The sequence below is a fragment of the Opisthocomus hoazin genome, chromosome 14 (assembly GCF_030867145.1).
Source record: "Opisthocomus hoazin isolate bOpiHoa1 chromosome 14, bOpiHoa1.hap1, whole genome shotgun sequence".
NCBI classification, from domain to species: domain Eukaryota; kingdom Metazoa; phylum Chordata; class Aves; order Opisthocomiformes; family Opisthocomidae; genus Opisthocomus; species Opisthocomus hoazin.
In genome coordinates, this window is record NC_134427.1 from 23439601 (window position 1) to 23577031 (window position 137431).

The 137431-nt window shown below is 59.7% G+C and overlaps 5 protein-coding genes across 13 annotated transcripts; all 5 read right to left on the minus strand.

Moving 5' to 3' along the window:
* Positions 1 to 4067: 4067 nt before the first annotated feature.
* LOC104335868 (H(+)/Cl(-) exchange transporter 5) lies at positions 4068 to 46521 on the minus strand. Of its 4 annotated transcripts, none has more exons than XM_075435228.1 (13): positions 46453 to 46521; positions 32242 to 32391; positions 21245 to 21396; positions 19055 to 19154; positions 17461 to 17645; positions 15809 to 15931; positions 15101 to 15307; positions 14073 to 14153; positions 12655 to 13197; positions 10978 to 11164; positions 8881 to 9279; positions 6614 to 6830; positions 4068 to 5314 (listed from the first exon to the last, which is right to left on the minus strand). In XM_075435228.1, exons 2-13 carry the CDS (start codon positions 32372 to 32374, stop codon positions 5224 to 5226), a joined length of 2418 nt encoding a protein of 805 aa, XP_075291343.1. In that variant the 5' UTR covers positions 32375 to 32391; positions 46453 to 46521; the 3' UTR covers positions 4068 to 5223. The 4 variants fall into 4 exon arrangements, with proteins under 4 accessions (XP_075291343.1, XP_075291342.1, XP_075291344.1 ...); XM_075435227.1 differs by lacking the exon at positions 46453 to 46521 and adding an exon at positions 35930 to 35987; XM_075435229.1 differs by lacking the exons at positions 32242 to 32391; positions 46453 to 46521 and adding an exon at positions 26591 to 26819.
* Positions 46522 to 54824: 8303 nt separating this feature from the next.
* On the minus strand, positions 54825 to 65832 carry LOC142363147 (regulator of cell cycle RGCC-like). Of its 4 annotated transcripts, XM_075435828.1 has the most exons (6): positions 65405 to 65832; positions 64978 to 65171; positions 63427 to 63531; positions 62927 to 63007; positions 61930 to 61992; positions 54825 to 55099 (listed from the first exon to the last, which is right to left on the minus strand). In XM_075435828.1, exons 3-6 carry the CDS (start codon positions 63527 to 63529, stop codon positions 55020 to 55022), a joined length of 327 nt encoding a protein of 108 aa, XP_075291943.1. In that variant the 5' UTR covers positions 63530 to 63531; positions 64978 to 65171; positions 65405 to 65832; the 3' UTR covers positions 54825 to 55019. The 4 variants fall into 4 exon arrangements, with proteins under 4 accessions (XP_075291943.1, XP_075291944.1, XP_075291942.1 ...); XM_075435829.1 differs by lacking the exon at positions 64978 to 65171; XM_075435827.1 differs by lacking the exons at positions 64978 to 65171; positions 65405 to 65832 and adding an exon at positions 64313 to 64410.
* A 1195-nt stretch (positions 65833 to 67027) lies between these two features.
* Positions 67028 to 84791, minus strand: ARHGAP36 (Rho GTPase activating protein 36). Its single transcript, XM_075435882.1, has 11 exons — positions 84720 to 84791; positions 81285 to 81441; positions 78135 to 78197; positions 77381 to 77637; positions 75937 to 76132; positions 75574 to 75629; positions 74297 to 74447; positions 71519 to 71667; positions 70696 to 70866; positions 68692 to 68789; positions 67028 to 67784 (listed from the first exon to the last, which is right to left on the minus strand). The coding sequence occupies exons 2-11, from the start codon at positions 81397 to 81399 to the stop codon at positions 67652 to 67654; spliced, it is 1389 nt and encodes a 462-aa protein (XP_075291997.1). The 5' UTR covers positions 81400 to 81441; positions 84720 to 84791; the 3' UTR covers positions 67028 to 67651.
* Positions 84792 to 86752: 1961 nt separating this feature from the next.
* Positions 86753 to 130036, minus strand: ENOX2 (ecto-NOX disulfide-thiol exchanger 2). Of its 3 annotated transcripts, none has more exons than XM_075435879.1 (15): positions 129969 to 130036; positions 113228 to 113371; positions 109571 to 109702; positions 108590 to 108745; positions 106632 to 106838; positions 106067 to 106300; positions 105237 to 105449; positions 103606 to 103712; positions 96659 to 96773; positions 94975 to 95156; positions 94713 to 94820; positions 93836 to 93892; positions 92865 to 92973; positions 92056 to 92141; positions 86753 to 88546 (listed from the first exon to the last, which is right to left on the minus strand). In XM_075435879.1, exons 1-15 carry the CDS (start codon positions 130006 to 130008, stop codon positions 88415 to 88417), a joined length of 2022 nt encoding a protein of 673 aa, XP_075291994.1. In that variant the 5' UTR covers positions 130009 to 130036; the 3' UTR covers positions 86753 to 88414. The 3 variants fall into 3 exon arrangements, with proteins under 3 accessions (XP_075291994.1, XP_075291996.1, XP_075291995.1); XM_075435881.1 differs by lacking the exon at positions 129969 to 130036 and adding an exon at positions 126938 to 126954; XM_075435880.1 differs by lacking the exon at positions 129969 to 130036 and adding an exon at positions 125752 to 125905.
* Positions 130037 to 133564: 3528 nt separating this feature from the next.
* GPR119 (G protein-coupled receptor 119) lies at positions 133565 to 134542 on the minus strand. The gene has a single exon (XM_009932345.2). The coding sequence runs from the start codon at positions 134540 to 134542 to the stop codon at positions 133565 to 133567; it is 978 nt and encodes a 325-aa protein (XP_009930647.2).
* Positions 134543 to 137431: the final 2889 nt, after the last annotated feature.

The following is a 137431-nucleotide window of genomic DNA, read 5'->3' on the forward strand; positions in this document are numbered from 1 at the left end:
TGCAGGCGAGAGCCGCGTCCTGCCTCGTCTTGCAGCTCGCCGCGGCGTTCCCAGGGACGCGGCTCCCGCTCCACAGCCTCACCCTTGGGCAGCTCCACCGCCCGCTCCTCTTCCTCACACCTGGCCCAGCTGCCCGGGGATGCCGGTGCTGCTCCTCCTGTCTCCACTCCGGGGTCACCAAGCCCAGCCGGACCCCAGGGTGCCGAGATGGGCTCGTTCCCCACCGCGTCGCGCCCAGGCAGGGCTGCTCCCTGCTCCCGCTGTCCCTCCCACAGCTTTCCGGGCCTGAGCCCCCTGTCTTTGCATCCCTGGGAGCCGGTGTGGGGCTGAGCCCCACATCCCCGCGCCCACGGACGCCGGCCATTGCCACCCACCGGCCTCCAGCCCCGGTGAGGCCGACGCAAGCAGCACGGGCAGCTTTCCCAGCTCGTCCCGAGCCTCCCAGGCACCGTCCTGCCCTCGGCAGCCACGTCCCCCTTAATACCACTCAGCGAAGACCCCCAGCCGTGCCCCGCTGTGAACCAGCTGTGCAAAGCCCCCCCTTCCAAAACCACCCGCGCAGCGCTCCCTTCTTCTCCCGCCTCTCATTCCTCCTCCTGCTTTCTCAACCCCCTTGGTGACCAACAGCAGGCGGCAGGCTCCCGGGGCTCTTCAAAGCCGTACCGGCCCGAACCCTCCTTCCCGGGAAGCACCGAGCTCAGCCCGGCGCCCGCAGCCACCTTTGGCCGCAGCCGTGGGAGCTCGGGGCTGGCTCGGACAAAGAATCACAGAATCGTTCAGGTTGGAGAAGACCTCTAAGACCATCAAGTCCAACCGTCACCCCAACACCCCCACGCCTGCTAAACCGTGTCCCCAAGTGCCACATCCACACGGTTTTTGAACCCCTCCAGGGATGGGGACTCCCGCACTGGTCCAATGCCTGGTCCAACGCCCGACCGCTCTTCCAGTAAAGGAATTTTTCCCAATACCCAACCTGAACCCCCTCTGACGCAACCTGAGGCTGTTAAACAGCCAGCGGGCGATGGGTCGCTCCGCTTTCCTGGCAGGGAGCGGGCCCGTGGGCGGAGGTTTTTGCAGAAGACAAACTCCACGAGCACCAGGCCAAACGTCGGCCTCGCCACGTCTGGGGAGAGCCGAGCGGCTCTGGGCGCCGAGAGCCGGGATTGGCGCGGGGGGAAGAGTCGGCGGGGGGGCTCGCAGGGTCCCAGCTCTGCAGCTTTGCCAGGTCTCCTGCTCCGGGCTCGTCAGCGGTGGGGACAGGGGCTTGCAGGCGTCCCCCGGCGTGGGTTAACCCAGACCCGGGCACCGCGGGGCAGAGCTGGCTCCTGGGGAACAGAAGGGAGGGCAGAAGCGGGCCGGAGCCAGGCGAGCTGCCCCGGGGAGCAGATCGGTGTCTTCGGGGGCTGCCCCGGCCCGGGGCAGGCTTGAGGGGCACCGGCTGCTCCCAGAGAGGCAGCGGGTCCCGACTCCTCGTCTCTCCCCCCCGTGACATCTCCCTTTTCATCACCCTTCCCAGCCCCCGCGTGAGCTCAGAGGACACTCAACGCAAAAACAACAACTCGGGAGGCTGAGGGAAGCCAAACAACCCCGGGAATCGGCCCCACATCTGACGTGTGCCGAGCTGGAAGGCGGTTTTCGGTTTCCCGAACTAGTCTGGAATGCAGCGAGCGCCGCTGGAGCCCGAGCCACCCTGCGCCCAGGCAGACGGGCACCGGGGAGCCGACCAGAGCCCGGCGCCGCTCCCCGGGCGCAGCGGGGTCTCCAGCCCCGGCACGGCTGCCCCAGCGCAGCCTGGTGCGAAGGCAAGCCCCGGCTTCTCCACCTTCGGCGTTACCGGAGGGTCCCGAAGACCGGACACCGCCAAGGCCACGGCCACACACGCACCAGGCTCCGACACCGAGCATTTTCCGTTTAGGGAGTGACCGAAGGAGAACGTGGCCGTGCCCTTCTCCCAGCTGAGAGCTCATCAGCACAACATTATGCAAAGATTAGTTTGTTTTTTTCCAGGAATACCTGCGGAACAGCCCGGCAGTTGTTACCCCGGGGAAGCCTTTAACCAAGCAGCGCTGAATTCAGAACCTGCTCGCTCTCACCGCCTGCGTTCCCGCAGCTGCCAGGGACAGAAAGCAGATCGAGCTGGGCCAGAACCGCGAGCTCGGGCAGGCACTGCTCAGCTTCTTCAGCAGCAGACCCCGTCACTCAGGAAGCCTCCGTGCCTCAGTTTCCCCACTTGCACAAGGTGCCTACGGACATCGGTTCTTGTAACTGGCTGGAGGAGCCAGCGGCTCTCGGGGGGGATTTCGGGCAGCACGGACAGCAGCAGGCAGAGCCCCCGGGCCGCTCGCTGCCACGGCTTTACGCCAAAGTCCGTGTGTGTGTAAACACACCCAGTGCACGTGGCACCCGGTGACGTGTAACGCGACGGTGCCGGTCGGGTAGCTTTGCCCTGCCGTGATTTCTCCCCGCGGCTGCGAGGGCAGAGCTGGGCGACGCCTGCGGGGAAGGGGATGGGTGCTACAGCTCGGTGCCGGCAGAGCAGCCGCAAAACAGCTCCCGCAGCGGAAAAGCCGTTTGCCTTCCCCATGCCAAAGGCAGCGCGGCTGACGGGGGCCTTCCCCGGGCTCTGCCAACACAACGTTCGTCGAGCTCAGAACCACGTAGAGGAAAAAAATATATATATATCACCCGAAACGGAAAGCTGCTCCAGCTCCCCAGCCTTGTCCAGCCAGGTGACAGCCCAGAAGCCTCTCCTGCCCTCTCCTCCTGCTTTAAGAGACCGCGGGGGTGAGGGGGGAGGACTGCAGCTCTAATAACATTTGCAGGTTGACCTTATTTCTCACGGCTTCGCCGTGCGGATTTGATCCGGACACCCACTGCTTCCTCGCAGTCGCTGCCAAAGGACTGGCTCCTCCTGGCCGCCGCGGAGCTCTGCGTTGGGCCAGCCAAGGGCGTTCACAGCCCTTTGTCTCCAAACAAATCCTGGGGCCAAAATCTTCCCCCTACCCCCCTTCTGTCGCTATTAACCAGCTCGTCGCTACGTCCGAGCCTTCTGTTCCTCTCCAGACAAGATCTTGGTTTACTTTCAAGTCCCAAGCCCAGCACAAGTTCACAGGGGGAAGGAGGAAATCCACGCCGACAGACACGTCCCCACCGCAGGAAACCCTTCCCTGGGACACTGTAAATAAGGCGGCCGCAGCCGGCGAGCCCGGGGCTGTGACCCCGCTGCCGCCCGCCGCTCTGCCCCGGGGCTTGGGGACACCGCCCCCGGCCACCGCTCACCCCAGGCACTAATCAAGCCTGGAAGAGAGGAAAACCAACCAGCGCGAGCAAATCTCTGCCCTTCAGCCCGTCCGACCCGTGGGCATGCACGCACGCTCCCGCGGTGCCGGCGGGCAGAGGGGACCCCGGGCTGCCATGGGCAGGAGCTCGCGTCCACCCGTCCGTCCGCACGCCCTCCCGGCCACTGCCCGTCTCCACTCGCAGCCGTGGCATCGCCACGCGCTGGCACGGTCCCCATCCGGCACCGACGGCTCCCGGCTCTGCCCAGACTCGCCATTTTCCCCTCTATTTCCCCAAGCTGGAGATACCAGGGAAAAGCAATTCCACTCACCTGCCGCCCGGGGAGAGCCCGCGGGCCCCCCGCCTCCGAGCAAACCGCTCGCGGGTGTCGCAGCTCGCTCGTCGAGGCGGGGGGAAGCGCCAAGCCAACGGCCCCGGCTCCCAGCCCACCCGGAGAAGGCCGACAGCCAGAGCAGGCGGCCAGACCCCCATCCCCGGATGGGTCCCCTTGACGTGCTTCATCAATACGGTGTGGTAACACCTGGGGGTGAGGAGGAGGAGGAGGGGGACCCCGTGCGAAGGGCAACGCTCGCTCAGCGGCCGGAGGTCTGTCCGGCAGAGCCCCCCCTCGAGCATTCTTGGCTGTACCCCACAGCTCGGCTCCCGTCCACAGCCTCGGTGGCGAGAGGAAGCCCCAGCGCGGCTGACGAGCCGCAGCCACAGCCGCCGGGGACCGAAACCACCAACGAGCAACGTCCGCCTCCGAAAGCATTTGTACACCTCCAGCGTTCCAACCAACTGAATTTTATTAACAGGAAAATAGTTTGGCGAGACCTGGGACAGGGACGGAACGGGTCGCTCGGCTGGCGGCGGCTGGGCAGGGCTCCATTGCATAGTTGGTGGGGAAAGGAGAGACGCCGAGCAGGCAGGGGCAGCAAGCGGCCGTGTCGCCAGCCCTCGAGCCGGGCGCGGGGCTGCGGAGAGGAGCGGGGAGCAGCGCACGCACCCACGTCAGCGTCCTGGCGCAGGGCTCCGCAGGAGCACGTCCCCGGGCGCCTGGGACACCGCTGGGTGCGGAGGAGGTCGGTTGTGCAACGCCGAACACGGGCAGGGCTTACCAGGAAGCGCAGTGAAGGCCGGGCAGTAACTCAGGGCCCAGCCTTCGAGATTTTAACGAGACGCTCAAGGGAAATGAAGGAGAAGGAATCCTTAGGCACATATCTAAAAAAGGGATCGCGACGAGAAGACAGCTGTTGGCTCCCGCCTCCTCCTCGGGGTCCTGCTGCCAAGGCAGCGTCAGAGCAATTCAACACATTCACAGAAGATTAATCGAAATAAGCTTCTTCCCAGTCAGAAACTGGGCCCAATTTTAAGCAGATCTGGTCTTCTGGGGGTTTTGGGTTTGCGGGTTGTTTTCCTTCTTTCACCAAAACGGCCTCAGCTGGCCAGTCCCCCCCCCCCTTTCCTATTTTGCCTTTCCCAGATTCTTATTTTCACTGAGTGGCTATAACTGGGAATACACCGCCCCGGAGTCACCACCTGCCTCCAGCTGAACGCTGTGTGCAAAATCCTCCTCCTCCTTCCAAACTCCTGAAGGGACAGAGCTTCTCTTATCCTCCCCAAGTTAGTAACCAGAGCTCAAATCAAATGAGGAGATAGGATTCTAGAGCATTTTGCTTTTACTCCTTCATGGAATCTTTCCAATGCAACTTCACAAAAGCAACGTAAAGTCTTTTTTTTTTTTTCTCTTCTAAAAAGAAGATTGTGTTCCACAGATTATGTAGTGCAATTGGTTATCTGGTAGAAAAAAAATTTATCTTCTTCAGCTCCATGGAAGGAAACGCTGAAAACAGTTCCACGGTCTTCATAAAAATAGGAAAGTACATCCAGGACCTTCTAGAAAGTTTCTTGTGTGTGGAACACACCACACCTGCTCGCCCGCCCTCAGTTGAAGAGGATGGAGTCCGGGTCCTGGTTGGCCAGCTGCGCAATGTGCTTTAAGACGTCCTTCTTGGTAATGATCCCCAGCAGCTTCCTGCAACGGGAGAAGAGGTTCTCAGCGCACCGCCACGCGCAGCAGCCTCCCCGCTCTCCCACCGCCGCAGCGCCCAGTCGGACCCCCGCGCTGACACCCCGCGCCAGGCACGGCGCTCCGAGCCCCAGCAGGACTCTGTCAGTATCTCACACTGGAAGCGGTACGGCGGCAGCAACCAAAAGACAAATGTTGATCATGATTAACGAGCACCTTCTCCGAACAGATCCGCCCGAACGTCCAGCGCTGCGTTTCAAGTCCGAGCACTCCCCGTAGCTACTGAGCGACACGGAATCGTGTCCTGTAGCTACGGGATACGCGTGGCCAGCTTTGAGGCAGCCCTGAGCCCCTTCCAGCAGCCCTGGAGACCCATCGCCCTACGGCGCTGCGTCATCGCCCTACGGGCTTTACGTTACCGCTTCAACTGGAAGAGGCTCAGGGTTTCACCGCTGCTTTTTCCCCGATAACAACTGCTCCAGCTGAGGCTCCGTGCTCTCCACTCGAAGGAGGAGGACAGTACAGTACAGGCTGGGGCGGAGCTGCTGGAGAGCAGCTCTGTGGAGAGGGACTGGGAGTGCTGGGGGACGACAGGGTGACCATGAGCCAGCAGCGTGCCCTGGGCGCCAAGAAGGTCAATGGGATCCTGGGGTGCATCAAGAGGAGCGTGGGCAGCAGGGCGAGGGAGGTTCTCCTTCCCCTCTGCTCTGCCCTGGGGAGGCCCCATCTGCAGTGCTGTGGCCAGTGCTGGGCTCCCCAGTTCCAGAAAGATGAGGAGCTGCTGGAGAGAGTCCAGCGGAGGGCTACGAGGATGAGGAGGGGACTGGAGCATCTCTCCTACGAGGAGAGGCTGAGGGAGCTGGGCTTGTTCAGCCTGGAGAAGAGAAGGCTGAGAGGGGACCTTAGAAATGCCTCTAAATATCTGCAGGGTGGGTGTCAGGAGGACAGGGCCAGACTCTTTCCAGTGGTGCCCAGTGACAGGACAAGGGGCAACGGGCACAAACTGAAGCAGAGGAAGCTCCAGCTGAACACGAGGAAGAACTTCTTCCCTCTGAGGGTGACGGAGCCCTGGCCCAGGCTGCCCAGGGGGGCTGTGGAGTCTCCTTCTCTGGAGATATTCCAGCCCCGCCTGGCCGCGGTGCTGTGCAGCCTGCTGTGGGTGACCCTGCTTGGGCAGGGGGTTGGGCTGGGTGACCCACAGAGGTCCCTGCCAACCCCCAACATTCTGGGATTCTGTGAGGGGAGGTTCTGCCCGGGTCTGCAGGCAGTCCCGCGACCCCAGGGCTCTGCCAGCAGCGTTCTCACCCGTTGTGCGTAACCAGGCACTGGCGCAATCCCAGCTTGCGGAATATATCCACGACGATCTCCATGGGCGTTTGGTCTGTCACTGTGAAAGGACTGAGGTCCAGGATGCTCCTGAGTTTCAGCATCGAGGGGGAGCTCGGAGGCAGCGGAGGAGAGTGGTCAGTGAAATAAATAACTGAAGTGCTCACAATCCCATCCTGCTTCTTCCGGGCGTTTTCTGGAAGAAGAAACATTCGATTACATATCATCCCTCCTTTCCTTTCCCAAAGGGAAGAGCATGCCCTTTTCTGTCCCTGCCCACACTGGGATGGCCTCAAAGGTCCGTTCCTTCCCTTCCCCTGCGCTGCTTCTCAAGGCAACCACGACCTAAGGTGGCCGTGCGGTGTTTCCTTTCTACTTCTAGTAACGACAGCGTAACCTCTACGGACTCCACAGTTTCACCCCAGGGGCCAGCTCAGCACACGCTCTGCCCAACGGCGAGGCTGCCAGCCTCTCAGCGTTTTTCTCTGGCCATACAAACACAAGTTCTGGAGATCTTTATCCACCTCCTCTTCAAACCAGGAAGTTAAAATGCCTCGTACTTTTATCAGTCGCTGCTTGGGGCCCATGGAGCTGAAGAAGGGTTTTTAAGCACTTCACCTCCTGGCGCAGGCTCCATGCCTGGGACGAGGGTCAGGAACAGCACACAAGGTAAGCGCTTGCCGCCACTCGGACACCTCCACTAGGGCACCACACTCCTGCGTCCCGGGGACGCGGGTACCCGGCACGCTGCGGCCAGGGCTCGGCATTCACACGCCGAGACGCCCTGGGCAGGGGCCAGCCCGGCAGCCAGACGCCAGGCGGGATATTCAGGGCTGGCCACCCAAAGCTAAATCCCGTCCGTGGCTCACGACGGCACGTTGCTGCGCAGGGCTTGGGGAGGTTGCTCTGAACGAGCGCCTGGGGAGTCAGAGTCACACGAACGCAAGAATCACAGAATCGTTAAGGTTGGAAGAGACCTCTAAGCTCATCAAGTCCAACCGTCACCCCAACCCCCCCAGGCCTGAACCCGCGGCCACAGCACAAAGCAGCCTCACAGCAGGAAGGCAGCGCGCGTTGTATGACAGCGCGCGTTTTTCTGTACTTCGTCCCGTCGGAAGCGTTTGGCCAGATACGCATCAGAGGAACCAGAGCAACATTCCCAGGCTCCAACAGGCTGCACTGCACATCCCAACACTGCCTCTGAACACGTACCTGAAAAGAGAGAGGGAACACACGGAGCTGGTCCGCAGCTGCGGGCAACTTCATTCTAAAACCCACCCCAGCTCTGCCGTGGGACAACGCCAGCTCAGGACCCGGAGCCTGAGCCACAGCCGGACACAAACCATGGGGACTCAACGTCCACCGGAGCGTGCGGCTCAGTACCCTTACGCCCAATCTTCACTCCAGCGCAGGTGCAATTTCTGAGGACTTACGTGCCCGCGTACACCTCGAGCCTAACACACCGATCTCTGCTGCTCCACCAAGAGAAGACACGCTGTCTCGCCCAAGGCGGCAAGAGACAACACGACCAGGACCTCCACTTGGGTCTCACGCTGGGAAACAGCACTCGCGGGTTTCTAAGAAACCGGAGAGCAAGAGGAACCGAACCGTGCCCTGAAGTGTAACAGGGCAGTACTGTTTCCACAGGAGCTCGGCTCCCATCGCAGATGGAAATCGCATCCGAGTGACGCCAGGACAGCGTTCACCAAGTCCTGCCAGCAGCGCGCACCACCCGCCTCACGACCACCAACGCCCAAGTGAGACAAGTGACAGGCCAGGCTGGCTTCCAACATGAGGAGACGGAAGGCTTCCACACCAGTACCGGTATTTACGGCTCTGGCAGCACCACCTCGGCAGCGACCCAACACCCAGCGCAGGGACCAACCGGCCTTTTTCCCTCGGTGAAATAAAACAAGGTTTGAGACCTCAGCCGTACGGAAGCCTTCCACGTCCAGTCATCCACAGAGTCGGGGAGGCTTAGCTCTCGCTGGCAGGCCGGCTCACGCTCCGCAGCCGAGCCCGAGGGTTTATGCATTCAGCAGAGCCACCCTAACTTCACCGGGCAGGCCCCCCCGCCCCTCGCGCTCCACGCACGCAGACCCCACGCTGCTTGGGGATGGAGACGCAGGCACCAGTAAGCGCAGCCACCGTCACCACCGGGTGCTTCAATCCGTCAAGTACAGGACCGCTGGTGCCACTGAAGGCCTCCAACGCATCGTTTGTCTGCGCGGTACCTTGCCCCTTACCTATTGAAATGATGAGGTCTCTCCTGAGGACAAATCCGACGAGCCTCTGGGACTCCCGCGACACCACCACCGGATAGCCACTGTAGGTGGTTTCGTTGATGATGGTCTCAACGTCTTCTACGGTCATGCTGTCCTGAGTGATGACAGTCAGCGGAGAATCGTTCCTCCGTGGCCTCATTACGTCCATCGCAAGCGTCTTGTGTGAGAACTCCTCCTTGGCTTCCAGGAAAGGGTACCCGTTGAGGCGAATGTGGGCATCGTAAATGCCTTCCCGCCCAATGGCGTCCGCCACCCACTTGCTGGTCATGGCTGCTGCCATCAGAGGAACAATGTACTCCAGTCCACCGGTCAGCTCAAACATAATGACCACCAGTGACACCGTCATTCGGGTCACCCCACCTGCAAGCAGAAGACAGAGGCCGTGAGCAGGCAGCCTGGGGGCTGGCAGCAGGAGAGCTGCTCCCAGGGTCGCTGCAGCCGCCCCCCGCCGAGGCCTCGGCCCAGCACGCCGCCATGCTGCCAGGCTCCCACACCACGCTCACGTTTGCCGGCTCTCAGCCGGACACTTTGACTGCTGTCTGCTACGCTTGTGGAGGTTTTCAACACTGAAACAGCTGAGACTTTCCAACAGAAAACAGATGAGTCTTCTTAGACATCGACATCATTGTTTGTAACAGCATTTTGTCTCGGCATATTTTAATTACGCTTCTGAGATTCGAGTCCTGAAGCTACCCTCAAATATTTCAGAGGAGTTTTGCTCCAGTAACCACCTCCTGAGGGGGCACATACCCTTTAGTATGCTCAAGTGGTACACGGGACAGCTAATGAAGCGGAACTCTCTCCTATGAGGACAGGCTGAGGGAGCTGGGCTTGTTCAGCCTGGAGAAGAGAAGGCTGCGGGGAGACCTGATTGCAGCCTTTCAGGACTTAAAGGGAGCCGACAGGAAAGATGGGGACAATCTTTTTAGCAGAGACAGCAGTGACAGGACGAGGGGTAATGGTTTTAAACTAAAACAGGGTAGGTTTAGGCTGGACAGAAGGAAGAAATTCTTTACAATGAGGGTGGTGAAACACTGGAACGTGTTGCCCAGAGAGGTAGTGGAGGCCCCATCCCTGGAAACATTCAAGCCCAGGTTGGACAGGGCTCTGAGCAACCTGATCTAGTTAGCAGTGTCCCTGCTCGCTGCGGGGGGGTTGGACTAGATGACCTCTGGGGGTCCCTTCCGACCCAAAACTTTCTAGGATTCTATGATAACTGTATTTATTTTTCATTGATTACATGCAAACAAGGCGTATCTCCTTTAAAAAGCCAAAGATGGGGTTTGTTAGCATGCCATTACTGTTCCTGAAACAAGAGCTTCTCCTGACACAGCAAAGCAGCCCCTGCAGAGTTAAGCACAATATTCCGTGGAGGAGAGGCCTGGGAATTGCAGTGAAAGTGAAGTTCAGTCACGTGCACCGCATTTCTCAAGTCCAGCCAAGCGGAAGCAGCGTAACCAAAAAACAGAGCACTCGAAAGAAGAGTTCTATCATAAGGTTTAGGGCCGGAACAGGAAGGAAAATGAACTAAAACCCCACAGGAAAATCTAAAGTCCCTGGGCAGCCTCATTTGTTCCGCTGCCTGTTCGGGAGGCTCCCCAGCGAAGCCTCTCGCACCCAGCGCTAGGTTGGTGCTGGCAGAAGAATGCAAACAGGATGAGAACCACGCTGTGCGCTCCGCTAGCAGAGCTCCCCGCTCCCGAGATGTGGCCAGCGCCTACGGGCTGCGAGCACGGCAGCGCTTCGCTACCGCGCCTCTTCCCACGGCCAACCAGGGCCCGGCCCCAGCTGAGACCGGAGAGGACACTCTTAGAAAGGACCTCTTAGAGGTCTTTTCCAACCTGCGATTCTATGATTCTATGATTCTGTGAACAGGCTGCCCAGGGAGGTGGTGGAGTCCCCATCCCTGGAGGTGTTCAAAAAACGTGTGGATGTGGCACTTCAGGACATGGTTTAGTAGGAACGGTGGTGTTGGGTGGATGGTTGGGCCTGATGATCTTAGAGGTCTTTTCCAACCTGCGATTCTATGATTCTGTGATTCTATGACACGCTGCTCACCCAGACACGCCGCAGCCCCCACCATCGCGTAGAGGCCCGGCGTGATGCAGTCGGCTCCCTGGCTGCACCAGCCGCTGAAGATGGCCCAGTCGTGGTGGTAGAAGGCCAGCTGCTCCACGGCCACTCCCAGCAGCCTGCCGGCGATCGCTCCCACCGCCATGCTGGGGATGAAGAGCCCCGACGGGACCTGGGAAAGCAGGCAACGGTCAACACGCCAGCCCTCCGACCTCCCAAAGCCTATGGACGGACGCTCAGCATGGGTCACGCTGGAGATAAAACCGGCACGGACGCCTGGCCGTACCACCCTGCCCTTCCCGCACCCTCACGCTCTGCAGGCTCCACAAACAGCGCTTCCATTTACTCCCTCCTGAGCAGCAGAACCAGCCAGGCGGGAGGCTGGCTGTCCCACGTGCATCTGCTGCTGCAGTACAGTGCCTGCTTTCTAGGGCTCCGGGGTGAAGTTCTGGAGAGGGAATTATTTTGCTGCTTTCTGGTAATAGATTTTGGGTACCCAGGTAGGACCCTGCTCTTGAACATCAACGGTCCGAGGGATCGCAGGACCTCTGGCCGGCACTCTCAGGGAGAACCTCCGACCCCTGGACCGAAAAGTTCTGAGCAGGGACCATTAATAAGGTAAAGGCACTCTGCCAGTGTTGTTTCTTGCTGTCTGCCTGCAAAATAAACTTTGTCTCACTTGCACCGCAAGCGGAGCCCGTGCCGTCACATGCCCCAGCTGGTGTGGAACAACAAGCCTTTCTTCAAAAGTTTACTTCCCAAGAGAATATATCGAAGCTTCACCCACACGCTGCCAACCCTCCCTCATGCCCTTCCAGCCACACCAGTATGCGTTTACTGTGGGCATGGGATCTTCCCACCCTGCTGGCTTCACGTCTGGGAGTGGAACCATCCTTCTTCCCTGGCAGAAATTCCGACTCCGCTGTGACAGTGAGGGCACCCGGAATCGGCGCCCACAGCAGCAGTGACACCCACTGCTGGCAAGTTCCACCTCCGCGCTTCGGCTGTGCCAGGACTCCTGAAGCCCCTGCCCTCTGAAGTCAGAGAATCTCTCCCCCTTCCCTTTAACATCGGTCACGCAGCTTTCTCACACGCTGTACATCCTTCTCGCAGCCTTGATGATCGCCCCTGGACATCACTGACCACCCCACGGCAGCAGCGGCGTCCAAGTCCCGTGCCGGGGTCACCTTCCTGGACGGCGCGCTCGAGGCCGGGGGGCAGGCGTGACGCTCAGCCCCCCCTGCTGAACCCCACCGCAGGAAAGCTCGGACCCAGGCACCCACCCGCAGGGCAGGGGCTGCCAGAGCCGTCTGACCAAGGGGCAGCTACGGTAAGTAAGCATTTACAAATTAGGATATCGATTGCTTTGCAATTAGCTATTGCACACGTATCAAAAAGGCTTAGGGCAGGACAATTTAGAAGCATTTTGTGTTTGGAAAATGGGACGTGAAGCCCTGGGGCACCAGCTTCAGTGACCACATCTGGCGCTCACCGGCTAAAAGCTTTCTACCGCCCTCAGTTACAAGCAACAGGACAAATAATTGCAGTCTATCACCCTGCCCCTTCTTACCAGAGCCTGGGGAGGAAAACACCTCTGTTTACTGAGCAAATAAAACTGCAGAGAACAAGAAGAACGTGAGCTCCTTTACAGGCAATTCTCACCTTCATGCCAAAGGTGAAGATCGTGATGAAGACTTTCATTATCAGGGCCAACGCCAGCTGCCACATGGCAGTGTAAACCCCAGGGCCAGCGGCTCGGTCTGGCAGGTCATCCCCTTTGGTGCTGTTGAAATCATTCACGTACTCGCAGAGCTTGGAAGAGTCCAAAATCCCACAGTCGTTGAAGAGCTCAGAAATGAGCTCGCTGGTGCTCATTCTGGTGTACTCGTTGGGGAAGGCCAGAACGGCCGTGATGGCAGTCACCACAAACACCTCCAGCACCGGGTATTTACCAAGCTTGGTCGTCTTGCGTCGCCTGCACCAGGCAATGTTGCTGCGAATGAAGAAAGCTCCCCAAAGCCCACCGAATATTCCCAGGAGGATGAACGGCACAAGCTCCAGCAGGTGCCACGGCATGTGAAATTCCACGTAGAAGAGAACCAGGCGACTGTTCCCGAACGGGTTGATGGAGCGCAGGGTGAACGCGGCGACCAGTGCGGCGAAGAAGGACCTCCACAGCGTCTTGAGAGGAAAGTAGTAACTGACCTGAAGAGGAAGAGCAAAGCAGACGCAGTCACTTTAACGTCTGTCACTGCACCGATCGCTGCCCAGTAACAAAGTCCCCCCTGCGTGAAGTAAGAGCACGGACTGGGAGGGATGTGCACTGGCTCACAGTCTCCTCTCCAGCCAAGCACCCAGGCTTTATCCTGGATTGCAGTGACCGTGATGGGTCCTGGCCCGCGTGCTTCCAACGCAGAACGTGCCCTCGACGGTTCCTGAGGTGGTGGTGACTTACTCTGAGAATCAAAGCTGTTACAGATCAGCTGCGAGCTGAATCCGGAGAACTATTTGCCTTGCACGCTCTGCAAAGTCCAGAAGTGCCAACAACTGCGCTGGCCAGAGCTGCCAGGGTTGCTCAGCTCAGCAAAACCATCCCGTTCCTCCCCAAGCTACGCCCTGAAGCAAGCAGCAGTGACCCATTTCACGTCTGGATCAGAAGAAGAAGGACAAGAGGTTCCTTGGGAAGAAACGGGCTTTGATAAGCCGGGTAGGTTTGCTCCCAGGTACCCTGGGACAGAGCTGTCAGGAGCGAGCGGACATACGGAAAACACGGCAGAAGCTGTGCCTGTGAGCAGTCAGTGCTGCTGAGCACGGACAGACCAGGGGAAACCAACAGATTTATTGCAAAGCTATGGATAGATGTCGTCCAAAATAAATTCTCCAGTATTCATAAGGATTACCTGAAAGCCCAATAAGCTTTCAGGTTGCGTGGCCTTGTAAAGACACCACCAATCCGTATTCCCAACATGGTCTCCTTCCCACACCCCAGCAGCTATGAGCGGACTGTATCTTTAAACCAGCAGGGTCAGTTCTCGCAATAAAACAGCTCGCCAAGAGCTAACAGAAAATGCTGATGTTACCTCTTCCAGACTAAAGAGCACTCCTCCGATCGGGGCACCGAAAGCTACCGACACACCCGCAGCTGCAGCCGCTGATAAAACCTAAGAGAGAAACCACAGGGAGTCAGACATTGCCAGCTCCCCCCCAAACCTTCTCTCCTTTTTTTTTTTTATGTCTTTAAATTTGTATGGCTTTTCCCTCCAGTGAGTGCACAGCAAGCCATGGCCTGACCTGTTTTAAGGACAGCAGGGAAAAGATGGAGTGAGCCAGCTCCCCTGGGAGCAGGGCTGCAAGGTGCTGGCGTTCCAGCAGTCCCACCCCCAGAGCAGCAAGGGTGGCATCGCTGGCCACCGCCTTTGGCCGTTTCAGCAGAGCTTGTGCTGTTCGCTTCCACCTTCCACCCAGCTCCAGCGAAGCAGGACAGCAGTGAGGGCACCTCCCGGAACCCACCGACTCTTCCCGTGCCTGCCTGTCCCACCTTCGCACCACTTCTCCAAAGAGGGTAACGCAGCGTAACGAGGGGTGCTGGGGGCCACCCAAAACCCTGCCAGCCCCCTTGATGGGTCCTGCTGGGTTTGCTTTAGCAGAAGGTAAACTGGCCAACGTGACACTACGCTTCTGACATTAACTGCTCTCCAGTGGCTTGTCCAGAGAAAAGCCTTGCAGCACTGCGAGGAAACGCTCACGAGCTTCACGTTAGATGTTAGCTTGGTTCATCGCTGTGTTGCTGAAAGCAAAGCCCTTCGTTCCGCTCCTACGGCCAGGTCCCTCAAGCAGTCCCACGTGGCACGCACAAACCGGCGCTGCAGGACTGGGTCCGCAGCAGGCTGGTGCCAGGGAGCACTCCCATCACAAATGAGACGGCGACTGCGCTGGGGAGATGCCGGGGTGTCACTTCCCGACCTGGATGCCTTTTGCTCCAGCTAGGCATTGCGCTGGGGCACGCTGAGAACGTGCCCAAACCAGTTTGCAGCCAGTGCAAAGCACCAGACCCAGCAGTCTCCCCGTGCCACCTCAGCAGTTCGGCCGCATCGGTGTCTCCCCGTACCTCTCTGCGCTTCGCCTCGTTCTTCCTGTACTTGGTGAAGAGGTGACACAAGATGTTTCCACAGCAGCAGGCGACGTGGACCAGGGGCCCCTCTTTGCCCAGGCTCAGCCCAGAGGACACCGCCAGCACTAAGGTGATGGTTTTGATGATCAGCGTCCACTTGCCCAGGTAGCCTCTAATGATGAAACCACTTAAGATAGTTTTGATCTGGAAGTCAAGCACACAAAGCTCTACAGGCTTTCATTCAAGCCCTGGTCAGAGCTCCTGTTTTACTCGGCGTTCCCAATCCTGTCCTCAGCTTTCCCCTAGAGCTTTCAGAGTCCCTCCCCAGCTATCAAAAGTAACGTAGAGTCAGCAAAAATATCCCTCTGTGCAAAGGCAGAACCGGCCCTTTGAGTCCTGCCTTCAGGGCCACCATCCCTGCTGAAGAAAAACCCGAGGCTAGCTTTTACAGCCTGGCATCGGCAAATGGTGCGCTTTTGTTCGCACCTCCTGCGGTAAATGCCAAAACATTTTAGTTTTTGAAGGGATTGCAAGGAGACTCCAGCACTTAAAAATGCTTCAGGAATAGTTTGGATAAAACCACATATATCAAGCCACCATCCAAAGTGCAAGGAGTTGTTATTCCTCAGCAGGCACGCGTAACCTCTGGATGGTGGAGCCCTACCCCACCTCCAGCAAACCCAGCCCACTCTCATTCCGCCTCACCTCTGGGATCCCGGAGCCGCAGGCGTAAGGAGCAAACCCCTTCACGAGTAACACAGCCAGCAGGGAGAACAACAAGGCCCAGATAACGTACATGAAGTAGTTGAGAATATACGCGAAAGCCCCCTGAAACGCAGAGTTACCCACATGAGATCGCTCCAGCTGAGCTCACGTCCAGCCCGCGCTGAAGCAAGCACGCAGGAACAGCAGGTGGACTCACACACAGTCACAAAATCACAGAATGTTCGGGGCTGGAAGGGACCTCTGTGGGTCATCCAGTCCAAACCCCTGCCGAAGCTGTCACCAGCCAAAACCAGAGAACTACAGTAAATCCGAGGTTTTCAAGGACAAGTTGCATCTGCGGGGTTACAGGGACATGAACTACCTCCAAAGACCATGAAGGCTGTGCTGCCATTCAGCGTGACCTGGATAGGCTGGAAAGCTGGGCAGAGAGGAACCTGATGAGGTTCAACAAAGCCAAATGCAGGGTCCTGCACCTGGGGAGGAACAACCTCATGCACCAGTACAGGCTTGGGACGGACCTGCTGGAGAGCAGCTCTGCGGAGAGGGACCTGGGCGTCCTGGTGGACAACAGGTTAACCATGAGCCAGCAGTGTGCCCTGGCTGCCAAGAAAGCCAATGGGATCCTGGGGTACATCAAGAAGAGTGTGGCCAGCAGGACGAGGGAGGTTCTCCTTCCCCTCTACACTGCCCTGGTGAGGCCTCATCTGGAGTACTGTGTCCAGTTCTGGGCTCCCCAGTTCAAGAAAGATGAAGAGCTACTGGAGAGAGTCCAGCGGAGGGGTACGAGGATGAGGAGGGGACTGGAGCATCTCCTCTATGAGGAGAGGCTGAGGGAGCTGGGCTTGTTCAGCCTGGAGAAGAGAAGGCTGAGAGGGGACCTTAGAAATGCCTCTAAATATCTGCAGGGTGGGGGTCAGGAGGACGGGGCCAGACTCTTTCCAGTGGTGCCCAGTGACAGGACAAGGGACAATGGGCACAAACTGAGGCACAGAAAGTTCCGTCTGAACATGAGGAAGAACTTCTTCGCTCTGAGGGTGATGGAGCCCTGGCCCAGGCTGCCCAGGGAGGTCGTGGAGTCTCCTTCTCTGGAGATATTCAAGATCCGCCTGGACAAGGTCCTGTGCAGCCTGCTCTGGGTGACCCTGCTTCGGCAGGGGGGTTGGACTAGATGACCCACAGAGGTCCCTTCCAACCCCTACTATTCTGTGATTCTGTGACATGGAACAGCAAACCAGGTGCACAAGTCCCTTGGTGCTGGGTGAGCGTTGTCCCAGTCAGGCGGGCTGCTGCACTGGCTGGAGCTGCCAGAAACGCAAGACCTGAGCTCGCCTGGCGCTCCTCTGAAACGTTCACGGGCAGAGCACCCTCCAATCCACAAGCCTCAGACGCGGGGCTAAAACACCGCGCTCGTACACGTGTCCGTGCTTTGCTTCCCCCAAACCTCCCAGGGCAACGCGCGAGGAACGTGCTGGAGTTTACTCGCACCTTGGAAGCCCCGCCATGCCCGTTCAAGCACTGGACCACCCCGAGCCTGCACTCCTGGCACCCACACCCCGATCACCAGCAAGGGATGATCCGGGCTGGGGAAACAGGGCGTTTCGGCAGCAAAACCAGTTGTAGGCACACGTCACCTCTCCGTGGCCGAGGATCAGCTGGGACCAGCTCTTCCACTCGGGACACTTGTCTCTGTCGGTGAAGGTTGTGCTGGACTTCCAGCAGCAGTGCTCGTGGTTAAACCAGAAGCCCGCCAAGCACACTCCTTCCTTCAGATCCGTCATCCAGTGGGCAGAAATGTCAATCAGACCCGCCAAGGAACCTAGGTTAAAGGAAAGATTCAAAAAGAGAAAATTTAATAACCGCCTTATGCAGACTCAAGTATCCGAAGGTTACAGCCTGCCCTACTCATTTTTTACTCACCTACCAACAGAGTAGTACTGATATTTTTGCCTACAATTAACTTTTATTCTATAGAGAGCTAAATGGGAAGATTTGCTTAAGAATGTACATTGAAAAGAGTAGGTCAGGAAACAAAAAGCATTCCTAATAACATTTTGAAGGTTGACCCATGCAAACTGCGTTCAAACCCACCCTGCACCACTAGAAATTAATTCTTCTCCATCTCGCTGACACAGCGCAGGCAGCGGCCCGGGGGGCAGAGGGGGACGGAGGGCACTGCTGGAGGACGCAGAGAAGGCGCGTCACCGGTCTCCAGCGCAAGAGCTGGAACCCAGGAGTTACACTAACAGACTGTGACAGGAGTGGCTTTGAAGTTGGAGAAAGCATTTCCAATTCCAATTAAAAAAAAAAAAGAGGGGAAGTTACAACTGTGCCAAGTGACAGAAAGCAGAGAGCCAGTACACAAAGTAATTCAGATTTTAAAAGAGCAATCTGCAAGTAATTTCTTATTTTTCTGTTAAGAAACGCTCCTACAGTCCCCAAAGATAAAAGCTGCAGTCAGCTCTGTCCTCGGTGAAACCCACATCAACACGGGGACCTCTGATCTGCAGGAGCACAAGCTCCAGAGGCAGCAATAAACATTTAGCAGATCTTCCAGTTAATGAAAAACCGGCTAGCAGCTTTCCTACATAAATATTAACAGAGGATTCAACTTCATTCCTCGTGACGAACGCTCAGCTGCTTTCCGTCGGGAAGACCTGCATCCAGCGGATTGACTTCTGCTGCACCGGGTCCAAAGTTCGCTTCTGAAGTCACTTAAGAGGTGTCTCAGCCGGTCACCCTCCGCTAGCAGCCCCACTTCCCCAGAAACACCTCTCGCTTCTTATATCTAAAAGATATCTCTACCTTTTCCCCCTGTATAGCAGGTGGGAAAAAAAAAAAAAGGGAATCCTGCTAGGAGTCGCTGGCATTAACCTCTCAGCGCCAGCGCCGAGCGTTCAGCGATGCCCAGCGCGACCCCCCCCAGCACGCTGACCAGCTCTGCTCTCAGGAATGGGTTCCTCCCCTTTCCAAGCTCTGCAGCAGCCGCAGGTCCGGAGCAGCGGCCGGGACAGCTTCCAGTCTCGGTTTTATATCTGGTATTTACACAAACACAGCCTCAAAGCGCTTAAAACCACTTCTCTGCAAACTGGGAAGCGGCAGCAGAGCGGTGGGTGTGGGCGCAGCAGGGCCCTCGCCGCAGGGCCCAGCCCTCCCGCCCCAGCGCCGCGCGAGGAGCTGACACCGCGCCGAACCGGCGCTGGGTTTTCCGCGGAGCTGTGCGCTCACCTGCCAGCAGCCCGATGAGCAGCATCAGCAGCCAGCCGGAGAAGGCGTCGCTCACGCTGTGTATCAGCGCCCACGTGGACTCCTTGCTTCTGCTGGTGATCTAGAAAAGTTTTTTCCAAAAGAAAGAAGCATCTTCAGACACCGGTGTGCTTTGGTGGAAATGCTCTAGAGACCACACGGTGATGTCGGTGGAAGACAGAGCTCAACATTCAAACCAGCAGCTACGAGGGCAGGTTCTGCTCCGAGGAGAAGCCCAGGCAGGGGCTGCTCTCGCAGCAGCAAACGCAGCTCCAGGTAGGAGATGCACAAGAGTGGATCGAGGACACTTCCATCTTCCCCAGCAAAAAAGAAAATATTGAAGTGACGCTTTCCTCCTAGGTGTCTTATACAAAACCAAGACACAACTCATCCCTTCATCTTTTAAGGCCGTGTTAGTGACAGCACGTCACCAACAGCCTGATGCCACCAGCAAATCTGAACGCTGAAGAAACCGCGCAAGCGCTCTGCCCCAGCAACTGCTCCATGCTGCCTCGTGGGTACGGACACCCACCACCCGCGAGAGCACACAGAGGCCGTCCCCAGCATTCCAGGGTCTCCAGGTACATGATCAGCCACGCCAGCCGGGCATCGCCGCGAGCAGAGGAGGCTCAGCCGGCACGAGGCGGGCCACAGGGTGAACACCAGCTGGGGAATGGTCAGGCTGGGAACTGGGCTGTGCTGGTGGCACTGGGGAGCGGGGCTCGGGTCCCGAGATGCCCCGGGAGGTGAGCTCTGCGGAGGCTTGGCCCCGGTCTGCCCGGCACGGCTGCGGCCCGTCGGTCTCGCTGCTCCGGACAGGCGGCCAAACGCGTGACGGCAGCTACTGCGCGCCCGGCCGCGCTCCCACGGGAAGCCGTCCAGCACAGCGCCATTATTCCCAGATGAAAAGGCACACTGAGGCGAACAACCAGCCCTCGCTCAACGAGGAATAAAGAGAGAATCCCTTCCGCCTGAATGAGCATCGTTTGGGTTCTTTTCTCTGGATTTTTGTCTTTCAAACGCCGCACTGACCACGAGCAGAACTGCTACCGATTCACAGCAGGGGTTGGGGTGGGTGCCAGAACCATCTCCTTCCAATTTCTGTTCACTGGACCAATCCTACACCTCTCTGGCCAGCAGCAGCTTCTGCCCTGACCCGATTTCAACTCCTTTCCACCAGCATCTCCGCAGATAGGAAACAGCCGGCCCTGTTCCACGCTGGCGGGCATCATCTGCGCGTGGGCGCGTACGCGTGACGCCTTTCGGGTCTGCGTGCAGGCGGCAGCGGGGGCACGGAGCCCCTGAACTGGGTCTGTACTTGCTCAGGCTCGGGCACTACTCTGGACTGTCTGTACCCGCACATGGCGCGGGGACCGCGTTCAGTTTGCGCACTGCCATGAAGACACAAGCTGTTCTGTGAGGCTCAGCAAAAAAAAGAAATGAAAGAATATTTTGGCAAGCAAATCCACAAGCTGAGTCCAGTCATCGCCCTACCAGAGCTCTGCCAGCAAGGGTTTCTGGTGAATCAGGAGCACGCTGGGGACATCGGTTCTTTCTTTAAAGCACCCCTTGCTTTCTGTGCAGATTCCTTTAGCTGCAGAGAGCGGTGAAGTCCCAGGGATGAATTCTGACAGAATCGCACTTGGTTTTCTCAAACACGCAGCACAAAACCATTCCGATAGCAAGAGCATCGCTCACGAGGGCAACTGCCTCAGCAGAGGAACAGTCTGCTTCCCTGTCGATAAACAGCATGGCAGGTGCCTCGACTCCTCCATTACAAACCACGCAGTAGCAGCGTAATCATTCCAGAGAACGCCTGCACCTTCCGCGAGGAGGAGTCCAGGCCTTGCCATGCTTCAGCGTCGAGCGACTTGAACGTGGCGTAAGAAAATGAGCCAGTAAGGCGTTTAAGATGTGTATCAGAAATCCACAAAGGCTTTTTAAATAAAAGCCTTCAGAAGAGAAGCAGCAATTGATAAACTCAGCGTTCCTTCTCCTCGGACTTCTCCTGCCCTGCGGCGAGGCTCTCGGTTCCCACCCTAAGGGCAACCCCTCCACCCGAGGCGAATCTCCAGGAAGCACCTCCCTGCTCCAGCAACCAGAGCTAAGATTAGCTCTAGCAAGTTCATTACTCTGCCTTCAGTGCCAGCAAGGAGCAGTAAGAAATTTTACCTCTCTGTGCCTGTCCCGGTCCCTGGACTTCTCTCGCACCCAGTCGATAGTGTTAAAATCTTCGTAGGTCCCCACACCAGGAAGAGGTTCCTCCAGGAAATCCATAACAGTGCTGGTGCCGTTCATCCCTCCTCCATTATACGAGGAAAATCCTGGGGGGACAAACGGAGCATTTGTTAGCTTTGCCCCTCTCAGGAAGAAAAAACATCACTGAAACACTAACTGCGTGGGAAAACCGCAGAACTCGGTGGAAGCCAACAGCTAACGAGCAGTTCCTCGAGCTAAACGCGCCAAGCGAGCCCTGGGCAGCGCGGGGACGCCCATCCCCAGCTCCTGCAGTTCCCGTAGAGATGGGGTCGTTCCTGGAGACGACTGTTCAGGAACCAGCCAAGGAAATCAGCGCTAGCATCTCAATGTCGACTCTTCCCTACATCCACAGCTTTGGCCAGTTGAGGCTCCACAGCCCGCCGAAGCCTCTCACGGCCCGTAACACCGCAGAGCACGAGCGAGGTCACACACTCCCAGTGATCCACACCAGCAGAACACAGACCACGCACGCTCCTCCTCCAGCAATCCGCGGCGGGGAGCTCCCGAGGGTGTACACACGGAGACAACGGGGGGGAGGCTTCCGACCTGGGCACGAGAGTAAATCTGAGCACAGTTCTGTAAGACACGAAGCGTTTCCTAAGTGTAAAAAGACACAAACCCCCAAATCTGGTCAAAACTAAAAGGTGATGGTGTTGAAGGGCAGTATTGAACCTCCCACACCGAAGGATAATGTTTAATAGTGGCATATTTAGGGCAACCAAGGCAAAGATGTCTTCACACGGGGAGAAGTACGGAATTCAAACAGTCGCTCTCTACCCCACCACCCAAAAGCAAGAGAGCAGGGAAGAGCTGGACAGGCTGGAAAGTTGGGCAGAGAGGAACCTGATGAGGTTCAACAAGGGCAAGGGCAGCGTCCTGCACCTGGGGAGGAACAACCCCAGGCACCAGTACAGGCTGGGGCTGACCTGCTGGAGAGCAGCTCTGCGAAGAGGGACTGGGAGTGCTGGGGGATGACAGGGTGACCATGAGCCAGCAGCGTGCCCTGGGTGCCAAGAAGGCCAATGGGATCCTGGGGTGCATGAGGAGGAGTGTGGCCAGCAGGGCAAGGGAGCTTCTCCTCCCCCTCTGCTCTGCCCTAGTGAGGCCCCATCTGCAGTGCTGTGTCCAGTGCTGGGCTCCCCAGTTCAAGAAAGATGAGGAGCTACTGGAGAGAGCCCAGCACAGGGCTGCGAGGATGATGAGGGGACTGGAGCATCTCTCCTATGAGGAGAGGCTGAGGGAGCTGGGCTTGTTCAGCCTGGAGAAGAGAAGGCTGAGAGGAGACCTTAGAAATGCCTCTAAATATCTGCAGGGTGGTGGTCAGGAGGACGGGGCCAGACTCTTTCCAGTGGTGCCCAGCGACAGGACAAGGGGCAACGGGCACAAACTGAAGCAGAGGAAGCTCCAGCTGAACCCGAGGAAGAACTTCTTCCCTCTGAGGGTGACGGAGCCCTGGCCCAGGCTGCCCAGGGAGGCTGTGGAGTCTCCTTCTCTGGAGATATTCCAGCCCTGCCTGGCCGCGGTGCTGTGCAGCCTGCTCTGGGTGACCCTGCTTGGGCAGGGGGCTGGGCTGGGTGACCCACAGAGGTCCCTGCCAACCCCGACCATGCTGGGATTCTGGGATTCTGTCTCCCCAAGCCCGTTTCCCGACTGGCACAGCAGCCTCTTAACAGAGAAAAAGCCGCAGGAAAACAAGTTGAGTCACGTAGCATAACTGACAACTACCACCAAATAACCCACTTAAGAACACGCTCCTTGCTCCATCTGGGACAAGAAAAGCTTCGCGGAAGCTCTCTAGGGCTCTTCCCGAGCGGCGAGCGCTGCCTGCCCGACGCGCTGTGAAGACGACGGGCGCGGCTGCCGAGAGCCTCGGGGAATCGCTCTGGTTTTAACAACATTTCCACACTCACGAGGCCAACAGCGTGGAAACACAGAACTTGGCATCGACGCTTCCAGAGACCTCCCCGTCCAGATGTCCCCGCTGGAAATCCCGTTCTACAACTCCGACGGCCCAGCACCTCCTGGAATACATCAGGCCAGCAGCCACAGCTCGAACCAGTCCCACCCGCAGGTCCGAGCCGCAGATCTCCGCAGCAGAGGCGAGGGACGTGGAGCCCGCGGCTGAACCCAGGAGGCAAGCAGGGTCCGACCTGGCGCAGCAGCTTGACGGCGGGCCCGGGCAGCGAGCGGGCCACCACCTCCCAGACCACACGACGTCCTGGCGCCTGCCCGGGCCGCTCCGTGGCACGTCAGACGCTCTCACCGCAGTCCCCAGCTTGCTCGCCGGGGTCCGGCTCCCATTTCCAGGGTCCCTGCTCACACTGCAGTGGACTGTGCACATCCTCGCTTAGACAGCGGCTGCTTTTCTGGGAGAGCCGGAATAAGAATCTGGGGGTGGGGTGGTGGTTACCGACTGCCGGTAACAGCACTGTGGGAAGCCGCCTTCCGTCCCGGCGTTTGTTTCAGCTCTGTCCCCCTGACACGGGACCCACCGCTGCCTCACCGCCTGCAGAGCAGCTTCAGGTACAAGCGACGAGGTGGCTCTGTTGGGGGGGTCTTTGAGGCTTTGCTAAGAGCAGGCGAGGGGCTTCTACCCAGCCCAGCGATGCAGCAGACAACACCGAGCCTACCTTGGGAAGCGGAAGATGAGCGACTCCTGCACACTCACCTCGCAAAGCCAAGCAGCCCGGCCAGCAGACTCTGCTTTGAGTCCTGCAGGAATGGCCAACACCTCTCGAAGCGCAGCAACGCTCCCGTCCCCACGCTGCAGACAGCAGCTTTCTCTGTCTGCTCAGTTTATCTTGGCACACCTACCGCAGCCTTTCCTGAAGACAGAGATACAGCCATCCTCCAAAACAAAAGTATTAATAAAGCAGTGCCAAACCTGGCTGACTGAGACTCTGGGGTGCATGAGGAGGAGTGTGGGCAGCAGGGCGAGGGAGGTTCTCCTTCCCCTCTGCTCTGCCCTGGGGAGGCCCCATCTGCAGTGCTGTGTCCAGTTCTGGGCTCCCCAGTTCAAGAAAGATGAGGAGCTACTGGAGAGAGTCCAGCGGAGGGCTACGAGGATGAGGAGGGGACGGGAGCATCTCTCCTACGAGGAGAGGCTGAGGGAGCTGGGCTTGTTCAGCCTGGAGAAGAGAAGGCTGAGAGGGGACCTTAGAAATGCCTCTAAATATCTGCAGGGTGGGGGTCAGGAGGACAGGGCCAGACTCTTTCCAGTGGTGCCCAGCGACAGGACAAGGGGCAACGGGCACAAACTGAAGCAGAGGAAGCTCCAGCTGAACCCGAGGAAGAACTTCTTCCCTCTGAGGGTGACGGAGCCCTGGCCCAGGCTGCCCAGGGAGGCTGGGGAGTCTCCTTCTCTGGAGATATTCCAGCCCCGCCTGGCCGCGGTGCTGTGCAGCCTGCTCTGGGTGACCCTGCTTGGGCAGGGGGTTGGGCTGGGTGACCCACAGAGGGCCCTGCCAACCCCCACTATGCTGGGATTCTGTGTGACTACTTTGAGCAGCATTTTCTGCAAGCAGATGAGATCAGGGTCACTCCTTGCCCGCTCTCCTGGAACAACCGCCCAGCCAGCGCCTTTCGGCTCTCCTGGGCTCAGAGCTGCCACAGAGCCGGACCCCGAAGGCACTGAGTCGGCACGGAGCACCAGGACCTCGCGGCGAGGCCGAGCGCAGGAGGGACGGTCTGACCCGACCTGCACGCTCGGGCCCAGCCCGGCGCAGCCCGGAGACCGACCCGCTCGCCAGGCACCGGCCCCGTTCCGCCCAGCCTGCTGTCCCCAAGGCAGCAGGGTTCATCTCACAAAGTCAGAGCCCCAGGGTCCCCAGCCACACACGGCAATTTCACAGCCCTGCGAGCCGAGAAGCGGCCCACTCGACAGAAGAGAATGGGAAAACAGAGAAAACGTCCTTGTATTTTTTCCAGGAGTGATACTGAACTCTAAAATGGCTGACAGCCATAAATATTTATCAAGATCCTATCTCCTGCCTCAGCTTGTTGTAGATCAAGGATCCTCGGATAAGCAGAGAGGAATAAAGGAAGAAAAGGAGCTCAGCAATGCCTGAGCAAAACACGATCAAGATGATGGTACCGGTCTCCCAGTTCCTAACATATCGATCTCTGAACCCGTGTCTAATGTCTAGAGACAGCAAGCTCAGTGTGACCCTGTTAGAGAAGTATAGTCCATTTTTTAAACACAGATTTGCTGGCATTCTGATCGCCTCTTCTCCGCAGAACGGGTTAATGCTCCACTTCAGAGAGCCTGCCCGGCTTAAAAAGACAGAAAAAGAAAAAAGGCAGTGCTTGTTCAAGTTCCAGGCGCCCGTCACTCGCAGCCCAGCAAACCCGCGGGGCTTTGCTACCCGCCCTGCCGGCACGGCACGGTGACGGTGCCGCCGCACGCCGCTGCCGGCTCCGGGGAGAAGCAAGGGGTCTGCGGACCGAAGGCAGCGCGGCAGCGCGCAGCCGACCGCCACGCAGCAGAAACCCCGCAGCCCACCCCGGCCGCCCGCCCGACCCCAGCACCCTGCACCGAGCGGCTCGCAGCCCCCGCAACGCGCGCCCGCAGCCCCCCGCGTCCGCCCCGGCTGGGTCTGCTCACCCTCAGTCAGCCTCCGCTCCTCCCGCCGAGCCCCCTCGGGACCCCCTGCGTCGCATGGCCGGGGACGGCGGGTGCGCTTTCGCCCTACGGCGGCACTTGCTGCGTCCTCTTCCTCGGGACGCGGCCGACGGCGAGCCCACCGCGGCGCTGAGCCCTCCCCGCACGCCGGCGTGTCGTCACCAGCGTGTCGTCACCAGCGCTGCACCCCGCTGCGAGGGGCACAGGGCACGCTGGCAGGCAGGCGAGGACAGAGGAAGGCGGCCAACCCCCGGGACCAGGACACCCGACGTGCCCGGAGCGCAGCCCGACGCTCCGCAGACGGCCGGAGCCGACCACGCGCGGGCGTCAAGACAGAGAGCAGCTCGTCGCTCGCGCCGCCGGCGCTGGAAGCCAGGCAGGTCAAAGCCGAGCCTGCAGACCTCCAGAGCCCCCCGCCCCGACAGCCCAACCCCAGGGACGCGCAGAGCTGCCACCGAACCGCCCCCCACCCGTGGTCACCCCAGCCACGAGCACCCAGCTAACCCGACAGCCCGGTGATGCGACCGACCGCCGCGCGCCCACGCGTCGCCAAGCGCCGCACCGAGCCCCGCTTCGGCGCAGGGAAACAGGCGTTGATCAGAGGACACCCCGACACCGGTGGGCAGCCACGGCCGTACCGAAACACCCCTTCCCTCTCTCCCCCGTCGCGTGCCGCACAGCCGGCAGCAATGCTCACTGCTCCCGGTCTGTCCCCGAGGCCGGAAGGCGCTGGATTTTTCTTTCGTCCTCTCTGCAGAAGCAATATTTCAGAGCGCCTTGCCCGAGCCCGCAGGAGCGCTCTCTATCTCGCCGTTCCGTGCACACACGGCGCTCGGAGGGGCTGGCGGCGACGCTCCGCGGGCTCCGGCTCGCTGGCGATAGCTCGTGGCTGGGACATCGCCTGGCACGCCTGCTACGCCGCGCTCCAGCAAACATTGACTTTGCTCTCGGCCGATAACGCTGGCAGGGCTGCTCCCAGCGCCGCGGGCTTCTGGCCGGAGGCGCCGAGGAAAGCTGGGGAGATGCCCCCCAGCTCGGGGATCTGGCGTGGAGCCCGGCCCGCAGAGCAAGGCCAGGCGCTGGCTGCAGCCCTCGGCGAGCGGCGGGCAGCCGGCCGGCCCCTTCCGCAGCCACAGCCAGGCGCACGCCCGCGCGGGCAAGGACGGGGCCGGCGGGTCAGAACAAGAACCCATGGGAAACCACGCTGCACTAACCTGGGGGTTTTCAGCTGCAATCACCACCCTCAATTACAGAATCGCAGAACGGTTTGGGTTGGAAGGGACCTTGAAGCTCATCTGGTTCCAACCCCCTGCCATGAGCAGGGACATCTCCCACCAGCCCAGGGTGCTCACAGCTCCATCCAACCCGGCCTTGAACGCTGCCAGGGAGGGGGCAGCCACAGCTCCTCTGGGCCAGGGCTGCTCCACCTTCAGAGCGCAGAGTCTGTCTTCTATCTCATCTCAATCTCCCCTCGTTCAGCTCGAAGCCATGACCCCTTGCCCTACCACTCCTTGCCCATGTAAAAAAGCCCGGCGTCGGCTCATCGCTGCAAGGCGCGGGGAAAGGGCCACTGCCGGGAGGCAGCAACAAGCCGGCACCACCGCCTAACTCACCCAGCCAGAGCTACTTTAACCTACACAGTGGAAACCATTTATATTGCAATAGTTTTGGAAAGGGCTACCAAGGAATTAGAAACCAGTACAACTCACCCTCATAACAAACCACTCGGCAGAAGCCACCTCTCATCTAGGAGATACTCACAGAATCACAGAATCCCAGAATGGTCGGGGTTGGCAGGGACCTCTGGGGTCACCCAGCCCAACCCCCTGCCCAAGCAGGGTCACCCAGAGCAGGCTGCACAGCACCGCGGCCAGGCGGGGCTGGAATATCTCCAGAGAAGGAGACTCCACAGCCTCCCTGGGCAGCCTGGGCCAGGGCTCCGTCACCCTCAGAGGAAAGAAGTTCTTCCTCGGGTTCAGCTGGAACTTCCTGTGCCTTACTCCTTACTAAGGACACAGCCTGCTAAAGGAATCGGGCCTCGTAACGCTTATATTTCTCAAAATAGAAATAAAAAATCAAGACACCTACAGATATAATCTGAGCATGCATTTGGGTATCCATGCAGCTTTGGATGGAACTCTCTTTCGAAGGTCTGAAGTAAACACAGCTCTTGGGGAGCACCAGGGCAAGGCTGCTCACAGCAGAGCAGCCGGCTGCAGACGCAGCAGCTGAAGGCACGAATTCCGGCGCTCTCCAGACAGGAGGAAGGCAACGGTGGAAGCCCAGTCCTTGCTGCTTGTCCCGGACTATTCCACACATCTCTGAGTGGTCTGGGGAAGCAGTGCCTGCGCTTCCCACAGCTCGTGCTGGGTGACCAGCATCTCCCCGGCCGGCTTTGCAGGGCTACGGCTGGACTGCAAGAGAGCAGGAGAAACTCCACGCGAGAGAGCACGGCATGCAGGAGGGGGAGAGGCAGCTGTAACAGTGCCATGCCCCAGGTCAGCACGTCCGACCGAGAAACGCCTGCGGATAACGCTCTGCAAGCCGTTGCTCAACACTCGAGAGCGGTCAACAAGGAAACAGCTTTTTTTTTTTTTAAAATCCCTTAAACTAAGAAGCAGAACGGATTTATTGCTGTACAAATGCACCTTGAACATCACGTGTAGTTCTGGTCGCCTTTACCGTGGCAGGGAAGGGAGGTGACGCCAGTAAGGTGCAACAGCTTCTGGGAAGCTCAGCTGTACCTCTAAAACAACTCTGCCAGCCCAGCCCACCAGCCCTCTGGCCCAGATTCAGATCTCTGCCTTGGCACCAGCTCTGCGAGAGCGCTGCTAACACTCACTCGCTGCCTGGTGCGACACCGTTGCTCGGTACCCAAGCTGTAAGCAAAACTGGAACAGTATCAGGGGATCTTAACAAGGAGCCAAGCTCGATTCCACAGCGTGGAAAAAACCCTCAAGGGAAGTCTTCTCTGTTACCTTGTATTGACGAAATGCTGAAGTTCTACCCAGAGAAGACCAGGGTGAGCGAATGTGCTACTCGCGGTCAGTTTTCAACCCCGCAAACAGCGCGGGAGCAGGCATGAAGACCCACCACAGCCCATTTCAAATCGCTCTGAAACCAGCCTGCAGCGCTCAGAGTACCCACGTTTTGGCCCAAGCTCTTCAGGAGCTCCAGCCTGGGGGCAGGAGGTGCAGTCTTGCAAACACTGGCTCGGAACAGAGTCTCGCAGTCAGTCTGGGCCTAGGTGAAGATGTTTCTCCAGCCCAGCACCCTGCGTTCCAGGCAGCGGGCACGGCTGGTGGTTCCCATCGGGGACCTGACGCCGTACGACAGTCCCGCCACGCATCAGCCACGGCTCGTAACGCAGGCACGGAGCAGCATGGGCCGCAGACTCGCTCCAGATTTCCAAACCCACCCAGCAGCAGGTGACGCTCCCTCCTCGGCCGCCGGACAGGACACACAAGCTCGGCTGGGGATGCTTTTTCAACTTGAGATGCCACGGCTCTCGCAGAGTTTGACCGCCCTGGGGACAGGGCAGCAGGTCCCGGCCAGGGTCTGCAGCCAAGCCCACCCTGGAGACCCTCGGCTACGACCCCCCGGCTCCATCGCACCTTCAGGCTGCGTGCCTGGCACCCGCACACCCGGAGCAAACACTTCCTCCAGGCAGCACGGGAAATCTGTGGAGTGAACTGAAACCAGCGTTTGGGCAAGCAACCCTTTCCCCTTTTAAATTTCCTCTTTTACTCCCGTGTCAGCTCCCCAAGCGCCGCGGCCACCGTCACCCCAAGCCCCGCATGCCTGGGGTGGACCCAAGGTTTTTTTGGGGGGTCTTCACGGCCCTTCTCGGCCTTCACACGCCCCAAGCAGAGATGAGAAAAGCCTTTAATAGGAGTTAAACAACCGAGCGCTGGCTCAGGCCAGCAGCAAAGCTACACGCAGCTCGCGATATCCACTGCTGCTTCACAGAATCCCACCATGGCAGGGGTTGGCAGGGCCCTCTGTGGTCACCCAGCCCAGCCCCCTGCCCAAGCAGGGTCACCCACAGCAGGCTGCACAGGACCTTGTCCAGGCGGGGCTGGAATATCTCCAGAGAAGGAGACTCCACAGCCTCCCTGGGCAGCCTGGGCCAGGGCTCTGTCACCCTCAGAGGGAAGAAGTTCTTCCTCGGGTTCAGACGGAACTTCCTCTGCTTCAGTTTGTGCCCGTTGCCCCTTGTCCTGTCGCTGGGCACCACTGGAAAGAGTCTGGCCCCGTCCTCCTGACCCCCACCCTGCAGATATTTATGGGCATTTCTAAGGTCCCCTCTCAGCCTTCTCTTCTTCAGGCTGAACAAGCCCAGCTCCCTCAGCCTCTCCTCGTAGGGGAGATGCTCCAGTCCCCTCCTCATCCTCGCAGCCCTCCGCTGGGCTCTCTCCAGTAGCTCCTCATCTTTCTTGAACTGGGGAGCCCAGAACTGGACACAGCACTGCAGATAGGGCCTCCCCAGGGCAGAGAAGAGGGGAAGGAGAACCTCCCTTGCCCTGCTGCCCACACTCCTCTTGATGCACCCCAGGATCCCATCGGCCTTCTTGGCAGCCAGGGCACGCTGCTGGCTCATGGTTAACTGGTCATCCACCAGGACACCCAGAATAATAATTTCCCCACAAGCAGTTAAAGCCTTCAGTTCCTTCTCTCCGAACATTAAACCTGAGCACACGTTTGACATCAGACCGCCGACACCCCCCTGGCCGCAGGGAAAGCAGCTCTCCCAGCAGGTAAGCCAACCTGGATTTACCATTCCATTACCAACAGGCATAGCGTGGTTACTTTATGTACCTAGTTCTGCACGTAGTAGTAGTGAACAGATCTTCAGAAGTAAATTCAGTCACAAGTCACTGTTTCCAGCTCCGTGGGAGGAGTTTTGGAGTGGCCTCCCAGACATGCCCGGTTCGAAAACTCCCTTCCACCGGCACCTGCAGCGCGGCCGACCCCACGCCCCAGCACCCACGGCTGCCTCGGACCGACCCCGGGGCACAGCACGCTCGGGATGCACACCTTGCACGCGTCCCCCTGCGCACGGACAGAGGGGGTTTAACCACAAAGCAGTGCTTGTCACTCCGAGCTAACGCAGCCGCTACAGAAGCCCAGCCATCCTTCCTCTGCTGGAGCACGCCACGCAGCACACAGCGCCGCGTCCCTACGGCATCTCCAGCAGCAGGGCAGCTGCCAGCTCTGGCCACTGCCAGGAGACGTTTGAGGACCTCTGCCTTCATCTGCGCTACCTGGAGGCAGCCAGCACAGCTGGGAAGCGGAACCAGAAGGATTTCTTTTTAATTTTTGCCCTGCGGTAAACAGGGGTGGGGGAAGAAGAGGACGAGGAGCTTTATGGGAAGTCATGGGGAGCTGCAGTCTGCTGTCCAAAATTCAGTATTTTTGCTTTCAAACTAACTGATGATCATTCACAGAAAACAAAAATCAGGCAGATCTTGCCGGTCTAGCACCAAAGCTCAGCAAAGCCATGGAGATTCATCCCCCTCCATTAATGGCGGCAGCCACAGCTCCTCTCCGGACAGACGAGGGGTGGCAGGAGAAGCCCAGCACCTCAGGCCACAAGCTCAGCACCAAACCCCTTCGCGCCGTGACATTTCGAGATTCTCTCCACGACAAACAACTTTCCAAAGTACAGGGAAGGGAGCGGGAGTCTCTGCTTGTACCACAAACCCCAGGAATCGCCCTGCCATCGCTCCCACGCCACCTCCCTCGCGGCACAGCCAGCTCTTCCCTGCAGCAGCTGTTCCAGAACACTCCCGAAAGGACTACCCAGCAGCCCTAAAAGCAAAGTGGTGGGATAGGGAGCGCGATATTTAAGAGCGAAGTATCCACACAGATGCCAGAGAGAGAGGTTTTCCCCTCCGACGCGTTACCGGACGCACGCAGCCCGGGATCAGGCAGCCCGGCTGCGGAGGACAGACAAGCAGTGCCTCCCCACCACAGAGCCACTCACACCCCTCTTGCAACTGCCACTTATTTTAAGGATATTTTCCACTTTGCACGGAGCTCGCGCCTCCCACCAGCCTCCGCGCAACGCTGGGAGCCCCGCGCGGCATGCGAGCGAGCGAGCGTTCCGCTGGCCTGCAGAAGTCCGCGGGGGGTTGCGACGCAGAGCAGCACCCCGCACCTCGGTGCCGCGAAACGCCCGGCTCCCACCCTCGGCAGAGGCCAGCGGACCGCACGCAGAAAACCCCCCCACGCAACCTGACCGAAAGCCGCCACGAGCGGCAGCAAGCGGAGCGACGCAGGGCGTTACCTCCCATCTCCCTGTCGAGCGGCGGGTCATCGTCCGCCACGGAGAAGTCCAGAGATGCTCCGGCGATTTCCAGCATGTCCTCGTCGCTAGTGCTGCTCTGGAAACTCCCCCGTCGATAGCCTTTCTGCTCCATGGCCAGAGCTGCCAAACCTGGGAGGAAAGGGACATTTTTCAGAGCACAAGTAGGAAGCCTCATTCTCTAAGTCAACGTGACGGACGCCCGCTTGGCTGTCTGTCCTGAGGACCGGGAGCCCACGCTGCTCTTCCCACGGCGAAGGAGAAATGAGGCGATAGCACCTGAAGTTTGGGCTAGAACAAGCAACTGCTCACGACAAAACTGGGTGTTTACAACCCCAAGCAAAGCTCTTGCACTAGATTCCATGCTGCCACGTGCCAGACGCAACCAGCAAGTCCCAGTGTGTCCAGTTCAGATGCCACGCTAACACAGCAGCGCCGGGGTGCCCATGTTCTTCACAAAAAACAGGTTTAGAAAACTTTGCACACCCACGCCAAGCCCCGTCTCAGCTGCGCCGTCCCACGTCACCATCACCATGGGCCATGCCCGGCTGCCCCAGAGCCCCGTGAGAGCCAGGGTCGCTGCGAAAGTTAAGCATCATACGGAGCCCACCACCCGAGAATGGCCCCCAAGTTACCACTGCCTCTGCGACTACGATCTCAAACACCCGAGCAGCCCGCGTGCCTCCGATAATGTTTCTCTCCGTAGAAAACCAATTATATTTCACAGAATCCCAGCATGGTGGGGGTTGGCAGGGCCCTCTGTGGGTCACCCAGCCCAACCCCCTGCCCAAGCAGGGTCACCCAGAGCAGGCTGCACAGCACCGCGGCCAGGCGGGGCTGGAATATCTCCAGAGAAGGAGACTCCACAGCCTCCCTGGGCAGCCTGGGCCAGGGCTCCGTCACCCTCAGAGGGAAGAAGTTCTTCCTCGGGTTCAGCTGGAGCTTCCTCTGCTTCAGTTTGTGCCCATTGCCCCTTGTCCTGTCGCTGGGCACCACTGGAAAGGGTCTGGCCCCGTCCTCCTGACCCCCACCCTGCAGATATTTAGAGGCATTTCTAAGGTCCCCTCTCAGCCTTCTCTTCTCCAGGCTGAACAAGCCCAGCTCCCTCAGCCTCTCCTCGTAGGAGAGATGCTCCAGTCTCCTCATCATCCTCGCAGCCCTGCGCTGGGCTATCTCCAGTAGCTCCTCATCTTTCTTGAGCTGGGGAGCCCAGAACTGGACACAGCACTGCAGATGGGGCCTCCCCAGGGCAGAGAAGAGGGGGAGGAGAACCTCCCTCGCCCTGCTGCCCACACTCCTCCTAATGCACCCCAGGATCCCATCGGCTTTCTTGGCAACCAGTGCACACCGCTGGCTCATGGTCAACCTGTCGTCTAAGTTCTTGGTCTAAAAAGCCTCTCAAGGTATTTCCTTTTTCTCCTCTCTATTTCCCACAACGCCTGTGAATCAGGCTCTGTCTGCTGATCACCACCAGACAGAGCAATCGCAAGGCCACTCTGATAGCAGGTGAAAAATGACTCAGGTCCACACAACGTCAGGCAAGTGACATCCGCTGATGTATTCACTAAACAATCTCCACGTGTGCTCTCAACAGGCTTGCAGGGACGTTTTTCACCTCCCACAGCCTCCCTGCATTCACTGCTTGGGCGCTGCGCAAAGCCCAGCGCGCAGGAAGGATCCTGGCCGCAGAAACGCCGCTGCGATGCCCTCCCGATGTGCCACGCTCACCTGCCCGGCCTTCCCCCGAGACGCGGGCAAGCTGCAAAACCACCAAGCGAAGGGCGATCCTGAGCCATCCGCGCGCGGAGCTGCGGGACGCAGCCTGCGCACGGAAGCGTGCCATTAAACTGCTAAGTCAGCTTAATTAAGCACTCCCGACCTGCCGCTGCACCTAGCCGTCCGCAGGAGCTGCCCCAGCCCACGACACAAGACCCGGCGTCTCTCCTCCTCTTCTCAAGGACAGCAGGGCAGCTAGAGAAGCACGAGCCCTGAAAGCATAATAATCACAGAATCATTAAGGTTGGAAGAGACCCCTAATTTCATCAAGTCCAACCGTCACCCCAACACCCCCACGCCTGCTAAACCCTGTCCTCAAGTGCCACATCCACACATGTTTTGAACCCCTCCAGGGACGGGGATTCCCCCACTGCCCTGGGCAGCCTGACCACTCTGCCAGTAAGGAAATTTTCCCCAATATCCCATAGAATCGCAGAATCCCAGCATGGCGGGGGTTGGCAGGGCCCTCTGTGGGTCTGCCAGTCCAACCCCCTGCCCAAGCAGGGTCACCCAGAGCAGGCTGCACAGCACCGCGGCCAGGTGGGGCTGGAATATCTCCGGAGAAGGAGACTCCACAACCATCTGAACCCCCCCTGTTGCAACTTGAGGCCATTAAATAAACTAAGCTGAAAAAAACCATCAGGTCTCGGCCTCAACAGCAGCTCTTGCAGCCTGAGAGTGGGATCTCTTCACCGCAGCGAGACGACAGGCCGTGCTCACTTCTCTCTTGCAAACGTACATGTTTTTCCAGAGAGTTAGAGAAGAACCAAATATGCAGCTCAGCCTTATTTCAGGAAGGGAGAAAGCCAGCCAGCACATGCAAACAGCACGAACCACACACTCTGCAGAAAGCACTTCCTATCACAGAGAAAAAGCCACCACACCGCACAGAAACCGTCCTGGCATTGTACGCTGCGCCTCACTCTGCGGAACACGATGTCACTTCACGTTTCAGCCCTGCTTACTCATTAAACGGGCGCAGAACACACCAGTAAAGCCAGTGCCGGGCACTGGGTGCTGGGGAGCGGCGTGCGCCCTGCCAGCAGCAACGCTTCCAGCCCGCTCCCACAGCACCGGGACGGCACGGGCTGCCGCGCTCCGGCAGTGCCGCAGGAACCGAGGAATTCGGAGCTGTTATTTGCCAGCTAACAAGCAAGGTAATTCGATTTGACACCAGCTCCCAGCCCGGGACGGAGGGCCGGCGCCTTCCACCCCGGCAGAGAACTGAAGAAACTCTGTGCTCGTGTGTCGGAGGCACGTCTGCAGCGTAACACGCTCTTACAGGCAACTGCCCATAAAACTCTGTGTGTATATATGTGGGGTGTGTATACCCATATATGTGGGAGGGGAGGTTTAAAATATGTATTCACATACCCACTCTGCACGAACAGCCTGAACTGGTCGCCCTGCCGGGCCTGGGACCCCGGCGACGGGGAGCTCCGCACTGCCAGCACGGGCAGCCACAAGCCCCTGGCCAAGAGCAACGTCACCTCCTGCTCCCCTCAATCCATCCCCAAGTTTACTCGAATTTACAGCTTGAAAAACCCGAAAGCACGCCGGCAAGCACACCGCCGTCCCGTCGCAGCGGAGCGCAGGTCACAGCCGGCACAAAAAGGGCACAGCAGACCATCAGCCCGCGCTCGCTTCTCTCCCAAGTCCTAAACCTCTGTCTCCAGGGACTGTGTTAAGTCATCTTTTCTTAAAGAAACGCCCCCTCTACGGCGAGCAATCCCCTTCCAGGCTAAACCACGTGCACCAAAAAAAGAAAAGAAAAAATGAAAAAGGCCGTTCTCCTGTTTATCTGTGTTGTTAATCTGCCGCAACCGCTCAGCGGCTGCTCCTTTCCTCCGAGGCCAGCGGCACTGCCCGGCTGCCCCGGCGCAGGCGTACGTACCGAAAGGCTCCCGGTGCAGCCAGCGCTTGCGTGAGCGAGAAGCCATCCTCCTCCCGCTGCTCCCCTTCCCCTCCGCCGCCTTCTTCAGCCCGGCGTGGTCTTCCCCATCGCAGCCCAGCAAAGGGAAGCGACGAAGCAGAACGTGCCAGGGTCGGCCCCGCGACGCCTGGAAGTGACTCAGATGACAGCACCGGTGACCAGGAAGCCGGAGCACGCCGCTGCCATCCGTCGCGCAGAGCCAACCGGCCCGGCCGCTGCGGCACGCCGGCCTTGCGGGCTCCTCTTCGGGCTTCGGCGTCACCAGCAAAGCTGCTCCCCCAGCCTCGTCGTGGTCGCCCCTTCCTTAGGGGTTCAAACACCGTGTAGCTGTGATATCTCAGGACAGGGTTTAGCAGGCACGGTGGTGATGGGGTGACGGCTGGACTTGATGATCTTGGAGGTCTTTTCCAACCTTCATGATCCAGTGGTGCCCAGCGACAGGACAAGGGGCAACGGGCACAAACTGAAGCAGAGGAAGCTCCAGCTGAACATGAGGAAGAACTTCTTCCCTCTGAGGGTGCCGGAGCCCTGGCCCAGGCTGCCCAGGGAGGCTGTGGAGTCTCCTTCTCTGGAGATATTCCAGCCCCGCCTGGCCGTGGTGCTGTGCAGCCTGCTCTGGGTGACCCTGCTTGGGCAGGAGGTTGGGCTGGGTGACCCACAGAGGGCCCTGCCAGCCCCCACGATGCTGGGATTCTGTGATTCCTCTCGGCAGCTGGAGGAGCGGGACTGGCGAGCCCCGGCAGCAGCGAGCCCCCGGCCCGCACCGGGTGGGCTCCAGCAGCCTTTCCCGCACGCAGGTCCAACCTCTCCCAAGTCAGAGCGGGCAGCAGCTCCCGCAGCGTTTCTCCTCCCCGTGGGACGGGAGGCTCGGCTCCGGCTCCACCAGCACCACCACGACATCGCACCGGGAGAACACGGCTTCCAAAGGAGCTGGGGGCAACCCCGAGCAGCCGCCCCCGCAAGCCGACGCTGCGCGGGGCAGGAGCGAGCTCACCACCCAGCGGCTGCGTCGCCTGGAACCCCAGAGCCCCATCACGAGACTTGTCCTTCTCCAGAGATCAGCAAATCTGAGCAGAGCTCGCACAGCCCAGGGCACCTCTTCCTCCCCAGCCCCACAGCATCTCTTCGAGGGCAGGCACAGCCCTTCCCGCAATCGCCAGGTCCAATGGCACCAAACAAGGAAAATTATAGAATAAACCAGTTGTAACCAAGAAAACAAAGCAAAAGAGAGAATAAACATCCTTCAGCCGTTGTGGCAATGCTGCAGGCACCCGGCCTGGAGCCCCCAGAGCAAGGCTTCACTGCGACGTCACCACTCCAGACGCTCACCGTGCCATTACAGAGAAACCCAAACAGTTCCTCTCTCTGAGCAGAGGAGGTGACTCCACAAGAGAGACGCTTCGGTGCCCTGGTCAAGCAAGTCAGTCAGTCTGGATTTCGTCCTACCCCAGCCCAGGAAACACGCAGCCCTGCCAGGCACCGGCTCGACGGGCAGACTTCCAGTGAATTGCGAGAGGGCTGGGCAATCATCTTAACAAGAAAACCCCAAACACCAAACAAAATAATCACAATCTCTTCTTTAACTGCTAATAAATCAAACCAGCACGCATACAAAGTTGGAGGCAGCGTTCACAGCAGAGCGCCGAGGCTTCCAGCCCCCATCTGCAAACAAACCAGGGCTCGGACACCAGTGGGACCCTCGGGAGTAGCACTCTGTAGCTTTATAAACGGGTCGATGCTATTTTTCCAAGCCATCCCTCCCTCCAGCTCCCCGGGCTGCCTGCAGGGAGTACAGCCAGCCTCCCCTCCTGCTCTGGCGAGACCACCCCAGCAGGCGAGCCGGTAACCGGGAGGACTTTCTGCGCCATCGCAGCTGACTACCCCCACACGCTGGGTCCACCCGTGCCAGGGCTGCTGGCAGCTGGCTGGGAGACTGGGCAGGACACCAAGCCGGCGTGCCGGAGGTGCGGAGCCAGGCAGCCCCCCGAGGATGACCACGGGACGATGCAGGCAGCCGGGCCGCCCCAGCGTCCCTCGGAACAGCCCCGCTGCCCTTCGCGGAGGGTCTGGTTCCCTCCTGTGTCCCTGGGGCCAGCATCCGCGACGCTTCAACCGACCAGCCCGCTCGGAGAGACCACACCTCGCATTTCCCACTGCTCCCGCAGCCACGTGCTGCTGCTCGCCCCCCGGGGCCGGCCACCCCTGCCTCCAGCCCACAGAGACGCGCCCGGCCGGGACGCGGGAGACGGCCCCCAGCAACGCCAGCCCCGGCCCAGTCCCCGTCACAAACGGCCCTGGGGTTCGCAGCCCTCTCGCGACGCCGGCTCGGCTCCAGGCTCGCCTCCCGCCCAGTCACCCGGCTCTCCGACAGGTTTGGGTTTATCCTCTGCACGGCATTCCCCCTCCCGTCGCCTCGCTCGACGCTCAGCCCGCAGCAGCCGGACCAGCGCGCCTACTGGGACCAGGGACATTTTTTCAAGCCGTTTCATCACACAGAAACACAACAAGACCCGAGACGCAGGTCAGACCGCCTTGCCTTTGCTGGGTTGGGTTTTTTTCCTCCAAAACTTTTTGTAATTTCCATTTTAACCTTCCGTTAAGAAGCCACAATCCCAGCTCAGGCACCTCCTCCCTGGTCCTGAAGCACAACCACCACACCAGCCTTTAACAGCCGAGCGCGGCTCCGCGCACTCCCAGCCCTGCACAGGTTCATGTTCCGACAAAAATCCGTCCGACTCGAAAATGCAGAAGACCAAATTTACAGGCAGGCTGTGATCGTGCCACGCAACAGTTAAGGGGGGTTTGCTACTGGTTTTTAGGCTTTCTGTACTTTCCAGGCTAAATTCACTTATTTACAGCAGTTTCCCCACCGCCAGCAGCTCCTCTGCCACCACCGTTCCCCCTCTGGGAAGCCAGGCTGGTGGAACTGGCTGGCCAGCGCGGCTCTGCGTAGAAGCACCCGCTGAGCCAGAGCCTTGTTTTTAAACCATGCCTGTGCTGCTGGTAAGCGATGACTCCGAGGCGGCTCCGGGCCATCCTCAGGTCAGCAAACCTCCAACAGCACGCAGCCGGACGTCGCGCCGTCCACCCGGCCTTCCCAGCGCTGACGGGAAGAGCGTGATCAACGCACAACCCGGGGCAGAACAGCCAGAATAAATGGAGGTGGTTTCCATCCCGCAGACTGCTTCGGCACCGAGAGCAGATCTGGCACGGCTTTCATCCCAAAAACATCAAAATCTTGGATGAAGACTCTAAAGCTGCCTCCTGACAAAATCTCTGGTCTTAAACTGGACCACAATCACATCTGTTCCCACGGCCAGCTCCTCTCCTGGGGGAGCTCGAGGAAGCAGAGCATCTTACGGGCTCTTGTTTCGTAAGGAGGTAGGCTTCTCCGTGGGTGACAACTTCCACGGCGAGATGGCCACAGACCACGCTTGAGGAACACCCATGCCAATGAGAAGCAGAGTTCGAGGTGTTCAAGCCTCCGAAGGCTGCAGGACCCTCCCTCCGTCCTCTCCCCGTGACGGGGTGCGGGGGGAGCAGCCCCACGACCGGCAGCTCCAGCCCGGCGCGGGACACAGCTCGTCCCAGCAGCGCACCCCCATCAGAGCCGCCCCAGCATCGAGCGGGAACATGACTTGGGATGCACGATGAGATGATCTTCATACAGAAGAGTCTCCAGGGCAGCGTGGAAAGCAACAGCAGCGGCCAAATGTGGCTTTCATGTAAGGCGTTCTTTCTCCCCTCCGCGGCAGGGAAGCACGCCGGGCGTACGCACCCGTCGTCTTTAATCCCAGACACGCTCCAAGGCTCCGTGATGCTTCTCAAACGAGATTCCCGACATTGCACCAGGCAGATCCCAACAACTAGTCCAGCAAGAGGCTGATATTCGCTCCCCTGTCCCCAAAACAGGCCCCGGCACGGTCACCCGGGCAGCAGAGCCCCCCGGCCATCACGCAGCTGTATTCCCCACGCTTCGCTGTGACACCCACGCGGGTCCCCGCGGCACACACGGGGCTCTCGCCCCACGCAGGACAACTCGCCGCACAGCAGCGAATTTAAACACGGGTCCTTCCCTGCCTACCCCCACAGGGCAAAGAACATAATCAGTCAGTTTATTAAATGCACAGATAATTCCCCACTTCCCGACTTAACTGGGTCGCTGCGGCCGCAGAACGAGTGGTCTGCGAGCTGACGTCCACGTTCCCTCCTCGCCGTCAGACGCTGCTCACCCACCGCAGCCACGAGCTGTGCGGCGCAAACGTCCTCACTTTCGGAGTGCGTGACTTGCAGTCATCCCATCCTTTCCACGCCTGCTACGTTTAGTTATTGCAATCAAATTCAAAAAGGATGAGAATTTGCTGTTACAGAGCTGAAGTCCTTCAGACCTAACGGAGAAAGCTTACGCCCAAAACTGTCACACACAAAAAAGCCAAATAACCACTGATAAAATACCATCTCCTCAAACACCACCACTTCTTTTCCCTTTTCCTTTCCTTTTTCCCTGTTTGGGTTTTTTTTTTTTTTCTCCTAAGAATAAGGATCATCATGGCTACGACAGAGAGTTTTCAACAAATATTTCCAATTATATTTTACAGCCCAGTTTAGTTTCAAGCTTGCATCAAGTTTCAGCTGGGAAACGGTCGTTCCATACTTCCGTTAAGTGCCAAGGACGGCACCTCTTCCAGCAGAGAACCTGATCTGATTTGTTTGTTTTTAGGAGACGCTTCACAGCACACCCTGAAATCCGAGCAGCACCGCACAGTATCGGGTTAAGCCTTCTTCTGGGGTGACCGCAGCTCTGCTTCTCACTTGACGTCACAGCAAACACCCAAATCACTGAAATATAGGCTACAACGGGCTAAGAGGGGATTTCCTGAGGCACAAAGAGAACGCCAGGCACCCACCTCGCACAAAATCCTTGGTGAGAATCGCCTGCCAAAGCCCCCGCGCCGCGCGGGCAGGGTGACGGGAGGAGACACGGAGCCCTGGCATGAGCCGCTGGCAACAGCCCGAGAAGACACTGCCAGGCCGCGGGCAGAGTCACCGCCGGTGCCACCGGCAGCCAGCCCCCGAGCGCCGCGCACACCGGTCACCTTTCCAGCGTCCCCCCTCGTGAAATCCATCGAGCTGCTGGGTGCACGTGACGCAGCGGATTTTATACGCTTACGTCACAGCAACGGATTTGAGCCTGCTGGCAGGCAGCTCCTCAGGCTGGCTGGCTATTCGACCCAATGCGCTCTCCTCGGACGGTCGCTGGATGTTTTAAAAAAACCAAACAGAAGTTCCTGAAGAGGGGGAAATACAAGCGGCGTTTGGGAAGTGCGGAATCGCAGCCCGACAGGTCCGCAGCCCATCGCTTCGACGCGGAACACGCTGGCAGGAGAACAGCGGGGCTAACTCGCTGGCCGCCACACTGCAGCGGCTCCGGGGACGCGCTGCGCTTCTGCGGGCTCCCTCCGAGCCAGGGTGCGCATTCGGCAGCTCGCCTTCCACCCTCCAGCTGCAAAAGCTGCGACGGCCCAGCACCCAAAGGGGCTGCAGCTCCCCACGGAATCACAGAAGGGACCTCTGTGGGCCTCTTGTCCTGGCGCTGGGCACCACTGGAAAGAGTCTGGCCCCGTCCTCCTAACCCCCACCCTGCAGATATTTAGAGGCATTTCGAAGGTCCCGACACCAGCACCCTCAAAACACAGAGAGGTTCCCGCATCCCCTGTGGGAAAAGCGAACTGTGGCCAGAGAGCGAAGCAGCTACGGCCACTGAAATGCGTGGCCTGCCCCTCGGCTTCACGTCCAGCCCAGCTCCGAGCCGGCACCGTCCGGTACCACCATGCTGGCCTCATCCCCAGCAGGCAGCAGAGCCACCGGCCGGCATTCAGACCCTCTGCTCACGGACCCCTTCCCGCTGCTTGCCATGCGGCGTTCCGGAAAACGCAAGTGCCCGCGCGTTTCACCGGGAGCTGTTGGACGCGTTGTCACGCAGCGCTTCACACCTCAACAGCCGAACCATCCGCAGAAACTCCATGAGTCCCGACAGCTGCGTCAGTATTGCTTTCCACGCTGCCTTCAAGGCTCCTCCGTGCTCAGCGTCCACGGACATCACACAAACACACCGAGTGTTCTCTGTTTATCGATTCTGGTCCTCACGGCCTCAGCGAGCAGCAGAATTGGACAGCCACGGACCGCAGCAGCACTTCTCTTATTTAGAACTTGTTTAAAAGTGGTATTGTAGCAGGTGTTGTTAAAAGAGAAAAAAAATCCAGGTAATTTTACGCACCCTGTATAGGCCTCGCTACAGTACTTAAACTTTTTAAGATTTCCTGCTTAAAGCAAAAAACGCACTGAGAGGCAAAAGGACTGCCAAGATGAAAACCAGGGACACGATGAAAATCTCCCACCCCCAAAAAGCCACCGGTTGCCTCTGCCCAACCAGAGCGCCCGTCTGGGCATTCTCACCTCCCCTAGCTCCGCTACCCGACCGTGCCTGCCACGTCCCTTCTCCTGCATCACACACACGCACCTCTCCCAGCAGACAAATCCGAGGTTCAGCCAGCCGGCTGCCGAAGCTCGGCCCCAAAGGAGCCGTACGGCGAGCGCAGCAGCTTGCAGGGAGCCCGCTCCGTCCCGGGGCAGCCGACCCGACGCAGCCCTGCAGCACGGCCCCTTCCTTCCCTCCAGGTAACAACGGGGTGCTGTGGCTTCATGGAATCACAGAATCCCGGAATGGGTTGGGTTGGAAGGGACCTTGAAGATCATCTGGTTCCAACCCCCCTGCCATGAGCAGGGACACCTCCCACCAGCCCAGGGTGCTCAGAGCTCCATCCAACCCAGCCTTGAACCCTGCCAGGGAGGGGGCAGCCACAGCTTCTCTGGGCAGCCTGGGCCAGGGCCTCACCACCCTCATGGGGAAGAATTTCTTCCTAATATCTCATCTAAATCTGCCCTCTTTTAGTTTACAGGCTTCTCCGAGACAGCCTCGCCACCCCCCAGCCTCGAGAAACGCCCAGCTGCCGAGGAAACCCTCGATGGTTCCCCGCTACGGACGCGTGTCCCTCCGCAGCCGACGTCCTGCCTGCCACGACAGCCGTGGAACAACCACGGGACACGGCCGGCAGCACCGCGACAAGCCCCGCAACGGGAGCTGGGGTGTTTCCACGCCGCTTCACGGTGTCCAAGAGTTGGCCAAAGAGTCAGACCACAAGCACGACACGAATCCCCGCAGCGTGACGGCCACAGGTACGCAGCACCTCCGCGGCCCAGGCGCCCGGCTTCACAGCCTCTCCCACCGAGCAGGTGGAGCTGCGCCCGGCGTCACCTCAGCCATCTCACACGGCAGGGTCCCCAGGGCCCCTCACCTGCTCGGCCTTCGGACGCTGCCTGGCTACACCGAGGACACGGGCGGGCTTCCACGCTCGAGGGACTCGCTCAGAGCAGGGTCTTCCGAAAGCGGGGCTCGCATTCCTGCAGAAACCGCTGCACGGAGGCCGGGCTGCGTCACCGAGAGCGAGTCGTTACTCCAGAGGGAATCACCACAAAGCCGTGACGCAAGATGCACACAAGCACTCCAACCCACGCTGTCAAATTCCGACTGGGGCACTCGGGCCTGGATCCACGCTCCTGGACAAACCCGCTGGATGAGTCCACGAGCAGGCATTGGCAATGCCAGCCCTGGCCTGGCTGTGCCCGCAGTCTGGGCCACGGCCGCCCGGTCGCACTCCACCCGCCCCCGAACACCCAAACGACGTGGGCTGTCACACGGACGGACTCCACACCCCCGCAAGCACGCTCACAGGAGGAATCTCAGGGCGCAGGTTTGCCTTCCTTCACGAGTGACCGGATCCAGCCGGAGACGCAGCTCGAGCCACCTTCCACACCAAAGACGGAAGGGGAAAGCGGGGAAGCACGGCAGAGGGAATCACACACCATGGGTGCTGGGGAAGGAGGAGGTGGGTGAAGCAGGCAGACACAGGGCAAAGGGGCAGAAGCAGCAGACGAGCCTCGAGAGCCCATGGAGCTGCAGCAAGCACCTCGAGCCAAAGGGAGGATGCCACCACCGCCGCACAGACATCGCAGAATGGTCGGGGTTGGAAGGGACCTCTGGGGGTCACCCAGCCCAACCCCCTGCCCAAGCAGGGTCACCCAGAGCAGGCTGCACAGCACCGCGGCCAGGCGGGGCTGGAATATCTCCAGAGAAGGAGACTCCACAGCCTCCCTGGGCAGCCTGGGCCAGGGCTCCGTCACCCTCAGAGGGAAGAAGTTCTTCCTCGGGTTCAGCTGGAGCTTCCTCTGCTTCAGTTTGTGCCCGTTGCCCCTTGTCCTGTCACTGGGCACCACTGGAAAGAGTCTGGCCCCATCCTCCTGACCCCCACCCTGCAGATATTTAGAGGCATTTCTAAGGTCCCCTCTCAGCCTTCTCTTCTCCAGGCTGAACAAGCCCAGCTCCCTCAGCCTCTCCTCGTAGGAGAGATGCTCCAGTCCCCTCCTCATCCTCGTAGCCCTCCGCTGGACTCTCTCCAGTAGCTCCTCATCTTTCTTGAACTGGGGAGCCCAGCACTGGACACAGCACTGCAGATGCTGGGATTCTGCGATTCTTGCCTTGACACCTAGAGCCGAAAGAACTGCGTATCTTTAATAGGGAGTTCCCAAAATAGCGGTGTTATGGCCGCGTTTCTTACTGCATTACCAGCTTCTTGGCTTGCTTTTAAAAACCAAACCTGACCAAATGCGAATCGGACACAGCAATGCTGGAAAACGACCGACGGGAGTATTTAGAGGGAAAGAAAACCCTGCCTCGCAGCACTATCCCGTCCCGAAACGCAGCGGGGCTACCCAGAGCCCACGGCACAGAAAGCAGCAGCACGGCTGTACGGCGAGAGGCACGAGGGAAAAGTAGGTCTGCGCGGCACAGCTTCCCAACGACCCCGACAGCACGCGGCACGAGGAAAGAGAAAGCAGCTGTGGTATTTTAGGGCCCATGGTGATTTTCCAGCTTCTGCGGCTTTCTGGTAGCTGAAGATCACGACCTACAAGTCCACAGGGAGACCAAAGGAAATTCGCTGTTATGTTTTCGAGTTTGTGTGGCACGCGGGGCGGGCAGAAGGCACAGGGACAACACAACCCCATGAACATAAACACTTGTGGCTGGGTGCTGCTCCCAAACCATCCCAGCTTCTGGAGTCACTGGGGAACATCTGTTACTAACAACGCCACAAAATCCTGGGCGAACCAAAACCAAACCCAAACCTCAAAAGATATTTTGGTACAGCCAAGTTTAAGGTCGCAGACCGCAGAGCTTCACCCACCACCGTGCGGAGGGGGAGGCCACTCCAGGGAGGAACAGCTCCGCAAGGCTCCAGCTCGGGCTGGCAAGACGATGATTTGGCCGTCGCGTCACAAAGCATTACAAACAATTTGCTGTTTCATACAACCATCATTCAAGCAGTATTTTAAAAACAAAAATAATCCTGCTTCCAAGTTCCTCTGGGACCAAAGGGAGCCGGGGCACAGCAGTGCCACACGTCCCCGCTGCCTCCCAGGTGCCGGTGCTCGCTGTCCCGCCCCAGGCAGGGCCCAGAGCAGAACCACCAACACCTGCAAAACTCTGAACAGCCCTTCCCCAGACACCTGCTCTGCGCAAGCGTGGAAAGCTCCACCGCTCCTTTCCTTCTGGCTGCAAAGAACACCGAGGTACAACCTTCCCGACCAAGGCAGGCTTTAAATCCTGGGCAACCGAAAGCTCGCGGCACCCAGCGGCAGACAGCTCACGTGGTGTTGCAGGGTTCCCGCGCTCCGGCCACCCCGTTCCTCCACCCGGCTGCTCCTGGAGGCTCCTTCAGAGGGGAATCTCCCTCCAGCACGCGGACGGGACCCAGCTCTGCCCGCACGCGATGCACAGGGCGAGTGGAGAGGAGCGAAGGGAGAACCACAGAACCGTTAAAGCTGGAAAAGACCTCTGAGACCACAAAGTCCAACCGTCACCCCCACACCTGCTAAAACCTGTCCCCAAGTGCCACAGCCACACGGCTCTGAACGCCTCCAGGGACGGGGACTGCCCCCCTGCCCTGGGCAGCCTGCTCCAACGCCCGACCGCTCTTGCAGGAAAGGAATTGCTCCCCCTACCCAGCTGCACCTCCCCTGACGCACCCTGAGGCCATCGCCTCTCGCCCCACCGCCGGTTACTGGGGAGAAGAGGCCAAAGAACGCGGGCAGGGCGGGCCTCGCCCCCCAGCCCGGGCCCCTGCTGCGGGCCCCGGCGCACACTGGCCGGCGAGGCCCAGCGCGGTGCCCAGGGCCGCCGGCCCGCCCGACAAACGGCCCCGGGGCCTTCGCCGCCGCTCAGGCCGAGCGGCCGGGAAGCCCAGCCGGGCCGCGGGGGTAGGCCGCAGCCCCGCCACCTCCGGAGCCCGCACCCGCCGCCAGCCCGACGGCGCCCGGCAGACCCGACCCGCCCTGCTCCGCCAGCCCCCCGCCGCCCCGGGCCGTACCCCCGCTCGCCGCCGCTCCGGGCCCCGCTCCGCCGGCCCGGCCCGGGCCCCCGCGGCCGCCGCACCTGCGCGACGGGCGGCTCTACCCGCGGTAGGGCGAGCGCGCCCACGTGACACCCCGACGCCCCGCCCCCCGGCCGGCCGCCCACCAACCCCCGGCTGGAGCCGCTCGCAGGGCAGGGCTGGCGCGCAGGCGCGTTGCGCCGCTGTTGAAGCAGGGATGGCGCCTTGCCGGCGCCATCTTGAGCGTGGGCGCCCGGCTCTTAAAGCGATACGCTCCTCTTTTAAGGGCGGGGAAAGCGGGTGCGGAGGGTCATTGCGTGAGGCCACCGTGAGGCCACAGCGCGAATCGCACCTCCTCCCTGCCCCTGCCCCGGCCCTGCCGTCTCCGTATCCCCCCCTCGAACAGCTCCCGCTTAGCCCCAGGCTCAGCCCAGCCATCACCAGGCCAGGCCGCCCCTCCTGCCAAACCCCGTGGGGGGGGAGGTGGGGGGACAGTTTTGACCTGGTCTTGAAAAATAAATTGCCACTTTTCCTTCCCAAGCCACCAGCCGCTCCCAGGGGACGCGGGTGCTCTCGGTGACCCTGTCCCTCGGAGCCCCCGGGCAGCTGGCTGGCACTCGGGGGGGGGGGGTCCCTTGGGGCAGAAAATCCACACGGTGCAAAAAAGATGGGTTTAAAACACGGGGTCAAGGTCGGGAAAACAACTTTTCACCCCCAGGTCTGCTTCTGGCCCGTGGAGCGGCCACAGAGGACAGCCTTGGTGACAACCCCGTGCCCTGGGCCAGCAGCGGACCCCAGCCGGGGCTGAGCCGGGGGCTGGTGGCTCCCCCTGCCCCCTCCATCCCTCCCGTCCCCCAGAGCGGAGGAGTGGGACAGCCCTAACCCCATCCTAACCCAGCAGCCTTCCCCTTCTCCCCACCCAAGACCAGCAGAGGGGCTCTGGGAGCTAAACCCAGCTCCCCCCCCCAGCCCAGACCCCCCCCGGCTTGGCTGCACCCACTGGTCTCTGCCCAGAAGCTCCCCGCAGGCCCCCAGCACCCTCCTGCCGAACCGGGGGCTTGGTCGGAGCAGAGCACGGAGCTTCGGGGAGCCGGGGAGGAGGGAGAGCCGCCGTGCCTCAGTTTCCCTCCTCCGGGCCAGTCAATGCGGCCGAGCGCTGCACTGGAGGAGTCACTGCCATTGCCAGGCAGAGCCCCCGCGACACAGACACCCCAACAATCCCCCCCAATACAGCCCCGGACCAGAGCCCACCTCCCAGTCCCCACCAGTCCCACCAGTCCGGCTGGGGATGCCGGTAGCACTAGAGGGCAGCAATGGCGCAGGCAGGAGATGCCCAGGGCTCCCCAGTCACCCCATCTTCTCCTCCAGCCATGGCGACTGGGAAACCAGCCGGTGCCCGCTGGGAGACAGCGCGGAAGGACACGGAGCCGTGCGGAGGACACGGCGTGGCCACGCTGCTGGGAGCCGGGTGAGAACATGTCCCGGTCCCAGTGAGCGGCCGAGCCCGGCAGTGGACAACCCCGCGGGTGGCAGGGACCAGGGCAGGGCAGGATCCGACCGTCCGGCTCTCCGTCCTCCCAGGAGCCGCCAAGAGCCAGGCCGGGAGGCTCGGCGTTCTGCCGGCTGGGTGGGGATGCCCAGATGCTGCCCAGATGTGGTCGCTTCCCCAGGGGACATCTCCTCAGACGGCACGTAAGAAGGTGGCCCTCTGGCTCTTCGCCCGGTGCCCAGCGCCCTGGTGCCCTCGGACCTCCCGTGTCCCACCAGGAGAGCTGGGAGTGCCACGGTGGAGCTGGCAGCGCTCCCGTTTTCAGGATGCAGGAGAAGAGACAGAATCCCAGAATCCCAGCATGGCAGGGGTTGGCAGGGACCTCTGTGGTCACCCAGCCCAACCCCCTGCCCAAGCAGGGTCACCCACAGCAGGCTGCACAGCACCGCGGCCAGGCGGGGCTGGAATATCTCCAGAGGAGGAGACTCCACAACCTCCCTGGGTAGCCTGGGCCAGGGCTCCGTCACCCTCAGAGGGAAGAAGTTCTTCCTCGGGTTCAGCTGGAGCTTCCTCTGCTTCAGTTTGTGCCCGTTGCCCCTTGTCCTGTCGCTGGGCACCCCTGGAAAGAGTCTGGCCCCGTCCTCCTGACCCCCACCCTGCAGATATTTAGAGGCATTTCGAAGGTCCCCTCTCAGCCTTCTCTTCTCCAGGCTGAACAAGCCCAGCTCCCTCAGCCTCTCCTCGTAGGAGAGATGCTCCAGTCCCCTCCTCATCCTCGTAGCCCTGCGCTGGGCTCTCTCCAGTAGCTCCTCATCTTTCTTGAACTGGGGAGCCCAGCACTGGACAGAGTCCAGTTCCGGACACCTCCATTTCAGCACAACAGCAGCCCTAGGAGATGGCACCAGCATCACGCCACGTGGGCAAAGGTCCTTTAGAAGAGGCAGAACCCCGCCGCAAGCCCTGGTGAGGTGAAGCCTGGCTCCATCGCCCCGTGACCGCGTGGCTCGGCGGCCGTCAGGGCAGGTGGGCAGCAGGTCGCTCCCGAGAGATGGCACGTGCCCGTCCTCTGCCCCGAGCCCCGCACACGCGGCAGTGAGGGGGTCTCTCCCGCCCTGCTCGCGGGTTCGGGCCATTCCTGGCTCCCTTCTGCCCGCTCCTCCGAGCGACGGTCCCCAGGTCCGGGGTATCCCGGGGGTCCTTGCCCTCAGTGCTCCCCAGAGCAGCCCCACATCCAGCTCCCACAGACCAACAGCCCCGCCGTTTCCCCGTTCAATGAACTCCTCGTGTTTTCCCTCCTGGAAGCTCAGCGCTGAGGATCTCGTTTGCGCAGCGTGCCAAAGCCCTGGAGGAGCCGGGAACCAAGAGCTCAGGGAGGTGCAGCTTGGAAACCTGGGCAGAAAAGGGACTTTCTGCGAAGCGACGGGCTTCGGGAGGGAGCAGAGGGGCTGTGGGGCCGGGGAAGGGAGGGAAGGAGAGGGCTCTTCTCCGCTCCCCCGCTGTCCTGCTCATCCCGACAGCGACCAGCGCTGCTGCGGGGACTGGGCTGCTCCACGTCGGGGCTTCAGGAGGAGAAACCTGGCCGTGGCCACATCTGCAGACGCTGCTGGGAGCAGGAAGGCAGACCCCATCCCCGGTTTCCTGCCCGTTGTTCTCTGCGCTGCTGGCCCAGGAGCTTCACCAGAAGGAAGAAAAAAATCCCCGTGGCCGAATGTGAAAGTCAGACCCGCGGCAGGGAGACAGAACCAGCCCCAGGGCCGCCTGCCTCCCCCCCAGCGTGCTGGGAAGCCGCTCGGTTCGGGGAAACAGGAACCCCTGAAACAGCCACATGGCCGGGGGAACCGAGCTGGGATCACCCAGCATCCCACCACCCACTCTGCGCAGCCCCTTGGCGTCATTTTGCGATGAGCCCACTGCCCTTTGCCTCTCCTGCTGCTCTGGTTTCCTCGTCTCCCACCTACCCTGTCCCAGCAGACCCCAGTCTCAAGCACTGGGTGCTCCAGGCCATGTCCCCGCCATGTTCTGGGCCACGCTGGATCTGGCACCCCGCTTGGAAAACGCACCCAGAGAGCGTGCGACCTTCACTGCTGCCTGCAGAAGGCATGGCCGTGTCCTGCTGCCAGCAGAGAGCTCAGCCCCGTACCCGCCCAGGAGGGGGACAGAGCCAGAGCTGATCACCGGGAGGGAAGCGACCAGCTGCGTGTCCAGCCCCGCTCTGCAGCCATTCAGCGATGGAGCTGCTGGTTCCACTCTGTGACCACGTGGGGATGGAGCTGCTGGTTCCACTGTGTGACCATGTGGGGATGGAGCTGCTGGCCCCTCTCCGTGACCGTGCGGGATGGAGCTGCTGGTTCCACTCTGTGACCACGTGGGGATGGAGCTGCTGGTTCCACTGTGTGACCATGTGGGGATGGAGCTGCTGGTTCCACTCTGTGACCACGTGGGGATGGAGCTGCTGGTTCCACTGTGTGACCATGTGGGGATGGAGCTGCTGGCCCCTCTCCGTGACCGTGCGGGGATGGAGCTGCTGGTTCCACTCTGTGACCACGTGGGGATGGAGCTGCTGGTTCCACTGTGTGACCATGTGGGGATGGAGCTGCTGGTTCCACTCTGTGACCACGTGGGGATGGAGCTGCTGGTTCCACTCTGTGACCATGCAGGGATGGAGCTGCTGGCCCCTCTCCATGACCATACTGGGATGGAGCTGCTGGTTCCACTGTGTGACCATGCAGGGATGAAGCTGCTGGCTCCATGCGCTGACCCAGGGTGGGCAGAAGGACCAAGAGCCAGGTCCGTGCTGGCCACGCCGAGGGTGAGCGGGAAGGAGGGGATGCTCCGGACAGCGCGAGGCCGCAGGGAGGATGCTGCTGCTGCATCCAGCTGGTGCTTGCCCACAGCAGCTACCAGCAACATCTACCCAGCATCGGCCTTCCGAGAGCTGACAGCCGGCACGCAGCGAGCAACACACCCCAGGAAAGGCAAATACCACAGCAAAATGGGAAAAGAGTTGAACTTTAACAATCTAAACACGCCCTGCAGCGGTAGGACGGGCAGGACATGAAAACTCGTGGGACGCAGTGAGCGGGAGCGTGGGGCTAGGCATCACACTAACCAAACCAGAAAGAATTACAAGAAAAAAAAAGAAAGATATTTGAAGTCCAAAGGTCATTGCAGGAGCAGACTGCTGGCCTCTGGGTGCGGAAAATCGGGGGTGATTATGTCGAGGGGGGTTATTGGCAGGCTTAGCCCCCTGGTTCAATGCAGGCTTGGTGCCCAAGGACTGGTGACAGGGCTGGACCCTCCTGGTACTGGTTTAATTAGTTTAATCGTGAGGTTAATGCCAGCTAAGCCAGCAGGAAGCCCCAGCCCGGCTCAGCTCTGTTCCTCTGCTCTCCCCCAAGCTCGCCCCGACCTTGGCCAGTCTCGCAACGTCACCCGAAGGGATCTGGCTGGGAGGGATATGGGGCTCCTGCCCCGCATCCCGGCGCTGCTGGCGTTGCCGCTGGTGGGGAGCGCAGGAGGGTGGCTCCGAGCCAAGCAGAGGGCAAGGCAACAGGAGAGAGTCCGGGGAGATGGGAGAACCTTTCCGTGCCTTCACCCCGTGCCCCAGCCGTGCTGCGCCGCTGCGTGAAACACGGGCGGCCAAGAGGCACGTGAGCCTCGTCCGCTCCCGCTCCCCGGGGCAGCCGAGCAGAACAATCCTGGGAAGTGACCCGGGGGGCGAGGGGACAGGACGCGGCGCTGGCTGCCACCGCCGGCATTGTCTCTTTGGATACCCGGGGGATGAAGTCAGAGCCTGGCCCGAGGAGGAGCACGGTGTGGGGGATGAGCGGGGAAGAGCAGCCAGGAGAAAAATAACCACAAAATCCCTCCGGTCGCAGGCACCCGCCTCGGTCTCCACCGGGGTGAAACCTCAGCAAGGACCTGGAGGAGCTTGTCCCCTCTCATCGGGGACGCCGGCATCCGTGGGGAGGACCACCCCACGCTGCCTGGTACCATGGAACTCTTCCATCAACACAGAGGCTCCTCAGGGAGCTCCTCAGAGTCAGACAGAGCAGTGGCAGCACCGCTGAGGCCACCTCGCAGCCCTGCTCTGCAGCCTGGGCTGCAGGCACAAGCCCCCAGGCAACCCCAGGCACCTGCCCTGGCAGCGTGCTGTCTCCATGGACCAACAGCTCACAGCCGACCTTCAGGGGACTCGCCCGAGTCCCACTGGAGTGGGGAGCATCCTTGGGGTTTCCTCGGGACACTGGAAGTAAGGGTGGAGGGGGTAAAGCAGGAGCCAGACCCCCCAGCTCTGGCAGAGACCAGCGCTCTCCGCAGCCTGGAGGGACAGGGCTCGGAGCCAGCTCCGCACCGGTCCCCGCGGGGAGGAACTGGAGCCCTCGGGGGGCTCACCCTGGTCCCTCAGGTGCCGGGTGGAGCAGGGGTGCAGCTCACTGGCCTTAACGTATCCTGGAAGATGGTGCCGGAGGGTCTCTCCGCTCCTCAGAGAGGACCTTGCTGAGGGCTGGTGGGGCTGAGGGCACAGAGAGGCACGCTCAGCCTGGCTCGCTGAACGCCCTGGGCGTGACGGAGACCGCCCTCCACCCTGCTGCCCAGTGCAGCTCAGCTGGCTTCACCCTTGTGCCGCTCCTCCATGCAGGCAGACCGAGCCCACCACGGCTGCTGCACGTCCTGGCCCCTTGCCTTGCCCGGAAGGGCCACGTCGCCGTGTTCCCGTCACTCTCCGTCAGGGTCTGAGGCTGCCCAGCCTGAGCCACAGCTCTCCTCGCAGCCTGCACCTCTCTCCATCCTGCCTTTCCCTCCAGCAGCTGGGCCGGCCACCCTGGGGACAACCCCAGCACGCCCATCACCTGGGACGCCCCAAGTCTCCGGCGTCCCCACTGGATCCCGCCGTGGTTTCGCATCCCTCCGTGGTTTCACATCCCTCCGTGGCACCGCCGTCTGCTGTCTCCAGGGTGGAAGGATGGCGGCGAGCTGACGTGTCCGGCGGCTGCGGGTTTGGTGACACCGAGCTACGTCACCCGGTTCGGTTCTGGGAAGGAAGGTTGCTTCTGGGGAGGCGTTTCAACAGAGAGGAGCAGTCAGAGCCCACGTTTGCTCCCCTCTAAGCACGGCTCTCCCTCGGAGGAGGCAAAGCCCACACAAGGCAGCGGGGTGTCCCCTGGCTGTGGTGGCCGAAGGCGAGGACTGACGTGTCGAGAGCTGGGAGACCGTTGGGTTCGTCATACCTGGAGGCAAGGTCACCATGCCCGTCCTGCCCTGGTCCCCAAAATGGAGACGCTGCCCAGAGCTGGCTGCACTGACGAGGTGGTGAAAGGCAGCAGAGGGGAGCGAGTCGGTGTTTGGGGCATTGGGGGTCCGCACCCAGCCAGAAAACATCTCGGGCTCTGCTCTGCGGGGCTGCCGGTCCTGCGTCCCTCCACGGGTGTCACCAGGGCTGCTCTGGGGCGGGGATTCAGGGGATGGAGACCTTGGTCGTCCTTGGTCCTGCACTGATCCCTGCTTCACCAGCTCCGTCGGGCGGGAGCTGGGTCGGGGCAGGCAGGGCTGGCAGCTCCCTGGGGAGGGGTCCGAGGGCAGCACCCCCAGGCTGGAGGAGCGCAGGGCTCCAGAGCCGAGCTCGGCGTGGCGGCCGGCTGCTTCACATCAACCCGTCAGGAGCAGGAGCAGCTGACGAGGACCTGGGGCTGGGTGATGGCCAGGTCCCACAGAGCCTGGGGAAGAGAAGGCTCCAGGGGAACCTTAGAGCAGCTGCCAGTGCCTGGAGGGGCTGCAGGAAGGATGGAGAGGGGCTTTTCACAAGGGGGTGCAGTGACAGGACAAGGGGGGATGGCTCTAAGCTAAAAGAGGGCAAATTGAGATGAGATATTAGGAGGAAATTCTTCCCCATGAGGGTGGTGAGGCCCTGGCCCAGGCTGCCCAGAGAAGCTGTGGCTGCCCCCTCCCTGGCAGGGCTCAAGGCCGGGTTGGATGGAGCTCTGAGCACCCTGGGCTGGTGGGAGATGTCCCTGCTCATGGCAGGGGGGTTGGAAACAGATGAGCTTTAAGATCCCTTCCAACCCAAACCGTTCTGTGATTCTGTGATTCCATGAGAACACGTGAGAGGGGCTGTCAGGAAAGCAAGGCAGCAGCAGACGGCATCCCCGGGGTTAGGTTAAATCCCAAAATAGTCACAGGCTCTCGCACGGCCACGGCCAGACCGTCTGGGCAGGCAGTGACTTCCCTTCCGCGGAAGGACGTGGCTCCTCGCCGAACCCAGCGCGGCAGAGACGTCCTCAGGTGCCCGCAGCCCTGGGCAGCACCTCGGTGGAGCCAGCGGAGCTCAGCAATTGGGAGGGGACCAGGGAGCCATGGTGACACGGGGATGAAGCAGGACTTTTGGTGGGAATACTGAGGTCCTGATCCAAAGCTTTCTGCAGTTAGGCATCGAGCCCTTCTTCCTACTAGGTTTTCAGCTCAGCAAGAGCAACAGCTCTTTGCCGTGGTGTTTCAGTGGAGAAATATCTCACCTTATGTTCCTTTCTCAGGGCTGACCTGGTCAGCAGGGTGCAACGAAAGAAATTCAACCTATAATTTCTTAAGGGGAACCCCGGTGACTCTTTGTACTCCCACAGAGGCTGGGGAGGTCCCCCCAGGCAGGAGCAACGTCGCTGAGGAACATCAAGCCTGGGCGTGCTGAGGGAGCGTGCCCAGCCCCACCAGCCTCCCTGCCCCGGCGGAAGCCCTGGCATCCACGTGGCCGCCCTGCCTCCCCGCGCACCCCGAGGTGCTCTCCAAAAAGCGGGTTCTTCACCCGCCGCGCAAGAAGCCAGCCCTCACACCCTCAGGAGAGACGTTGTTTTATCCAGGCCTGGGTGCTCGGTGAGTTTCCCACAAAGCGAGCACGCCCAAGGCCGGCCTCTTCGTTACATTTAGACAATAAATTCATGCATATTCTACCCATCTTACGTATTCACTCTGACCTACATGAGTTGTGCAGCTCTGTGGTGTCCTTCTTGGCTCCTTTTCAGACCCTTCTTCCTCTTTTGGGGGTCTCTGGTGGTCCTCCGTGCTCTTCCCGGATGACGTACCCTCACTCCTTTGATCCTGTACGGTCACATCTCACCAAAGGACAGCACCAGGCTCCTTTCTTTTGCCAGCTTTGCTTTGCTTCTGCCAGAGGGAGAATTTGACTTTGAACGGACAGTGCGCATGGCCAAGATGCTCTGTTTCTAAGCTTAGGTTAAAGGTGAACATCAGGCATTGCTTGAGCAAAGAGACACCACCTACACACAGAAAACACCCCTGCTTTCCAGGGGAAGAACCTGTCCTATGACCAAGGGATGCCTCCACCCAGCAGAAGCTGCCCCATCGCTTCCTCCCGCGGAGGGAGGATGCAGGGAGGCACAGGGATCGCCCGCCTGGGTGGTCCCTGCCATGGTGGCTGTCCATGCAGCGAGGGAGGGAGGGGGCTGGTGGCTGCAGGCCACCTCTGCTGAAGGTCCCCCCTCCCTGCCCCAGCCCGGCCGGTCGGGTCCCCAGGACACCAGGAGATCGGCTGCCGTGGCAGCTGCAGCCCCCAGCCCGAGGAGGGGGCTTACCACAGCCCCCTGCCCGGAGCCGATGGGCCCTGCTGCCAGAGCAGCCCCCGCTCCGTCAGCCAACAACCCCCGCCGGCTCCGGAAAAGCGGGGTTTGCAGCGGGGCTCGGAGGAAAAGCTGCAGGCAGGAGGCCCGCGCGGGTGCCCCCGCTCCAGTTCGCCACTTCCCGTCCCTCGCACCCCACGCACGCTGCTCTCGCTTCCGAGAACGCCAGCGAGTGGGTGGCAAGGCGGGGAGCACCGGCTGGAAGCGGGGCTAGGGCTGGGTTTCTTCTCCGCTGACCGTGCCAAGATGGGGGGCTGCCACCCGCTCGCCCTGCCCTCTGCTCCTGCGCCCCGACCAGCCTGGACCAGCAGCTCCCAGCTGATGCCAGGGGCTCCAGCATCCCACGCCCTGACCAGTCTGGACCAGCAGCTCCCAGCTGATGCCAGGGGCTCCAGCATCCCACGCCCTGACCAGTCTGGACCAGCAGCTCCCAGCTGATGCCAGGGGCTCCAGCATCCCGCGCCCTGACCAGCCTGGACCAGCAGCTCCCAGCTGATGCCAGGAGCTCCAGCATCCTTCACCCCAACCAGCCTGGACCAGCAGCTCCCAGCTGATGCCAGGGGCTCCAGCATCCCCTGGGCAGCACTGCAGGGGCTGACCATCCCCGGCTCGGCCAGCACCTCAGCGCCCGGTGCCTCCGCAGGGTGGGTTCCCACCCCGGCAGGTCCAAAGCACGCTCAGGCCTCCTGGCAGAGCCCCGCACAAGGTCCAGCCCAGCCCTGGTCCAGCCTCCTCCACGCTGCTGGGGACGAGGGGCCCAGGGGAGGAACTGACGTGTCGCAGGACGTGCTGCTCCACGCTGTCTGTTTTTGCAGCACCTCCACCGCACGTGCACACAGCGGCCATGTCACCCTCCCCACCGACCGCCTCCATCTGCCCCAGCCCTCCTGCCCCCGGGCTTGCAGCCATCCCAGGAGCGTGGCCAGGAGGCAGTGGTCCCCCAGGCTGCACAACAGCCCTTGGACAGCTGTCCCCTCGTGTGACAGTGGGTGCCATAGCCCCCATCTCAGTGCCATCCTATCACCCAGGCGTGTCCCCAACCCCTGTCTGGGATCCCTGGATTAAAATCCCACACCCTGTCCCAGCAAAGCACCCGCCGGAGCCCCCATGCCCACAGCGAGGGGTCCATCCCGGGGGGGGTTAGGCTGAGCATCACCATCGGTGCAGGCTGGGCAGGACAGCTCTGGCGTTAGGTCCCGTGTCACCCCGCCACCCAAACGTGGCACCGGCACTGTGGGGAGCCCAGTGCCAGCCCCGCCGTCCTCCCAGCACCAACCTGGGCAGATGCTGGGACCTGTATCCCTGGGTGCAGGAGGTGCCACGAGCCCTGGAGAGGATCCTGCCCGACACGGTGCCTCGCGGTGCGGGCAGCACCCACGCAGCCCACCCGACTCGAGGAGCTGCAGGAAACCCCGGGGTGAAACCCAAACCCCTCGCCTGGCAACCTCCATCACAAACCCCCCCGCCACGGCTTCACCCAGCCGGCTGCTCCGCCGCAGGGCTGCTATCAGCCGCAGCAGCTTTGGGGCCTGAAAGTATCGATGGCTGCAGCTGCTCGGCAGCGTCCGCAGGCACCCGGGGAAGGCGGCGGAGCGTGGTTCCCCAGCCCAGCACCGAACATCGCCACAACCCCGCCGGAGACCACGCTGTCGGGTGGGCCGGGGGCTGTCTGCTGAAATCCCCTTCCCACGCAGGCTGGTGCGATGCCCGGCGGCAGAAAGGCACCGTGGGTGGGATAAATACCAGAGCCAGAGCCAGGCTGCAAGGGCGAAACGCCTGCGCGCAGTGACTCAGAGGGGAAAAAATGTCCCGCGTGACATCGGGGTGGCTGCCGTCCCCAGTGTGCGCGGCAGGGACAGTCTCCCCAGCTCCTGCTGCCCTGGCCCCGCTGATGTGGGCTGTTTCCCACAGAGCGGGGTGCTCCGGCCCCCGCAGCACAGCCGAGCATCGTCGGAGGCAGACCCCGAGCATCATCACGGGCAGACCCCGAGCATCATCAGGGGCAGACCCCGAGCATCAGCAGGGGCAGACCCCGAGCATCATCACGGGCAGACCCCGAGCATCATCAGGGGCAGACCCCGAGCATCATCACGGGCAGACCCCGAGCATCAGCAGGGGCAGACCCCGAGCATCATCACAGGCAGACCCCGAGCATCATCAGGGGCAGCCCCCGAGCATCATCACGGGCAGACCCCCGAGCATCATCAGGGGCAGACCCCGAGCATCATCAGGGACAGACCCTGAGCATCATCACGGGCAGACCCCCGAGCATCATCAGGGGCAGACCCCGAGCATCATCACGGGCAGACCCCGAGCATCATCAGGGGCAGACCCCGAGCATCATCAGGGACAGACCCCGAGCATCATCACGGGCAGACCCCCGAGCATCATCAGGGGCAGCCCCTGAGCATCATCAGGGGCAGACCCCGAGCATCATCAGGGGCAGACCCCGAGCATCATCATGGGCAGACCCCTGAGCATCATCACGGGCAGACCCCGAGCATCATCAGGGGCAGACCCCCGAGCATCATCAGGGGCAGCCCCCGAGCATCATCAGGGGCAGCCCCCGAGCATCATCAGGGGCAGATCCTGCAGCATCATCACGGGCAGACCCCCGAGCACCACCACCACCCCCGGCTCCACCGCACCGCTCTCAGCCCCGGCCTCTGGCTGCCCCTCGGTGGGCTGGGGGTCCGTGGGGGAGGCAGATCAGCAGCCACGTCACGCAGCGTGGGGAGCATAACGGTGGAAAGCATCCTCGCGTGTGACCTGCCCTGCACAGGGCTCTGCTGGGGCTGCTCAGCAGCCCCCGTCACACCCCTCCATCCCTCCCCGGTGCTTGAGTTTGCAGAATTAATGTGTGATCAGCAGAGTTCTGCCACAGCACCAAGCCCCAGGCTGGCGGATTAGATGACCAATATCCTCCTGATCAGCACCCCAGGAACCAAAGAAGCAGCTGAAACGGTCTGGTTTCCTGCTCAGACGGTTGCGACAGAGCCACACGTGGCCCTGCTCCACGCGGACGTCACCGCAGGGAAGGAAGGGGCAGCCCCCCAGCCCAGAGATGAGCAGAGCCCCACGTTCCTCCTCTGCCCCGAGCTGCCCCCAGTCATCCCACTGCTCCCGGGGCAGCTTCTGGCAAGGGGAAGCCCAGGGTGGACTGAGCGTCCCTCCTGATCTTCCTCCCAGCTCAGCTGCCCCCAGGTCACTCTCGCACCCGGCCACTCCCTCACCAACAGCATCTTCTGCCTGCCCCACCGAGCCACGCACCCGGCAGGGACCCGCCGGGACCCGGCCAGGCAGGGAGACCCCCATCCCACCCAAGGCAGAGGGCTGCAAACCCAGCTCCCCCAGGGATGTGCTCCCGGGGTCACTGCGAGCCGTGCTAACCAGAGGAAGCGTCACCAGGGCACGCTCACCAGGAAGCGGGACCCCCAGCGCGGACCCCCAGCACACTGTCCACAGGCAGCGTCACCACTGGGACCCCCCAGCCTTCCCGAGAGTTTTGGGAACAAACCCACAGCTGCAAACCTGTTAGGAAGTGGGACCCCCAGCGCGGACCCCCGGCACGGCGCCTGCAGGCAGCGTCACCACCGGGACCCCCCAGCCTTCCCGGGATGTCCGAGCGGCGGCCATGGCCACTCACCCACACTGAGGCTCCCAACGATCCCTCCCCGGGGGCCAGGGCCACAAACCGGGCTGGAGCCAGCCCCCTCGGAGCAGCCGGGCTCCCTGCCAGCCCGGGGACTGCTCCAGGGGGGCCCAAACTCATGGCCTGGGGGTTGCCCCAGCCAGGCAGGGCACTGCCCCAGGGGGTCACAAGGCAGCGAGGCAGGCACGAGTCCTGGGGACATGTTGCAGGGCACTTCACTAAGACCCCTGCACAGCTGGCTCCCTCCCTCTGTCCATCCGTCTGTCCATCCACCCATCCATCCATTCCTCCCTCTGTCCATCCATCCATCCCTGCTGCCCTCCCTCTGTCCACCCATCCCTCCCTGCTGCCCTCCATCTGTCCATCCATTCATCCCTCCATCCCTCCCTCTGTCCATCCATCCATCCCTCCCTCTGTCCCTCAATCCATCCACCCCTGCTGCCCTCCCCGCCCCTCAATCCCTCCCTCTGTCCCTCCATCCATCTATCCCTCACTGCTGCCCTCCACCTGTCCATCCATCCATCCCTCCCTCCCTGCCACCCTCCCTCTGTCCATCAGTCCATCCATCCCTTCTGCCCTCCCTCTGTCCCTCCATCCACCCCCCGCTGCCACTCTCCCTCTGTCCCTCCATCTGTCCATGCCTGCCACCCTCCCTCTGTCCATCAGTCCATCCACCCCTGCTGCCCTCCCTCTGTCCCTCCGTCCATCCATCCCTTCTGCCCTCCCTCCGTCCATCTGTCCATCCACCCAACCCTGCCACCCCCCCTCTGTCTGTCTGTCCATCCCTCCCTTCCTCCCCGCCGCCAGCTCCGAGCGCAGCAGCCGCAGGCAGCGAGCCCAGGCTGCCCCACGCTCTGTCGCGGGCAGGGGCGACCAGGGGGTCCCCGACCCCCCTTCGGGCAGACAAAGGCTCCTTCACCCGCACCCCTGCGGCCTCTCCCCCCCTCCCGGCAGACCCCGGGCTGGGGCACAGCCCCTGCACGCCCACTCCCACCCCTGCGACGAGGGGCAAGGACCCCACGGGACGCACACAGAGACAAGCACGGGGACTGGAAATCCCGTTCATACGTGTACGGCCCCCCCGTACAGCACCGCGCACCCCTTTTACAGTATTTACAGCCGCAGCGGGGGCAGGGGCGCGTGGGGTGTAGGCAGGGACCCCCGTGAGGGCACCCACGCGGAGCGAAGGGCCAGAGCGACCGACGCTCCCGCGGGAATGGGCTTTCCCGACCCAGGAGGGGCCACCGAGGTCTCGCTGACGCGCCGCACACTGGCCTTGCCCAAACCCACCCAGGGCTTCTCCCCCGGCCCCACCAGCGGCACGGGCACCCCCTCCCCAAGCCCCAGAGCTGCCAGCCCCCCGCATCGGTCCCCGCTCGCGTGGAGCAGCGTGGCGCGGGAGAGCGGTGGGGAGCAGCGGGGAGGCGCGGGGCTCGTCTGCTGCGGGTCATCCTCTCCACGCTCGGTGCCACCGCCACGGCTCACATCTCTGCGGGGCAAACCGGGGGGGAAAAGAAAATATTGGTGAGATGACCGTGGGGGGGGAGGAGGAGGGCTGCAGGCTGCGCCGGACCCCCCCCGGGCACCACCCGCAGCGGGGTTAGAGCGGGAATCTGCTGGGGGGCTCTGGTCCCTGTCCTGCTCCTCTGCCTCCCAGGATGGCTGCGGGCCAGCAGAAGCAGCACGTCCCACCAGCCGCCCCGCCGAGGACGCTCGGAAGGGAACAGAGACCGAGAACTGCGACTTCTGCAGCCTGCCCGGGGGGAAATGTCGGGGTTTTCTTCAAATCCAGTTCCCCCTGCCTCCCGCCTGTCACCCAGGGACTGACTTGGAGAGGAAGTGTGGCCCCTGCCTCAGTTTCCCCAGCGAGGAAGCTGCTGGGGACCAGCCACCCTCCCAGGAGAGCAGAGCTGCCTGGGTGAAGCTGCCAGAGGTGCCCAGCACGGCAGTACCACCCTCCCCGGGGGCACCCGCAGCCGAGCCAGTCCCCGGGAGGAGAATGCCTGCAGGAGCAGACCACGAGGGCTGGGACTCCCCTCGCTGCCACCGCACAGACCCCCCGCAGCGGACCCCGCTCCGCAGATGCACAAGTCTGCAAGGGTGGGTGTCAGGAGGACGGGGCCAGACTCTTTCCAGTGGTGCCCAGGGACAGGACAAGGGGCAATGGGCACAAACTGAAGCAGAGGAAGCTCCAGCTGAACATGAGGAAGAACTTCTTCCCTCTGAGGGTGACGGAGCCCTGGCCCAGGCTGCCCAGGGAGGCTGGGGAGTCTCCTTCTCTGGAGATATTCCAGCCCCGCCTGGCCGCGGTGCTGTGCAGCCTGCTCTGGGTGACCCTGCTTGGGCAGGGGGCTGGGCTGGGTGACCACAGAGGTCCCTGCCAACCCCTGCCATGCTGGGATTCTGTGAAGTCTCACTCCGAGAACTGCCCACGGCTTCGCTCGGTGCCAACACCCCAGGGGCACTTCCAGCCCATGCGTCAGGTGGTACTAACCCACGCTCGCTCCCTCCGCACGGGATACTCCCACAGGGCTGATTTTTACCAGGTTGGGATATGCCACAAGGAAAAACACCCTTCTCCTCTTGCCCACCTTCCCCCCCCCCCCCCCCCAGCACAGAAAAGCCTTTGAGCAGCAGTCAGAGGGATGCCACAGACACCTGCACCCCTCCGTCCGCGCACCCCGGGGCCCGGGAAGCGTACGTACCCTCCAGCACCTTATCCAGATCCGCGATGAACTCCTCCAGCTCCTGCGTGTCTCCGAGCTTAGCTGGCGGGGAGAAGCACACCGTCAGGTCTCCCCCATCCCCCCCCCCAGCTCTAATTTGGGAGCAGGAAGACCCCTGGCCCTTGCTCCTACCCACAGCCGCGCCGGCTGCCTCTGTACCAGACAGGGGGGGTCCGGGGGGCTGCGCAGGCGACGGGGCTGATCAGGAGCGACCCCCACCAAACCCCCCCAGGCACCGCGTCCCCGTGGGGCGAGATGTCTCCGCGGGCTCACAGCCCACGAAGGCATCGGAGCGGTGGTGCTGAGCCTTCCCAAGCCCGGCGCTGGGAGTCCCGCGGACCCAGCCCGAGCGTCCCCCGTCCCCAGCGCACACAGAGCAGGGCTGGGAGCTGCGGGGCTGAGGAGCGAGGGGTTCCACTCGCCGAGGACGCTGCTTGAGGAAGGAACGCCCCAGGAGCACCCCTGACCTGCAGACACCCGGCACCCCCGCACCCCATCTGCCCCCCGCCTCGGAGCCCCGCTCCGTGTCCCTCCCTGCTCCGTGTCCCTCCCAAAGGCCCTGCAGCCTCAGCCTAGCCCTGGCCGAAACGTGCCTCGGGCTGTGTCAGGGGGGGCCCAGATCGGATACTGGGAAAAAAATCTTTACTGGAAGAGTGGTCAGGCACTGGACCAGGCTGCCCAGGGCAGTGGGGGAGTCCCCATCCCTGGAGGGGTTCAAAAACCGTGTGGATGTGGCACTTGGGGACAGGGTTTAGCAGGCGTGGGGGTGTTGGGGTGATGGTTGGACTTGGTGATCTTTGAGGTCTTCTCCAACCTTCGTGATTCTGTGCCAATCCAACTTCACATCTCTCCCAGGATCCAGCCGGAACCCAGGGCTCATTCCCACCTCCAGACCCCGCAGGGCCCCACCGACAACCCCCCCATGTCCCCCCTCGCCCCACGGCAGCGGCCCCTCGCGCAGAGCCGCCAGCCTCACCTCTGGAGGGGTGGGTGCTGGCAGGGGTGTTGAGGTCCTCCTCGCTGGAGCTTAGACTGCTTCCCGGGGACGTGCCGGTACCTGCGGGTGCCACGCACCGGTCACTGGCCACAGGCACTTGACGAACAAGTCGCAGGGTCCCTGGACCACCCTCGCTCTTGGCCAGCCCACCTGCTCCAAGGAACGCTTGGAAAAAGGGAACGGAGCTTCTCTGCCAGGCCAGACAGCGCCGGAGGTTGGCTGGGCGCAGCCCCGGGGACTCCTCGGGGTCATTACGGTGAACTGGTTCCCCCCGAGCTCCCAGTTGTCTCCAGGCTGGTGCAGCCCCCGGGCCAGGACACAGCGGTCACCGTCCCACGCTGCCCACCCAGCCCCGGAGCGGGCGGCTTGGCGGGGGTCAGCAGGAAGCTCCGTCCTTCACCAGGGAACAACCCCAGCGCGACTCCGTCCCAAGGGACACCCCCCGCCGCAGGACCCCCGCTGCCCGGCCCCGGACTCACTGCCCAGCTCGTCGACGCCGTGCCCCGCTCTCCGCCTCGGCCCCTCCAGCTCCTCCATCACCTCCTCGAACTCCCGCAGCAGCTCGCCCAGCTCGTCGGCCATGGCTGCGGGCGAGGGAGCGCTTGGGGACGGGGCAGCGCCGGGCTCCGGACCACCGCCCCGCTCCCGCTGCGGGGGGCACGCCCGGGGCTGCCATCACCCCCGGCTCCTCGGGCGGCTCGGCCATGGTCCCAGCTCACCCCGCAGCCGGGCGGGGACCCAGACCAGCGAGAGCTGGTCCCAAGCGGGCAGGGGGCTTGACCCCAGACCCGGCTTCTTCCTCTGCCTTCGGGGGGGGCTACGGAGGGCTGAGCAGGGGTGCTGGGCTCTGCTGGGCCCGGGTGACCCGCAGGGATGAGCCACTTGTTCCGACCGAGCCAGCCAGACTCCGCCGAGCCGCCCCCCAGGGCTGGACCCCCCCAAAGGCTGGACACCCCCCCCCCAAGGGCTGGATCCCCCCCAGGGCTGGACGCCCCCCCCCCCAAGGGCTGGATCCCCAGGGCTGGATACCACCCCAAGAGCTGGATACCCCCCCCCAAGGGCTGGATCCCCAGGGCTGGATACCACCCCAAGAGCTGGATACCCCCCCCCAAGGGCTGGATCCCCCCCAGGGCTGGACGCCCCCCCCCCAAGGGCTGGATCCCCAGGGCTGGATACCCCCCCCAAGGGCTGGATGCCCCCCCCCAAGGGCTGGATCCCCAGGGCTGGATGCCCCCGCAAGGGCTGGACCCCCCCCGGGGCTGGATCCCCGGGCGAGGGGCTGCCTGCGGGAGGGGGCAGGGGCCGACCCGGCGGGACCCCCGGCGCCACTCGGCACTGGGGGGGGGGTCGCGTCGCGGCACTCACCGGCTCCGGTCCGGGCAGCGGCCGCGGGTCCCGCCGGGGGCGGCGGTTTTAACCCCGGGGGCCACCCCGCGCCGCCAGGGGGCGGTAGGCGGGGAGGTGGGCGGGGCTCCGCTCAGCCCCGCCCCGCCGGGCGTGGGGGGTCCCCGTCGCGCCCGTCCCCCGTGGGTTCCCCCTCCCCCCCCCCCCGAGGGCGCAGGGTCTGGGTGCGGGGGTCTCCCCCGCCAGCCCCCCCGCAGGGGGAGGGGCCGTCCCGCCCCACGCGGGGCTCGCCCCGCCCCCACGCTCCGGGGGTCCCGGGCAGAGGGCAGCAGGCGGCGGGAGCGGCGGGCTGCGGGGGTGGGGGGGGGCAGGCTCTAAGTGGGGGGTCCGGGCAGGAGGGTCCAAGGGCCGAGCCCAGCTGTGGGAGGTTCAAGGGGGCCCAGCACCGGGTCCTGCACTGGGGTCACGCCAACCCCCCGCAGCGCCGCGGGCTGGGGGAGCGGGGGCTGCAGAGCTGCCCGGGGGAGAAGGACCTGGGGGGGCTGGTGCGCAGGAGCCAGCAGCGTGCCCAGGGGGGCCAGGAAGGCCAGCGGCATCCTGGCTTGGACCAGCAATGGCGTGGCCAGCGGGACCAGGGCAGGGATCGGGCCCCTGGGCCCGACCCTGGTGAGGCCACACAGACTCACAGAAGGTTGGGGCTGGAAGGGACCTCTGTGGGTCTTCTCCCCCTTTCCACGGGGACTGCCGCAGCCCGGCAGAGGCCGGGCACCCCGGGCAGCTCGGCGAGCTCCACCAGCTTTGGGCAGAGTTCTCGGCCCCATCCCCAGCGGCAGCCGGCACGGAGCGCGTTCCAGTCACGCGACGCGCTGCTAGAGAGGCCCTACGGTGATTTTCACATTTTCTGTAGCGAAGGGACAAGGCCGTCGCGCTCCCCAGCGAGCCCCCAGCGCCCTCTCCAGCCCCGGGAGCCTCAGCCGCCCACCCCCCACGCACTCTGTGCTCCAACACTTCGCGTTCGCCCACGACCACAAAAAACTCGGATTGACAGCCCAGGTCTCAGGCTGGCAGAATGATCCGAGCGCCCTTTTGCCCAGCCGAAGACACAAAGCTCACCTGCTTTTTGCCTGGATTCAAAATTCTTGGTGAAGTTTCATAAGAACTCCCCCCAGCCCGAGGATCTGCCCCCTTCCCAGTGCTCCCGCTCAGCGGGGACACAGCCAGAGCCACCACCAAGCCACAGCCAACAGCTACTGGAACACCTTATCCTCGTTAGTGCATTACTGCTAACGGACCCAAGCTGTTAACGACTAGCAGGAGATAACTAGTCACTCGCACCACGGGGGAGCAGCGAGACGGATGCGGGCTGTTGGCTGGGGAGCGGAGTCACACTGACGTGCCCGAGGCAGAAGTCTGGAAGGAACTGGAGGATGAAACCCGGCAGGTCGCCCCGTGGGTCTGCTCTTGCAGCGGGTGTGCTCCTGTAGCCCGACGAGCGGGTGTGCGGGCGACCTCGGAAGCCTTCAGCAGACTCACGGTGTCCCACGTTTATCCGCTCCTGCAGACCCAGCAGCACCGCTCGTCCCCGGCGCTTATCAGTTCTCGGGAGGCTTCCACCAGCTATCTCCCAGCACACACGTCTCCCTTCAGCCCCCCGTTTTCCGGGAACGGCTTCCCCACCCATCCTGACAGCACCCATCCGCAGGGAAGGGACCTCTGTGGAACAGAGCTCAGCCCTGAGCCGCGCAGCGGAGAAGGTGCAGTGCCTTCAGAGAGGCACCGGCCACGGGGGACGGTGGCATGGCAGAACGCCTCCTCCCGCTCGGTCTAGGAGCACGGAAAGGCAGGTCCTGACACACGGGGCCACGGCTGGGCCATGCCCGCCTTGATGGTGGCTTCTCCCAAACCCTCGCTCTGCACGCTCCCATCCAGCTGCCTTCACTCGGTTTGCTACGGGGACCTTTCTCTCCAAGAGGTCCCTGCAGGAGCTGGTTCGCTGGGCTAGGATGGCCCTCTGCCCACGGTGGGGGAGCTGGAGCATCCTCAGGCGATCCCGAGGCAGAGGCACGCGGCTCGACAGGTCAGCCCTCCGGCCACAGCTCCACAAAACTCGCTGCCACCTCAGCAACGCACAGAGCTAAACCAGAACGCCAAGGCCTCGCGCTCGGAGCCGTCGCAAGGCTGGGGAAGGAGGGGAAGGCTGCTCCACAGCTCCTGGAGGAACCGCAGTCACCTCCTGCTTTAGAGCCGTCGGTGGGGGCAAAGGGCAGGCACTGGTCCGTGGCCTGAGCTCAGCCAGTCCCAGCCCCTCCAAAGTCACCTGAACACCAGTGGTTCAAGGTCATGGCTCAGCAGGCAAGCCCTAGCCTTACCCCAACCCTAAACCTAATCTTGAACCTCAGTCAAACCAAAACTTCAACCAACCCCTGATGGAGACCTCCTTCGGCGGTGAACCTGACCACAGAACATTTTCCCATGGTCACCAACTTCATCCAAGCACGCTGAGGACACCCAGCCCACTTCCAGCAGAGAAGACCCAAACACTTGCTCTCCCTCAGCCCTGACGGTCACCCTGATCTCATCGCCAACCCTACCCTAGTCCTAACCCAAAACTGAACCCAGCTCTATTCCTACCTCTGTCGTAAAGCCTTGCCAGGTCGGCCCTCCCAACCCTCAACCCGCCGCTGGTCCTAGCAAAACACTCTTAACCGTGGAAATACGGGCAATATTTCCTCTCTAACATGGAGGGTTTATTGACCCTAAAAAAGGGAAACCAACCGACCTGAGAAAGCTGCACCCCACCCACAAACGTGGAGCTGGGAGGACACAGCCATAAGCGTGCACGGAGAACCAGCGTTCACCCGCTGCCAGCCGCCTGCCTGCCGCTCCCCAGTCTGCACCAGTTCACTGTCCCAGTGCACGGGGCTGGGGGTGCTCCTCGCCCCACACAGCTCTGGGGACGGAGCTCCGGCACCTCGGGCTCTCGGGACGCGGCCAACGGCAGCGGCAGAGCTGGGGTGGGGGCACGGCAGCTCCCCGGACGCGCGCGCAGGCTGCAGCACGTGCTGCCCGCTTCGGCTCGCTGCCCGTCGCACGCCGCACGGCCCCGCACGGGCAGAGGGGCTTCTTGGTCGCCATCCAGCAACAACCCCAGGCATGGAAAGCCCTTCTGCGGGCAGGCTGCAAACACCGCTCCTGCTCCGCTATGCCAGCACGATTCGGCGTCTCTGCTAGCAGCACAGATGCTCCCACGGGTGTTCACGCTCCCTTCCCTTCTCCGCTCCTCCAAAGCGGGACAGAGGGCTTGTTTTCGCCGGGGTAGGGTCGCCTGGTTTTGCCCCCGGCGGGCAGGGGCCAGGCTCGCTAGATGCCAAAGTCCAGGTTCAGGAAGGAGATGCTGCTGTACAGCTCGGATGCGACCGCGCGGCTCTCCGGGCTCCGAGCGGGCAGCGTGCCTGGAGCGGGCTCCTCCGGCGAATCCTCGCTCCCTGCGCTCCTGAGAAAAGACAAAAATAAAAAGAGAGATGCTATTATGCTATTTGCAGACCGCTTCTATTGCCAACTCCAGGCCCAGATGTCCTCCAGCAGCGACCCTGAAGATCTGCCATCCCTCTGGACAGCCCCGAAAGGACCGTGAAGACAGACGGGGGACGGCAGCAGGGCAGACGCGTGAGGTCTGCAGCCATTCCAGGCGGGACAGCCCACGCTCGCTGCCGGAGTCGCCAGCCCCGCGAGGAGACCGCAGGCTGCCCGGCATCTCCCGGCTTCGGACCGTGGGGGAGCAGAATGCCTCCCGTGTCGGGTGCCGCCACCGTGGGCTCAGATCACGGCATGCAAGGGCCTTTGTCCCCGCGGTTCTAATCACGGGGAAGGGCGCGAGCTCAGGCTCTGAGCCCGTACGGGACTAACCCACCCCGCAGCCAAAAAGCAGACGCGTGCACCCAGCTGGCCGCACAGGCACAGACGCACCCGCACACAGACGCACGCGGGACCGGCAAGGAAAACCGCACAGAAATGCAGACAACACCACGGGCGAAGAAAATTTGGAGGAGGCTGGTGCCAGAGGTGAAAACGGAGCGGGCATCTGGAGCCGTGGAGGGCTCCGGGGGTGCAGGGCAAGGCGGGGTTGGCACTGGCAGGGCAGACGTGGGTGAAGGAGAGAGCACGGCACAGGCTGGGGCAGAAGAGGAGACCGGGGAGCTCCACGGGACAGAAAAGCTGGGAGGCTTCAGCTCTTAGCGCAGAAGGTGGTGGAGTTTAGCTGGGTTCACGACCGAAAGCGGCAGAGGGAGTGGGGAAGAGGGCAGGGGGATCAGCAGGGTTTGCCCGTTGCTCGCCAGCAGCGGTGAGCGGTGCTGGGGGGCTTTGCCCCCGCGCAGCGAGGGGCTGCCAGCAGCACTTACGGCACGGCGGGGAGCTTCCTGCGCAGGAGGTAGTCGATGACGTCGGGGTCTGTCTGAAACAGCCTCCTCAGGACGTCGCGCTGCATCTCCGGGGGGACCTGGGGGGGACACAGGGACGCCCGCGCTCGCGGCATCTCCCCCTCTCCAGAGGGAGGTGGGCAGAGGGGCTCCGGGCCACCACGTGCTCACGGACCCCCGCGTTGGTGCCGTGCCCCACGCACTGCCAGGGGTCCGAGCGGGGTCTCAGCCCCTGCTTCTCCCACGCTAACCCCAGCCCTCGGGCTCCCTGCAGGCCTGACAGCTGCTGCCAGGCTTTGGGGGGACCCGAAACGTCACATCCCTGCACACCTATAGGGAATGGGCATTCCTGGTATTTCTCGGGAATCTCCCGGGTCCTCTCCAAAGCCAGGGCCAGGAGGACTGCTCGGTGGGTGCTCCTGCTGATCCAGGGAGTTCCTGCCGGGTTTCAGCACAGCCTGCTCCGGGCTGTCCCCCGGGAGAGCAGCCACATGCCCACATCGCACCCTCGGGGACGGCTGCAGGGGTGCCCAGGTCCGCACGAAGCACCCAAAGCACCCGCAGTGCTCGCTATGGCACCTTGCAGCTTAGAATCACAGAACCACTAAGGCTGGAAACAACCCCTAAGATCATCAAGTCCAACCGTCACCCCAACACCCCCACGCCTGCTAAACCCTGTCCCCAAGTGCCACATCCACACGGTTTTTGAACCCCTCCAGGGACGGGGACTCCCCCACTGCCCTGGGCAGCCTGGTCCAACGCCCGACCGCTCTTCCAGTACAGAAATTTTTCCTAACATCCGATCTACACCCGCAGGGGCTCTGCTACTCGGCCACCGCTCCCACCTCCGAGCCTGCCCCGGGAAGCGCTGCCTGTGCTTGGGTTCTGCGTCGCAGCACTCTCCTCCTTCTCCCCCAGCATCTCCCAGAGGGGTGGAGAGAGGCACGGAGCCTGGAGAGCCGTCCCCGGTCTGCCATGCCTCCCTGCAGCGGGGCAGAGCGGGGAGGGCAACGCTGAAGGCTTGGAGCACACCTGGACACCCACGCAGGGCAGGATTTGGGCAGGAGAAGACCCAAGAGGCTTTCACTCTGCAAACGGCCCGCGGGAGGGTGGAGAGAGGACGGAGCCAGACCCTCCCCAGCGGTGCCCAGGCACAGAGCGGGGCGCAGCAGGGACGGGCTGCAGCAGGGGCACTGCTGACATGGAGAAGATCCTTCCCCTGAGGGTGCTGCCGCCCCGCGACAGGACCCAGAGAGGTCACAGCTCTCCATCCCTGGAAAGGAGCACACCTCGCTTTGCAGCGAGCCCAGACCCTGGCTGGGCTGGAGGCTGGAGGCCCCAGAGGTCTCACCCCGTACAAACCATTCGGTGACTCTAACAGATGCTTTTGGGAACCCCGAGTCACTGCATCCTCTGGGACAGGCTGAGTACTCCCCGCCCCACCGATGGTCCAAACCACCCACTGGAGAGCAGACCTGAAGCCATCCCGTCCTTGGCTGTCCTCACCAGCTCTCCCCACCGTTACCACCTCCCCACATCTGCCTGAGGCTGCGGCACCTCTGCCCCATGCCATCGCCTCCAGCTCCTTCCCTCTTCTCGGGTCTCCCATTTTCTCCTCCTCTTTCCGCCCCACGCTGGATCTTTCAGGGAGAGCCAGCGGCGAGGGGCCAGTCCCGCAGCTGCGGCCGGGCAGTGGTCTCCTGTCGCCAAGGAGCTCGCTCAGACGTCACCAGAGCAGAAAGCGACAGAGAAGATGGGACCTGTCCATGGCACGACCCTCAGCTCTGCCTTCACGATGCCAGTAACAAACCATCCCAAATTAATATCTACATCTGGCAAGAGGAACAAATCACATTTTCACACACCGACTTGAGTCACCTGCTGCTAAATGGGCTGTGAACATCTCCTTCCTTCTGCTGCCACCAGTAAAGCACTCAGTGGGGAAGGAAAGGTCTGGGGAAGCCGCCCTGAGAAAGCCTCACCTACCATGAACAAGGTCTGGTGGTGCTCAATCAGCCTCTGGAGCACCAGGATGATGGCAGCGCTGTCTTCAAAGTTCATGGCACCGGCGTCTTTCTCCCCAGGCTTCTCCTTCTGAAGGATGTTGGGACCAAAGATTGTGGCCAAGTTTGAAACTGTCATTTTATTCCCAGGGATCTAGCAAGGAAAAGGAAATTGCAGGCTATAGATGCAGTGGCGTAAGATGATCCAGGACAGCCTCACCCACCCCAGGATGGGAACATGAGTGAGGCCGGGGGGTTCTGGGTCCAGTCTGGTCCTCTCTGAGCTGACGGCAGGGCCAGCATGGTGGGTTTGCAGTGCTGGGGCACACACTCACCCCCTCCTGGCATCAGCACTTCTGTTCCCACCCAGCTGGCTTTCACAGCCCGCACCGGAAGGTAACAACCAGTATTTCTGTATTGCCCTACAATATGGGGCATAACCAGCCTCTGAGCCACAGGGAGATTTTGAATTCGCATCGGCCGGAGAAACCAAAATCAACCTTGGTGCACGATGGTAAGCCCTTCGTGAAAGCTGGAGGTGGAAACCCAGAATTGGTCCACAAAAACTGCCCCTTGCGCTGCCTGCGGACACACAGCCAGGGCTCTCCGGGGACAGCGCAACCCGGAACGTCACCTCGCTGCACCGGAGCCACCCCGACCCGCCGCGACGAGGGGATTGATCCGCAGCTTGGGTTTGCCGCAGGATTCACCCAGGGCTTGCAAGAAGCTCTGCTTGGTTTGAGCCGCCCAGGCCTGAGCGAACGCTCCTTGGCGCAGCCGACGCGCCCAGGCCGTCCGGTCCTTACCTGCTGGCCGCCGGGGCCGCGGGCGCTGTCGGCGTGCCGGGCCACCTCGCCCAGGAGCCCGAGGAGCCGGTGCAGCGTGTCGCTGTGGCAGGGCGGCAGCACGAAGAGCAGCAGCCGCAGGGCAGCCAGCTGCGCCGGGCGCTCCAGGGCTGCGCAGAGAGCACACCGTTAATTACCTGATGTAACTCGTTAATTCGCGCGGGTCCCGGCTGGACAGCCCTCGTTTACAACGAGGGTAACGAGCTCTGGAGGGAGCCTGGCTGGCAATTTACCCTTCGTCCCGTCCTTGCAGGGATAGGGACCCTGGGACAGCCCAGCGAGGGCTGCGACATGATTTGATATTGTACAGCCCCGTCGTCAAAGACACTCCTCGACCAGAGGGATTATAATCCAATGAAAAGGAGGGGGAAAAAGGAGGGGGCAAAAAAGGAGGGGGGCAAAAGGAGGGGGGAACAAGGGGGGGGGGGGAAACGAGGGGGGGGGGAACCGAGGGGGGGGGAACCGAGGGGGGGGGACAAGGAGGGGGGGGGGACAAGGAGGGGGGGGGAAACACGAGGGGGGGGAAACACGAGGGGGGGGAAACACGAGGGGGGGGAAACACGAGGGGAGGACAAGGAGGGGGGGGAAAAGGAGGGGGGGGAAAAGGAGGGGGGGGAAAAGGAGGGGGGGGAAAAGGAGGGGGGGGAAAAGGAGGGGGGGGAAAAGGAGGGGGGGGGGGAAAACGAGGGGGGGGAACAAGGAGGGGGGGGAACAAGGAGGGGGGGGAACAAGGGGGGGGGAACAAGGAGGGGGGGAACAAGGAGGGGGGGAACAAGGAGGGGGGAAACAAGGAGGGGGGGAACAAGGAGGGGGGGGGAACAAGGAGGGGGGGAAAAGGAGGGGGGGAAAGGAGGGGGGGGGAAGGAGGGGGGGGAAAGGAGGGGGGGGAAAGGAGGGGGGGGAAAGGAGGGGGGGGAAAGGAGGGGGGGGAAAGGAGGGGGGGGAAAAGGAGGGGGGGGGAAAAGGAGGGGGGGGAAAAGGAGGGGGGGGAAAAGGAGGGGGGGGGAAAAGGAGGGGGGGGAAAAGGAGGGGGGGAAAAGGAGGGGGGGGGAAAAGGAGGGGGGGGAAAAGGAGGGGGGGGAAAAGGAGGGGGGGGAAAAGGAGGGGGGGGAAAAGGAGGGGGGGGAAAAGGAGGGGGGGGAACAAGGAGGGGGGGAACAAGGAGGGGGGGAACAAGGAGGGGGGGAACAAGGAGGGGGGAACAAGGAGGGGGGGAACAAGGAGGGGGGAACAAGGAGGGGGGGGAACAAGGAGGGGGGGGAACAAGGAGGGGGGGGGAACAAGGAGGGGGGGGAACAAGGAGGGGGGGAAAAGGGGGGGGGGGAAAGGAGGGGGGGAAAAAGGAGGGGGGAAAAAGGAGGGGGGAAAAAGGAGGGGGGAAAAAGGAGGGGGGAAAAAGGAGGGGGGAAAAAGGAGGGGGGAAAAAGGAGGGGGGAAAAAGGAGGGGGAAGCACCCAGAAGCCAGGCAGGTACGACGAGAAGGGGCATTCAGAGCTCTGTGTGACGGATGGCAGGCGGAGAAAGAGCGTGGGACGGGGACGGCGTGGTCCCACGTCCCGCTGCAGTGCTGGCTGCGAGGGGACGCCCCTTAGGTCACTGATCTAGGGAGGACCGGGCAGATCTCCTGGCCCAGGTGTGAGGATGGCAAACCCAGCGCGAGCTGAAGGTCCGCTCGGATCGCACACCCGAGCCGGGAGCAGAAAGCAGGAGCGGCCGCGGCGGGTAACCGAGCCGCTGCCCCGCAGCCTGCCCCGTCCGCCGCGCAGCCGGGTGGGCTCAGGGGGCGTGGGGCGAGCGCCGGAACAGAACCCACCGAAGGTGTGATCAGGGGCTCAGGCTCGGGTCACTCAGAGACCAGTGGAAGGTCTCCCAAGTTTCCAGGGATGGGCATCGCCAGCTTCCCAGGTCCTCTCCACTGCCTTTCTCTAGCTGGGTCGCACACAACGCGCGAGGAGCTGGCAGCTCAAACTATTGTCCCCTTGCAAAACAGCCAGTTCGGAAGCTCACATCAAACGTCACGCAAATTCCACGTCTAGGACTCGAAACCAAAGACAGCAAGGTCAGGACAGCACGGCCACCTCCAGCTGGGACGCAGCGCTGGCCTGCTCCTCCCTTGGGATGGCATCTCCTGCTGCTCCGCCTTGACCCGGGTCCCCACCGCCGGCAGAGACGCACGCTGGTGGCAGAGCTGGACGAGATGCCAGCCTCCCACCCCCACCACAGCACCCTGTGCTCAAACACCTGAGCTGGAGGGCTGAGGGCTGCCTCGTAACGTCGCCCTGAACCCTCACGCGCCTCCACTCCCCCCACCGCTTGCTCCCTGAGATGGCAGCGAGCCCAGCGGTGCGCAGCGGCGCGGCTTCGGCGGGAATCAGAGCCGGCGTCGAAGGGGAAGCAGGCGTTCGAGGATTCCGATTTGGAGAATCCAAACCGAGGAGAGAAGGATGGGAAAAGAGAAGCAAAGAAGCGGTGAAGGAGGTGAAGAAAGAGCGATGCTGGAAGCTGTGGAGACTGCCTAAAACCTCCGGCACCCGAAATACGGAGGGTCGGGGGACCTGGGCAGGGCGCAGGCGAAGACCCCCTTGCAGGCAGCGCAAACTGCCAGGCTGAGCTCCAGTTGTGCCGGGACCTGCTACCGAGCCGGGTCATGGCACAGGAAGGAAATCCCCATTTTTCCTCACAAACCCAGAGGCGGCGGGTGGGCCGTGCGGGGTGAGCCCCCGCAGCCCCAGCACTCACCGGCTGTGCTGAGGAAGGCTGCGTAGAGCTCTCCGGGAATCAGCGAATCCGGCATGGCCCGAAGAAACTCTTTGAGCAGGGCAGCCACCTCGTGAACGCTGTGATGCTCATCCAAGAAAACATCCACTCCTCGGTCAAACTCTTCCCTCAGCTGGAAGATGGAGGAATTGAGAAGAACAGAAGTGACAGTCAGCAAGAGCCATGGTGTCAGGACCTGCCCCTGCGCAGAGCTCCTACGACAGCAGGACAGGAGGGCTGGCTGCTCCCAGTGTCCCCCTGGTGCAGAACACCACAGAAAGGCACGCCAGACAGAATCCCAGAATGGTCAGGGTTGGCAGGGACCTCTGTGGGTCACCCAGCCCAACCCCCTGCCCAAGCAGGGTCACCCAGAGCAGGCTGCACAGCACCGCGGCCAGGCGGGGCTGGAATATCTCCAGAGAAGGAGACTCCACAGCCTCCCTGGGCAGCCTGGGCCAGGGCTCCATCACCCTCAGAGGGAAGAAGTTCTTCCTCGGGTTCAGCTGGAGCTTCCTCTGCTTCAGTTTGTGCCCGTTGCCCCTTGTCCTGTCGCTGGGCACCACTGGAAAGAGTCTGGCCCCGTCCTCCTGACCCCCATCCTGCAGATATTTAGAGGCATTTCTAAGGTCCCCTCTCAGCCTTCTCTTCTCCAGGCTGAACAAGCCCAGCTCCCTCAGCCTCTCTTCGTAGGAGAGATGCTCCAGTCCCCTCATCATCCTCGTAGCCCTGCGCTGGACTCTCTCCAGTAGCTCCTCATCTCTCTTGAACTGGGGAGCCCAGCACTGGACACAGCACTGCAGATGGGGCCTCACTAGGGCAGAGCAGAGGGGAAGGAGAACCTCCCTCGCCCTGCTGCCCACACTCCTCCTCATGCACCCCAGGATTCCATCGGCCTTCTTGGCAGCCAGGGCACGCTGCTGGCTCCTGGTCAACCTGTTGTCCCCCATACCCCAAGAGCCCACTGCTGCCCCGGGGATGGGCCACAGGCCCAGAAGGAGCTGCTGGCTGGTGAAGGGAGCCCGGAGGGAGCCCTCAAGTGCCAACCGGCGGATGGAGGCTCAGCTGCTAAAGGCAGCTTGGAGGGACGAAGCTGCTCTTCGAGAAGGACCCAGCAGCAGGCTACGGGTTGTCTGTGACCCAGTACGTGCCTGTGACATTTTAGACCTCTCCGTGTCAACGTCTGCCTCGTTCATTCCCCACCCACACAAGCGTCCGTCCCTTGTACCGCCACGGAGGACGCAGTAAACGTCTCCCCGTACCTGCTGAACTCTCTTCTTGGAGCTCCCAACCCGGAAGATGCCGACCGTGTGGAGACCTGGGACACAGAGAGGTTAGCGCCCTGCACCCCCAGCCCCCCGACCGGTCCTCGGGGCCCCTCGGCCTCATGCAGGTGGCTCTCTCGCACCGCACGTGAGGCAGTGCGTCCTCCCCTGCTCCGGGCAGAGGGGGCAAAATGAAAGGTTTTCAGAGCCGTAAGGTTTTTCCGGGGTCAACGAGGAGCTCTGGCCCGTACCATCACCCTGAGCTGGACGCTGGATCTGCAGGGGGAGGTGAGGCCAGGGCGCACCAGGAGATGGGTCCCCGACACGCAGAGTGACCTTCGGAGAGGCAGGCGGATTTACCGTACGTTTCGATGTGCTTGCAGCATCTCTCCACGACCCGCGGGACCTGCCAGGTGATGGGGTTGAGGCTCAGCATCTTCTTCTTGCCCAGGCTCCTCGGCGGGTCCAGCTCGTGGGGGTGTGACAGCTGCAGTGCCTCCAGCAGCTTGGAAGTGTTGTCGCTCAGCTCGGCGATGGAGTCCACGGACATTGCCCCCTGAGACGGAGCAGAGGTGATTCCTGGGCAGCAGGAACCACCCCACCAGCTCCTGCTACACCGTCATTGCTGTGACCTCGGAAGTGTGTGGGAAAGGGAGGGAGGCACGGGGCCAGACTCTTTCCAGTGGTGCCCAGCGACAGGACAAGGGGCAACGGGCACAAACTGAAGCAGAGGAAGCTCCAGCTGAACACGAGGAAGAACTTCTTCCCTCTGAGGGTGACGGAGCCCTGGCCCAGGCTGCCCAGGGAGGCTGTGGAGTCTCCTTCTCTGGAGATATTCCAGCCCCGCCTGGCCGCGGTGCTGTGCAGCCTGCTCTGGGTGACCCTGCTTGGGCAGGGGGTTGGGCTGGGTGACCCACAGAGGTCCCTGCCAACCCCCAACATTCTGTGATTCTGTGAGGCATCACCTCCAAACAAACACAGAGGTCTACAGAGCCTGTCTGGGGTTGCAGGAGAACCACAGAGTCCTGTCATCTCCCCTGCATTCGTTGCGTGCACTCTCCCAGCGCGAGGCGTTGCTAAACACAGCCTTCCCACCAGGACAGACCCTACGCTGCACGCAGACGTGGAGAAAGAGCAAGCGTCCCCAAGCCTTTCACCTCTGACTGCTCCACACACTGGATTTAGCTGCCTGCACTGGAGCTGCTCTACACCAGGGGTTACAGGCACGGGTCTCTGCTCCAGAGAGACGAGACAAACCAAACCCAGCCTGTAACCCACCTCCCCTCGCCGGAGACAGCACCGAAGCCAAGCTGGAGGTGGCCAAGGCCACCAGCCACACCACCCTCCTTGCCTGTCGGCGCAGGGGTGGTCAGCACCGCGAGCAGAGCGGCTCCCAGCGCAAGAGCTCTGGTCTGCTGCATGCCAGCACGGCCCACCACCGATGGCTGCCACCTCGGGGGGGGGGCTGACAACCGCGAGGCCGGGGCTTCAAGATGTGATGCGATGGAGGAGGAGAAAAATCCCATCCTATCCCTGTCCACTTCGGCTGCCCGGCCATGTCCTGCTGGTGACCTTGGCTCCATCAGAGCTGAGCCAGCAAAGCCTGTCCCACCCCTCACAGCCCACCTCTTGGGGGACCAGGGGCAGCACGCTTCCCCGAGGGCGGACCGGGACCGACCCAGCACGCAGCACCAATAGCTCACGTCCCTTACGAAAAGACCCTGGGCAGTGGTATTTATCGCTGCGGTCAGAGCCTCCCCCAGCCTGCAGCACCACCACAGCGCGCCCGTCTTTGCAATCCTACCCTTCGCTGGCTCCGGGAGCTGTGGTGGAGAAAAGTCGGAGAAAGCGGCTCCTCCGGGAAGACCCCGCCGGGTCCCAGGCCACAGCTCCCGCCCATCGGGGACCTCTTCTGCCTCTGAGCCCGGAATCTCGTCACCGTCGCTTCCACCTCCAGGCAGAGCCGGCGGCTCTTCTTCACTGCTTCCTGCAGCTGCCTGTAGGCACGGTCGTTGGCGAGGACTTGGAAGAGCGGGATCCCGAAGGTCTGAGGAGAGCAGTCTAGGGAAAAAGGTGGGAGAAATGGAAGAGCACTGCTAGCAGGAAAAAACGAGAGGGAGCTGCGCTAGCGCAGCCCAGCTGCCAGCGTTACACCGGGATGAGATAACTAACGGACAGCAGGGAATACCGGGGACGGGAAAGGTAACCGCCAGCACGAGACAGAAGAGGACAACGTATAAAACCGACTCAATGCGTGACAAGGAGATCTACAGCTCGAATCCAGGATGGCCGTCCTGTAGCCACCCGTGCCCTCGCCTGCCCTGTCCCCTCCAGCCCCCCAGAGCCAGGGGTGCCGGGGTGGGTGGGCAGAGCATCCCCCCAGGCAGACCCCGACGGGAGCTGCTGCCCCTGGGAAGCGCCGGGCAGGCAGCGAGCCGAGCGGGGAGGGCACGGCCAGGGAGACGGCGTGCCGGCATCTCCCAGCTCAGCCCCACCACAACTCACCCGCTCCGCTGGGGAGCAGGGACCAAAACCCGGGTACAAGGGAGGCTGCTCACCTTTCTTCTCCTTGGAAAGGCTCTCCAGCTTCTGGCGGATAGATTTACTGCCTTTGGGTCCAACTACGAGGAGAAAAGCAGGGAAAGGTTCTGCGTCATTGGGCCGCTTTGGTGCGGTCTCCCCACAGAGACATTTCCCTTTCTGCACCGTCGCAGGGAGCGCACGGCCACGGCCACCACGGGACCCCACGGCACCAGCCGTAGCCATGGGCTAAAGACACCCCAGCTGCGGCCACAAACCCCTCCCCGTCGGGGCTGGCTGACGCCTGGCGATGCAGAGGTGCGAGCCAGCAGCTCGTCTGAGGGCAGGGCGTGTGAGCCCTCAGGCACCCAGCAAACGGACCGGCCGCACAAACCAGAGCCAAACCGAGCCACAGCCACTGTCCTGGCCCCCTCACGCTCTGTGCCCGTGCTGCGCGTGGCTCTGCAGGGATGGCGATGTCCTGGCAGTTCCTTAGTGAGTCGGAAAGCTACCTTCACGCGTCCTCCGAGCTCCGCTCTCAGCACTGGCAGAAGGAACACAGCCCAGAAACACTTCTGTGAACGTCTTACAGAACACAGGCAAATGAAGCTGGACAAGACACGTGCCACCAGAAATCCCTAACCGGTCCTAGAGGGCCAAGCCCCCACATTGTACACCCAGGAACACCAGCCACCACATTTCGTCGCATCACGGGACTGCGAAGTCACTGACTGCCCACCCCAAGTCCAGGACAGATCGCCCTGCTCTGGCTCGCGCTCTCTATTCCGCAGGAATTCTCTTCCTAGACACAGCTCGTGCAATTGTTTGGGTTATTCTGTAAGATTTAGCAGAAAGCCAGGAAAGCTGGAATGAGCAACACGTGTACAGGAGTAGCCCACGTCAATTCTTCCGCCACGCCACGCGTGTCGCTTCATTCAAGCGACCGGGCAGCTGGAAGAGGAGGAACAGCCTGGAGACAGGACCCACCCAGCTGAGGAGGCACAGGCCAGCAAAACCCCAGTGGGCCAGCACGGGCTTGGGAGGGGGCCACAACGCGCTGGGGCCCAGCACCGGCACAACGCTCCGCTCCTGAAGCCGTGCAGATGCTCCTCAGGGGAACAAAGCAGGAGGCAGCAGATGGTACAAAACCCACCAGGACCCCCCTGTGCAGAGAGCCTGAGCTGGCAGCTCCACGACAGGGTCACGCACACGATCCACCATGAACCTCGGAGAGGAGGACAACTTCTTTTCACTGAGCTGCGTTACAGCAAGCTCGACGCTGCCCGTCCTTCCAAGATTTCCATCTTCCTTGGCCATCTCCTGCTCAAACCACAGGCGCAGTCCTGCAGGTTTGGCCAAGAGGAGAGGTAGTCCCGACAGAGGCCATTTGCTAGAAGGTCTGAGAAGCTGCGGAAGCTTGTTGGGGTTGCGTGAGGTAAGGACTGTTGGAAGGAAAGAGCAGCCCAGTGCGCACCGAGGCTGAAGGCTGCCCCAAAAGGGAGTCACCAGGGGATGCACACCCCGCGTTCCTCATCGCCTAGGTATCTGGGGACACGAGGATTAAAAGAGGGGCTCAACACCTCTTCCTTGAGGAAAATGATGACAGCTGTGCCATGGCTCTTTACCAAAGAGGGCAGGAGTCGGGAATCTCACGTGGGTAGATGCTGGGGAGCAAGCACAGACAGGCGGATGGGCCCAAGTGGAGATCACGCAGCCCAAATTCGGGCGCTTCCAAGCATGAGGAACCACCCCCGAAACGCTGGGATGGGAAGGGGATGCGGCGGGAGGCACAGCTCCACAGCCAGTCCTCGGCAGCCTACGCCGACCCCCTGCCAACCGACTGCGAAACAAGCAGCTCGCAGGCAGGAACCTCAAGGGTGCAAAGAGGGGCGAAGGGAAGGAGGGACTCCCCCGGCAGCAACCGCTTGCTCCGAAAACCAGGCGTGCACCAGAGCGGAGTCCAAACCACGCGCAAGGATGAGCTCAGGGCTTCGCAGCCCCCCGCACCCGTCCCGCAGCGGGAGAGGAGCCCAGCGACAGAACGCAGCCCCCCTAACCGCGAGGCGGGGAACGCCCGGGGTTTTGGGCACCGCACTGTTCCCTAGAGAAGCCCCTGCTGCGGGCTGTCACCGCAAACGGGACCGCAACAGCTCAAAGTAAAAAATAAATAATAATAAAAGGAACCAGGATGTTTGTGGGCAGAGTCCCCAGGGGACAGGAAAGCGGTCTGTGGCAGCCGCTGCTGCAGCCCTGGGGCAACTGGGAGTTCTGGGAACAAGAGGGGAGCTTTCTTGCTTTTCTTGAAGCCATTTCATTGCAGGAAACCTTCCAAGGATGGAGACAGGAAACCCAACTTGGACGTCGCCCCAGTGAGTGCTTGCTGTCCCGTATGAGGTCGGGCGTTCAGAGCAGCCCCTTCCCTGGGACGGGTTCCCAGAGGTGCGGGGGGCTCCGTCTGTGGGGGTCCCAGCCCCGGCTGCGAGTAGGAGGTGGGGCTGGGGACCCCCAGCTCCCTTCACACCCCACCGCCGGCACCGCGCTGGCGAGCTGCGGGCGTCTCCTGCCCGGCCGGGATGCCACAACACGTCCCAGGGAGGAGGGGGCATCTCCAGGTGGGCTCTCCACTCCCGAGTAAGCTTGGGAAGGAGCGAGCTGCTCCCCGACACGCTGTGCTGGCTCAGTCAGAGGTGCAGACGCCGGGGGACGCCGGCAGCTATGGGAACTCAGATGATGGTGTACGTCTGCGCAGGCCAGGACAGCAGACCTCAGTCCCCGTGGAGCTGCTATGTTTATCTGCCCATTGATCTCGGCAGCACATCTCCCAGCCTCGCACAAGCCCCTTCCCAGCATCAGGACTTCGTGCTGGACATTAATCCAAAGCAAAGCCTGTCCCATCCCAGTGACATTAAGATAATCCCACTGGAAGACCTTGCCAAGTCCTATTGCGTCTGGTTTGGATTAGGGGGACCAGAGGTGGACAACAGGCAAGGTCATCTTCTCACACTCCTACGGACACGCAAACCCTCCTCAGAAGGCTGATTAGGCCTTGGGGGCTCAAGAGAAGATGAAATGCACCACAATGTGTCACAAACATCTTTCCATAAACATCCTCCCGTGTTACGAAGTGGGGAGGAGCGGCAATAACGGCTCAGCCCTCAGCCCTCCCGCCGTCCTCTCCCACCCTCTACCTCTGGCCAGGCTGAGGTCTCCAACAAGCAGCTTCTCCTGCAGCTGGCAGAGCGCGATCTCTCGCAGACTGGCTCTTTCCAGCTCCGAAAGGCTGTGCAGGGGCACAGGCTGCATCTCGCTGCTTCGTCCTGGCAGAAGAGCTGAGACAAAGGTCCCCTGAAAAACACGTATATAAAAACAAAAGAGTCAGGAGCTCATCGCAGAGACGCCTGCTTTAGGAGAGGAGCTGCTGAAAGTGCCTCGGGTGTCTCTGGAAGAGCAGGGGACGCTTGGCCTTCTTCCACCCCCCTCAAAGAGCTGATCTGTCGGCACCCCAGCCACCCCGTCCCACTTCAACCTTCAAAGCAAAGGCCTTGGAGGCATCAGGGAGTATGTGGGGCACCTCAGCCCTGGCTCCCAAGACCCCACCAGCTCCCTGAGGCACCTCGGTGCTCGGTGCAGAGCTCCAGGGCCAATTCTGGCTGCAATCTGTTCTTACACGAAGCCCAGCGCCACCAGGCTCAGGTACACAAGAGGGGGCACATCCTGGGCAGCCAGAGCAGGGACTGTGGTCCCAGTCCTGGGACTTCGCCATTTGTCACCACGGGAATACAGCTCCTGGTTGGCATCAGCCTCGAGATCACGCTCTGTGGGAGCAGAGTCAGGATGGAGGCAAGTCCCACCATCTCCTTACCAAGCCCAGAAGGCAGAACGCGTTCCAAAAAAACTCAGGGTTTTTGGCTGCCCAGGGCAGGGTTGGAGTCCCCATCCCTGGTGGGGTTCAGAAACCCTGTAGATGTGGCACTTCAGGACACAGTTTAGCAGGCATGGGGGTGTTGGGTTGGCAGTTGGACCTGATGACCTGAGAGGTCTTTTCCAACCTTAACGATTCTGTGATTCTATGAACCTGTGCGAGGGAACCCGCAGCGCTTCGCCCTGCTTGCTCTGACCCCGTATCTAACAGGCTTCTCCCCTGCAAACACCACGCACACGGAGCCAGGGGCTCCATCCCAGCACGTCCTCACGCTGCGCCCATGGACCAGGCATCGAGGCTGTGCTGGGAGCGGCTCCGGGTCCACCCAGAGCTCAACGCAACCAAAACCATGGGCTTGGGTGGAAAGGGCTTGGGGTGAGACACCGGCCTCAAGCCAGTCTTCAGAGGGTGCTGTGCAGATGGACACCACTCCTCTCCTCCCCTCACCCTCCACCGCGCACTGGGTGCTGAGGAACGGGGAGTAACGGAGGAGCTGGGACCTCCCGAGAGAGCCCGGGGAGGGTCCAGCTGGGGCCAGGTGATGGGGGCTGCCCAGGGTGGGGACGCGGGGGCTGCGCACGCTGCCGCTCCCTGTGCCCCTCTCACCGCGGGCTCCATCGGGCGGCCAGAGGCCGAGCCGATGCTTCCCACACCGCAGAAAGGTGGGCGAAGCAGCGTCCCTCCGGGGCGGGCGAAGGCAAGACAGGGTCAGGGTTTGGGGTTTTTTTAGTCATTAAACCTTCTAAACCCTGAAAAGCAGCGCATGTCCCACTAAAGAAGAATTACAGCCCCCTCGTACTCACACGCTCCTCTTCGCTGCCTTTGTCCCCTCGTTTTAAATTGGTTTATTTCTTAATTTAATATTCCATCTGGGGTAAATTGGACGCTTCCAGCACGGGCCAGCGCTGCAGAAGCCTCGCCGAGGCGGTTCCCCGGCACAGGCTGGGCTGAAGCTCCCAGCCCTGCGCACGTCACGGCCGGACGCCCAATGCCCCAGCCCCCGGCGAGCCCAGCCGCGGTCCAAAGAGCAAAACGCAGCAGCCAGCGGGAGAAAGGACCCAGGTTCCCGGCCGGCGCGCAGAGGAGACGCGGTCAGAGTACAGGCTCCGAGAGGAGAAAGTTACCTGAATTTCAAAAAAATAAAAATATGAAACAGCTATTACGCACTCCCCAGAAGGGCACAGTGCAAAGGGAACCCAGCCACAGGCAGAGATTCCCGAGACGTCTGGCGTTCGTCAGAGAAGCGACGCGCCTCGGCACGGGCGAACGCGCGATGCAGCGGAGCCGCGGCGCCCGCCCCAGCTCGGCGCCTTGGGGCGGTCGGAGCCGGGGTACGGGGTGCCCACGGCTGCCCGGCACCGGGGCCGCAGGGTTGGCAGCTGGGAGGGGCCGGTGCTGGCTCCGCAGGGAGCTGGAGCTCGCAGGACGCGTCAGCAGAGCATCCCAGCACCCAGCGGAGCTTTAGGCGAGGCACAGCGCACGGAGGCACCCGCGTCCTGCTTGAAAAGTGGCTTTTTCATTGTTAAATTGGGAAACACCACCAGGAGCTGCTCTTTCGGCTCTGCAGCTCGCTTCGGCTGCCCCTCAGCGTCCTGCCCCGCCGCGCTCCCTCCCAAGGCAGGCTCAGCAACCAGCCTGGGACGCAACGCGCAGCTTTCCATAGCTTCCATCCTCCATCCACAGGGAAAAAGCACCCGTGGGAGGAGGACGCAGCCCTTTCGCAGCGTATTTTATTTACCGTCTCAACGCGGCTGCGTGTGAGGGGTCGGACTTCAGCTCAGAGAACTGCCCGGTCGCACGCAGCTCTGCAGCCGCCGGGGCACGGAGATGGGCTGGGACAGCCCGGGTGGGAGACGGGGGCATGGGTACAGAGTTGGCTCTGACGGGCACGAACGGCTCCCCTTGCCAGCGACTGCCACGTGCCTCCGCGCGCCAGGAACGAGGGACGAGGCGGAGCGGGACGCCGCAGACGGACGGATGGACAGCCCCAGGGACAGACACACGGAGGGAAGTTACCTTTCTGGAGGTAAGAGCCCAGGCTCGCAGCCCCTGCCTGTGCGGCATCACGGAGGACGCGGCCGCCTGGGGCGAGGCGAAGGAAACCCAACGAGGAGAGGGAGAGCAGGAAGGAGGCGCCGGGCAGGCTGCTGCTTATCACCCTCCCGCCAGCGCCACGAGAACAGCCCTGCGAACCGCCACCATTGCCGGCTGCCCGATAAACTCCTGCTTCCGCGGTTAGCCCTTGGAAACCTGGCCTTACTTCTTCCCCCAAGCATGAAGTTCTGCTCCGGGGAGCGAGCTAGATGGGGACCACCACCGAAGCCCCCTGGGCAGCGGGTGGGGGTCCCTGCCCGAGCCGGACGTAGCTGGCAGAGCCCTGCGCAGCAGCGGGTCGGGCCGGCATCGGCAGTGTGGCGAGAGCCCGAGCACGGCCAATGCTCCTCTGGAGGGGGATGCCGGAGGAGAAACCTCACTTCGTCTAAAACAGCAATAAAACACCTTTCACTGGGAGCGTTAGCACGGCTCTTCCTCTCCGCAACGGCTTTCCCTGCTTATTTTTAGGACTGGGGCTTATTTAGGGAAATCTCAGGGGAAAAGCTCAGCTCCGCTGCCCGTTCTGCTCCCGAGGAGCTGCAGCTGCATCCCCGTCTCAGCAGCAAGGTTACCCTCTTCCCGGCCGGGACGAAGGGCTGACGCTTACCTTCCTCGTCGCCCTCCCGCAGCCCGACGAGAGGCAGCCCGGGCTCCCCGCTCTTCCTTCGGGGCGATGGCTCCCAGCGCAGCGTCCCCCGAGGAGCGGCCGGAGGACCCTTCACTGCCCGCCGGAGCAGTGACGGAGCGGAGACGCTGCAGCCGGAGGCGGTCGAGGGGAGGAGAGGGGTGATGAGAACGCGAATTTTCTGCCAAAAGAAACGAGAGCCAGAAACGTCGTCGTGCGGACGGAGAGGGCAGGGTTGGACGGGAAGGGGCAGCGCTTCCCACGCCTGACGGCGCTTGGGCCTTGGCGGGGGATCAACGGCTGCTCAACCCCCTCCGTCCCCACGCTTTCCCCCGCGCCTCTCCGTCGGTGACTCGGGCACCGACCGCAGCACCCGCTGCTGCGGCGGATGAAACCCGAAGGGGAGATTTGCCGCCTGGGTGGTTCTCACCTCGGGTCCCCACGCAGACCTCTCGCCTGCTCCATCCCGGCACCCTCACGCTGGCCAGGTCTCCAGCGCGGTCCCCAGCCAAACGGCCGCCCTCCGGGTTCCCCGCACAGTTCCCAGCCCCGACGGGCCTGACGTACCGCCGGTGTCGGGTGCGACGTGCTGTGCACGGGGGGTTACAGACCCCAGAAAGCCTTACACACCCGCAGCAGCCCACGGGGGAACACCCAACACCGGCACCTCCTCGCACACCAGCACACCCGCGAGCAGCTCGGGGAGCGCAGCTGGGTGACAGGGCGATGGCGGGGTGCAGCGGCGCGTTCCCAGCTCCGAGCCGTGCTGTCCCGCAGCCTCGGCCATGGCTGGGGGGTCAGGCCTCTGCTGGTACGCGTCTCCCTGCCGCTTCGCTCCCAGCCAAGGGTCCCCCTTGCCCCCGAGGCCGCTGCCCTGGTGCCAGGCAGGGTGCTGCCCGCTCACCCCCACCCTGGGGGGGATGGCTAACCCCAGCTCCCACGCAGCGCCTCAAACCCCAGGATGCTCAGCCGTGCTCGCCGACGAGCGTGAGCAATTCCCAGCCCCAGCTCTCCCGGGCACCGCCGTCCCTCGCCATGCGGTGCCAGCGCGCGGATGCCCGCCTCAGGACACATCCCACCCCGGCTCTCCCGTCTCCACAGGCTCCCTTCCAAAGGAGATAGCTCCTGCTCCTTGGGGACGGGCTCTGCCACTGCCCGACGGATCCCTGCACCTCCTGATCCCGCAGGGATCGGCTTTGGAGCAGGGAGGAGGAGATCACGGACCTCGAGTGCGCTGCCTGTTGAGGAGAAGGTCCAAAGAGGCTGCAGAGGAAGCAGGGAGTGTGCTGTCGCCGTTTGCTGCTGCTGCCTTGCTGGCTCCATATTTGTGGATGCTCCGGAATTTCACTCCGAGGACAGCGAGGCCCCACGGCAGCAGTGGGCTCGGGACAGAGCACCTCCTCCTCCGCAGCCGGCAGCGTAAGCTGGGGGAGAAAAAGAAAGCAGCAGGGCCAAGATTTGCCCATAAAAAAAAAAAATAATGTTTATTCTTTAAAAATACAGCATTCACCTGCAGTGAGACAGCTTCTCAGAACGTTTCTTTAGCAAGGTTTTCCCCCACTCCCCACGCCGGAAGCCTCCAGCGCCAGGAGCGAGGGGACCCGCAGCGGCACCCCGCTCGCCTCCGCGCTGCCCGGGGAGCCCGGCGCAGGACGGAGCTCTCCCGGAAACCTCAGGAGCAGGACCCAGGACTCACCTGGCCCTGACAGCAGAGAGCTGTCGCCCCGGGGGTCCCAGCCACACAGACCCCTCTGCCTGGCCCACCACGAACCGCGCAGACAGCCCCAGATTATCAGCCACTGCTGATTCTTCAGGCAGGCAGCGATCAAGTTCCAACGAGAAGTCTGAGGACCACCAAGAGAGACTCCAGGGCCTGGGGATGGGGAGCTTGGGTCGCGTTCTCCTCTGCCCCTCCAGTTGCAGGGCAAGACAAGGGGAGAGAGGGGCAGAGCCAGCAGAGCAACACCCGGCTCCGAGCCCGGCCTCAGCGGCAGAGTCTGGGGTCTCGAGCACAAACACGGTCCACACAGCCCCAGCTACGCCTGGCCCACAGAGGGAAAGGGGCTTTGTGCAGCAGTCAGCAGGGCTCACCGAAAGAGCTTTAGCCTAGATTTGAAGGGGGAAAGGGATAAAACCCGGGGGCAGCACGCCAGGGTTTGAGGGACAGCATGCTGCAGGCACGGGAGCACATTTGAAATGTCCCTTTGCCAACACCCGCAGCCCCTCAGCCCCCTCGGCGTGAGCAGGGGATGGAGTCCAAGCAGCGGCGAAGACCCAAGGGTTGCTGGTGAGCTGGAAACCAGGGAAGCACCTGAGAATGCAGGAGTTAGGGCTTCTCCCCCCAAAAAGGTGGTGGGAACAACCTCCAACTGAAGCGCATCTACACTGATGCCGGCAGCGAGGGCAACACACGGGAGGAGCTGGAAGCCGTAGTGCAGCTGGAGAACTACGATCCAGCTGGCGTGACGGAAACACGGTGGGCTGGCTGGCACAACCGGAGGGTCACAACGGGGGGCTGCGACCCCATCGGCAGGGACAGGCAGGACGGGGGTCAGGGACTGCGCCGACTGCCTGGAGCTTGGCGATGTAGCCGGTCGGGAGCGGCGTTCCGCGGGGCTGGGCGCTGGGGCCGGCTCTGCTCCGCGTCTCCATCGGTGGCCTGGGCAAGGGCATCGAGCGCGTCCTCGGTCAGTGTGCAGGCGACAGCGAGCAGGGTGGGAGCAGTGGTCTGCAGGAAGGCTCTGCAGAGGGGTTGGGATCATCGTCCGGTCGATGGGCCGAGGCGTTTTACCCCACATCTCCCCACTCTTCTGCAGAGGGTTGGGGAGGAGCCCGGCACTTACCGGGAGCACGAGGAAGAGCCTTTGGGAAGGTTCAGGAGGAGAAAAGTCTGTGCTGCTTGAGCACTTCCAGAAGTTCCAAAGCGGAGTGGGTGGAGAAATTTGGTGGTAAGCCATTTCTAAAATAGAGGTCTGACGACGCAGCCTCCCTGCTCCACCCAGATCAACAGAAAATTAAATACCCTTCCCATGTAAAAAATGATTTACAGACTGACCCTGCAATGATTTACAGACTGACCTCTGCCAGAGCCGCACTCGGCTCCTAGTGACACTGCCTTCACCTTGCCTTAGCTTGAAACCATCCGTAGGGAAAACAGCACGAAAAAGAACCAACTGTTCAGCTCAGAAAGCTCTGAGCCATCTCAGTCGCCTTCTGTTTAAACACACCTCCGTTTTTAATTATAGAAATGTCTAAAAAAGCTTTTTCCCCCCCTTTTGGTGGTTTAGACACCAGAAAATGCCGTTCTTGTGGCTTCAGAGGACAGTCTATGGCTCCCACCAGCAAAAAGAAGGTTACAGGGCAGGAGACTCGGGCACACAAAACACACACTACACTGGCAAAGCGTACAGTCAACACGCTGCGCTTAAAAACATCAGACATGAACTTTTTTCACAAAATATATTGAACAGCACTTGCCCATTAACAAATAACTGATCAAAGAAGCTACAGAACTTGAGGTTTCTTCCAGTGCTGCTCCGGACTCACAGCTTCACTTACGCCTCCTCCCACCCAAGTCTGCGACGCGTGCAAGATAATCATCACGAACAGAGGCAGGAGGCATCCCGGGCTCTCTTGGTGCACACAGCCTGCCGCTGGTTTCAGCGTGAAGTCGAAGCTCAAGTCATTTTCAGTCCATCAAAGCCACAAAACTTCCACCTTTTCTCTAGGCTGGCCCCAACCCCACTCAGCTCCTGCCTGAACGTGTTCTGGAGCCGAGTCATGAGAACTTCCACTTCGGCGGTGCAAATCTGCAGAAACAGAAGGAAAACGTCGCTAGCAACGATGACGCTTTGGTTGGGGAAGCCCTGCAACGACTGGCAATAACCAAGCTCCGCCAGGTCTCCTCGCTGAAGCACACCAGGCTTTCCCTGCACACTCCTGGTAATAATCCCGGGACAGCACGAGCTGGGCTACTGCCACACGTCGGCGCGGGACGGTTGCGGATATAACGAACACGAGAAACAAGGGTAACAGGACTGCGTAAATTTTTCCCCTGCGAAATGCAAGACAATAGACTAAAACCTCCCAAGCATTTAAGCAACTGAACAGCAAGTGCCTTACTGCTGCTGCAAGAACAGAGCTCTCGGTGACTGGGCACAGAAGTCAGGGACGCGGGGAATTTCTATTCACATTCTCAGCAGTCGCAAGGATTGACCGACAGCGCAGCTACCGCGTCCCTCACAGCACAGGAGCTGCTCAAACAGAGCCAGGACACAAGACGTGGAGGTCACGCCGCTGCAGGACAGAAACCTCAATATACGAGGTGGAGAGGTTTGCCAGAGCAGGTCAGCCCAAAGGCTCGTCAAGCCAGCCCCTCGTTTCAGGCAGCGACCGACGCGGAGCGTGACCCCCGTGGCTGCACCACACCTAGGCAGGCAGGCCCGGTAATCCGAGTGCTCGGGCATTTACCAGATACAGCTGAAGTTCAGCACGTGAAAAAACTTTTAAGATGCTGCAAGTTAACAGTTTCAGGACCTACAAAGGGTGCAAAGGCCGTGTCCACCTCACACTGAATTGCCTGCAATGCTTTTCTTACGGCAGCGGAAAAACTGAAACCTCATTTCTTATAGTCACAAGAATTGAAGATTGGTTCTGCTGTCCGTCTGGGTCTGCTCCGAGACACGTTCCGAGCTCTCTCTGCACAACAACCTCACCCACCTGCCAGTTAGACAGAGCACCAGGGTGTGTTTCTGGACAAGCACATGGATGGTTTCCACCAGCGCAGCGGGACATCCTTTGTACACGTTCTGCTGATCCACCCCCGTCACCGTCTCCGTTCTGAACTCCCTTCAGAGGTGCAGAGTCCGCAGCTCTCCGAGCTTCCAGGGGCTCTGCTTTCAGCTGTGTGCCTATCACCCACGCGCCTCAGCCGTGCTTCCTCCTGCCGATGGTTCCTTTCCACCTGCCATGGTGAACTCGGTTCGACCGCTCTGTAACGTCAAGCCCGATCCCACTTCATGGTCCCCAATACAACGCGTAACTGGATTTTCCAGGAGGTAATCCCGAGTCAATTCCCCAGCATCCTTCCAAACTCAGGTTTGGCACTGCCCTTCCCAAGGAGGCATTACCTTGCTCTTTCTGTGTACGCCAGCACAAACTGCAGTTCTCAGCCAGCACTTAGCTGGAGAGAAAAGGTTTTTACTTCCAAGAGCGGAGGGGACCGCTCGCCACTGGGAAGGGAACATACACAGAAGGTAGGTTCGCTTTTCCGCCTTCCTTAGTGCGCCAGTGCATTCCTCAGACCCCTTTGCAGGGCCCACAGCTTTCCAAACGCGCCCAACATGATGAAGATGAAGAGCACCCACTTTGCCAGATGGAGCTGCCTGTGGCGGATGCGCTGTTGTCATCCCGCTGTTCTGCGGTCAGGCAGAAACAACGTCCTGAGTTCCAGAGAGCTGAGGGAACAGCAGAGGTCCAACCCCAGCCGTGGAACCAAGCACCCCGGGAGGAGCACCGCCTACACCGCCCAGCTCCTGCGATGCCCACAGGGCTACACTGACTTTCCGTAAGGACTGCTCCGGGGCTGCAGACCACCCCGCAGCTGCCCCTCGGCACGCTCTGCTGACCTGCCGGCCCTCCTGGTGAGGCTGACGGGCAAGGAACAGGGGAGAGATATTCTTCTTCCCTTCCTCCTGGCAGCTTCAGGAAACCAGGTTCTGCTCTCAGGAGCTCCCCCAACTCCTACCCGGCCTCCAGCCCAAAGACCTGCCAGACGTTACAAGCGACACCCCCAGCGAGACCTGGCTCCTGCAATAATCGAGGAGGAGACAACAGAGCCAAGGTGTGACCTGGAGGACAAACGGGAAGGGCTCCTTTCAAGGGGCCCGGCACGGCAGACCTGTGCAAGTCAGCAGGCTGATGTGTCTGCCCGAGTGTCAGTGAACAACAGAGACGACCGATGCCACTGCAGAGGTTAAAGGACGCGCTTTTCACAGGGCTTTTGTCCCAAGCTTATTGGAGAAGCCTCCAGCAGCCCTTCTCTACACTGCAGACGCCAAAGAGGAAGTGCCAGAAGTCAGACGAGTGATATCACAGCATTTCTTTGGAAGCTCCAAAGAAAAAATAAAGGCAGCTGTTTGCCTCAGACAAATTCAGAGCTAGAATGAGAAGATAAATTAGCAGATAGGTCTTTAAAGGGCTGGCGGGCTTTCAGAGAACGGGGAGAATTAAACAGTGAGTTATAAACAAAAGCAGCTGAGAAAGTTCCAGTCTCCCATGCTGGTAAGTCTCCTGCTCCTGGGGCACTTCGAAGAAGACTGACGAAGAACAGATTAATAGAGGAGCGAGATGTAATTGCCTTGAACCTTCAAAAGCCTTGCACAGTCCCTTCCCCACTGGCTCTGAAAAGCAGTCTGAAGCCAGCAACACGCAGAAACACCGCAGGAACCAGCAGCGTCTCGTTGCCCTATGGAAAACGCACGAGCGCTGCCCTGGTTATTGCCCTTCGTGATCCCTGCACCCAGGGCTCGATCCCTCCACGTAGCACGGAACCCTGCAAGCAGGGACTGTGACTCCCTGCCTGTGTTGCTGCAGCATGAGGCCCTTGCACAGCACCCTCTGAAAAACGACTTCACTGACAGTATCAACACAGCGACAGAAAAGGCTCAGTGAAGGGCTACAAGATCATAAAAACAGAAAAACATTGCTCCGAGACACAAAAATAATCTGACTGCTCAGTTTAGAGAGAATATATACAAACAGTGACATGGCAGATGTTGTAAGATAATAAACAGTATGCAGTAGGAGGGTTGTTTGCTCTTCTCCTTAGAGGTCCTAAGGATAAGGGAAACAACGGCAGCAAACTTCAACAGAACAAAGAGAAACACATTTTAGATGGAGATTTTAAAGGTGGAATCCACTGCTGCAAAATACAGCCACCATCCAAGGGTATTCCTGAATTAGGGAGCAGGGTTACACAGGAACATCTGCAGCAAGAACATCACCTTCAGCTCCGTGTGGAGGTCAGCGTTACGCTGCGTAAGGGCTGAGCCAGGAGCTGGGCTGCTTTGGGCAACCTGGTCTAGGGAACCGTGCCCCTGCGCAGCGCAGCGGGGCGGACTAGGTGACCTTCAGAGGCCCCTCCCAGTCCAGACCGCTCTGCGGTTCTAAGGCAGCTCACCCTTTCCCTCTCCCAGGAGGTCATCCCGGTCAATACACGCCGGATCCTCCTGTCCCGCCCGTCCCCCTTCCCCGGGAGGGAGCGCGGCTCCTTCCCAGCCGCGCAGACCCCAGACCCCGGGCGTGCTGGCACACCTACTTTGCTGTCCAGACGCTGCAGGTAGGAACAGATGTACTCTATGCTTGCTCCGAACGGGTGCACGTGAAGAAACGTCGATATTATTCCTGGGGAAAGGAACACCACAAGCGTCACTCTCGCGAGACGAGGGCCAGCCGAGAGCACCGGCTCTCCGTTACCGCTGGCACAGCGGAGAGGGATCCGAACGGGCACTTTGGGGGTTAAGTACGGCAAGGCCTGGCCACAGACTGCAAAGGAACCGCAGCAAACAGCAAAAAGACTGCCTTGCGTTTCTGGGCATCATCTGCAGAAAAAGGCTGTGCCTTCGGTTGTCCCCAGAGTCCCCCTCTCACTGCAGAAACCAGCCCATGACCTGGCACAAACAGATCCACCTGGACAACAATAAGTGATTTTTCGTTATTCTCAAATCGGATGTAGAGGGATGGCTAAGGAGAACCCGGCTGAGTGACAGTGAACTGGAGAAAATGCCTTGTCCCATCAAGAGAAAGACTTCTGTTCTTCCTTTTCTAAGCTCCAGCAAATCCCCAGCTACCCAGTGCTTTGGGCTGAGAAGTCAGAGCAGGCCACGTTAGGTTATTTTCTGTATCACTAGGAAAAGGCAAGGGGAGAGGAGATAAAAAGGGTAGCAGATCCCCCTGCGCTGTAAATCAGAGGTCAGCAGTCCCTCTGGGAGCATCACTTGACCACGCTAGCAACACCCCTCACCCCATCGAGCCCGGCCTTCTCTCCCTGCCGCCCTTCCCCACCCTTCCTTCATCTCTGGCCGCAGCTGCTACCGCCAGGAGAGCCGACCCGCCGAAAGAACTTACCAACCAGGAGAACTTCCCGTTCCGATTTCACAGGACTATTGCTCAACGTCTTCTCAGCCGGACATTCCTTCTCCTGGCTGCAGGCACACGCTCGGGACGCGCTGCTCTCCTGCAAAAGACCCAGGGCCGGCGGTTTTGTTTCCCTCTTTCCGAGCCACCGCGCTCAGCGCATTGCTCTGTCCACTGTTGATTTTTGCAAAACGCTTCCAACAGAGCGCAGCTACCTCCCTGCTGCTGTGCCTGAACCACCACGTTAGATTAAAAGCCCGTGAAGCGAAGCAAGATGCCACAACACACACTTTATTGGCCCTGTTCACTGGTACAATGTGTGCTCTTATTTTAGGACCTTATGATTTTAAATAATCAAAGAAAAGACAGACTAGAAAGCAAGCCTTGCAGTGCAGACTAAGGGCTTGGGATCAGACTGTCCCTGACTTGAGTTTGTGGTGCCGAATTAGTAAGTTCTGCAAAACTCTGGTTTATCCCCCAAACAAACACAGGACTGCCTGTGATGTGAGGACTTGGTGGGTGCACTAAGAGCAGGACTTTCTCTCATTCCGAAGTTTTATGCGGAATTCCAGTGGTCTGAGAGCTGCAGACAGCTATAATTGGGAACAGCCTCCAGTCACTAGTGAAAGGGACTGGACTTGGGCCAGCAACAAAGATAGAAATAAAAGCTCCCTTGGGTTTGCTCAGCTTCTTAGGCCAGCGCAAGCCCCAGCTACACGGGACGGATCTGCGCAGCCCTGGCCTACGCAGGCTACAGTTGGCTTCTGCAGGAGAAAGCCCAGGTCTGCACCGCGGACACGGAGCGAGCTGCGGGCTGGCACAGGACTGCGGTTCAGCCAGCGGTGCCGTCCTGGAAACGCGCCGAGCGCTTTCTCTTGGAGATCCAACAGGTATTGGAGGTGTCATTACTTCCCTGAGTAAGATATCCCGACTAAAGCAGCAGAAAAGAAACTCAGACTTACACTCCCTTGACACTCAGTCACATCCCTCTCCTTGTCCTCCTTATCAGCCATGCTTTGCTACAGACGGGGAAAGAAATGAGAGACGGTCTGTTATTTCTGCGCTTTGACTCGGGCACTGAAGCTCCTGCACTGAAGATTACTGGGATATTAAGCCACTTCTGGTTACTAGAGAGACATTTATCACCTATCCAGCTCACGGCACAGAAAGGCAGGGCTAAAGACTGAAAATCTGAGACCAGACCCCAACACTGGGCTCTGTGGCCTCAGCATGAACGGCTGCGCAAGGCTTCTCGTCTCTCCTGTGTAGCTGTGTCTGTGCTACAGAGGAGAGGACCGAGCCAGTTTAGGTCCGTGCATGGGTCCACAACCAAAAGACAGAGTGGACCACAGCCGGGAAGAAGCAGCACGTATTTATCCTTAGAGTAAATCCAGCACGCACAACAATATTATAGCCCTGACAAAAACTTTCAATTCAGTAGTGCTTTACGGAGGTCAGATCCAAACACGTCCCCAAAACGCAAATCTAAAAATCAATGTTTGATAACTGAGACCCTTTTTTCTTATCTTTTAAAGCTCATGTTGCAGAAAAATACATTTCAGCTGCAATACCACTATGTATCATAAAATGAAAGTTAATCTTTTATTTATACAGTTGCTTATGAAGACTGTCTCACCAGTACATCAAGCGATCAGCAAGTTCACTACTGATACACCTCCTCCTTGGCAGGCAATTTCTTCCAGCTGCCCAAAGACACTTGCTCCTAACCCAGGACAAGGCACCTCCTACGCTCTGTCCTTCACTGTGCTCACGATGGACCCCGAAATCCAAGGACTGCACCCACTACTGAGAATAAGGAAGCACTGGGATGACACATACCTGCTCCTTCAGGTTTTCTAATAACGTTTCTATTTTCAGCTTGTCTTCTCTCACTTTTTCTAGCTCAGCTTCTCTCTTTTTGTATTCATCTTGTACTTTCAAAAGGTGCTGGAAGAGAACAGACCAATGGAGTTCTTAACGTGCCTTTCACCTCCTACTCTTTACAGAATACGAAATGAACAGGGGCTTCTCCACGAAGGCCACACAGATCACATTCAGAACAATTAAAAGGTTAAGTGTCCGGTTAAAAGTCCGGGCCCACCTTCTGCATCCCCTGCAGAGCCTGCTGGAGCAGCTTCATCTGCTGCTCCTTGGTTGTGTCTTCATCCCTGCTTGCTTTGCCTTGCTCCTGCTTCAGCAGCTCCACCTCGTTCCGGTAGGCATCCAGCTGCCAGCGCAGACTGTCGTTTTCTTCCTTCAGGGCTTCCACCTGCGACACCAGCGCTGGAGAACAAGGCAGGCAAGGACCGAAAGTCAGAGAACTGCGGGCAAGGAGTCCCTGGGTGCTCTCCCCCAGCGCACAGTGGCTCCGTAGCTCCCAGTTACAAGTCAAGAGTACCAAAATTGATGTCTCCCAACCACTGTTTGTGTACCTCTAGCAAACAAGCACCTCTCAGCAGTGAATGCAGTATTTACGCTGGAAAGAAAAAAAAAAAGAAGCAAAAGAACATATTGGGGTGAAAGGACCATGCTGGCAAGGAAGCAGGTTTCCTAACCAGCAAAGCTGAAAGACTCTGGGACAGGCTCCACGGGCACCTTCCACCAGAAGAATGTCTCCAAGTCATGGATGAAACACCGCATCAGCCTGGTGCCCACACAGGGCTTGATAAATTCAGGAACGGGGTTACAGAACATAACATAACGGCTGCAGAGGCAGCTCTGGCAGGTTTGAAAACACACCCGTGCTGTGGAGGGCACAGCCTGACCTCCCCCAGTCCCGACCTCTGGTACCGGGGCCGCAGCCAGAGCACGTGCAGGTGCGTTTGCCTGGGACCCGCAAGGTCAGGACAAGGGGCAACGGGCACAAACTGAAGCAGAGGAAGCTCCAGCTGAACACGAGGAAGAACTTCTTCCCTCTGAGGGTGACGGAGCCCTGGCCCAGGCTGCCCAGGGAGGCTGTGGAGTCTCCTTCTCTGGAGATATTCCAGCCCCGCCTGGCCGCGGTGCTGTGCAGCCTGCTCTGGGTGACCCTGCTTGGGCAGGGGGTTGGACTGGGTGACCCACAGAGGTCCCTTCCAACCCCCAGCATTCTGGGATTCTGTGATTCTGTGCCCCTACTCGCTCTCCCAGCCAGTGAGCGTGTGTCGGACCCCGCTCTGCACGGCGGGGAAGGGGTGTCTGGACAGCGCAGTTCTCCTGTGAGTCCCAGCCAAGGGCACTGCAAGCTGCAGGACCCAGGAACACCCAGTCGACCGCACAGCCCTGCGCTACGACTCCAGCCACGTCTCCCACCACGCACCCTCGCTGCTCCCTCTCCGAGCACCGCTGAAACCCAGCACCGCGGGACGGGGCCCTGCTGCCGCGTAGATGCCTCCCCGGCGCTGGGCAGAGAGCAGCGGCGCACTGAAACGGGACAGCCCGGGCCGACAGCCGTGCAGCTGCGAAAGCAGGGTGCTCTGCGCAGAGCTCCGCCGCGCCCGTGCCACCGCCTGCACGCACGGCTGGGAGCCGACAGCTCCTCCACGCGCATCCCCACGAAGCCCCCGCATCTCGGGAGGGACTGCGGCTCAGACACAGCTATAGGTTACCCTGACCATCCATCGCAGGGAGCATCGACAAACGCTGGCTACAGAACCAGGCACCGAGGAAAACAGCTCCAGGTAGCTGCAGCTGGTTTTGCTCTGCCTGTGACAATTCTGGGGTACAAAACGGTCAGAACGGGGCTCCTGGAAGCAGCCATTGAAGAGACAAGGACTCTGTTTATGAGCTGTAAAAAGTGATTTTACCTGATTCTTCCGTTTCTTTCATCTCTGATGGATCTTCTATTTCTTCATCAGACATTTCCATTTCCTCCTCTCTTCGAATACCCATTAGTTCATCGTTATGAATGTTACGAATTTCCTAAGGTTCAGAAAGCAGAGGGGTTTTCTTAAATACAGATTACAAGGAACAGATTGGTTGGATAAAAAGATGCTGAAATCTAAGTCTGCAAAATCCGACTCCATGACATAAGAAAGGGGAGATGATAAAAAAATATTTGGCACAGCCTGCTAGATCAAGGACAATATCTCGCATGAGTCAGCCTGTGAATGCTACTGGTGTCAGTGACTCTTCCACCTCCCTCCTACTCCCAGCCCCTGAGCAGGCACCCAGCCCCGCCCACAGCGCAGTTTCTCAGGGAACCCTGTCCCGCACCCCCAGTAAGTCACCGCCGTCACGAGCTGCCGCTGGTGCTTTCCCCTGCCCCGCACACCCAAGGGCTGTGCCACCTGCACCCTCCCCAGTGCCATCCTGCCCTGCCTCTTCCCCGCTGGGCTCCCACCCCAGGCTCTCCAGCTCAGCACCGGCGACAGACGCACCCGCTCCGAGGGAGCGGTACCGTGGGTCAGCATCACCGACCAGTACGCCCGACTGAAGCCAGCCCTGCCAGGCAAACCACAATAAATGGGGCTGGGCACTTATCTTCTAACAGCACCAGCCCGAGCTGGGACCAGACCAGACTAAAACCGCTACAGCTGCCCACACACCAAAGTGAGGGTGACTACGAGTCCCTCACTCGACACTATGAATGTCCACAGCCCCCCGAGCCCGCTGAGCTCTCCTCTAGGGCAGCAGCCTGCACGGGGGGATCTCCCTGCAGCAGGGACGCCTCAAGGCTGAGAGACCCTTTACCCAGCACCTGATATCTATGACCAGGTAAGCGACATTTTACATTATGTCTAAGAGTATATTATATGCTAGCAAGATTTATATATATATCTATATCTATCTCCAGCTATAGCTTAATTACTAGAAGCGTACTAAGTGTCCTTCCTGCTCCATGCCCCTTGCCCAGGCAGAGCAGGCCAAGCCCACCCACACCTCAGACAAGCTCCCCTGCTCCGGCCAGCTCACGCTGGGCAGAGACAGAGCTCTGCACAGACATACACCAACCCGTTTGCAAGGCATGGACACCTTCAGCGCAGCCTCCCCATCCCCTCTGCAGAGCAGGACAAGCAGCGCTCAGAAAACAACAGTCGGTTATTCGAGGAGATGGAGACATCAGGAACGCTTCCTAGAGGCTAGCACAGGCGGCCAAGCGTCCCCACCCGATGCCAGTTTACCACAACTTCACGTGGGTTATACACCCCAGGAACAGCCAGAGGAGAAAAGATACAGAAGATTTGCTCATGAAATAAAACTAATGTCCAGCTCTTTGTAGATTTTACTCTCACGTCCTGAAACTTTCAAAAACTCTGCTTGCCAGCACCAAGCACACGTCCACCACAAGCAGCCAACAAGGAGAACAACCGTGCTTTCCACTTGGACGAAGGGACACCCTGGGGACAGCAATGGGGAAAGGGCAAGGACAAGGCAGATCCGAGCGTGATGGGCAGCGCTGGCTGCACTTCCAAAGTAACCGCTGCCTGCCCTAGAGACCACCCGTAAAACGGCAGCCGGGTTGAAGACTGGAGGAAGATCTTCTCGTCATCTTTAGCTGACTCTGCTCAACAGCTGAATGCCTACAGCAGCCTCGAAGCTGGCTGTGCAGAGCCGGGGAGAGACCTGGATGGGAGAGGACAAAGCAGCAGAGAAGCCGAATCCTTGAGCAAGGCCCTTCCTAAGCCAGCAAACACACTGGCCGGTAGCTCCCATTACATGGTAGTTCACCAGGTCTTGAGCTTCCATGGCTTCTTCATGAGCTGCCTGCAGCTGCAGGACCTGCCAGCACTGCCTGGGAAAGCTGCCTTCAGCCACCATCGATAAAAATAACCCCCTGGCCTAGCCTAACAACCCCCAACGCATACCCACTCCCCGAGCTCCTGCCAGGCTTTCCTCCGATGCCGTGACCCACAGGAGTAAATTCTGCCAAAAGCCGTACCAAGAAGATGCATCTTGTGAGTCCACCTTCCTTTAAGGGGAGACCCCAAGCTGGGGGAGACCAGCAGCAAGGACTCCGGGAAGAGGCCTCACCAGTGGTCTCACAGCCTCTTCCCACCAGGAGAACTTACCTTGGAACAAAAGACAGCTCCAACTGGAGAGCGTGCTCCCACCCCAGCCACAGCAAGCAATCTCAGTAAGCAGGAAAGAACAGGAGCACCAGGGCTCCAAGGAGAGGTACAATCTGAATCCGACTCTCCACCTGGCTCATCAGGCACAAAACGAAACGTTAGCTCCTCCTTTAGCTACCACGAAAGGTTGGACTCGGTGGGATCTTGAAAGAAAGTCCCAGAGGTGCAGTCTCACGGGGAGATGACAACTGGAGACTTCCTAGGAAAACAGAGTCACGTAGAGCTTTCCAGTCTTGCAGAGCACCGATCGTCTGCTTTTTACCAGCAGGCCGCTGGCTGGGCATCACCCAACCCTGCAGACTTCTCTCCGGTGGCAGCTACGTGGGAAGGTGCCCTGCAGGTACCCAGCCTAGCAGCCATCACGGGTCACCAGCCTCTCAACTCTGCCCAGGTTTACTTTTGACGTTAAGTAATCTTAAAGGTGAAAAATGACTTCTGGCTTTGCTGGGACAGACCTGTTTTCCATCTTTGTAATAAGGAACTCGATACCTGAGAACAGCATGGAATTGCCGGAAGATTCACGCTAGAGGGACGGGATGCCATCCAGAGGGACCTGGGCAGGCTGGAGGGGTGGGCGCGGGTGAACCTCATGAGGTTCTACACGGCCAAGGGCAGGGTCCTGCCCCTGGGTCGGGGCAGTGCCCGGTGTCACCACAGGCTGGGGGTGAATGGACGGGGAGCAGCCCTGCCGAGAGGGACCTGGGGGTGCGGGGGGGTGAAAGACAGGACACCAGCCAGCAATGCGTGCTGGCAGCCCAGCCGTGCCCCGGGCTGCATCCCCAGCAGCGTGGGCGGAGGGCGAGGGGGGAGTCTGCCCCTCTGCCCCGCTGTGCTGAGACCCCCCGGGAGCCCTGCGTCCAGCTCTGGAGCCCTCAGCACAGGGCAGAGCTGGAGCTGCGGGAGCGGGGCCGGAGGAGGCCCCAGCAATGATGCGAGGGGTGGAACCCCTCTGCTGGGAGGAGAGGCTGGGAGAGCTGGGGCTGGGCAGCCTGGGGAGGAGAAGGGTCCGGAGAGACCTTATTACAGCATTTCAGTATATAACAGGCAGAGAGGAGACTGCATCACTAAATTCGTACTCCCCACAATGGCCTTTCAATGTACACAGGGGGCTTACAAGGAAGACAGAGAGAGACTCTGTACCAAGGCCTGAAGTGACGGGCGATGGTCTGAAACTGGGAGGGCAGGTTTAGACTGGACATAAGGAAGAAATGATTTATGATGAGGGCAGCGCGGCCCTGGCCCAGGCTGCCCAGAGGAGCTGTGGCTGCTCCCTCCCTGGCAGTGCCCAAGGCTGGGTTGGACGGGGCTGGGAGCACCCTGGGCTGGTGGAAGGGGTCCCTGCCCATGCAGGGGGTTGGACCTGGAAGGTCTTCAAATGTTCCTCACAGTCCAATTGCTCCTGCGATTCTGTGGTTCTATGCACAAGCAGTCTGGAAGACAAATCCTGTAAGCAGCCATATGAAAGTTTAACAGAAATAACCCAGCAGAACCAAACGGAACACTTCAGCACTTCTCTGCGTTGCAGACGAAGGTCAGTGCTCTCTACTACCACATCATGATGGTTAAGAAAGCAGAGCCCATACAGCTCTTCTACATGACCTCTTTCTCTACAAAAAAGAGGAACGATACATGTACAATCTCTTTCCAGAAAAGCAATTCCTCCTGTCTATAATTCATGCTCTTATCTCAGACCTGTCATTTATGCCTTTAAGCCTCTCTCCACAGATCTCATCTCCAGTCAGCTACTTGGTGCACTTTTTTCTCTTGGTTCATGTCACACATACACTGGAATATCAACGCGTCACCACTTCAATAAAGACTAACGCTGACATACACCACAAAATAAGGATAACGTGCACCACAAACATTCTGCTCTAACTCCCAAGAGTGCTGGATTAATCACCGTTTCACTAAAAACGACCCTGTAAGATCCCTCCTGCAGGAAAGCACATCGTGATCTGCTGCTTCCATTTGCGTGCCCTGGCCGAGACAATCCCACGTCTCTCCTCGAAACTACCACCCCTCGGAGGGTAACAGGTTTCTTTTCAGACACTCCTTTCAAGGTCCTGTGCAGCCTGCTGTAGGTGACCCTGCTTCAGCAGGAGGGTTGGACTAGATGACCCACAGTGGTCCCTTCCAACCCCTACTATTCTGTGATTCTGTGATCGCAGGCTCCGTCAAGAAAAGACGGCAGATTAACGCAGTCCAGACTAACCGCCCAGCCGAACGGTTTCAGAGGTGGTTCACGCAGCCCTGTTCTGCTCCCCACGGGGACACGGGCAGGAGGATCCGCGCGGGGCAGACACGGTGCCCAACGCTGCACGAGGAAACGGCGATGCCTTACTGAACCCCTCGGAGCTACCCCCAGTGCTGCTCTGTGAGCTTGGCGCTCTTGCAGAGTTGTAGCTGCCTAATGAAATCACTAAACTCACTTAATACTGTAAATGTACAATACAAATTTATTGGAAATGGAATATTTTAAGATATTTGTGTGAAGTTTCTTCTTCCCTATTCTGAGCACTGTCAGGAAAGCAGTGACGATGAAAGGCCCTTACTCCGGACGCGTCAGACTGTCGCACGTGGCACTGCCACGCTGCACAGAGGACTCCAGTACAGCCCAGCCTTCGAGTCCCTGGCAGAAGGCAGCGTAGCTGCCCGATGGACTGGCACGCTGCGGGGAAGCGGGTAAAGCACAGGTGCTCTCCAGCCTGGGGTTCTACTTTTAAGACAGACACCTGAATGCTGCAGGAGACAGATTCGAGGAGTAGCTGAACAGGATTTCAGCATCGTACTGAAAGAACAACTAAACAAGATGCTGGGGCTGAAAGCTGACCTTGCTCTTTATTTGCTGCTCTGCGGCTTGTTTATTGGAGTCCTTCCTCCTAGGACTAACCGAGCACTTCAGAACACACTTGTCTCTTCCCCCTGCCTTCACTGGGGTGGGTGCCACGAAGCGTCTCCAGCCTTCCAGCTCACCTGAGCCACGCAGACAGACACAGGCACAGCGGACGGCTGCGGGCTAGCACTGAGCTCACAGCCGGGAGCCAAAACACAGCCCGCCAGAGAACTACCGGGCAACACGGGGCCAGCACTGCTCCACGCGGTGCCTGCCCTCTCCCCCCACCTCAAGAGGGCACAGGGCTCTGGAAAGCCACGCGGTGAGGCCCAGCAGTCAGCAACCTTTGCCTTCCAAGAAAGGGCAGAGAAACAACGAAAAATGAAAATCCAAAGCTATCAGGCAGAGTAGCATTTCTCGCCCAAAGCCAGCTAACAGGCAGCGCGTGCAGACACAACCCGCTTGGCTGTGAACACAGCTGTCACGGGAACACTTCGACAGCAGGGCCGAACGCCCAGCTCCTCGCCAGTCCCTCAGCCACAGCCGCCATCGAACGCAGCCGGATTGACGTTCCCAGCACGGCTTTGCTGAACGCTGGCAACCCACCGGGCTGGAAACTTTCCCAAGTTTCTGCCGAGATGGTAAAGCAGCTGCTTTGCCTTATTTCTGACACGTAAATGACAAGATCAGCTCCAAACTGCTAGTGCTTCTGCAGTGAACAGAGAACACTTCCAAACACAGCAGTGTCTCCCTGGATTAGGATAAGAGGCACCTATTTTTCACAGCAGTTCTTTTCTGCGCTTCAGATCTGAGTCCTCCTACTTTGAAGAGGTCTTTATTGCCCATGGTAAAAACTGATTCAAGCTCCACTCTACTTTAAAAGCTTAATGAGCAAGAAAAATACAATTTCTTGCTCTTTCCTTCAAAACCGTTCGCACTGCTTTGAGCACTAGCCTTTCCAGTGAAGGGACACAGCAGCGAGACTCCAGGGGAGACGAGCTCTGACCGGGAGACCCACTCCAGGACAGACAGCTCTTCCATGTTCCCAGGAGCCCAGCACTCTCCTCCTGTCCCCCTCGGGCTGGACAACCATGGTGATGGGCTCCGCTGCTGAGCAACGTGACATCCCTGCTGCGCAGGTGACAGAAGGCAGCATGTCCTTCATCGGACTCCAGGGCAAACACCTCCCCAAACCACCTCTTTCCCAAGAGACAGCCTTTCTTTGTCTGAACTTTATATTTTGCCTGACATTGTGCCTGACCCCAGTAAGATTTGGTAAGATCAGACAAGGGACTGAGAACTGTTCTTCCCCCTGCAGGAAGGGCAGTTTGAGTGACATGCGTCTATCGACCCCACCCTTGTCACCGCCTTTAAATCCTGTACCTCACTAGCAATGTCGCTGCACAGGATAAATACACAACTATGAGAACGCTCTCCCGCAAGTTTTCCAGACTGCCCAGCTGCAGCGTTTTCCACCTCTCAAGTTTGTCAATAAAAACGTGATACAACAGACCTCTGATGATGCCTAGGGTTTGGTGGTTCAGTTTTGCTTTTTTCTTTTTTAACTTCTCTCTAGAAACCCCTCTTGCTTTAACATTAAAAACAGCAGAAAACAGACCAATAATTATTCTTATCTTCCATCGGCATACAGCAGTATTGCTACTAGTAACACAAATAGCAAGAGAAAATTTATTACCTGTAACACCAGAGACGACTGAGTCACTCCCATCTTACACTGTGAATTAAGGTGTTGTTATCCACACGAGCATTGTACAAACTTAAAAATCAATATCCTGACAAGAAAGAGACTGTGCTGGAGGATCTGACAATAAAAAAAGTTACCAACCTCTGCTTGTTTGCACCACACGCTGATGTTCTTACGCTGAGCTTTCGTGAAATGGTCCCAAGCCTTTTGTTTGGAGGCAGAATGGTACACGGCCACTATCTGCTCGACTGTAGTATCAAATCAGCAGTCAAATCAGGCCAGAATATCATCCAGAGAGGGCGAACAAGAGGAGTAAAGGAGTAAAAAAGTGGAATCAGGCAGGTGGTTTGGCTGACCTTTTCTCATAACACTGTACTGCGCTGAAGCTATGCTCAGGGAAGGGGCTCTGCGCCTGGAAAGAAACGCCTGGGCTTCACCAGACCCACGTCCAACGCTCACAGAGTAACGGGCAACTGGGAAAACGGCATCTGCTCTCCACTGGAAAAAGGCAGGCACACGTTGCGCTGAAAAATACTCACGCTGCGCAACGCTGCGCGCAAGTGTAACAAGCGCACCCGGGTAGCACTGGCTCTCTGAACCGGGCTGAGGAAGCACAACTGCGCGAGCTGGCACTTCGGGTGCTCTTCTGCCCGGCGGTGCAGCCCCAGAGAACAGTGCTGCAGCCTGAGCACGACGGCATCCCGCCCGCCCAGGCTGCGGAGGAGGGATCCTGCCATCAGCCACCAACGGCTTTGTTCCCGAGATCTAGCCCTTGTTTCGCTAGAAAGTCTGTGCCTCTCCCAGGATGAGAGCTCAGCCACCAGCAGAAAGCACTTCTACCTGGTTTGGGGCTTTTTTTTCCTTACACTTGTGCTGTAGTAGGCATAACCCTTACAAAATAAAATCAGGTCTCTGCTACTTAGATCAGCCTAAGAGTGGCAGAGCTATCAGTGGGTGCTTGCTAGAGCAGAGCTGCATGCTACTGTCTATCACTGCTTGCTCTGCAGTGCTTACTGCATTTCCCTCTGGACCGTGGGCCCATATTTTTTAACGTGAACAGAATTTAAAAAAAAATTATTAACAAGTCAATTATCAAATGAGTAACAGTCAAAATTACTGAAAATCAAACCAAAGTTAAGAATGCTAACCTAGCCAAGGGCTCAAGGAGACCTAGTACAATTGTGGAGAAGGTACTCAAAGCTACTCTTGAGAAAAAAGTTTAAAAAACTATTCAGACTTACTAAAGAAAGGATGAGTAAGAGGCAATGAATGGTTTGAGGAATAATATAGCCCATGCCTCTTCCTTGCTTTCATGGTTTAATGAAGTGCTGGGATTTGAAATGCTGTTCTGCAAGAGGCTTTCAGCTGTGCCTGAGAACAGGGTGTCGGGAACACTCTGCCGCATCCTACCTTTGGCGAATAAATCCTGCACACTTCGCTGAGGCACCACATTACCAGCAACTTACCTTGTCTGTGCACACAAGTGGAGTTGAAAAGATGACAGAACTACTAATAGATGATGATTAGAAGAGGAAAAAAAAATAAGAATTCAATCTCTGCTCCCCCCAGATGTGGACTCTTACTCCAGTATAAAGTACCACAAGAGACTTTCGCCAAGCTAACGATCTATGCTTACAAATTAGCTGTAGCTGCACAGAAGCGATTGAGATTTCTTTTCCTGGAGCCCCTTCAGCGTGGCCTCTCCAGACTGTAGAAACTAAGCATCTTCCCTACGACAGACAGCCAGCGTTCAGCGCAGAAACACTACTCACACTGCACCAGAATCCCTGAGAGCGCTAGTTTGAATTTCTCTTTAGCTTCTTCCATCTCTTTCTCGTGAGCCGCCTTCTCGTTCACCAGTCTGCGAATGTGGCTGTTGGCCGACTGGATCATGGAGTAGAAGTTGTTGGCGGTCCTCCTGTTCACCTCTCCGCGTTCTATCCAGGTCAGCAGGGTCTGGATGGCTTCCAAGAACTTTGTGTCATCTGCAGGAAGAAGGGACACCTTTACAGCACAGAAGTACAGGGTCGCCCGCGTGGCTTTCAGGTCCTTTGCTGAACCGCTCCCTTCCAAAGGCGAGCTTACTCCAGGCAGCTCACCACCCCTCTGGAAAGCACGCTATTCTCTGCGTACACGGCTCTGCAAAGGCAAGCCTAACATCAAGCTGATGGAGCACACCACCTGCCGAGGTGCCGCAGTAGGGCCAGCTGCTAGAAACCCACTGGAAAACTTCATATGCCTGTTCAGAGGTACTCCTTCATGAAAGAGAACATCCTCCAGCTCCAAAACAATCAGGCCACACATGGGTCTTAGGCTTCAAAGCAAGTCTTAGGACTTGCACTAGTCCTTTTAACATGAGCAGACAATGGTTTGGAACAAACCGTTGTACTCCTGTATTGGTTTGTTTCTACAAAAAGACAAACAATTCTGAAAAAGAGAGGGCTGGAAAAGCTGCTGTGTGCAGGCGGAGGGCTCAGCCGGAACGCTCTGCCAGGTGTGGGTGGCACCACCATCTCCGTTCAGCAAGTCAGCCGCTGGAGAGGACAGATCTCCGTCCCAGCATCTGCAGTGCAGGGCGGCCGCGGCCCGCAGGACCACGTACCTTTCAGTTTCTCGGCGACAACGCTGCACTCGTGGTCGGAGTAGTGGACGACAGGAGGTGGGGAGGGCGGGCGGAAGCGCTCCTCTTCCAGCCGCCGGCGATGGCGTTCCTCCCTCGCCAGCATCCGCTGCTTGCACTCCCACTCGTACAGGTCATCCCGAGCCTGGGCAAAGTCCACGTGCAGCCGCCCCGTGTCCTTCTTGTCGGTGCTGGAGCCCAGCCGGATGCGGTAGCCTGGCAGCGACGACAACAGCGTTCAGAGAGGACAGGCGACTTCCCCTAGGCTCCGACCACCCACCGGTGCCCGTCTCTCCTTCCCACAGAGCCAGAAAGCCCCCGAACGCCAGAGTTGACTGAACAGTTCAGTGCACAGAGAGTGATGCTGGAAAAGGAAGCATTTCATGTGTTTAAGCAGAAATGCAACAGCAGCAGCAAACGAGGTGAACTGACCCCACATTAGAGAAATCTTCCAACTGCACCAAAGCCTCTCATTATAACTGTAAAGAACTCACTATATCTCTGTCCCAGAATGTTCAGCTGCCATCGGAGACAGAAATGCACCTACCAGAAAGATAAAGTGCCTTGTCCACCATGAACTCCTCGGCAAAGCGGATATGACAGAAATTCTTCTTGCTCTTCCGGATAGCTATGACTTCCCCGCATTGTTCAAACACTTCCATGATGATCTGCTCGGTCCCGTTCTCCGGCAGCCCTCCGACAAACACCGTCTTACAGCCCGGGGGCCTCTCTCTCGTTGCTGGAGGGGGAAGATCTGAGGAGAGCAAGAGAGAAAGCAGATCAGGTTAGATTTTGGTTTGTCAGCGCACGTTCCTTTTGCCTGCCCACCTCTCCCGAGACACAACCAAACCTTCCTGGCTCCCTTCCAACGCACACCCAGCTACGCTGCGCGGCTGCACCAAGCACCAGATCCACAGCACTGCTACACGAGAATACACACATTTACCAGCCTGCTCCCAAACCAAAGATCTCGGGAGTCGGAAGCCCTCCAAACACCCTCCCTAGCCCAGGAACAGGCTCACTGAGCTCCTGCCGCAGAACACGAGCAGCTTTATCATGGGAGGTGCTACACAAGCACAGCTTAAAGGACCGTCTCAATGTAAAGAATACGCAGCAAACGTATACAGAGGATCCTAAAGGGCAAAAAGCTACACAGCAGTCTGTAAAGGGCACAAAAGTATTAACATTAAGGGAAGGTCATGAACCGATGGCTACACCTTCTAGGCAGACCCGAAAAACCACTCTCAGCATGGCTAGAAGAAACCAGGGAGGAACACAGACCTCGAAAGCAGCGCCTACCCAATCGAAAAAAATAACAGAACAACCCAAAACTGTTCTGAGGACAGTGAGAGAGGTTTTCTTCTAGGGATGGTGAAGAGATAAATAATCAGAGGACTGCCAGTGTTTTATTCAGAACGCTGGGCAGGAGAGCACCACAGACCCACTGCTGGGAGCCCGTCGGGCTTGGGTGCCATCTGCTGGCACCTTCTTACGGATCACGTATGGACACGCGGTTACAAACATCTCCTGCAACCTCTCTTATCTTCCCCCGTCTGTGACATCTCTCAGTTTTACATTTGAGGATTTATCATTAATGCTTTACGGGGTAGAACGCTTCCCACCCTCTGCCTGTCTGGCAGCAAGCACAGCTCACAGCATCTCACTTGTTCTCCAAAGGTAACAAGCCAAGCAAAGCCCTCTTTGCAGGCAGAGCTCTGGCCAGGAGCACACGGAGGTCTCCGAAACACCAAGACCGGAGCGGTGATTGCTGCCAAACTGCATGCTTGTCAGATAGTGACACGCTCCAGGCTACAGCCTGGCTGGCTGCTGGAATAAAAATATTGGTCAGTCTTAAGTTGAAGCAAATCACATCTACATTTTGTTGGCTATTTCAGCCCCCTCCTCTTTCCCTGCACAAGCCCAGCCACCTGACAGGTAACGATGTTTTTCCCCCTCCTCCGGTTTTTATAATAAAAGTGAGGAGCAAGGGTCAGTCGGCTAGTTTGAAGTGGATCCTTGTTTCTTGCTATAACCTAATGAGCCCCGACCATCTGTTTCTTAAAATTTTCTTATTTCCAACTGCCTCTGTGCTCCTTCCATCACACCCTGCAAAACGCCAAGCAAGGACTCAGCATGGACCATGCTGGCTGGCCCAGTCCCCTTACCTCCAAGAGCTCGCTGTCTCTGAAGCCTTAGCTAACACATGCAAGACTCACACCATGAAGATTCAAGTTCAAATTCCCAGGGGCTGGAATGCTTTCTTCCCCAGTCCTTACCAACCCGACAACTGAAAAGGCTGTTTACGGAATGGCAAACACTCAGTGACAGGAACAGGCTCTTCCTATTGCTCCGTCACCTGCTGGTCAGCATCCAGTCCACGGCGACTCGCCCCAGAGCTGCTACCTCCACGCAACGGCGTGGCTCTTCTCTTGCATACACTTTCATACACACACACATTCCCACACAGACAGGCAGAAACAGGACAAAACATCAATAGACAGTTACGTGGGTTCGGTGGGAAGAGAGTGCAGCTTTTGCAGTGAATGATCTCCTTCACAGCAGGCATGTCCGGAGGGATGGGAGGTGGGACTATCCCCAAGCCTGGCATCATGGGGTTGATGGGAGGGATTCCAGTCATCACCCCGAGAGCAGGATCAAAATCTAAGTGAGGGAGAGATGTCAGGTAGTGGCTTGGACCCATACAGTAACTGTTTATTCAGACAGCAGATGCAGCACTCTCCCCACTTGTGCCAGTGAAAAGCAGCCGAACAAACAGCAAGAGAGGGAACTTCGTAACACAACTCACCAGAACTTTAGATTTGTGCCCTTAGAACAAGTTTTTAAAAACTGTTTCGATGTTGATTGCCTCAGCCAAATAGGTTTTTCTCTGTTCATATAAACTAATTCCTTTCCCACTCTGTAGACACCACCTCCTATCTAGCATCAAAACCTTCCCCAGTAAGTATTATACTATCCACATAAAGACATCTGCGGCATGTGGAAACAGTGTAAAACCTAACCCAGTCCGACCCATTAAGTAGTTTGGTAGCGCAGAGAGCTTGTGACCCAGGTTTAAGGGCATCACCTTGCAAACTAGACAAGTGTACCAGCTTCAGCAGCTAAGAACACGCCAGAATAATCCTGGGTAAAGCGCACAGAAGCGTTTAAGGTTGCATGCCTTACCCTGCTTAACTTGTTTCTAGGCTTTAGTTAGCACTCTGTATCTAGGTAGCCTTTCACTTTGATTTTGCTCTTAGATTTGCTTCCAATACCAAAGAAAAACTAAACACATTCTCATTTCCTCTGAAATCTGTTTTAAAACACTGGTCTCTAAACAGATCGCATCCAGGCATTAATGCGTTTCAGACACAGCTTATTAATTTTCTTTTGTACGCAGCAGGCATTTATCTAACGCAGCTGACACAGGTTCTTCCCAAAGCCACGTCTGAAAGCAAAGGTGGGCCGAGGCCGGGTCAGCGGACGCACCGGGCAGGAGGGGCTGTCCCGTCATCCCCATGGGAGCCATCCCGAGGTTGTTCATCGCCGTGGTCCAGGCCGCCGGGTCGGACATTGGCAAGCCCATCGGAATGGCGTCGAGGCTCAGATTTATGCCACCATCTGCCGAGAGGATAAAAAGCGATTAAGGGCTTAGGGCAGATCTTCACTCTTCCGCAGGGCAGACCTCGCCCAGCAAGGCTCTGCAGTGTCGGCACCCAAAACCAGGTTTGAACCCAACAAACAGGAAAGAGCCAAAGGAACAAAACCCAGTTCTGCCCCCCTCGAGCAGACGGCATTCTGCAGAAGCAGGGTCTACGAAAGCACTGCCTTCCAAGAGCATCTAATCAATTACGGTTTATCCACTACAGTCAAAAGCTGCAAGAGTCGTCAAAGAGCAATGATTAAAGGTAGGGGGTACACCTTGATTCCTCCCAAGAGACTCACGAACAAAGGACAAACATTCTGCAGGTAAGAACTGTCATATCTGCACTGGATTTGACAGAGATGGCCAGTCTGTCCCCGCAGAGAGCACCTCCACTGCCGCTTGAAGACACTTCTCCACGCCAAAAGGGGAAACGAAGCAAGGAGCAGCGCCAGGCTGCTGACAGCACAGTACCAGTGCTATTTATCCAGCTCCAGCAGAACTATCTGCCTATCCAGGTGGAACCATTAACATTATACAAACATGTGGCTTCGTTAAGCATTCGAATCTTCTTCAGGGATTTAGCTGGGTCAGCCGTGCCTTTAGCTGGTTATTTCCATGTACCACCAAGACGTGCTTGTTCTTTTTGTTAGCACAGGTTTTAACTAGAGGGGCCCAACTGCAAAAGAATCTGATTTCATAAAGGAAAAAAAAAAAATACTTAGAACAATGTTAACTCTGCGCAGGAAAAAAGAGCAAACAACCACAAAAAAAAAAAATATCACAGAATCACAGAATAGTAGGGGTTGGAAGGGACCACTGTGGGTCATCTAGTCCAACCCTCCTGCTGAAGCAGGGTCACCCAGAGCAGGCTGCACAGCACCGCGTCCAGGCGGCTCCTGAATATCTCCAGAGAAGGAGACTCCACAGCCTCCCTGGGCAGCCTGGGCCAGGGCTCCGTCACCCTCAGAGGGAAGAAGTTCTTCCTCGGGTTCAGACGGAACTTCCTGTGCCTCAGTTTGTGCCCATTGCCCCTTGTCCTGTCACTGGGCACCACTGGAAAGAGCTTGGCCCCATCCTCCTGACACCCACCCTTCAGATATTTGTAAGCATTTCTAAGGTCCCCTCTCAGCCTTCTCTTCTCCAGGCTGAACAAGCCCAGTTCCCTCAACCTCTCCTCGTAGGGGAGATGTTCCAGTCCCTCACACAAACTTCTTTTCTTGTGGAAAAACACAGCAGGACTCCTCCTATTCGAAAAAGCCAACAGCCAGCACACTCTGCTGCTGAGGAGACAGAGCTCGAGACAGCCCCCCCACCAGAGCAGGGACAGCAAACCTGGCACCAGCAGTCAGCAGCTGCCTTGCATCCCATCTCCCCGCTGAAGCTGTCACAAAATGAATGCTCACTTGGAAAAGGTCTGGCTTCAACAACAGTGTTGATGTTCTCCCCTCCGCCCCTCTCTGTTACCGACAGAAGCTGTACAAAAAGCTTCCCAGCTCCAAGCGGAAACTCAGCAGAGCTGATGTTCTCCCATCCCGTACCACCCGGGACAGCCCAGTGCACAGGCTCCCGAAGCTCTCCTGAAGCTCTCCAGAACACAGCAGCAGGAGGAAATGTACTGACCACTTCTCTCACCCTGTGACCAAATTAGAATTTCCACTTCCCACCCCGTTCCACCCCTCCTCTCTTCTTGGCCTCAGAGAGGGGACAAGAGAGGAGTTCATCACCTTCCTGAGATGCCACCTCTAGGCCCCGGGTGAGCAGCCTCCCTCCACACTGACCCACCTCCTGCTCACCACCCACCCACCCCATGCATCACCTGGGCCACCTCCAGAGCCCTCATCTCCCACGCTTAACCCAAACAAAGCGCTGCCAAGGTCAAACACCCACCCCTGGCTTCGCCGTTCCCTCGCGCCGCTGCCAGCCCCACCACCCTTCGCAGCACAGTCCCCCGTCTGTACGTTAGCCAAGCTCTATGCACGGGCCCAAAGCCCACAGGGGAGTTGCCCTACGTACAAAACCCCACCTGCAGACCTCTTCTGTCCTCATCTGACAGATCTTACTGACTGGGGGAAAGCAGAACATCCTTTGAAACAGCTCAGACCTGACGCTCAGCAGACCCGGTCAAGTCAAACGTGAATTAGAGCAACCAGAACAGAACATCTCACACCCCCAAGACAGGAACATTCAGGTCTCTAGCTGTCTGGAGTAGCAGCTGGTCACCGGGGGGTACCTGGAGCATCTCCTGGTAGTTTAGGGCTATGCGTGGGCAACCACTAATTGTAGCTGTGCTGAAGTGAGGAGGGGGGAGGTAGATCCTCTCCCACAGATATTTTGGAGTGTAAATGAGGGAGCAGGTGACCTCCCACATCCTTGTTGTCTGAACACCTATACGGAGCACACTACTGTCATGCTAAGGTGCAAAGTTGCCTCGTAGATGTGGCACTTCAGGATATGGTTTAGTAGGAATGGTGGTGTTGGGTGGATGGTTGGACTCGATGATCTTAGAGGTCTTTTCCAACCTATGATTCTATGATTCTATGGTTTTTGGAATAAGACTGACGATTCCAGGTTCTTAGCAATGCCTTGCAATACAGTTAGACAGACGGCAACACAGTGGGCAGGGTCACAGCACACCACAGCCTGCGAGTGAAGCAAATCGGTGCTTAATTGCAGTATTTGTTGCAGCAGTAATACTATGATGAACTCAAAGGACCACTCTACCTTGTGTTTTATGATGACAACATGCTCACCCACTGCTTTTTAAGTGGCAAAAACATGCACGAGAACACCCCTTTTGCCTCAACATAAGAACACTAACAAATTCATTCCTTTCAGACTTGTATAAATCTCTGATCCTCAGCATCAGCTGCTTAAAGGGGGCTTGTAAGAAAGGTGGAGCCAGACTTTTTAGTAGGGCTTGTTGCAATAGCACAAGGGGCAACGATTTTAAACTAAAAGGTAGATTTAGACTGGATATAGGGAAGAAATTTTTTACACCAACGGCAGTGAAACCCCTTGCACAGGTTGCCTAGAGGTGGTAGATGCTCCATCCCCAGAAACATTCCAGGCCAGGCTGCACAGGGCTCTGAACGACCTGATCGAGTTGAAGATGTCCCCGCTCACTGCAGGGCACGGGACTAGCTGGCCTTGAATGGTCCCTTTCCACCCAAACCAGTCTGTGATTCTACAGTCTCCCTCAGCCGTGTTTCAAACCATCTGCTCTCGTGACCTGTGGCCCATTTCTCCTGAAAAAAAACAATCTGTCCCTGCTTTGTAACCCCTTTGTTTCAGGAGATCCAAGACAAGCTTGGACTTTAGTTATCACCATTTGTCTGTCAACGTGAGAGCACGCACCAGGTCAGGCACGAAGAGAGAGAAGCAGAGGATACCAAAGCAGAGAAATGGGATTACCGAGCTGTCCACCTTCAGCAGCTGGGTTTGGTCCACGGCTACGCGGACGCCCTCTCCACGGCCAGCCACCGACCTGCCACTCGGCTCACCTGGAGGAATGTTTGCTCTCTTCCTCTTCTTGCCTGGATCACTTCCATTCTCGGCTGGGCTTTCCGACCCCCGCGGGCCAGCAGCGCTGCCCACCTGCAGAGATTTGCTGCTGCTGGCAGGATCAAAGGACAGATGGCTTAAACCTAAAAGAGAAAAATACACTCAGAGACTTTCTTTTAGTTGGCTTGCGATGCTTCAGGGTGACAGTGAGAAGAGAAATGCCCGGTCCCGGGTACCAGCAACCCTTCAGGCCCCCGGAGGAATCGTGCCTCCTGTTTACCGTCCCCAGCTACGCCCGATCTGAACGCTCCTCTGATACCACTGTAAAATACTGCTCACAAACATTAATCCCAACACCCGCATAAATCAAACCATTTGATACTGTAAGCCAGGAGTGCATCTCCTCTGCGGTATTTCGTGTTTGGAAACTCAGAGGCCAGAACTTTTTTCTATTTCTTCCAATCCAGGACACATTTTTAACAGTTACTTAAGCTTCACCCGATTTGTCACCAGTTGTGATCTCGCCTGGAATTATTTACTAGCAAAAAAATCAAGGCATGTCTTAGATGGTCTTCAAAAATGTAAGGTGCTATTGCAATTTTTATTTAAGGAGCTTGGCCAGCAGTTGCCCCCCTTCGTAGCTGAGGAAGGGTGCTCTGCAACGCGCATCCCCGAGGAGTGGAGCTCACCCCAGGCAGCTGGACCACACTCCTCCTCAGTCAAGTGACGGATCCACTACAGAGTCCAGGCAAACTCCTTCAGCCTCAGGGCTCAAGCTCCCTCTCCCCCACCCCGCAGCAGAGGAATGGGCTTTCCTTTTCACTAGCTGCATTTCTGCCAAGGTACGCCTGTGCTCCCGGGGCGGGGGGAATCAGCAGAGCCACCCGAGTACCAGAGACGGCACCTACGCCGTCGCGACGCACTGACGGGCCAAGGCGCTCGTGCCAAACCTTCCTCTAGACACACAGCAGCATTGCGATTTCTATTCTAGAGGATTCCTCTTCCAAGAACCGGTTAACAAATATGGTTGCTGTGTACAGCTGTAAATAGAGAAGAGACTGGATACAGGGAGCCTGAAGGGGCTCTTCTGAGCTGCTGAAAGGTGAGAACGCAAGAAGCGGCCAAAAAAATAAGTACGATTCGGCTGGCAACAACAATAGTCACGCCCGGCTACGCAAGATGCCTACAATGCTGTTTCTTAAATACCCCAAAGTCAAAATATCACCGAGGTCAGGAGGGCTCAGGAAAACAAATCTCAGATGCGGCAGGTTAAAAATAGAGAGCGGCCGCGTGCAGCAAAGAAACCGGGAGAACAGAAACAGAGCAATGCAGGATTTGCCTCTATTGTTATCCAGCTGATGGAAAACACACCGTGAAGCTCGAAAGCACCTTCTCCCACGCCCGAGCGGAGGGAAGGATGCAGCCAAGCAGCGATCCAGCCGGGCACTCGTACCGCCAGGCCTGAAATGGATGGGTGCCCTGCTCCGGCTGGAGACGACACGCCAGAGCCACCCAGCACTAACCGACACCTGCGCGTTAACGCACACCGCTCGCTGTCTGACGCACGGAAGAGCAAAGGCTCCTGCTCCAATTATTTCATCACCACTTGGAGCTCGGACGCTTGACTGCGCTCTGCGGCACAGGAGGAGCGCTCCGATGCTGCGTCTGCTCTGCTGACCGTGCCGGGGAGGGAGGCAGCCATCTCCCGCAGGGCTGAGCTAACAAGGAGCAAAAGCTACCTGTGCCCTTTGCAAAAATGACTTCATTAACGTATTTTCACAGAATCACAGAATCACAGAATAGTAGGGGTTGGAAGGGACCTCTGTGGGTCATCTAGTCCAACCCCCCCGCCGAAGCAGGGTCACCTACAGCAGGCTGCACAGGACCTTGTCCAGGCGGGTCTTGAATATCTCCAGAGAAGGAGACTCCACAACCTCCCTGGGCAGCCTGGGCCAGTGCTCCGTCACCCTCAGAGGGAAGAAGTTCCTCCTCATGTTCAGACGGAACTTCCTGTGCCTCAGTTTGTGCCCATTACCCCTTGTCCTGTCACTGGGCACCACTGAAAAGAGCTTGGCCCCATCCTCCTGACACCCACCCTGCAGATATTTGTAGGCATTTATAAGGTCCCCTCGCAGCCTTCTCTTCTTCAGGCTGAACAAGCCCAGTTCCCGCAACCTCTCCTCGTAGGGGAGATGCTCCAGTCCCCTCACCATCCTTGTAGCCCTCCGCTGGACTCTCTCCAGCAGCTCTTCATCCTTCTTGAACTGGGGAGCCCAGAACTGGACACAGTACTCCAGATGAGGCCTCACCAGGGCAGTGTAGAGGGGAAGGAGAACCTCCCTTGTCCTGCTGGCCACACTCTTCTTGATGCACCCCAGGATCCCATTGGCCTTCTTGGCAGCCAGGGCACACTTTTTTTGGAAAAGAAAGCATTCCTTAGCTACAGGTGAAAGACTGGGGTCTACAGGAAGCCAAGGAAGTTCTCGCAGCAGCACCCCAAACCCTAAGAAAGCACCAGAACCAGCCGAGCAGCTCAGGCCGGGCAGAAGGGAGCCAGCCCTGCTCCGAGCCGCCCAGCTCCCCCGACACCCTGCCAGCCCCAGAGACCTCCTGCGACCCAGTTCTGCCCACGCCCCGGCCAGAAATCAGTGCAGCTCCTGGGAGGTGGAGAGCGTTCTGCCGGGATTAGTACACGTAAGCTGCTCACAGAAGGCTCCAACCCGAACCTGACGGACGGAGGAAGGAGCAGAAACAGACCCACAAACGCTCTCCAGTCTCCAGCATCACGTCCCATGCCCTGACTACCCGCCGCCAACGAAGCACCCCATGGCTGCAGACCAGCAGGCAACTGGTCAGGGAGCAGCTGCGAGCCGGCAATGCCTCTGCTGCCTTCAGCACACAGATAAACAGGAGGAGACCTAGAAAAGGAGGAGAAGCGACCACGGTGATGGAGAACTGAACAGGAATTAATAAGTACTTGTTTCTCTTCTTGCCTCATATTATTTCCATCTGAAAACATCCAGCACCTCAGGTTCTGGCACTAAACGCTGTCCCAAAGGCAGCTGCCTGAAGAGCAATTAAAAAAGGAAAGCAAGGTATGTCCCCAGAGCCCACCAAGCCCCGTGAACAGCCCAGGAGCGCAGCTCAGTAATCACAAGCACGCCCGTTATCTCCTGCACCAAAAGGTCAACCTGTTCATGACAGCTTGCTTCCAGAGGAGAGGGGAGGCTGGTGCCACCGCAAGTGAACACCCTTGCAGGGGCACAGGCACTCGACCGCTGCCTTGGTGGCCGGACAGACGCTGTCCCGGAGCTCCCGGGGTCCTTCTCGAGGTCAGGGGGTGAGCAGCAGAAGGCCAGGCCTGCAGCACAGCCTCTGCCAGGCACTACACATCATTAGGAAGAGATCACAGAATAGTAGGGATTGGAAGGGACCTCTGTGGGTCATCTAGTCCAACCCTCCTGCTGAAGCAGGGTCACCCAGAGCAGGCTGCACAGGACCTTGTCCAGGCGGGGCTGGAATATCTCCAGAGAAGGAGACTCCACAGCCTCCCTGGGCAGCCTGGGCCAGGGCTCCGTCACCCTCAGAGGGAAGAAGTTCTTCCTCGTGTTCAGACGGAACTTCCTGTGCCTCAGTTTGTGCCCATTGCCCCTTGTCCTGTCGCTGGGCACCACTGGAAAGAGCTTGGCCCCATCCTCCTGACACCCACCCTTCAGATATTTATAAGCATTTATTAGGTCCCCTCGCAGCCTTCTCTTCTTCAGGCTGGAGTAAAGGAAGTCTCAAGGGAAGGAAGGAAGAGATGGAGTAAGGAATCACAGAATCACAGAATAGTAGGGGTTGGAAGGGACCTCTGTGGGTCATCTAGTCCAACCCCCCCGCCGAAGCAGGGTCACCTACAGCAGGCTGCACAGGACCTTGTCCAGGCGGGTCTTGAATATCTCCAGAGAAGGAGACTCCACAACCTCCCTGGGCAGCCTGTTCCAGTGCTCCGTCACCCTCAGAGAGAAGAAGTTCCTCCTCATGTTCAGACGGAACTTCCTGTGCCTCAGTTTGTGCCCGTTGCCCCTTGTCCTGTCACTGGGCACCACTGAAAAGAGCTTGGCCCCATCCTCCTGACCCCCACCCTTCAGATATTTGTAGGCATTTATAAGGTCCCCTCGCAGCCTTCTCTTCTCCAGGCTGAACAAGCCCAGCTCCCTCAGCCTCTCCTCGTAGGAGAGATGCTCCAGTCCCCTCACCATCCTTGTAGCCCTCCGCTGGACTCTCTCCAGTAGCTCTTCATCCTTCTTGAACTGGGGAGCCCAGAACTGGACACAGTACTCCAGATGAGGCCTCACCAGGGCAGTGTAGAGGGGAAGGAGAACCTCCCTTGTCCTGCTGCCCACGCTCCTCTTGATGCACCCCAGGATCCCATTGGCCTTCTTGGCACCCAGGGCACGCTGCTGGCTCATGGTTAACCTGTCGTCCACCAGGACACCCAGGTCCCTCTCCGCAGAGCTGCTCTCCAGCAGGTCCACCCCAAGCCTGTACTGGTGCATGAGGTTGTTCCTCCCCAGGTGCAGGACCCTGCACTTGCCCTTGTTGAACCTCATCAGGTTCCTCTCTGCCCAGCTTTCCAGCCTATCCAGGTCACGCTGAATGGCAGCACAGCCTTCTGGTGTATCTACCACACCTCCCAGTTTGGTGTCATCAGCAAACTTGCTGAGGGTACATTCTAACTCTTCATCCAGGTCGTTGATGAAGAAGTTAAACAAGACTGGGCCCAGTACTGACCCCTGAGGGACACCACTTGTCACCAGCCTCCAACTAGACTCAGCGCCGCTGATGACAACCCTCTGAGTTCTGCCATTCAGCCAGTTCTCTATCCACTTCACCGACCACTCATCCAGCCCACACTTCCTCAGCTTCCCCGGGAGGATATCATGGGAGACTGTGTTGAAAGCCTTGCTGAAGTCAAGGTAGATAACATCCACAGCTCTCCCTTCGTCTACCCAGCCAGTCATGTCATCGTAGAAAGCTATCAGATTGGTCAGGCATGATTTCCCCTTGGTGAATCCATGCTGACTACTCCTGATAACCTTCTTTTCTTCCACTTGCTTCATGATGGCCTCCAGGATAAGCTGCTCCATCACCTTTCCCGGGATGGAGGTGAGGCTGACCGGCCTGTAGTTCCCTGGGTCCTCCTTCTTGCCCTTTTTGAAGATTGGAGTGACATTGGCCTTTCTCCAGTCCTCGGGCACCTCTCCTGTCCTCCAGGACCTCTCAAAGATGATGGAGAGTGGCTCAGCAATGACATCCGCCAGCTCCCTCAGCACTCGTGGGTGCATTCCATCGGGGCCCATGGATTTGTGGACATCCAGATCACTTAAGCGATCCCTCACACAGTCCTCCTCGACCAAGGGAAAGTCGTCCTCTCTGTAGGCTTCCTCTCTTACCTCCGGGGCCTGGGATTCCTGAGGGCCAGTCTTAGCACTGAAGACTGAAGCAAAGAAGGCATTCAGTAGCTCTGCCTTCTCCGCATCCTCCGTCACCAGGACACCTGCCTCATTCAGCAGCGGCCCCACGTTGTCCCTAGCCTTCCTTTTGCTGCTGATGTAGTTGAAGAAGCCCTTCTTGTTGTTTTTGACATCCCTTGCCAGCTTCAATTCCAGGTGAGCCTTGGCCTTCCTCGTCGCATCCCTGCATGCTCTCACTACGTTTCTGTACTCTTCCCAAGTGGCCTGTCCCTCTTTCCACATGCCATGCACCTTTCTCTTCTGCCTGATCTCCGCTAGAAGCTCCTTGTTTAACCATGCAGGTCTCCTGCCTCCTTTGCTAAATTTCTTTCTCAGGGGGATGCATTGCTCCTGTGCATGGAAGAAGTGTTGTTTAAAAAGCGACCAGCACTCATGGACCCCCCTGCCTTCGAGAGCCCTGGCCCACGGGATTCCTCCCAGTAGCTCCTTGAAGAGGCCAAAGTCAGCCCTCCTGAGGTCCAGGGTTTTGATCCTGCTTATCGCCCTGCTTCCTCCACGCAGGATCCTGAACTCGACCATTTCATGGTCACTGCAGCTGAGTCTACCTCCAACCTTCACGTCCTCCACCAGTCCCTCCTTGTTTGTTAACATGAGGTCCAGCAGCGCGCCTTTCCTTGTTGGTTCCTCCACCACTTGCATCAGAAAGTTATCATCGATGCTCTGTAGGAACCTCCTGGATTGCACCTGCCTAGCTGTATGGTCTTCCCAGCTGATGTCAGGGTGGTTGAAGTCCCCCATGAGAACCAGAGCCTGTGACTGTGAGGCTGCTTGCAGCTGCCTGTAGAAGGAAATCTCAGATCGGCCCCGCAGGCTCTCCCCTCTCTGCTGATCCTCACCCTCCGTCTCACCGCTGCTCCGCAGCATGGGGCGAGCGTGCAGCGCTGGCACCAGCTCCCAGCACCACACCGAGCACGCAGGGGCTGCTGCGCGGGCCCGAGGCCACAGCAGAGCCTGGAAACCACTCTCCCAAGGGGGTCCTGCATGGTCTGAAACGGGACAGGGATGAAGCTCGTCACTTGCAAGAGGATGAGGAGGGTACGAGTTGCAACCCAAAAAGGAAGACAGAGCCTTTAGCTCACCCCGTGTTACCTGCCGATGTCCTGGGTGAGCAGCGGGCCAGGAGTCGCTGGGTGCCCACCCACCAAGGGGACTCTTCCCAAGGAAAAGTCACACCAGCAAAGGCTGCAGTGAAGTACGAGCCAGCTCTTCGTTTGGACCTGCACAAACCAAAGCAGCCACACACGGTTTTAATCTGATGTCACTTAATTCAAAGCCAACCTTCTTTGCCAGCAAGAAAAGGCCTTCTGCAGAGTTAAAATTGCTAGGTTATGTGATTAAAGCTCATCTGCATACGCAGAAAGGAGCAGAGAGAGACAGCGATGGGTGGGGGAACCCGAGCAGTACCCGACTCAACTCCCAGGCCGCGCACAGGAGCGCAGTCAGTCCGTTAAAGCCCATACCCACGAGCCCCGAGGAGCACAAGGGCAGGGGGGAAGCCAAATTACAGACGTGCTGGAGGGACACCCTGCTGGGGCCTCTCGCAGGGCTGTCCCAGGAGAGCCCCAGCAGCCAGGCACCAAACCCACCACGATGACTCAAAGCCAAAGCACCTTTCAGACCTGCACACCAGATGGCTGGGCCATGTTCAGAAGGACCTGAAGGAGGAACCTCCGCACCTTCGAGGCAGCTCGCTCTCTTCACACAACACAGAGGGAGCCTCGATAACCACCTTTTGAGCAGCTAGACTTGAAGTCTCACGTCTTAACACTACCTCAAAAGGTGATACCATTTTGGACATACTCCGTGGTGCTGCCCAAACACAGCCCTAAGCTGAGAATGCCATCTTTAGGAGAGGGGCTCCTCCTCCAGCTTGGACATCCAAGCATACGGACTCTAAACTGTGCCAAAGCCAATCCTCTACTCCATAAAAATAAACACTGTCCAAAAATAGGCAGCAGTCTGTAATGCACCTCATGTCCTGCTGAATTACTGGGACTGGCGCTTGTGGCCCTTCCAGCTCCCACCATCACGTCTCACAGTCTCAGCCCGCACCTTCAGCGGCTTTTCCCCACGTGCAAGGGGGTACCAAGGTCTGCGAGGAGAGGGCTGTTCTCAGCAGTCTCACAGCTCTGAGGGCCTCGACAAAAAGTGTGTCCCCTGTCACACACTAAATTACACCATGCACGTGCCAACGCTTCCTCCCCACGCTACAGCCCCAGGTTTCACCGTCACTCTTCCTCCTTACGCTCCTCAGAGAAGCTGGGGGAGGGTGGGTTGTTGCTGTTTTTAAACAAAGTGAACTGAGGAAAGTATTTTCCTATCAGATTTTTGGGGGTCACCACTGAGCAGCTGTGGTGTCCGGACACAACGTGTGTTCGGTCAGGGTCATGCTCTCCTGAACGCTGCAAGATGACACCAGGATGAACCCTGCAAGTCGGGCCGACGCTTCCAAGTTCTCTAATTTTGGAGGAAAACAAAGACCCGGAGCTCTGCAGTTACGTGGCTGGCTGCTCTTCCAGATGACAGCTTACGAAGATGACTTTTAATTTGCTACTTAATAGGCAGCAAATATAAAGAATGCCAAACAGGGACAATCCAGTGCGAGATCAACAACTACCTGAAGGATGGGGATGCGTTCAGCTCAGCATTACTTCAACAAATGCCTTTCTACCTACCAACATGCCTGCACAAGACACGGGCAAACCCCAACAAAAGCATCATAAGGACAACCAGAGACACTGCCCGGAGAAGGACAGTGGACCTGCTCCAGCCACCTCATGGATATCCCACTTCCAAAACCTTCATTATCTCTGGGCTCTCCATTAAACGTAATCAGAGCTGCTCTCTAGCAGATGCAACACATGATCCCCAGGCGTGAATGCAGCAACATTTTTTGTGCTGGTACAAATTCACGATGTCAGATTAACGCTCCAAGGTGACCACGCACCGAGCATGATTAATGCACCAGCACCAGGAATCCGGATCCAGGGTCACCGTCCCACCAAGCCACGGCTCGGGTCATCCATTTTGAGAGACGACGCCAAGACCCGCGCAGAGGCCAGAGTTAAAACCCTCGGTTTGTTCCCACCGGAGGGTTTGGCTTCAACCTCCAGCCACGTAACAAGAGTTGTGTCTTACTGAGCAACCCCAAAACAGCCACACCCATACCGTGAAAGGACGAGAGTATGAATGAAACAAAAATCTATTCTGTTGCTCTCAGATCTCCAGCATAAGCTATGAACTTTCCTTGAGCCTTTTTCCCAGCCCACACCTCACAGGCCAACAACGGACTTCGCCAGTGCGGAGGCAGCAAGGATTCCTTCCCGCGATTCCCTACATTAGGAGGTCAGATTTAAAGAGCTAAAACGCGACTGCTTCAAATCAAGCCTTCTGTCCAAAAACACTACCAAACTGCGTGAGGAAAGGAGGAAAGCTGGCAGCCCTACTGCAAAACTTCATTCCAATTTACAGCTTTTCTCTTACGAGCCAATTATTTCTCAACACAAGAGCTGGTTTGGAGCTCCTCTTCTCATTTGATACGCTCCTCCACAGTGCCTAAACCTCTCTGAAAGGCAGAAACAGGGCTTTCTTGGTTTGAAAGCGAACCCTCTGCATTTACAACCTCATTACGGCATGCAGCGCACAGGCTACCAGCGCTCTGGAAGAGAAGCCCGCTATTGTCCTTACACAGCCTCAGACTAGAACGCCACAAGTCAGAAATATTCAGAAGTTACAGAAAATGGAAGTTGATGAGACTTTGAACTGCAACATATTTTTCTTGCAGGCGCAGGCTGGAAACTGAGTAGCTCCTTCACGAGCCATTTAAAAAAAAAAAAAAAAAAAGAAAGTATTTTCTGGGTAGTGTTGTCTAGAAACAGCGCTAGAGAGGATCCAGATTTTCTTAGTCCCACCCACACGAGAGACCCTGGCAGCTCCTCCAGCAAGGACTGCCAGGAGCCCGAGACCCAGTTCCACAGCACTGCGCTCCGTTTCGCTCCAGGCTGTGGTCTCCTGGGCCCCCCAAGGTGGGACGAGCTACCGTTCACGGGTACCTTACGGCACACTCACCACAGAGAATCCAAACACCTCGGGAAAGCTTTGCTCTCTCTGTCCCCCAAGGAGAAGAAAGAGCAAGTGACCCTCGAAAGGGAAGGGCAGTACTGAGGAGCAGGCAGCAGAAGCAGTGCACGCAGGGGGCACCTTCCCTGCTGCTCTCTTGCGCCATGGAGCTTGCTCCAAGAACGAAACCAAGCCAGAGAGAAGATCTCCAACACACTTCACCGGAAGAAGCTCCTCGTTATGTGAGATTTGCCACCCTACAACTGGCAAACGCCACGGGCAGCAGCCGCCTTCAGAACAGATCGCCTCCCTTCCGCCGTTCCAGCCGACTGCCGTTCAGCTTCAGCTCCAACCACATCCCACCGGACACCGCGAACACGCGCGGAGGAAAGCTGAAGCTGCAGAAAAGCTTCTCTCCTGGGCACAGAGCAGGATAAAAGCTGGCAGAATCAGCCAGGACGACCGTGAGGCATGGGCACAAGCACTCCTCCTTCACGCCAACCTTGACACAGCATCCTGGGCTCTTCTGAGGGGGTCTGCTCGGGAGGGGAGGAACCACCAGCACAGGAGCAGGCCTCGGGGTCTCGCTCAGTTTCACCGCGGCGCTGCGGAGAGCCCACCATGAACAGCACAAATCAGCACATTTCTGCACTTGCAGTGCAGTTCTACGCAGAAACTAAGGGAAGAGGAGGAGAAAAATCAGGTTTTTCAGTGAGTGTCAGGCCGGTAGCAGCATTTCTCGAGAGCCATACGTGGCACGGGCGCTAGCCTGCCCTCCACCTCCAAGCACAGCCAGTACGTACCTCCAGGGATTGTCAGAAGAGTGAGTTTTTAGGAGCAGGATACCAGGAGCCACCATAACACAGTGACTAAAAATTTTTTAAAAAACAACTTAGACTCCAAGATTCCTCACTAGAAAAATGAGTCAGGGTAAAAGAGTGAAGGTGCTCAAAGCCGAGCAGGAAACGATCCTCAGCAAGCCCTCGCGTGGCAGGGTGCTGTCGGTGGTCTTCACCTCTGGAAGCAGATGCTGGGCTGTGTCTCCGGGAAGACGCGCAGCTTCCTGTGGCCAGTTCTGGGCTCCCCACTTCAAGAAAGAGAAGGAGCTACTGGAGAGAGTTCAGCGGAGGGCTACGAGGATGAGGAGGGGACAGGAGCATCTCTCCTACAAGGAGAGGCTGAGGGAGCTGGGCTTGTTCAGCCTGGAGAAGAGAAGGCTGAGAGGGGACCTTAGAAATGCTTACAAATATCTGCAGGGTGGGGGTCAGGAGGACGGGGCCAGACTCTTTCCAGTGGTGCCCAGCGACAGGACAAGGGGCAACGGGCACAAACTGAAGCAGAGGAAGCTCCAGCTGAACACGAGGAAGAACTTCTTCCCTCTGAGGGTGACGGAGCCCTGGCCCAGGCTGCCCAGGGAGGCTGTGGAGTCTCCTTCTCTGGAGATATTCCAGACCCTCCTGGACGTGGTCCTGTGCAGCCTGCTCTGGGTGACCCTGCTTGGGCAGGGGGTTGGGCTGGGTGACCCACAGAGGGCCCTGCCAACCCCCACCATGCTGGGATTCTGTTCTGGAGTACACAGCACGAACAACGCACAGCCCTGCCCGTCCCCCGGGGCACGCATCGATTCGGGCCGGGCTGATGCTATACACAGCTGCAGCTTTCTCAGCACACGTTTAGAAAGGGCCTGGATGGAGATAGGAAAAGATCTCAATGTTCCAGGCATAAATCAAGGGCAGTGTCTACCCTCACCGGGTCCCGCACCAGACCCTGGACAGGACTTCATTTTCCAGCCACCAATTCCTGCTAGCAGGGCTTGGCCCAGCAAGAAAAAAGCAAGCGGAGAGTCAGCGAGGGGCACCGCTCAGCACTGTCCTACAGACCGCTCCTGCTCCCGTGAGCTGACCGTGTGACACCGCTCCTGCACAAACCGCCAGTCTGCGCAGCTCGCTGTGCCCGGCTCCTGCGGTTGTGCAGGAAAGCAGCAGCCAGCCGGGCTTCCATGCCAGGGTTTCTGCCAAATCCTCCCTGCTGGGTTTACCCCAGTGACCACAGGCGCTCTGCCCGCCAGCCCAGCACCGCCGCAGAGACGCGCAGACCCGCTTACCGGGGCGGCCGAGGGACCCGCACGCTCCGACAGCGACCTCGCACTGCTGCCGGGCCGGGGCTCGGAGGGCTTTCGTGACACCCAACGACTTAATAAAAAGCAGGTACACGAATCTCTCCCCAGTAACTCAAAGAAAATAAAACTAGTAATGGGTACTCTGGCACTTCCACACACCTAAAAGCATTTTAATGATACACTTTAAAAGCCCAAGTAGATCATGTGCACTCATCAAACTTCTCTCTTACCCAGCACCATGAGGAACTTCAGAAATGGGCTGACGCAGGCTTTACTATAAATATGGATTTACCTTTTGCCAACATTGGCAAATATACGCAATAAGTATTGCTCAGCCTGAAGAGGGGTGCCTTTTCTCTTCTGCATGTTCAGAAACGCAACTCAGAAATAAACTGGATTTTGGGATGCAATCTGCCATCCGCTACCAGCCAGCTGGTTTCAGCCCCAAAGAAACACCCTTCGGAAGCAGCCACGGTGCACAGTGCCTGCAGCAATCCATCAGGGAAAGCAGCAAGGAAGGGAAAGGAGAGCAGACAGCGAGGCTTTGAAGCCACGTTTCGATACCAACCATTTGCTCTCCGAGACCAGTTCCCAGGTTCAAAAACTGCCCCTGGGCCTGTGCACTCTTTTCTCCTGCCCTCCTGGCTTCAGCGGCGCGGTTCACAACCAGCGGTCCGACCCAGACGTGGCCAGGCACGCTGACGAGACCGCAGGCTTTGGGTAGTCACCGCTGCCACCTCCAGCGAAGCCCACACGCTACCCCCACCAGCGAGGCGTTACCGGAGAGACGCGCTCTCGGGAAAGGCGCACACAACACACACTCTACCTGCGCACTGCACGAGAAACACGGCGAGATGCTGATCGTACGCCAGTATTTCAGCCAGCTCTCCCGCCGCTCCCAGCCTCTGTATTTGTTTAAAAGATGGAGTCCAGGGTTGAGCTCCCACGCTCCGTGCGGCTCCACACCAGCCTCCGACCTCCAGCTCGGAGCCCGAAAGGAGAGCCGGGTCCTAGCGACAAGACCACCACAGCGCTGCCCCGTGGGCGGGCGGCGACAAGCCGGGCATCGAGCGCAGGGGCTGGGTCCGGCGCTGGCAAAGGGCGGCTGCATGTGTCACCATCAGTCTGCAGCAAGCGACGGCGAGAGGCGGGTCTGGGCTGCGGGGACCGGGGGGACGAGCAGGTGGAGAGGCGGTTAGCAGCAAGTACGTCTGAGTGCGCCCGGGATTGCACGCATCAATGCTTTTAAGCGCTGGCACTCAGTTAAATAAACCCTGTTTGCATGCCTGAGATTAGTGCCTTTGCACAGAAAGATCAGGTTCTGGTAACCCGCGGCGGTAAGAGGCACACCGCTCACTCTCTTTGATTCTGGAAGCTAGTAATCATAAGAAATAATGAGTTCAGACAAGCTAATTATTCTGGTAGGGCACTGTAATCTGTGATTCTGTACAAAAAAAAAAAAAAGAAAAAAAAAGAAAAAAAGAAAATCTGACCTGAAAACATGGCGTTTTCAAGCAGCGAATGGCATATGTTCACAAATACATACCCACCGCAGCAAAAACACAGAGACTTGATCAAGTCGTATGTGATCTCTGCCGTTTGCTCACTGTTACAACCCAAAATAAAGGAAAACAATTCTCTACCCGCGTGTGGACGCACACACGTGTGCCCACCGGCACAGCCCCAGCCCCTCGGCTGCCATGGCCGCGCTCCGCAGCGCTCTCCCGCGCCCCGGCCGTCACACCAAACCCCTGCTCGCTCCACGGAGGCTGCCGCAGCTCGTCCCCCACCGCCCGGCATGCAGCCCCCCGCTCCGAGGGGACGGGCCCGACCCCGGGCAGCCCGTCGGTCACCTCCCTCCCCGTCCTGCCAACCTCGCTACAGCACGCCCGGAGCGCAAACCTGCCGCTTCCGAACAAACACTCAGAAGCTCTCGTCTTCAGAAACGCCCTTCTGACGGGCCAGGAGCAGAGACACGCCAGGCAAAGGGACGCAGCACTAACGGCACACACCTACTGGGGAAAAGTCAGGGAAGCAGGGAAAAAGAGGGAAGTCCCAAAGAAAACTCCGGCAGCGCCAGGATCACCAGGAGATCCCAGTGCAAAGCCTGGGCGGAGGGGCGAGTGCGGCTCCCCCGCCGAGGGGCAGCACCGGCGCGAGGCCCCGGGCTCCGTCCCGGCCGAGCAGAGCAGCCGGGCGCGGTGGGGACGGACGGACACACTGGCAACCGAAGAATGTCAGCAGAAAAGCTGGGGATTAGGGGAGAAATCTCACACCATCCTCGGAAGGTGCACAGAATGCCTCTCCAGCAACACCTTATCTTTGAAATTACTGCGACTGACTTCCACCAGCTCAAGTCACCCACACCAAAAACATGACCTTAAACTAAGAAACCTGACCTTACAGCGCCTCAGACAGAGCTTTTGACAGCTTAACGCGGGGGGCTTTTTAATTGGATGTTAAGAAACCTCTCAAACGACGCGTTAAGAAACAGAAAAATGAACCAGTCAGCTCTCAGGGCAGGAAAGAAATGAAGGGCTGGAGCCAGTCTGCTGGACAAACTCTCAGAATCACAGAATAGTAGGGGTTGGAAGGGATCACTGTGGGTCATCTAGTCCAACCCTCCTGCTGAAGCAGGGTCACCTACAGCAGGCTGCACAGGACCTTGTCCAGGCGGGTCTCGAATATCTCCAGAGAAGGAGACTCCACAACCTCCCTAGGCAGCCTGGGCCAGGGCTCCGTCACCCTCAGAGGGAAGAAGTTCTTCCTCGGGTTCAGCTGGAGCTTCCTCTGCTTCAGTTTGTGCCCATTGCCCCTTGTCCTGTCGCTGGGCACCACTGGAAAGAGTCTGGCCCCGTCCTCCTGACCCCCACCCTGCAGATATTTGTAAGCATTTATTAGGTCCCCTCGCAGCCTTCTCTTCTCCAGGCTGAACAAGCCCAGCTCCCTCAGCCTCTCCTCGTAGGAGAGATGCTCCAGTCCCCTCAGCATCCTCGTAGCCCTGCGCTGGGCTCTCTCCAGTAGCTCCTCATCTTTCTTGAACTGGGGAGCTCAGCACTGGACACAGCACTGCAGATGGGGCCTCACTAGGGTAGTGTAGTAGCGCGTGGACTAATGAGTAATCTATCCAAGGACGAACATGTCTGCGTAAACACGTGGCACTAAGGAACAAATGTGTTTCTACAGAGCATGATATGAATATCCATCACTGTTAACAGCTGGACCTCACACACATGACCAAAATATGAGCAAAATAGTTCAGACAATAAGAAACACATAAAAGAGCTTTACTAAAACGCTTAATGAACCTAATAAATGTGTGCACGCATGCGCATACAAACCGTGGGCAAAGGATCCCTGCGGAGCGGGGCTGCGGGGGAGTCACAGCCCACGGGCAGCCGCCGTTACCGGGACGCGTGTGCCCGAACAGAATGGTGCTGCCCACGTACGGTCTGGCTGTGGCAGAACAGCTCCAGCACAAGCCGAGCTCCACGGCTGGGCCTGCCCGCCGCTCCGCAGAGAGCGAGCCCAGCCAGCTACGCCCCGCAGAGCAGAACCTGCTGCCACTTTTTCCCCTCCTTCGCAAACCAACCACTCTCAGAGAATGATTCTGGGGTGCATAAGGAGGAGTGTGGGCAGCAGGGCGAGGGAGGTTCTTCTTCCTCTCTGCTCTGCCCTGGGGAGGCCCCATCTGCAGTGCTGGGTCCAGTGCTGGGCTCCCCAGTTCAAGAAAGATGAGGAGCTACTGGAGAGAGCCCAGCGGAGGGCTGCGAGGATGAGGAGGGGACTGGAGCATCTCTCCTACGAGGAGAGGCTGAGGGAGCTGGGCTTGTTCAGCCTGGAGAAGAGAAGGCTGAGAGGGGACCTTAGAAATGCCGACAAATATCTGCAGGGTGGGGGTCAGGAGGACGGGGCCAGACTCTTTCCAGTGGTGCCCAGCAACAGGACAAGGGGCACCGGGCACAAACTGAAGCAGAGGAAGCTCCAGCTGAACCCAAGGAAGAACTTCTTCCCTCTGAGGGTGACGGAGCCCTGGCCCAGGCTGCCCAGGGAGGCTGTGGAGTCTCCTTCTCTGGAGATGTTCCAGCCCCGCCTGGCCGCGGTGCTGTGCAGCCTGCTCTGGGTGACCCTGCTTGGGCAGGGGGTTGGGCTGGGTGACCCACAGAGGGCCCTGCCAACCCCTGCCATGCTGGGATTCTGTGATTCTGTGATTAGGAGCAGCCTGCACAACAGCCAGTCTGTTTGATAAATTGGAGAGGGGCTTTTCACAAGGGGGTGCAGTGACAGGACAAGGGGGAACGGCTCTAAGCTAAAAGAGGCCAGATTTAGATGAGATATCAGGGAGAAATTCTTCCCCATGAGGGTGGTGAGGCCCTGGCCCAGGCTGCCCAGAGAAGCTGTGGCTGCCCCCTCCCTGGCAGGGTTCAAGGCCGGGTTGGGTGGAGCTCTGAGCACCCTGGGCTGGTGGGAGATGTCCCCGCTCATGGCAGGGGGGTTGGAACCAGGTGAGCTTTGAGGCCCCTCCCCACCCAAACCATTCCGGGACTCTGACTCGCTCCTTGCTCCCTCCCACACCAGCTGCCGACGCTCCCGGTGCCGCCGGGCCCAGCGGGCAGCCTGCAGGCACAAACCTCTCCCAGCAGCTTCCCCGAGGGCCGGCCCGGCACGGGGCGCTGGAGGCACCGGTACCGGCAGCACCGGCCCCAGCCCTGCGCTGCTCCGGGGCCTCCCCCGCGGCTGCTGCTCCAGCCCACTCCGCCGCGAAGGGCCGCGATCCCCGCCCGGCCCGGGGAAGGGGAAACCCGTGGGGCGTGTGGGCCGCCACCCGCTGCCGCCCCTGCGCTCCGCAAACGGGGGACGGGGCGGGAGAGACCCGCGGAAGCAGGCCCCAACCGGAGCCGCCGCGCAGGCCTCGCCGCAGGCCCCAACCGGACCCGACGCCCCGCCCCGCTCCCCACAGCCTCCCCTGGCGGGCCCAGCCGCCGCGGCTCCCCCGCACACAACGCGGCCCGCGGCCTCCCCGCTCCCCGACCCCGCACTCACCGCCCGGCCTGGCCCCGCCGCGGCCGCCCTCCGCGAACATCCGCACCGGGCCCCCCCGCCGCGGCCACTCATTGGCTGCTGCCTCCCTAGGGGGCGGGGCGCTGCGCGCACAGCACGCCGGGAAGGCGGCGGCCTCCGCGGCCGGCGGGCCCCGGTACCTCAGCCCGGCCCGGCCTCTGCCGCCCTCCTCCCGCCCCCCCGGGCCCGTCCCGGGATCGGGCACCGGGAGCCGGCCGGCAGAATCGCGCTTTATTCGGCGGGCGGGCAGCGCTCGCCGTTAATCCGCGTCCCTCTGCCACCGCCGCGGCCTCCCGCCCGCGCCCAGGCCTGCGGCCCCCCCCCGTCCTACCGGCGGGGTCCCCAGGCGCCCTCGGGGACGGAGCCGCAGCCGGTGAGCGGCCCCGGCCCGAGGAGACGGGGTGGGCCGCGCCCTGCACCCGTGCCAGGGCTGGCATGGGGGTCCCCTCTCCCGTGGCCCTGTCGGAGCCGGGGACCCGCTGCCATGGTGGCTGCAGGCCTGTGCAGCCCCTGCTCCCCGCCGCCACGGCCTCCGGTCAGGAGCTGCAGCCTCGCCCTGTTCCGGCCTCCCATCCCAGAGGTGCAGCCTCGCCCTGTTCCGGCCTCCCATCCCAGAGCTGCAGCCTCGCCCTGTTCCGGCCTCCCATCCCAGAGCTGCAGCCTCGCCCTGTTCCGGCCTCCCATCCCAGAGCTGTGGCCTCGCCTGGTTCCGGCCTCCTGTCCCAGAGCTGCAGCCTCGCCTGGTTCTGGCCTCCCGTCCCAGAGCTGCAGCCTCGCCCGGTTCTGGCCTCCCATCCCAGAGCTGCAGCCTCACCTGGTTCTGGCCTCCTGTCCCAGAGCTGCAGCCTTGCCGAGTTCCAACCTCCCGTCCCAGAGCTGCAGCCTTGCCGAGTTCCAACCTCCCATCTCAGATCTGCAGCCTTGTCCAGTTCCAACCTCCCGTCCCAGACCTGCACCCTCGTCCGGTTCCAGTCTCCCATCCCAGACCTGCAGTCCTGCTTCACCGCAGGGGCAAAGCACAAATCCAAGCTGGAGCAGCCCTGACACGTGTCACAAGTGGGTCCAAACCGGTATTTGTCCTCTCTGTCTCACGAAGCGCTGAATCGGAATCTCGGGTCTAAATTTCCCCAGACCTTCGGAGACATTCGGTGCTGGCGTCAGACCCAAAGTCTGCACCTTCAAATCAGCTGCTGCAGCCTGGCCCTGTCTGTTCTCCATGAGGCAATTTCCTGGCTAGCCTGGAGAAATAAGCATAACAGACTATCTCAGCTGGCACTTAGCGTGAGCATCAGCAGCAAAGGCAGCCTTTTCTGTCCTGCCTTGGTGCCAACGCTAACCTTCCCGGTCGATGAGATAATATAAACAGAATGTAAATACGTGCCCCAGTCCCGTAGTCATTGGGCCCTGCTGAAACTGGTGTCCGATGAGGACTGACAGGACACCGCTTTGTGAGCTCTTTTTATTTCCCCTCCATATCACGCTTCATTTTACAACGAGCTTCTTTCAAAGTGACAAAAAACTGAAGAAGTGGTCACGTAGATGTCGGTTTCCAGGGGTTGGGCTCTCCTGCTGTCCTGTCGTCAGTCGGTGGGTTCAACCTTGATTTATACCGGTGTAAGATAGAAGGAAATCATACCCCTCACCCCATTCCAGCCTCCCATTCCCGATCTGCAGCCTCGTCCGGTTCCATCCCCAGGCCACCAACGTTGCCGAGGGCTCCGGGGCGGCGGAGCTGGCCACAGCCCGCTCGGGAAGCAGCCAGGGCCCCACGTGTGAAGCGTCCCTGCCCACACCAGGCACCCGCCCGCAGCGCGGCGTCGCAGGCAGGCAGAGGACCCCTGCGGCGTGGTCAGAGGCTGGGTGAGGGTGGGTCAGCTCTGCAGAGCAGCAGCCGGCGGAGCTCGGGCTTCACCGAGAGTTGGCAGCAAGCACGGAGCAGGGACAGCTGACACGCCAATGCCCAGAACGGGGCCAGGCTGGATCCCCCCAGCCAACCCACCCCCGGGCGCCAGCCCACCCTCGCAGCCAGGGCTGCTCCCCGGGGGCTCCTCTCCGGCTCGAGCCACGTCACGGGGCCAGGAGCAGCCCCGGTGCCGCGATGGCTGGTCTGGCCTGTCCCCAGCAGAGGCAGGTGCCACCGAGGGGCTGCTCGTTGGGGTTTTTTTAAAAGGCATTTTTATTTTTGCCTCTTCCTCTAGGATGGGGAAGGCCTCAGGACCAAGGCAGGTTCCAGACACGTCCTGGATACGGCCTTGAGCCTTCATGTCTGCCGGTGGGGCAAGGGACGGAGGTGGAAACCAGCTATTGTACGCAGAGCACCCTCATTTTCAGATTAGGGCATGTTCGTAGCTAAGAAACCTTTTTTAAGGGAAATTTTCTTGCCATATGGATTAAGCGGACGTGATTTTATGCTCAGCAATTAAACATCTTCATAACCTCCGGCAGGGTCAGCAGCCCGGCCACGGCTGCAGTGCGGGCAGCAGCACCGTGTGCCCCCCAGGGTGGGTCAGCGTGCAGGGACCCTCGCAGCCCCGAATCCAGCCCCACAGCCCTGGCGGGACAAAGCAGCCCCCCTGCGTGGGGTTTTCCCCGGCTCCAAGTTTCTCCCGCTCCGCTGCCACAGCCCAGCGTTCTGCCGGTTACTCGTTAACCCGCTTTACAGCCCAAGCTAAACAGCGACGGCACAGCCCGTGCTGCCCCGCAGCTCTGCCAGGCGTGCAGTGCCCGGGGCTGCCCTGCTGCAGGCACAGCCGCTGCCAAGGCACAGGGAGCCCTCTTCGTCCCTGGGGCCATGGCAGAGAGCCTGGAGTCATGCCAGTGCCACGGCAGAGAGCCCAGACCTGCACCAGTGCCGCGGCAGAGAGCCCAGAACCGTACCAGTGCCACGGCAGAGATCCCAGAACCGTACCAGTGCCATGGCAGAGAGCCCAGAGCCATGCTGATGCTGCGGCAGAGCCCGGAGCCGTGCCCCTCGCCTCGGCGCGGGGCCAACCCTCCGCTGCAGGTTTGGCCACAGCAGGGGAAGGTCCGGGCACGGCCCAGGCTGCCGTGCAGGACGGCAAGCTCGGTTGAGGAGGGGCAGCGGCGAGGAGCGCTTGCGGTCCAGGACAGGTTTAGGACGTGCCCAAACCTCACAGGCGCTGCTGCCTGGGCTGAGAGCCGAAGGCACCAGAGCCAGCCGGTGCCAGCAGCCCTGCCCCGGGCCCGGGGGCTCGCTGCCCGGAGAGCGGGAGAGCGGAGGGCACGCGGCTCCCGGTCTGGGCAGGGGAAGCCGGGCGGCGGTGGGCGAAGGATCCCAGGCTGCGGAGTGAGAGCGGGGGACACGAGGCTGCTCTTGCTGGGGATCTCCAGGCGGACTCCAGCCTGCGCCACGAACCTGCGATTTGGGGTGCCCGGTGCTGGTGCAGAACGCGCCGTGCTGTGGGCAGGCGGGGATTCGGCTGCGCTGGCGGCTGGGGGTTCGCATCCGGACCGGTCCCACCCTGGCTCTGATCTCTCCCGCAGCCGGCGGGCCCCGAGGTCACAGCTGCGATGCAGGAGACGCGCTGGGAAGGCGGCGACGGCCGCTCCTTACCGCGTCAGTCCTGGAGCCGCAGGCAGGACACGGTGGGGAGAGGCTTGGCGCCCGCGCCCGGGAGCCGGCGGCCGTTCCGCAGGTGAAGGAGGACCATCCTCTTCACGGCCGCGGCCAGCCGGGCGAGCTGCGTCCGCACGTCCTTCTGCCGGTAGGCGTAGAGCAGGGGGTTCAGGAGGGAGTTGCCCAGTCCCAGCAGCCACAGGTAGTCCTCGATGACTTTGTGGGGGAAGCAGGCGGGACAGGCGGTTTGCACAACGCTGGCGACGAAGAACGGCAGCCAGGACATCGAGAAGCAGCCGATGAGCGCGGCGACGGTGCGCATGGCCTTCATGTCGGTGGCGGGGCAAGGCGGGGGGCAGCCCCCCGCCAGCCCTGCCTGCTCCACTTCCCGGATCTGCTGCACGTGCACGGAGGCAATCTTCAGCATGTCGCAGTAGAGGTAAATGAAGAGCAAGAGCGCTGGGAAGAAGCCGGCGCAGAAGACGGTGAGCGTGTAGGCAGGGTGGAAGACCCCGAAGAAGGAGCACTTCTCCTGGGTGGGGATCTGAAAGGCCGGGTTGAGGACCGGGAGGAAGCCGATGGCGGCAGCAACCAGCCAGAGCCCCACCAAGCGCACGCCGACCCGCAGGCCCGTCACCAGCTGGAAATAGTGGAAAGGCTTCCTGACGGCCAGGTGCCTGTCCCACGCAACCAGGAGCAGCGACAGGATAGAGGCAGCGGAAGAGCAGGTCACGAAAGCCATTCTCAGGACGCAGAAGATCTGGGGAGGGTGGAAGGGCTGGGAAAGCTTGTCTACGGCCAGCCCCGTCACCGTGAAGCCGACCACGGCATCCGCGACGGCGAGGTTAAGGACGAAATAGAGCCCCTTGGAGCCGGTCTTCTGGATGAGGCAAAGGAGAGCGATGGCCACCAGCGCGTTGGCGGTGATGATGAGCGAGGCCAGCACAGCGAGGACGGCTCCCACGGCTGGGCTCTCCATGGCTGTCCCTCACGGGGCACAGCCCACTGATGGCACGGCCCTAGAGCGTCCCTCAGCTGGGGGTCTCGGCAGCCCCCCGCTCCCGGGCGGCGCAGCCAGAGCCCCGGGCGCAGCGGCGTCTCGCAGGCGGGGGAGCCGAGCAGCTGCCTGCCGGAAGGCACCGCCGCACGCACAGCACCCGCCGTGCCCTCCCCTCCCGCCGCGTTTCCAGACAACCCTGGAGCGGGGGGTGAGCGGGGAGTGCCTGGGCAGGCAGCTGCCACGACGACGGCGAGCAGGGCCGGGGCCCCGCTTTGGCACGGGTGCTGGTGACAGGGAACAAGCAGAGGGAGTTCCCAGCGCCCGTCCGTGTCGGTGGCACGGCTTGTGGGGCTGCTGCGGGGTCACTGCCAGAGCCGGGGCAGCCTCTTCCCCCAGGGACCGAGGGAACAGTGCTGAGCCTTTGGTGAAGGCGACCTGGCTATAATGGGGAAAAGAGATGGCTGCTAAAACACAGCTGGAGAGAACATCTGCCGGCGGGGGAAAAGAGATGGCTGCTAAAACACAGCTGGAGAGAACATCTGCCGGCGGGGGAAAAGAGATGGCTGCTAAAACACAGCTGGAGAGAACATCTGCCGGCGGGGGAAAAGAGATGGCTGCTAAAACACAGCTGGAGAGAACATCTGCCGGCGGGGAACCCGGCGCAGCCCCGGCAGGCGCAGCTGGGAGACGGCAGCACCCTTGGTCAGCGCAGCTGGAGCCCGGGGCACCCTCGACAAGCCCAAACCAAAGAAAGCACCACGATCTGCAGGGCAAAGGAGCCGCCGCAGCCTGCACCGGGGCCTCCGAGGCAAGCAGGGGCCGGCAGCGGCTGCTCCAGGAGCCGGCGTCCTCTGCCCACCCACAGAGCCACCTCAAAGTAACGGGCTGCCCACCCAAAGCGAGCCCCCCTCTCTCTCCGAGGGCTCCCCCAGCGTGAATTTCGCCGTGGGATCCTCCAGACCCGCCGGGATGGCTGCCTGACGCCAGGCTCCGTGGCATGGATCATCTCCAAGGAGAGACTTCACCCATCACCAGCCAACCTCGCTCCCAGGACCCTGCCATAGCGTGCATATAATTGCTACGAATACTAACGAAGAAAAAGACTGTACACACACGTGCTTTACTAACCAGGAGCGTATTGACCTCACTGATAGTAGCTTGTAACAGAGAAGTTCACGGAAACAAAGCCTCCTAGTATGGAACCCCGCGGGTGACCCTCAGGGGCTGCGACCGCGGCGGCTCCATCCCTCTGACCACAGTGCCGCAAGTACCTCTCCTGCCTCCTGAGCCAGAAAAATCCGGGCTGCCTGGAAACCGGGCAGGTCCAAGCCTTGCTCTGTCAAACAGTAACCGGGGAGCGCGGGCAGCGGGGAGAGTTTGGGCGCGGGCAGCGCGGTGGGGAGGGAGCATGGGGCAGATCGAGGAGTCGTGGCCAGCATGGACGGAGCTGTGGAGTGGGGAAGCCCCTCGGGAACCCCTCGGAAGGGCTCCCGTGGCCCCACACCCTCACTCCTCCTCCTCTTCTGTTTGCCCAGGGAGAGCTTTGGGGAGCCTCAGCCCCGACGGGGAGAGGATCCGGACCCCACGGTGGAGGGGAGGGCAGACAGCGAGAGGAGAAGGCGCAGGACAGCCGGGACCAATCACAGATGCAAGCGGAGCCGGTGCCTGCCCGCGGGCACGTCCTTGCCCTGTCCCATGCACAGCGCTGCGGCAGCTCGCCGACACGGGGCGGTCCGGCTCCGCAGGGCTCCTCCGTCCCACCACGCCGGGACAGACGCCTGCTTTCACACCACCACCGCCACGTCACGTTTCTACTCCACCGTGCTCCTCCGCAGCTCAACGCCGCCCGCCCTCCCAGCTGCCACCCCAATACTTCCAACCAGGACCTGCATTGGACCCCCAGGCCTTTCCCTCTTGTCCTGCAGCGCTCTGGCTGCTTTGACGGCTTTCGTAAAGGACTTGATCAAAAGCCTTCCGGAAACCCAGACAGATGAGGTTAACTCCAGATTCCCGGTCCACGCGCTTGCTGAGAAAGCTCCCAGCAGATGTGACGTCTGGATTCCTCCTCTTCCTCACCCATCAGCCACTGGCCCCTCCAGCACCTCACCGTCATTGATGTCTCCAGTCTCCATCTGAATTTCCACCAGCGTGGCAAAGACATCCAAGGTCTCTGAGAACAAACCTTCTTTCCAATGCTTTCCTAACGAGAGGCTACAAGCAAGAGCTTTGGCCTTTTCATCCTCAGGTCCCCCAACAACTCGGGGCGCAGGCCTAGCCCCTGCCCATCGCGCACCCTGTCCCACCACCTCTCTGCCACGCTTCGGCGTGGGACCTGTCCCCAACCCTCCCCGTCAGAAGTCTCCAACAGAAGAAGCCCCCAAGCTCTTCCGAGTAAAACCAGGCAGCCTCCGGCTTTGTCTCCTGCAGCCTTTGCCTTTCTGAGCAGATTTCATTCCCCGATGGCCTGCCAGCCCCAAGGGCTCCCTGGGAGGCTTCTCCCTTGCGTCGGGAAGAGGGCATCCCCCCAGACCTGGGGCTCTACCTTGGGAAGCGGATGCCCTGTGCTCCCTCTTTCAGTTTTGACCCGGTTTGCTGCTGGTTTTATGTTTAATCTATCAAGGACTACGCAGATTTTTACTTTCCACACTTGGGCAGGGCTCTGTTTTCTGGGGTGCCTGGAACACCACCCCCGTGCCAGGGTCCAGCCGCCCGCACCTTTCCGGGCTGCAGGGGGAAGGTCCCTTCAGCGCCCCGCTTTGAGGGGGTAGATGGGTCCCCGACACACTGCAGACTCTAACGCTCACGCCTGCGCCGTCTTCGCAGTGCTTGCAGCCGTTCTTCAGCCACTGAAGGCAGCGAGACGTTGAT

What these genes read in the sequence shown, in the direction of transcription:
- ARHGAP36 (XM_075435882.1), bottom strand. Translation starts at nt 81,399, where the DNA reads ATGCAGCCTGTGCCCCTGCACAGCCTTTCGGAGCTGGAAAGAGCCAGT. An exon ending in CCTTTCCAAGGAGAAGAAAG is followed by an intron (nt 77,638 to 78,134) that starts GTGAGCAGCCTC and finishes CTTTTTCCCTAG; the next exon opens with ACTGCTCTCCTCAGACCTTC. An exon ending in CAAGCACATCGAAACGTACG is followed by an intron (nt 75,630 to 75,936) that starts GTAAATCCGCCT and finishes TCTGTGTCCCAG; the next exon opens with GTCTCCACACGGTCGGCATC.
- LOC142363147 (XM_075435829.1), bottom strand. Translation starts at nt 63,529, where the DNA reads ATGGCCGACGAGCTGGGCGAGCTGCTGCGGGAGTTCGAGGAGGTGATG. An exon ending in CAGCACCCACCCCTCCAGAG is followed by an intron (nt 61,993 to 62,926) that starts GTGAGGCTGGCG and finishes TCTCCCCGCCAG; the next exon opens with CTAAGCTCGGAGACACGCAG. An exon ending in TCTGGATAAGGTGCTGGAGG is followed by an intron (nt 55,100 to 61,929) that starts GTACGTACGCTT and finishes TCCCTCTGGCAG; the next exon opens with AAGCAAAGCAAAGCTGGCAA.
- ENOX2 (XM_075435879.1), bottom strand. Translation starts at nt 130,008, where the DNA reads ATGTTCGCGGAGGGCGGCCGCGGCGGGGCCAGGCCGGGCG. An exon ending in TGACTGAGTGTCAAGGGAGT is followed by an intron (nt 92,974 to 93,835) that starts GTAAGTCTGAGT and finishes GGTCTTTTGCAG; the next exon opens with GAGAGCAGCGCGTCCCGAGC. An exon ending in ACGGGAAGTTCTCCTGGTTG is followed by an intron (nt 92,142 to 92,864) that starts GTAAGTTCTTTC and finishes TCCTTTCCCCAG; the next exon opens with GAATAATATCGACGTTTCTT.
- GPR119 (XM_009932345.2), bottom strand. Translation starts at nt 134,542, where the DNA reads ATGGAGAGCCCAGCCGTGGGAGCCGTCCTCGCTGTGCTGGCCTCGCTC.
- LOC104335868 (XM_075435227.1), bottom strand. Translation starts at nt 35,975, where the DNA reads ATGGCTTCTCGCTCACGCAAGCGCTGGCTGCACCGGGAGCCTTTCG. An exon ending in TCTTCACCTTTGGCATGAAG is followed by an intron (nt 11,165 to 12,654) that starts GTGAGAATTGCC and finishes CTGCTTTCCCAG; the next exon opens with GTCCCGTCGGGGCTCTTCAT. An exon ending in AGACCTCATCATTTCAATAG is followed by an intron (nt 6,831 to 8,880) that starts GTAAGGGGCAAG and finishes TTCTTCTTCCAG; the next exon opens with AAAACGCCCGGAAGAAGCAG.